Source organism: Argopecten irradians, chromosome 8 (assembly GCF_041381155.1).
Source record: "Argopecten irradians isolate NY chromosome 8, Ai_NY, whole genome shotgun sequence".
In the NCBI taxonomy this organism is placed as follows: domain Eukaryota; kingdom Metazoa; phylum Mollusca; class Bivalvia; order Pectinida; family Pectinidae; genus Argopecten; species Argopecten irradians.
In genome coordinates, this window is record NC_091141.1 from 17,192,146 (window position 1) to 17,325,483 (window position 133,338).

Here is a 133,338-nt window from a genome sequence, read left to right on the forward strand (position 1 = left end):
ATTTTACGTATAATAATGATGTACAGAATCATGAATGTAAGATCAAGTAACTGTTAAATAATTGTAACTGGTTTTCATTCGACATAATCCATACATTCTTTAAAATCAATAACTGCTTAGCGTTATTGAATTTTATTAGAATTTCTGACTAATACTAAAAAGAGGCTAATGGGCCCATAGTTGTATGTTAATCACATATACGCAATCATTGTTATTTCTTAAACATAATAATGCAATCAATAATTGATTTGGAATATGACATTTGAAGCAAAATTCTATAAAGTTTCCAAATTATATTCCATTCGACAACGGTCGAATATCATGTAATGAGATCATTTTACCCATTGACATTTAACAAGGATCTGTATAACAGGAATTCAATCGAATTCGTTTTTAAATACTTGTTATAAATGTGTAAAATTTAACGAATAGCGTTTTCATGTTGTGTGTCGTATGGTCGGATTATCTAGTGTTTCATTGTTAAATAATGTATTCAAGACATACCATCAAACCTACGTACACAATGGTGATTGTAAGTCATAATTTATGAACAGATTTAAAAACGTATTCTTTGACAATGTCGTTTAAGATTGTTAACAGATTGGAAAAATACGACAGGTAATTTACTCAAATCGTCAACTTTTACATTGTGCTATATGCAATTTAATACAAATTATAAAACGATATTCGGCCATCCATCTTTATAATGAAATGTTAATAATATTTAAAAATAATTCTATAACTCAGTACATAGATTTTATCATCTTGTTAATATTTAAATAATACTAATTACTTAAAGTTTTCGAATGACAGTTAAAGCGAAAATGGTAAGTATTTTGCATTATATTGTTTTTACGTGACACTTCATAATGTAAATATTTACTGTAGTTTGTCGACATGTTTTTATCAATAATGAGTTGTGTGAAATAAATTGCATTTTTTTATGCATATACATTCATTTTTTCAAAATGTTAACAGCAAACTTTATGGACGGCAACATACATCAATTGTGTAGATTTCATTCAATGTTGTTTTCATTACATTGATAAAATATAAATGTATTTTAAAAATAATAAAAAAAATCATCTGAATAGAAAATATATTATTTACAGTCAATTTTAAACTCGTAAAAATGTTACAAAATTAATAAGGGGCACAGATCCTGATAAACAAGGATAATGTTAATGTGTAAATGAAATATGGCAATTATTCATTTCTGAATGACCAGTTGTGATAAATGGCATGTGCATGAAGGGATCATGAGATGTTTGTGGAATTGAGAAATCCACTATAACCTAATCCTAACGCTTGTTCATGAAATATGTATTACAACGACTTATTTTATGTGTTTCCTTCGCTTATCCTTCCCTTTTACTTGTTTGATCCGGGATGATCTCTTCCTTATTCAAAATAAAGAAAATGGTTCGCATAATGGTAATTTTTAACTGGAAACTAAATACCCAAATTGCAGTGTAAATATACACATCTTTCAATATCGGTCACGTTTGCAGTACATGTATTGCAAGATAGATGTTTGATTTCCAATTATAAACAATTCATTTTCATATTTTTTGAATGTCGATGACCCATTTAACGTTACATTTGTGATAAATTGTAGCGTATGAGTGTAGTGCCATCATCCTGGGTCACATAAGATGGTGTCAATCTAGGTTACACATATCTTAGCAAGTTTATACTACTGAGTTTAAATTAATTTCTCTGTACATTTATATCTTATCGGATCAGCTATCAGAACTTTCCGACTAATGGGCCTTAGGACTAACGGTCGTTCGGACTAAACGGTCGTTCGGACTAACGGATGTTTCAGATTAAAGGGCCTTCGGACTATTAAGCCTTAAGGAAAATAAGGTGGTCACCCAGGCAGGTGACCTATCGACATCACTTTTATTTGTCTTCTATCACCATAAACATAACAATTCCATCATCTTCTCAACTGGTCCGAATTCAACTAAACCTTTTTATGAACATGTTTAGGATAAGATAGGATTTAAGTGTAAAAATCAAGCGGCTGATCTCAACAGGGTAGTAAGATCTACATTTATATGTAATTTCCTAAATATTTGAAAAATCTTATAATGTTGCCACGCCTAGGAATCAAAGTTCAATATACGCTATTCGGATAATATATACATGTACCTATATCATAGATGATGTATACGGCTGGGAACATTTTGTTTTATTAATTACCCGATTTTATTTATTGACATTGATTTAAGTTATTAATGTGCCGTAACTAGGCATGTTATTTTTTTCTTCAAGGAAACTATTGAAAACCATCAGGTTTTTTAAGGTGTGATAATCATCATTCAAATGGTCAGAAAACCATGTACGAATGCCTTGTAAACATTATTTACAAGTCAGAATTTATGTCTTATGTATGTTAAATATAAATGCATACCTGCAGTAATCATTTTTATAAGTTTCTTATTATTTTATAAAAAATTTTAAATGAAATTGTAGACCACATCTTGGCTTCATAGCCCTGACCGCATATTTAATGTCAAAATCATTTTCAAAAGTACTTTATTCATACTTGTAAATGTAATTTTTCAAAAGGTTGATGGTGAATAAAATATCAAAAAAAGCTCTTGATTCGTGAGTATGAAAAATTACGGCACATACATATATAAGCTTTAAAGACCCACTACATTACCTTTCCGAAACGAAAAATTCAATTAGCGTTTGCTTCTTAATTGTTTTCATTTTCATGATATGAATTAACAAAATAGTAGCAACATCTAAAATTAAAACAAAATCAATTTTTTTCTTATATTGGTGATCCAATGTAGACACAGGATTAATTGTCTAAATGTAGATTGGCGATCCAATAATTTGGACGTAATCAAGTGTCCATGCATAGACCATTTTGTTTTATGATATTTTTCAAATACAAAATACGGTAAAATCGTAATCTACATGGTGAATATATAGTGGTTGAGGAGGATCCTTTAGATCCCTAAGACAAACAAAACTTAGTCCACCTACATGTAGTTTTAGCGGTTAAAATCATATTCCTATTAAGTCTTCATTGTTTAAAAAAGGTTACTACCTGTGGACAAAGAGCAATAATTTTCTTTTTCAAAATCCTACACACCTATACAAAGTGCTGTCACTAAGACGAATGTCAGCCGAAAAATTATGCATAATATTATAAGAACACGGCTTTGATCTTGAATCATCTTATAAATTTTTTACACATTATATAAAGAAAGGTTGCACATCATAAAAGAAGTGTGTACAAAATTAAAGAATTTGTGTACCGAATATAAATGTTTAATTTTAGCTACATATTATAAAGGAAAAGCATCGAATATCTCGATATAACGACGGCCTCATAATGGTAAAAATCGTATCGTAAATAACACAGGAATTTCGATAAATATAAAGATAAAAAGCAATGCAGATATATCTTGATATACATGTATGTGTATAAATGTATATTGTTTATTATCCCGCCCTGGTAGAATAAATAATAACCCATATGGTACGTAGCCCGACCAATTTATAATTTTAAATTTATACCAGGGCGGTATAACACCATATGAACCGAAACTGAGTCGCTTAATTTTGTATTAGATATGTATTTTCTTTGGAGGTTAGAATTATCATGAAATCATTCTCTAATGTGCATGTTTGGTTACATGAAAAAAAACTATTGACCATAGGACACCACCCTGAAGAACGCAATGTTTGCGTAATGTAACTTGAGTTGCTGTTATTGACTTAGCATAAATTCGGACCATATTAACACAGGTCAATTACACTTATGAATGTATCATAATTAGCCAAGCCTCTCTTAACCACAAATTGATCGCTTTGAGAAAGATTATTTATATAATTATGATATTCACTTCGTAAAATGAACACATGTTTTGTGTATTAGGAATTTCTAGACCCAGAAATACTAATTGTGTACTTTTCTTTTGCATGCAGAGTTCCATTAAATTGATATCCCCTGGAAGTATCTATGCTATCTATGCTCCAGCATTGTATACTATTGTATGAATTACTGCAGTCGAGTTACACATTCAAACTTTCCAGGGTAAATCTTACTGTGATTAACAATGTACAATATATAAATTTCTATAAAAAAATATTTACATTATGTACATTTGTAATGCATGCTGATGATCAAAATACATGAACTAATTACCAGAAAGATGGGGCACAACACACCTTATCTGTTCTATAACGCTTTGGACTAAATGAAAGTTTTTATGATTTTTTTTTCTAATCGTTTTACATCAAATTCTTTATTAGATCTTATAGACAACAAGGTTTGTGTCACAACCCTTTAAATGTTTATGTTTACTGTACACACACATAACCTAGTACAGTAATTAAGAAATAATAGATTAATATATCGTCGTTATCAGCCGTTGATCTCTTCAATTCATCAAATTGAATAATAATTCTTATAACCGATTAATAACACAATATTTAAAAGGATATTTTGCACTATTAAGTTGATATACATTTGTCGTCTCTGTCACTGTTCATTATACAAACATTTTTGTTCTGTGATTTCTGGACAACATCCTTTGTTTTGTTAATATGTATTTAATTTAATATTATAATTTCCGTTAAGTATAATACTTTTCAAAAGAGTTAACAATGGGAAAATATGATTTTTAAACAATTTTTGTACATCGAATATATTACAAAAAACACACCAAATATTCACAAGTATGGTGGCATATTTCTGCCATCGAGTTGCCGACATCATATCGGAAGATAAGTCGACAAAAACAGAAGGGAATATGTCGACTTACCACATGACCCTGAGCCACATGAACAATGCCCACAAAATGATTCCAATGATAATTATGTAGAAAGTCGGTAACTCGGCGATTAATCGTTGTTTATGCTCGGGTGTGACACGACTTGTCAGTTATCGATGTCGACATCTAAACTAAAAGATGTCGACATCTGGCATGGTCTTGAAAGTGGAATTCAAAGGCACCCTTTCATAGGGCACTGTGTATATGCAGCACGGCACCATACAGCAGAGTTCGACGTTGATTTTGTTTAATTCAGAAAAAGTTTTTATTTATTTGATTTCAAAATTAAAAATTGTGATCCTGCATATCCCGGCATTGCAGCTGTAGCCTGCGTGTATGTACACTTTGTAACTGTTAGTCCGAGCAGAGGAAGTTAGAGTGCAATTTTAAGGACTCTGCTTTGTACAACGAATTTCCATCCTCTTGGCCATAATCATTTATTAATATATATAACCGTGGGTTGAAAAATCGTTTAAAAGCTGTGTGTGTGTGCTTTGTGGATTAGCATTCGTACCAAGTCCATGTGGTACATACCGTACTATACTATATTACAATGATTTTACAATGATTTTTTCAAGATTTCATTTTTTGCGATCACGAAAAATACCAGTTACGTAATTTAAAAGCCCATAAACGTCACAGTACAGATACAAAATACCCATTTGGAAACCAGCTTTACTTGTTAGTTTGCCCTGTCCATATATATACATAAATATTTACATCCTCGACACACTTAAATAAAGGCACAACGATTTTTTTGTTGACGTATCTTAATGGCCAGATTCAACCCTTGGGCTAAAAATCCTCCCGCGGGACGCGGTTTTAGCTCCAAACTCGGGATATATCTGCATCTATTTTTTGTAGTAGTAAAAACGTAGTAAAAAAAAATCACGTGCATTATACCTCATTCATGCCATTGGCCGGAATATACAATTGCATTGATGGGTAACTAGTGATCACGTGATTGTGTGTGTTTACTTCCAAATATGGTGATAGTTTGCTTGCCATTTCTTCGGAGAAATTGATTTATTTGAAAATATATTAGACTCAAACTGTTATTAATATTGCATGCATATCATTTTGACTTGCACATATGTAATATTTTACTATAAATAATGAACTGAACTGAGTTGTAAAACTGTCATTTCCACGTTTTGTAAATAAATGATATAATACGAATTGACCATTTTCAATAGGTCTAACCGTTTCTAATCTAAGATCAGCGAAGATCGGCTACTCCCGGCTAAATCCGAGAATTCGAAATTTATATTTATATATATTATTACCTGCTTTAGGGTTCAGAACATATACATATAACACAGAGAAAGTAAGATCTTCTTCAAAAGGCCTAATTTTGTATAAATACCAGGTCAGAGAAATCACTCTATTTGGAAGTAAACACACACTCATGTGATCACTAGTTACCCATAATACAATTCCATATTTATTTCGGCCAATGGCATGAATGAGGTAAAATCACGTGACTTGTTTTACTACGTTTGACTACAAAGAACGCGTGTTTTGTACCATTATTGGGAAAATCCCCCCACGGATCGTGATTTCATTTCCACCATTTGAAACAGAAGGCTTAGAGTAGACGTTGATTGTGAAACATTGATAAATTGAAGATTACATGTTGTGCCATGGCAGATGTCAAAGTTCATGTATACATACTCGACAATTACTTGAAACATCATCTAATTAATTTGTGTTGAAATTATAATTGATGTTGACCAGGAAATGCACCAGGCTAAATTTGGGTTGAATAATGCATGGGAGGTGAATTAATCTTAACTTTTCCACTTTGTGGGAAATCCTTCAAAACGGATTTTATTTCCCTGGATTATAAATGACAACCCATGTACCTTTGCTATGATATAAAAAAAAAATCCTTTTTAAATATTAATCAAATATGTGTATTAATTTAATTTGAAACAGTGTTTTTTTTGCTGGAAATTTGCAAAAAAATAATATCAATACAAAATATTCATGATCGTTATTTGATTGTTGTTGTTTTTGTACTTGCTGTAAAATGAGAAAAACCGTGTTGTGGAGAAGAAGTTGTTAAAATTTGAATTGTTTACAAATGGATGAGATTTGAGAATGAGCAGAAGGCAATAAGGATATATGCATTTATGTCTAACAGTCACCTGAATTCCGATATGCACCGTTATAAATAATGTTTTGCTTTTAAACAAACAAATAAATATGTCTCAGCCCTGTGACTTGCACATAGGTCAAGATCATTGATTTGAACAAACTCTTGTATCCCTTCATCCAGCATGCTTATGGCCAAATAACATGTCCATGTATGAGGTTCTTGTTATTAGAAGATTGTAAATTGTTTACTCTTAACCAGACACTGGATGATGCCAGCCAAAGACAATTGCCAATATGGTCACACAGGAGGAGATTAATTCAACACACAATCATATATACTTTATATACTTTTTTCTCATAAATCATTACATATAATCCTTGTTCACATTCACATCAATGGCGGGACGCTAACAGGAAAATTAATGAATATGCAAAATGGCGTGCGAGCGTTGAAGGGTCGAGATTTTGGTGTGTTTTGGGGGTCCGGGGATCTCCCGGCCCCGGAAAAATAATTTTTACGATATGATTTTGCGATGATGATGTTGCGCATGAGCGCCGAATGCGCAGAGACTAATTGGTGTTACTGGGGGTCCGGGGGTCTCCCCCCGCGAAAAATATTACGATTTGGAATGGCCAAGATGAGTTTTACGGTGTTTTTGAGGGATTTTAATGCGTTCTTAACGTGGTAAATTTTTCGATTTACATTTACCTGCATTTAGAAATTACTAAATTGTGAATGTCGTCATATCATTATGCAACCCTGCTCGATCTGAACATACGACTTCACACCATCAGCACATTGTTGTTTAACTAAAAAAATAATGGAATTGATTTAATTGTGTTGCTTAGACATATAAACAATTTAATATTTTAAGAAGCATTTTGAAATAGTAGAATCCCTTGATGGACATTTTTAGTTTAGTTCATGTGTATTGAATTTTTATTTATTAAAGGTTTTGACATTACGTGCTTGAACTTTTAGGAAATGTGCCGCAAAGCGGCAAAATTTTCTAAAATGAAAGTACGAAAAATGTGCAGGAGGACCCTTTTCTTCCTACGCCCCTGCAGTTGCACATTTAAAAAGTTTGATGAACTTGGTACCCACTACTGACTGATGTAAATCATGCCAATAAAAGATGGATCTTTTCTCTATTTCTGTATTTTTGTTTACCTTTTTCTTTCCTCTTGGAAATGTTTTATAACATGGGAAAAACTAAAAATGAAGTCTATATAGCAGGAATTACAAAACACATAGCCACCTGTCAACCATGCATGGTTTTTTCTGATTGGTCACCCGAGTTCGGATACAGAATGAAACAAATACATACACTGTATATAAGCACCATATATTGGCCTATCAGGCCCATGAATTCAGCCAGTGACGATATCCATTTAACCTTTTAATATATGAAGAGTATTTGATTCCATTACATATGATGTTTCCTTTGAAAATTGAGCAAATAATGCTCATAAATGTGTTTCCCTATTTAAACTATGGTAAAGACCCTATCCCCTGGGGAAAATTCCCGAGACCCCAGGGCCATGAAATTCACAATATTGGTAGAGGGCCTTGAGACGATACATTTTCGTACGGAACCTACCGAAGCATAATGAGTTAGGTCCTAGGTCCCAATTTACCAGGCGGGAAGGGACGCCAGCCATGTAAGCACATAAGCCGTGTTTCTTAGTATATGTGTACATACATGTACATGTATGTATTAGATTCCCAAAAAGCTAAAGTGGGCTATGCGGAGAACTTATAACTATTTGTTTGGAAATAATATGGAAAATAAACTATGATATGATAGTATTGCTAATAATTTCAAATGGTGGAAATGAAACCACGATCCGCGGAGGATTTCCCCATAATGGTACAAAGCACGCGTTCTTTGTAGTAAAACGTAGTAAAACAAGTCACGTGATTATACCTCATTCATGCCATTGGCCGAAATAAATATGGAATTGTTTTAGTGGGTAACTAGTGATCACATGAGTGTGTGTTTACTTCCAAATAGAGTGATTTCTCTGACCTGGTATGTTCTAGCCCTAATTTGGCCTTATTTTCTCTGTGTTATATGTATATGTTCTGAACCCTAAAGCAGGTAATAATATATATAAATATAAATTTAGAATTCTACGAATTTAGCCGGGAGTAGCCGATCTTCGCTGATTTTAGATTAGACGGTTAGACCTATTGAATTGGTCAATTCGTATTATATCATTTATTTACAAAACGTGAAAATGGCAGTTTTACAACTCATTTCAGTTCATTATTTATAGTAAAACAGTACATATGTGCAAGTCAAAATGATATGCATGCAATATTAATAACATTTTGGAGTCTAAATATTTTCAAATAAATCAATTTCTCCGAAGAAATGGCAAGCAAAACTATCACCATATTCGGAAGTAAACACAAAATCACGTGATCACTAGTTACCCATAAAACACAATTGTATATTCCGGCCAATGGCATGAATGAGGTATAAGCACGTGACTTTTTTTTTTACTACGTTTGACTACAAAGAACGCATGTTTTTTACTACGAAAAATAGATGCAGATGTATCGCGAGTTGGGAGTTTAAAACCGCCTTCCTGGAGGATTTTTAGCCCAAAGGTTGAATCTGACCATTAAGACCGTAACAAAAAATTCCTTTATATAAGTGTATCGAGGGATGTAATATATTTATGTATATATATATGGACAGGCCAAGCTAACAAGTAAAGCTGGTTTCCCCAATGTGTATTGTGTACCTATACTGTGACCTTTATGGCTTTTAAATTAGGTAACTGGTATTTTTCGGGATTCACAAGAAAATACAACATAAAAAAATCTTTTTATTTTTTTTTTTTTTATTTTTTTTCATTCATTCTTTTAATATAGTATAGTACGGTATGTACTACATGGACTTGGTACGAATTCCAATCAACAAAACACACACACAGCTTTGAAAACGAATTTCAACCCAAGGTTATATATATTAATAATTCGTTGTACACTTCCTTAGCTGGGCTAACAGCTACGTACACGCAGGCTACAGTTTCATGGCCGGGATGTGCAGGATCACAATTTTTTTTTTATTTTGAAATCAAATAAATAAAAACTTTTTTGAATTAACAAAATCAACGTCGATCTCTGTTGTATGGCTTTTGCTGCATATACACAGTGCTCTATGAAAGGGTGGCCTTTGATTTCCACTTTCAAGACCAGATGTCGACATCTTTTAGTTTAGATGTCGACATCAATAACTGACAAGTCGGTGTCACACCCGAGCATAAACACATTAATCGCCGAGTTACCGACTGTCTACATAAATATCTTGGAATCATTATGTGGGCATGTACATGTGGTAAGTCGACATAATTCTTTTGTTTATGTCGACATCTTCCGACATGTCGTTATGCCTTAACTTCGACATTATTAAGTCGTAAGTCGGCAATGTCGACATATGCCACCACATACACAAGCTTGACTTCAGATATTCAAAGATAGTCGACTATGAATGCCATTGTGTAACAGGAAACGACAAGATGTCGACATTACGACAAGTCGACAAACACTCGACAAACGCGACATTTTACCGCGACAACACGAGATTCTGTACGCGCTAATTAGCGTGTTTGAAATGTCGACTTGTCGTAGGTTGTGACTTGTCGTGTCTTGTGTTGTCGACTTGTCGCGGTTCAAAAACGCGACAAGTCGACATTTAAATAACTGTTAAATCTCGGGTTGTCGCAGTCTTGAAGACGCGCGACAACTCGGATCAATGGCGACAAACACGACAAGGCGCTGACAACACATCAACACGAGATTGGCCGCGTAAATCAGCCACCATTTGAACTCTATATGAATTTTTAAACGGTTGATTGAAGTATATTTGTTTGTTTCTTAATTAGAACTTCCCATAGAAACAATTCTAAAATCACTTTTTATATAAAGATACTTCGCCCCGATTATCTAAAAAGCCGGGAAAACACAGAAAGTGCAATGATGTCTGCCCCTCGGGCCTTCTATCGATGGTCACATTGAGGCACCTGTGTAGCTGGATACTTTGGCTTCCCTGTATGCTTGACCATAAGTTATAATCATTGGTACCATGACGCAATATATGGTCAAGAGAAATTGCAAGGTTGGGATCATAGAAAAATAGTGTGTGTACCGGTAATTAAGAATTCAAAACAAAGCTGAATTGGGTTACTTGTAGGTAGCATAGCCCTCCAAATTAGCGAAGGACGTACTTTTAGTTTGAGGGGGATGTAATTCTGCATTGATCTTTTAATAGACGTCGAATTATGGTAATTAAAGCTATTTTTACCGTACAAGTTCTTTTTGAACTTAAAAATAGCAGAGAAAAATATTTATAAAAGTGTATATATTTTGTTGATTAGGACGCTCTACATCGGGTATCGCTATGACAAAAATGATTGATGTGGCACAAATTCTTTAGGTTTATATTTAAAAGCTATGTATTACCCGGGTATATGATTAGTATTTCTTTTAGCTTATTTTAAAAGAAAAAAGTGTTCCTCATATAGCACCATAGGACATGTGTTTTTTGCCTACAATAATAATGCAGTCATACTCTTTATCATTAAAAGCATACCTTAGAAATTCCCTCTTTGGACCACCTAAATCTTCCCCATCCTCTCCTGCAAACATCACCTGAAATTCTTGGCAAAAATTAAATTCTGGCCTTCTCACAACTCTTGTAGTGGATTTCATAACAAAATCCCTGTAATTAAAAAAATAAGCAAACCAAAATTATCTGTGGTTCTCCTAGTGAAAGGTTTTTTTTCACCCACCAAGTGAGTATGGAATTTAAGGACAGGTCTGACCTGAAACAGTGATAAACAATGGGTTATTTATACATTTAATTACTCCAGAACAAACAATATCAAGGTGCTCATGGGCCTTGGTAATCATCTGACAATTGTTAAAATACCTACAATAACTGTAGAGGTATATATTTTTGTGAAAAAATAACATAAAATACAACGGACAAAATTGACTGAAAACATTTAAGTATCTGAGTACAACTTCTTATTAAAAGTTATAACTAGTGCAACAGAAGAGGAGAAAATGTAGCTACCAGAACGGAATTAGAACCCGGGACCTCCAAACACTATCAGATTGCTCTGCTGATTAAGCTACCTGCATGGTCACTGATAATCAACCCAGTTCAATTGGGAAAAATTGTTATGAATTCTTTTACCAGAAATTTAGTTAGTTTGTTGATGTCAAATATAACAAATTTATACATTTATGTTAATTTTGCTCAGTATAATAAAATAATTATGTCAGGATACATCTAGAATTCTCTTGAGGGCAAAAATATATTATTTAAGTAATTACATACTATCTCTTATAAGTAAAACATAAAATCATCTCATTGTCATTGATCTACAACAGCAATTTAAAGCAGACATTACTGTCATACATATTTGGTTATTTTTGTGCTATATCCTATAACCCTTACAATATGCATGTAAAAGACATATTTAATCAATCACAATATAACATAATCCTGTATAATAGTGGCATACCACTGTTCACTAGATATTAAACATACATAGGTTTGAATAAGCTCATCACTCCATTGAAGGTAATTAAAAAAACATATTTATAGAGGTTTCCAAGGACTTGAAATAAAATGATTTCTTACGGTCCATCAAAATTATCCGAAATGGTTTCTGGAGTTGTTGTTGGAAGTGATAATGATGGAGCCGCTGTTGTTTGAACAGATGATGATGGAGCCGTTGTTGTTGGAAGTGATAATGATGGAGCCGTTGTTGTTTGAACAGATGATGATGGAGCCGTTGTTGTTGGAAGTGATAATGACGGAGCCGTTGTTGTTTGAATTGATGATGATGGAGCCGTTGTTGTTGTAAGTGATAATGATGGAGCTGTTGTTGTTGGTACATCTATTGGGAATCGACGCAGTCTAAGTCTGTTTCCCTTCAAATATCAGAAACATATTAAACACTAGCACAACGAAGATATCATAATACTTTGGAATTCAAGAGCACAATGAATGCATCTGAGTGGTGGCAAGTTTAAAGGAAATACAACCAAAATATTGAAATAATGAATTCTGGAATATTCAATGTTGTTGTTATAAACATGAGTAGTACATAAGCATACACTATACATATGGTAATAAAGGCTGAATATTGTAAGCAAGAGAAGGAAACTATGCCATAAATTCTAACATTGTTAAATTTTATATTTTACATATTTTGATTTTTTTTCCAATTTTAATTTTTATTTTACACAGCCAACTGTGAATAAAGGCAGCTGCATTTTGGGACTAATATTCATGATTTTTTTTGTTGTAGACACGACTACGTTTTGCACAGTGTTCGAAAGTCAAATTACACCTTACTTAAGAGTATGTGACCATGGTATGAAAATGCCCTTGTTATTCAATGACATAATAGAATAACAAATCAATTCACAATATATCCAATGAAAAAGCTTTCTTATTAATGAACTCGCAAAGAGTGTATACTCACAGTTCTTCTGAATGATACAGTTGGTGTGCCTGTTGATGCAAAGTCCTCATCCACCTAAAAACATTCTTTATTAGTATTTATTATTATTATTATTAGACTTTATTAATGTTTTAAAATCCACTATGATTTAGTAAAAAATGTCAACCATGAGGCCAACTTTATACCCCGTTACCTCGTAGCAAACATGCCAATCATTTATTCTTTCCCATATAAATTACACAAATCTTCGCTTGATGGCAGCAATCCTTGATAAATATGTGCCTTTTTGTTTTTTGTAGAAAAGTTTTGTGTGTTTTTTTTTTTATATAAATGTATTTTCTATAGGGAACATACATAATATATATCATATTAAACCATTTCTTACCGATGTATCAGGTGCCTCTTCATTCTTCAACAAGAACAAAATCAATCTCATATTTTATCATTAAACAATAGTATAAAACATGGTACCTGGTATGTATGGCATAATTTTATGTATAGGAGAAACACTGAATCCGACTCAATTCTTGAAAAAACCAATTGATGCAGTACTTTGGCGAGGAAAATTATGTTACCTGAACTCGTTGCATATAATACTGAGTCTAGTTAATTAAGATACCGCTGAATAACCTGAAGCATTTGGTAACTCGATCTATCAGATCTCTCAGGGGATTTTGTTTCATTTCTAAGAACTACATGTTTAATGTCCTATTATCAGTAATTTATATTTGAATTATCACCTGCTCATTAACAGTCTGCCTTCGTTGCGGCCTCGACAACTCTGGCAGGTCTTCATCATCTTGAATCTGGTCACTTTTCTGCAATATGATAAATACGCATTACAAAATTATATATACCACTTACTGCCCTCTAATGATACATTACATTCTTATTTGAAAACTACCAAATGCTTGATATTACAACAATGATCGTGAACTATCAGTAGTGAGAAGTATAATCTTTCCATTATACAAACTGTGCAGTCTTTACACCTAAAAAGATGTACCGGTATCTCTATCATAATTATAGATCCTTATGTAATAAAAACAAAAACAAAAAAACAATCACATGCCAAAATGCTATTCAAATGACTCAGGAAGTGGTCATTTTATGATGTGTTATCAGACAACATTTTGATTTCCAAGTCACTGAAGTGTTTGACACAACAATATACAATACAGGTCAACACTGTAACTTAAAATGCATGTACAATGTATATGAAATGTTTAAGAAATCAGGAAAAAAAAGTATGGTTGTTATGAGACTAAATAATTATCAGAAATTGACAAAGGGAGATTTGAAAAGCCAAACAAATATGATAACCACAGACTGAAATATCTACCTTTTCAGTATGCAAATAAATTCTTATTGGGTGGGTTTTTACTCCACCAACATATTTTCCCACTGTGAAACCACCCGGCATTTGGGGCAGTGCTTCCCCGGAAAATGTAGCCAGATGGCTATGGACTTCTTCCAAGATAATATTTTGGGCTACTGATCGTCCATTGGGCAGAAAGACACCCAAAATCTGTGATAATAATTGATCCTTATTGCAGTCTTTCTCAATATCTAAAATGTGTTGGCCTCCACCTTTACTGGCCGAAATTAGTTGGTATGCGTTTCCCTTAACCATGTGTTTCCAGCCAACATATATTCTGCGAGTGCTTTTCCTTTCATCATCTTTGCGCGTTGTGTTTGTTCTTCTAACACGTTTTTTTTGCAGGTCAATGAAAGTCCTGACACACTCAGGAACCTGGACCTCTGCCTTAGCTGAAACAATCCGTTGATGACATAAACTATTAATACACTTCTCAATGATATGCATTTTTGGTAAAATACATTGTATAATCATTTTGATTACAGAGGGGAGTAAGTATTTAGGAATTATTCTAATAAAAATTTGAACATGTACATGAAAATATTAGTACAGGTGAATCTTACATGGAATCCAATTAAATTACCATTGGATTGCACTGATACAGTGATAGTATGACCTCCCAAAGTGAGTTAATGAGATGTTCCCCTAATTACATGCCAACAGCTTATTGTTGTCATATTTCATCTTTATCATAAAATTATCACTCCTGATGTCATGAACTTGAGGTGTAAGGAAAATGGTTTACATATGTTTAAGATGATCAAAATTACAGAGATAAAATATTTGTTTTGTACCGGTATTGTATCTCCAAAACATAAAAATATCAAATGTACATGTACACACCATTTACAAAATTGGTATTTATTTGACTTATATATAACAGAACACTCACCATGAATATGGGGATTTAAAGATCCCAAAATGATGTGGGTAAAGTACAATTTACCATCCAACCTTACAGTGATTATGACGTCACAAAACTTGCATCAAATGAATTAATCGTGAAGTGATTACAAAAGCAATTACATTACAAAAATTGTACATGATAATACTATTACTTATGGCAGAAAACAAGAATAAAAACATATTAAAGATATCAGTAATTTGAGAATTATCAAAGCAAAGTACTCCGTAGCTGAGTCTGTGCTAGAGGTTACATGTCGGTAGTACCTTTCATGTAGTTCCTACATGCTTGAACAATCCGTAAACGGACCCCCATGGTAGAAACACCCAACAGGTGAAAGTCCTCCACTGACAGCAATTCCACTTGCTCTATAGTAATCTGTAATGGCACACTCATTAAAAAAAAGTACTGCTAGAAGAAAACATTTTTAAATCAATGTCTAATGTACTATAATAAATTAATGCCATAATTATAATGTAATACTATTGTTAATTACATTAAACAATCTGAGTGAATTAAGACCTTGATCAGAATAATTAAAAAAAAACCATCAGATCAGCACACATCTGTTATAAAGACTTGCTCCAGCTTAAGAAAATTTTGAACTAAGAACGTTGATGAAAATTGGTCCCTCATACCTGGAATTACTATAAACTTGAGCAATAATAATCAATATTTTAGTTAAATGCACATTTTCCATTCCAGTCCATAAATGAATAAGAACCTTGCTATTAATTTAGATTACAGCTTTATAGTTTATACTGAAATTTTATTCTAACTTTCTCACCGTTGAGTTGAGATAGTCTTACCATATTATCCTTAAAGGTATTAGTTAGATGTCCACAGCCAATCCTTTCTAACACTGTCTCAATAGGATCATCTTCAACTTTCAACAAATCAACAAAGTACATTCAGACTACATATCAAGTTATAATTTCTTTTCAAATAGCATTGTTTTACTGCAAATTATAATCTGTATATAAAACTGTTAAAAGGAAGTCCTATCAAATAAATATATTATCTAGACTAAGTACTTTATCCTCTGTGATGTAATTTCCAGATACAATCAGAGATGCATATAGTAAATAAATGTACAGAAAACAATTTATAACATACACATGACATATTGGTTTGAATTTTGTCAAAAAAGTCTGTGATGCAAAATAATTAGTGTTCTTATTTTAATAAGCTTTATAATATAACAATACTCTATGAATTTATCTCTAATTTACCCCTTGTATTATGTAGTAGAAATAAATACATGTGCAAAAATTTCATAATTTACTTTGTTTACCAAACACTTTTTATGGATGGTTCCCAGGAATTGAACCTGGTAACAATCACAGAAAGTGAATCATTAGTGCCAAACAAACCATGGTATTCCAAAAGAAAAGAGAAGGAAAACAAAGTAAATAATTAAAAAAAAAAATCAAATGAAGATAATACACATGTATTCTCCAAACCAAACCAAAATTCTGCTCCATAAAATCTTCAGAACTCAACAGACCTATAATAAAACAGTAAAAAATTAAAAATAAACAAAAGGCCTTATCGGTCATCTGACTAATACAATACAACTTACATATACAACATGTATACTATATAGTAGAACTGAACTACACATTAAGTCATTACAGAGGTAATCTATTTGAATCCTGTGACCTTGAATGAAGGTCAAGGTCATTCATTTGAACAGACTTGGTAGCTCATTATTCCAACATGCTTCAGGCCCAATATTAGATCCCAAAAGCTTTTGGTAATTGACAAGAAGTTGTTTAAAGATTTAGCCTATTTAACTCCTGTGACCTTGAATGAAGCTCAAGGTCATTCATTTGAACAAACTTGGTAGCCCTTTATCTGAGCATGCTACAGGTCACATATAAGTTTCTCTGGGCCTTTTGGTTTTTTGAGAAAAAGTCTTTAAAGATTTTAGCCTTTTTTTCACCCCTATGACCTTGAATGAAAAAAAAATGCACACAGCACATGATAATGGATGAAGGGTCAGATGACATAAAAATAAGATATGTTTTGAAAAATCATAAAAATCATTTAAAATAATAAACCAAAATACAACTTATGTAAAGAACAATGGTATTAGTAATATAGTATATAAAGTAACTGATCTCATCTTCACTCATTATCATTGACATACACTGGTAACCTGACCCTATTACAACAATGTAAAAGCCTTGAGGATCTATGGTTATACTGTCAATATATGTCTGGTGTTAAGGTTATACTGTCATTATATGTCTGGTGTTAAGGTTATACTGTCATTATATGTCTGGTGTTAAGGTTATACTGTCATTATATGTCTGGTGTTAAGGTTATACTGTCATTATATGTCTGTTGTTAAGGTTATACTGTCATTATATGTCTGACGTTAAGGTTATACTGTCATTATATGTCTGACGTTAAGGTTATACTGTCATTATATGTCTGGTGTTAAGGTTATACTGTCATTATATGTCTGGTGTTAAGGTTATACTGTCATTATATGTCTGGTGTTAAGGTTATACTGTCATTATATGTCTGGTGTTAAGGTTATACTGTCATTATATGTCTGGTGTTAAGGTTATACTGTCATTATATGTCTGGTGTTAAGGTTATACTGTCATTATATGTCTGGTGTTAAGGTTATACTGTCATTATATGTCTGGTGTTAAGGTTATACTGTCATTATATGTGTTGGTGTTAAGGTTATACTGTCATTATATGTCTGGTGTTAAGGTTATACTGTCATTATATGTCTGGTGTTAAGGTTATACTGTCATTATATGTCTGGTGTTAAGGTTATACTGTCATTATATGTCTGGTGTTAAGGTTATACTGTCATTATATGTCTGGTGTTAAGGTTATACTGTCATTATATGTCTGGTGTTAAGGTTATACTGTCATTATATGTCTGGTGTTAAGGTTATACTGTCATTATATGTCTGGTGTTAAGGTTATACTGTCATTATATGTCTGGTGTTAAGGTTATACTGTCATTATATGTCTGGTGTTAAGGTTATACTGTCATTATATGTCTGGTGTTAAGGTTATACTGTCATTATATGTCTGGTGTTAAGGTTATACTGTCATTATATGTCTGGTGTTAAGGTTTATACTGTCATTATATGTCTGGTGTTAAGGTTATACTGTCATTATATGTCTGGTGTTAAGGTTATACTGTCATTATATGTCTGGTGTTAAGGTTATACTGTCATTATATGTCTGGTGTTAAGGTTATACTGTCATTATATGTCTGGTGTTAAGGTTATACTGTCATTATATGTCTGGTGTTAAGGTTATACTGTCATTATATGTCTGGTGTTAAGGTTATACTGTCATTATATGTCTGGTGTTAAGGTTATACTGTCATTATATGTCTGGTGTTAAGGTTATACTGTCATTATATGTCTGGTGTTAAGGTTATACTGTCATTATATGTCTGGTGTTAAGGTTATACTGTCATTATATGTCTGGTGTTAAGGTTATACTGTCATTATATGTCTGGTGTTAAGGTTATACTGTCATTATATGTCTGGTGTTAAGGTTATACTGTCATTATATGTCTGGTGTTAAGGTTATACTGTCATTATATGTTCGGTGTTAAGGTTATACTGTCATTATATGTCTGGTGTTAAGGTTATACTGTCATTATATGTCTGGTGTTAAGGTTATACTGTCATTATATGTCTGGTGTTAAGGTTATACTGTCATTATATGTCTGGTGTTAAGGTTATACTGTCATTATATGTCTGGTGTTAATGTTATATATACTGTCATTATATGTCTGGTGTTAAGGTTATACTGTCATTATATGTCTGGTGTTAAGGTTATACTGTCATTATATGTCTGGTGTTAAGGTTATACTGTCATTATATGTCTGGTGTTAAGGTTATACTGTCATTATATGTCTGGTGTTAAGGTTATACTGTCATTATATGTCTGGTGTTAAGGTTATACTGTCATTATATGTCTGGTGTTAAGGTTATACTGTCATTATATGTCTGGTGTTAAGGTTATACTGTCATTATATGTCTGGTGTTAAGGTTATACTGTCATTATATGTCTGGTGTTAAGGTTATACTGTCATTATATGTCTGGTGTTAAGGTTATACTGTCATTATATGTCTGGTGTTAAGGTTATACTGTCATTATATGTCTGGTGTTAAGGTTATACTGTCATTATATGTCTGGTGTTAAGGTTATACTGTCATATATGTCTGTTGTTAAGGTTATACTGTCATTATATGTCTGGTGTTAAGGTTATACTGTCATTATATGTCTGGTGTTAAGGTTATACTGTCATTATATGTCTGGTGTTAAGGTTATACTGTCATTATATGTCTGGTGTTAAGGTTATACTGTCATTATATGTCTGGTGTTAAGGTTATACTGTCATTATATGTCTGGTGTTAAGGTTATACTGTCATTATATGTCTGGTGTTAAGGTTATACTGTCATTATATGTCTGGTGTTAAGGTTATACTGTCATTATATGTCTGGTGTTAAGGTTATACTGTCATTATATGTCTGGTGTTAAGGTTATACTGTCATTATATGTCTGGTGTTAAGGTTATACTGTCATTATATGTCTGGTGTTAAGGTTATACTGTCATTATATGTCTGGTGTTAAGGTTATACTGTCATTATATGTCTGGTGTTAAGGTTATACTGTCATTATATGTCTGGTGTTAAGGTTATACTGTCATTATATGTCTGGTGTTAAGGTTATACTGTCATTATATGTCTGGTGTTAAGGTTATACTGTCATTATATGTCTGGTGTTAAGGTTATACTGTCATTATATGTCTGGTGCTATGGTTATACTGTCATTATATGTCTGGTGTTAAGGTTATACTGTCATTATATGTCTGGTGTTAAGGTTATACTGTCATTATATGTCTGGTGTTAAGGTTATACTGTCATTATATGTCTGGTGTTAAGGTTTATACTGTCATTATATGTCTGGTGTTAAGGTTATACTGTCATTATATGTCTGGTGTTAAGGTTATACTGTCATTATATGTCTGGTGTTAAGGTTATACTGTCATTATATGTCTGGTGTTAAGGTTATACTGTCATTATATGTCTGGTGTTAAGGTTATACTGTCATTATATGTCTGGTGTTAAGGTTATACTGTCATTATATGTCTGGTGTTAAGGTTATACTGTCATTATATGTCTGGTGTTAAGGTTATACTGTCATTATATGTCTGGTGTTAAGGTTATACTGTCATTATATGTCTGGTGTTAAGGTTATACTGTCATTATATGTCTGGTGTTAAGGTTATACTGTCATTATATGTCTGGTGTTAAGGTTATACTGTCATTATATGTCTGGTGTTAAGGTTATACTGTCATTATATGTCTGGTGTTAAGGTTATACTGTCATTATATGTCTGGTGTTAAGGTTATACTGTCATTATATGTCTGGTGTTAAGGTTATACTGTCATTATATGTCTGGTGTTAAGGTTATACTGTCATTATATGTCTGGTGTTAAGGTTATATGTCATTATATGTGTTAAGGTTAACTGTTATATGTCTGGTTATATACTGTCATTATATGTCTGGTGTTAAGGTTATACTGTCATTATATGTCTGGTGTTAAGGTTATACTGTCATTATATGTCTGGTGTTAAGGTTATACTGTCATTATATGTCTGGTGTTAAGGTTATACTGTCATTATATGTCTGGTGTTAAGGTTATACTGTCATTATATGTCTGGTGTTAAGGTTATACTGTCATTATATGTCTGGTGTTAAGGTTATACTGTCATTATATGTCTGGTGTTAAGGTTATACTGTCATTATATGTCTGGTGTTAAGGTTATACTGTCATTATATGTCAGGTGTTAAGGTTATACTGTCATTATATGTCTGGTGTTAAGGTTATACTGTCATTATATGTCTGGTGTTAAGGTTATACTGTCATTATATGTCTGGTGTTAAGGTTATACTGTCATTATATGTCTGGTGTTAAGGTTATACTGTCATTATATGTCTGGTGTTAAGGTTATACTGTCATTATATGTCTGGTGTTAAGGTTATACTGTCATTATATGTCTGGTGTTAAGGTTATACTGTCATTATATGTCTGGTGTTAAGGTTATACTGTCATTATATGTCTGGTGTTAAGGTTATACTGTCATTATATGTCTGGTGTTAATGTTATACTGTCATTATATGTCTGGTGTTAAGGTTATACTGTCATTATATGTCTGGTGTTAAGGTTATACTGTCATTATATGTCTGGTGTTAAGGTTATACTGTCATTATATGTCTGGTGTTAAGGTTATACTGTCATTATATGTCTGGTGTTTATGTTATATGTCATTAATTCGGTGTTAAGGTTATACTGTCATTATATGTCTGGTGTTAAGGTTATACTGTCATTATATGTCTGGTGTTAAGGTTATACTGTCATTATATGTCTGGTGTTAAGGTTATACTGTCATTATATGTCTGGTGTTAAGGTTATACTGTCATTATATGTCTGGTGTTAAGGTTATACTGTCATTATATGTCTGGTGTTAAGGTTATACTGTCATTATATGTCTGGTGTTAAGGTTATACTGTCATTATATGTCTGGTGTTAAGGTTATACTGTCATTATATGTCTGGTGTTAAGGTTATACTGTCATATATGTCTGGTGTTAAGGTTATACTGTCATTATATGTCTGGTGTTAAGGTTATACTGTCATTATATGTCTGGTGTTAAGGTTATACTGTCATTATATGTCTGGTGTTAATGTTATATTGTCATTATATGTCTGGTGTTAATGTTATACTGTCATTATATGTCTGGTGTTAAGGTTATACTGTCATTATATGTCTGGTGTTAAGGTTATACTGTCATTATATGTCTGGTGTTAAGGTTATACTGTCATTATATGTCTGGTGTTAAGGTTATATTGTCATTATATGTCTGGTGTTAAGGTTATACTGTCATTATATGTCTGGTGTTAAGGTTATACTGTCATTATATGTCTGGTGTTAAGGTTATACTGTCATTATATGTCTGGTGTTAAGGTTATACTGTCATTATATGTCTGGTGTTAAGGTTATACTGTCATTATATGTCTGGTGTTAAGGTCATACTGTCATTATATGTCTGGCATTAAGGTTATATTGTCATTATATGTCTGGTGTTAAGGTTATACTGTCATTATATGCCTGGCGTTAAGGTTATAATCTCAAATATCTCATTATATGTCCGGTGTTAACAACACTAAAATAGATATATATTGGGGCTGATTTAACCCACTAGGCCCATGCATGATAATAAATTGTAATACAATTTGGGAGAATAATCATCCTACACCACCGTAGCAGAAACATGACTCTTAGTAGGCCTAGGCCTAACTAGGGCAGGTCTAAAACACGTGGTGCTAAAACGCTAACATATTAGCTCGATTAGTATGGAACATGGACAATATATTCATGTACTGTAATAGTGTATTATTCATACTGTAGTGTTTCTTAGAGAGAAAAAAAAGTCAAAAATAAAGTAAATGACTAGCAAAACACTAAGTCTACCTTCTGTGTTGGAAGCCATTTTGACCACGCCGCCAGACAACACTCGATCAGTTGGGCGCTTAATTGTGTAATACGCATGTCCATAATTTACGCGACGCTCGACAACGCGACAACTCGACGGCGACGCTCGATAATATCGGCGATAATATCGCTCTGTCGCCGTCGGGTTGTCGAGCGTCGCCGTCGAGTTGTCGAGCGTCGCCGTCGAGTTGTCGCGTTGTCGCCGTCGAGTTGTCGCGATCTCGCGTTGTCGACCTAAGTTGAGAGGGCGATATTGCGATATTAGTAAATGGCACTAACGGGCCACCATAACATAAAAGGTCACCGGAGGACGCCGCATGCTTACAGATATACATGTGAGCCACGGAGATAATATGCTTCTGAAGACGAAATTGTTTATAGTGGATATGGATAACAATGTGTGCAAAAGAGCAAAAAAAAAAAAAATAATAATAATTAGCACAATATATCGCTTTTTAAATTCATAATTCCATGTACAATGTAACCTTGGTCAATATATTATTATACTAGCCGCAATATACCGCTCGGCTAGAGAAAACAGCTCTTATTCTATTTAATTAACTTTCAGATTAGTTCAGTACCCACAGTATGTTATTGATAACTATATCGTTTGATTTCCAGAAAGTCTTTCAAATCTGATCTTAAGCGATATTGCGCAGCAAAATATGCATGGGTTACTATCACTTACGGTATATCCACCCCTGGAAAATCCTCGATACCCCAGGGGTTTCGATCACTTACGATCCCTACACCCCTTGACTATCTCATAGTAAAACTGGCGACAAAAGAACAGGTGATTTAGTACTTTGTACATCAAAAGAGTCGTATGTTGTCTGTGTAGATTTGAAGTTGAGCGTCGCTCTCTTTAAAGTCTTCAAAGGAAATATTTTGCTGACCTGTGATTGGTTCAGATTTTTTCTTCTGAGCTGCCGTCATTTTTACTTTGAGATAGTCCCGGGGTGTAGAGATCGTATATGATTGGAACCCCTTGATTATCGGGGATGCCCTGGATTATCTCATAGTAAAACTGGGTGCACCTTCGGAGAAAAAAAAAAACAACTGATCAATGACTGGCCTTCAGAGACTTCTTTGAAAGATTTCAGAGAGAGGAGCACATCAAAGGGGCCCAAATTCAGCTGAAATAACATGATATACCTGTCTTTTGTTGCCTTCAGCTTTACAACGACATAGTCCAAGGGTGGATATAACAACTGAAGTATCGAGAATGAATAGACTGGTAAATAAGGAGGGCATATTTTAACAAAAGTTCGATTAATTAATTCATCAATATCTGCATGGGACCAGAAAACATCCATAAAGGCGTCTCCAAAAAGGTCCTATACATAACATGCTCGAATAACTTCATCTTCTCATTGACAAGTAACTTAGAATAATGGCAAAATTGCCAACTTTTTCATGAAACCAACCTTGTAAAATCTCCTTATTACATAATGTTTATTGTATTGTTTACGTTTCTGCAGTTTTAGACTATCCATGAAAAAGTTGTAGCTCTACTAATTTTCAGTAAAATGGGTTTAATTTTTGGAAACTGCCAATAAACATGGTTTTAATCTTGAAAATACACATTAAAATACATTCAGTATAGTTTGTTAACGCAGTAGACTCAATTACTTTCAAAATATTTACTAGTACATCCAATTACTGAGGAAATACCAACAAAATAAAAATACATCCCCGGTGGGATTCGAACCCACGACCTCCGGATTAGAAGTCCGGCGCGCTATCCACTGCGCTACGGGGACCAATAGGCAACATATTCAGGTCGTACAAGTTGCCAAATTTGGTATTTCGAAATCGGGCCGTAGGTTCTATTAGACAAATTTTATTCTGCATCATTTAGTATTTTGAAATCATCAAGCTAAAATACAATTAATCAAATTAAGTGGTAATACGACATTATATATGTTATATCAAGATTATATACAGTTACTTACATGTACATGTTCTAGTACAAAGTCTACTAGTGTATCTAGACTGACTGCGTTATCTAGAGTACTCAAATACATTGTGTATCAAAGATATGACAATAGGTACTAAGACCTATAAGAATATATATATTAATATATTGAGACCAAACGATAACTTATACAGTTTACTCCTAATTGGACAAATCCCTTTTCTATGGTGGCCCGTTAGTGCCATTTACTAATATCGCAATATCGCCCTGTCAATTTAAGGTCGACAACGCGAGATCGCGACAACTCGACGGCGACAACGCGACAACTCGACGGCGACGCTCGACAACTCGACGGCGACAGAGCGATATTATCGCCGATATTATCGAGTGTCGCCGTCGAGTTGTCGCGTTGTCGAGCGTCGCGTAAATTCTGGACATGCGTATTGACACACAAACGTTCAGCTGATCTAGTTCCAAACTTGTTTCTTTATAAAATACATAGTGCAGAGAAATATATTTACAACATTCAACAAATGGATGTCATTGAAATTATTGTGATGGTCGCTTTTGATGCATTTTTTGGTCATTAATGCTACTTACGTCAATGTAAGTGTGTTTTGTGGTTTTTGTGGACAATCGTTATCTTACTCCACAATACATCGACCTTTCGTACATAATTCATGCAGTTTAGTCATAATCATATTCTAATTAAACGAATTGGAATATAACGTTACATGTAACTACTTTTGACATGCATATAGAACTTTCTTTGTCTATTTTTTATTTGTGTTTCACTGTCTCTTTCTTCTGAATTGTTAAATTTCCTTGGATTCAGTATCCAATTTTATAATATGACTTTTTCAAGAAGTTAATCGAAAAGCTTAAAACCTGTACCACATTATAATTTAAGCTTTTCCAATTCATGGCCCATATGAATTCCATAGCTACGACCATTATAACCTAATGTAAATTATGAACTTTTTCAAAAGTCCTCATCTCTTCAAACATTGGATTAGAATTATAAAAATAATTTAAGTATGTTTCAATTCAGTATCCAATAATCATTTAATTTTTGTTGTTGGCATCTGTAATGTACGAAGATCTTAGAGCTTTTCACATACACAGTGTGTGTTGCCGTTGATATTAAAGGCCTACTACCTTTCCGAAACGGCTTATAATTATTAAAATGGGAATGTAAAACGAGACCGATAATTTTGAAGAGTCACAAAAATTATTAACTTTGTATTAACTTTAACTTAAATCTTAACGGGTCGTTTTATGTCTACCGCCGTCGTCCTAAATACTGCGCGGTAGTTGACTATAGCTGCGCCAGACGGCAAAACAGCGAAATGGCTCTCCTCTGTTTTCATATATATAAGGGAGAAACCATGCATATTTTTGGTGTTGTTACCTCATCTTATGCCATCGATATATATTTTCTGATGTTATAAATGTTTTAACGAAACCTTTATGTTTTACTGCGGAAAGGTAGTGGGCCTTTAACACATCATCCTTCAACTATTGGTTTAAAGATATAAAGATCAATATGTTCCAATGCGATATCCAATAATCATAAATGTACGTATACGTTCAAATAATTTTTTGGTCTCTTATATACATAAATATCTACATTGTAAGAGCCTTGTCTTCTGTGTTAATCCGGGATTAAATTAAGAACCATGGATCTAAGAACCTTGGACTCTGTATTAATATGGATCTAAGAACCTTGAACTGTGCGTTAATATGGACCTAAGAACCTTGGACTGTGTATTAATATGGACCTAAGAACCTTGGACTGTGTATTAATATGGACCTAAGAACCTTGGACTGTGTATTAATATGGACCTAAGAACCTAGGACTCTGTATTAATATGGACCTAAGAACCTTGGACTGTGTATTAATATGGACCTAAGAACCTTGGGCTCTGTATAAATAGGGATCTAAGAACCTTGGACTCTGTATAAATAGGGATCTAAGAACCTAGGACTGTGTATTAATATGGATCTAAGAACCTAGGACTCTGTATTAATATGGACCTAAGAACCTTGGACTGTGTATTACTAGTAATAGGAATCTAAGAACATAGGACTCTATAGTAATATTGATCTAAGAACCTAGGACTCTGTAGTAATATTGATCTAAGAACCTTGGACTCTGTATAAATATGGACCTAAGAACCTTGGACTCTGTATAAATAGGGATCTAAGAACCTAGGACTCTGTATTGATATTGATCTAAGAACCTTGGACTCTGTATAAGAACCTAGGACTCTGTATTGATATTGATCTAAGAACCTTGGACTCTGTATAAATAGGAATCTAAGAACCTAGGACTGTGTATTAATATTGATCTAAGAACATTGGACTATGTATAAATAGGGATCTAAGAACCTAGGACTGTGTATTAATATGGACCTAAGAACCTTGGACTGTGTATTACTAGTAATAGAGATCTAAGAACCTAGGACTCTGTATTAATATTGATCTAAGAACCTTGGACTCGGTATAAATAGGGATCTAAAAACCTAGGACTATGTATCAATGCAGAATCTAAACACCTGAACTTTGTAGTGCTTCAGGATGTAGGTACACTTTAAACTTTTGAGTGTTAAGTTACACCAAAAAAGGTGGCACCACAGCTGCCTCCTTTTTGGTGCAACGTTACACCAAACTTTTAGGTTACAACACTGGTGTTAAGTTGTGGTGCCACCTTTTTTTAGTGTGAATTTAATCCAGGATAGGTGTAATCTTCATCCCAAATCGGTGTAACCTTCATACAGGATCGGTGTAACCTTCTTCCCAAATTGGTGTAACCTTCATCCAAAATAGATGTAATTTTAACCTTCATCCAAGATCGGTGTAACCTTCTTCCCAAATTGGTGGTTCCTGTACACGTTTGTTTATAGCACCATCTACATCCTGAAAAAAAATACAAACATCTTACAAACAAACCACAAAGCATCTTGTTCTTCTGAAAATTTACCACTTAGTAATTTAATGTAACAAATGTAAGGGACTAACTTTATATAATTATATATGTTCAAATTAAAGAATCTATAAATTCCATTTCGAGGTACACTTATACTGTATATACTATCTAAGAACCACATTGCGACTGTATATAGTATCTAAGTACCACACTGATACTGTATATAGTATCTAAGAACCACACTGATACTGTATATAGTATCTAAGAACCACACTGATACTGTATATAGTATCTAAGTACCACACTGATACTGTATATAGTATCTAAGAACCACACTGATACTGTATATAGTATCTAAGTACCACACTGATACTGTATATAGTATCTAAGTACCACACTGATACTGTATATAGTATCTAAGTACCACACTGATACTGTATATAGTATCTAAGAACCACACTGATACTGTATATAGTATCTAAGAACCACACCAACACTTATACTTATACTGTATATAGTATCTAAGTACCACACTGATACTGTATATAGTATCTAAGTACCACACTGATACTGTATATAGTATCTAAGAACCACACTTATACTGTATATAGTATCTAAGTACCACACTAATACTGTATATAGTATCTAAGAACCACACTAATACTGTATATAGTATCTAAGTACCACACTTATACTGTATATAGTATCTAAGAACCACACTGATACTGTATATAGTATCTAAGTACCACACTGATACTGTATATAGTATCTAAGTACCACACTGATACTGTATATAGTATCTAAGTACCACACTAATACTGTATATAGTATCTAAGAACCAAACCAACACTGTATATAGTATCTAAGTACCACACTAATACTGTATATAGTATCTAAGAACCACACCAATACTGTATATAGTATCTAAGTACCACACTTATACTGTATATAGTATCTAAGAACCACACTTATACTGTATATAGTATCTAAGTACCACACTAATACTGTATATAGTATCTAAGTACCACACTTATACTGTATATAGTATCTAAGTACCACATTTATACTGTATGTAGTATCTAAGAACCACACTGATACTGTACATAGTATCTAAGAACCACACTATTACTGTACATAGTATCTAAGAACCAAACCAACACTGTATATAGTATCTAAGTACCACATTTATACTGTATATAGTATCTAAGAACCACACTAATACTGTATATAGTATCTAAGTACCACACTAATACTGTATATAGTATCTTAGAACCAAACCAACACTGTATATAGTATCTAAGTACCACATTAAGACTGTATATAGTATCTAAGTACCACACTAATACTGTATATAGTATCTAAGTACCACACTGATACTGTATATAGTATCTAAGTACCACACTGATACTGTATATAGTATCTAAGAACCACACTGATACTGTATATAGTATCTAAGTACCACACTGATACTGTATATAGTATCTAAGAACCACACTAATACTGTATATAGTATCTAAGAACCACATTTATACTGTATATAGTATCTAAGTACCACACTAATACTGTATATAGTATCTAAGTACCACACTAATACTGTATATAGTATCTTAGAACCAAACCAACACTGTATATAGTATCTAAGTACCACATTAAGACTGTATATAGTATCTAAGAACCACACTGATACTGTATATAGTATCTAAGTACCACACTGATACTGTATATAGTATCTAAGAACCACACTGATACTGTATATAGTATCTAAGAACCACACTGATACTGTATATAGTATCTAAGAACCACACTGATACTGTATATAGTATCTAAGTACCACACTGATACTGTATATAGTATCTAAGAACCACACTAATACTGTATATAGTATCTAAGAACCACACTAATACTGTATATAGTATCTAAGAACCACATTAATACTGTATATAGTATCTAAGTACCACACTAATACTGTATATAGTATCTTAGAACCAAACCAACACTGTATATAGTATCTAAGTACCACATTAAGACTGTATATAGTATCTAAGTACCACACTAATACTGTATATAGTATCTAAGAACCACACTAATACTGTATATAGTATCTAAGAACCACACTTATACTGTATATAGTATCTAAGTACCACACTAATACTGTATATAGTATCTAAGAACCAAACCAACACTGTATATAGTATCTAAGTACCACACTAATACTGTATATAGTATCTAAGAACCACACTGATACTGTATATAGTATCTAAGTACCACACTGATACTGTATATAGTATCTAAGAACCACACTGATACTGTATATAGTATCTAAGAACCACACTGATACTGTATATAGTATCTAAGAACCACACTGATACTGTATATAGTATCTAAGTACCACACTGATACTGTATATAGTATCTAAGTACCACACTGATACTGTATATAGTATCTAAGAACCACACTGATACTGTATATAGTATCTAAGAACCACACTGATACTGTATATAGTATCTAAGTACCACACTGATACTGTATATGGTATCTAAGAACCAAACCAACACTGTATATAGTATCTAAGTTCCACACTTATACTGTATATAGTATCTAAGTACCACATTTATACTGTATGTAGTATCTAAGAACCACACTAATACTGTATATAGTATCTAAGAACCACACTAATACTGTATATAGTATCTAAGTAACACACTAATACTGTATATAGTATCTAAGAACCAAACCAACACTGTATATAGTATCTAAGTACCACATTTATACTGTATATAGTATCTAAGAACCACACTAATACTGTATATAGTATCTAAGTAACACACTGATACTGTATATAGTATCTAAGAACCACACTGATACTGTATATAGTATCTAAGAACCAAAGCAACACTGTATATAGTATCTAAGTACCACATTAAGACTGTATATAGTATCTAAGAACCAAACCAACACTGTATATAGTATCTAAGTACCACACTGATACTGTATATAGTATCTAAGAACCACACTAATACTGTATATAGTATCTAAGTACCACACTAATACTGTATATAGTATCTAAGAACCACACTAATACTGTATATAGTATCTAAGAACCACATTTATACTGTATATAGTATCTAAGTACCACACTAATACTGTATATAGTATCTAAGAACCACACTGATACTGTATATAGTATCTAAGAACCACACTAACACTGTATATAGTATCTAAGAACCACACTGATACTGTATATAGTATCTAAGTACCACACTGATACTGTATATAGTATCTAAGAACCACACTGATACTGTATATAGTATCTAAGAACCACATTTATACTGTATATAGTATCTAAGTACCACACTAATACTGTATATAGTATCTTAGAACCAAACCAACACTGTATATAGTATCTAAGTACCACATATTAAGACTGTATATAGTATCTTTGAACCAAACCAACACTGTATATAGTATCTAAGAACCACACTAATACTGTATATAGTATCTTAGAACCAAACCAACACTGTATATAGTATCTAAGTACCACATTAAGACTGTATATAGTATCTTTGAACCAAACCAACACTGTATATAGTATCTAAGAACCACATTAATACTGTATATAGTATCTAAGAACCAAACCAACACTGTATATAGTATCTAAGTACCAAATTAAGACTGTATATAGTATCTTTGAACCAAACCAACACTGTATATAGTATCTAAGAACCACACTGATACTGTATATAGTATCTTTGAACCAAACCAACACTGTATATAGTATCTAAGTACCACACTAATACTGTATATAGTATCTTAGAACCAAACCAACACTGTATATAGTATCTAAGTACCACACTGATACTGTATGTAGTATCTAAGAACCACACTGATACTGTATATAGTATCTTAGTACCACACTGATACTGTATATATAGTATCTAAGAACCAAACCAACACTGTATATAGTATCTAAGTACCACACTGATACTGTATATAGTATCTAAGAAACCACACTGATACTGTATATAGTATCTAAGACATGTTCGCACAAGTTTTCAAAACCAAAATTCAGCATTTTCAAGCACTTTTCCACACATGGTCGCATTTTCAAACCAAAATTCCAGCACTTTTCAAGCACTTTTCCAGCACCATTTTCTAGATTTTCAAGCACTACTTTTTTCTTCTACATTGGACTTGAAATCAGAATTTTCAGAAAACATGCCTACAAATTTGCAAGCAATTTGTTAGTACAATTTTGTAAGAGTAATTAGATTCAATTACACATTCTTATCAAACAACAAAGTCATCCCAAGTAATGTCTGATTACTGAAATTATGATAAATTGATTGACAACAGAGCTTTTGCCAGTGTTCTGGGAGCATGAAGTTTCAATTCCAGCACTTTTCAAGGATTTAAAGAAAAATTCCAGCACTTTTCAGCACTGACCCAAAAATTCAAGCACTTTTCCAGCACTGACCCCAAATTCCAGCACTTTTCATCTTCTGTACGAACCATGTAAGAACCACACTAATACTTTATATAGCATCTAAGAACCACACTGATACTGTATATAGTATCTAAGAACCACACTAATACTGTATATAGTATCTAAGTACCACACTAATACTGTATATAGTATCTAAGAACCAAACCAACACTGTATATAGTATCTAAGTACCACACTAATACTGTATATAGTATCTAAGAACCACACTAATACTGTATATAGTATCTAAGTACCACACTGATACTGTATATAGTATCTAAGAACCACACTAATACTGTATATAGTATCTAAGAACCACACCAATACTGTATATAGTATCTAAGTACCACACTGATACTGTATATAGTATCTAAGAACCACACCAATACTGTATATAGTATCTAAGTACCACACTTATACTGTATATAGTATCTAAGAACCACACTGATACTGTATATAGTATCTAAGAACCACACCAATACTGTATATAGTATCTAAGTACCACATTAAGACTGTATATAGTATCTAAGAACCAAACCAACACTGTATATAGTATCTAAGTACCACACTAATACTGTATATAGTATCTAAGAACCAAACCAACACTGTATATATTTATCTAAGTACCCACATTTATACTGTATATAGTATCTAAGTACCACACTTATACTGTATATAGTATCTAAGTACCACATTTATACTGTATATAGTATCTAAGAACCAAACCAACACTGTATATAGTATCTAAGTACCACACTGATACTGTATGTAGTTTCTAAGAACCACACTTATACTGTATATAGTATCTAAGAACCAAACCAACACTGTATATAGTATCTAAGTACTACACTAATACTGTATATAGTATCTAAGAACCAAACCAACACTGTATATAGTATCTAAGTACCACATTTATACTGTATGTAGTAACTAAGAACCACACTAATACTGTATATAGTATCTAAGTAACACACTAATACTGTATATAGTATCTAAGAACCAAACCAACACTGTATATAGTATCTAAGTACCACACTGATACTGTATGTAGTTTGTAAGAACCACACTTATACTGTATATAGTATCTAAGAACCAAACCAACACTGTATATAGTATCTAAGTACCACACTAATACTGTATATAGTATCTAAGAACCAAACCAAACACTGTATATAGTATCTAAGTACCACATTTATACTGTATGTAGTAACTAAGAACCACACTAATACTGTATATAGTATCTAAGTAACACACTGATACTGTATATAGTATCTAAGAACCAAACTATGCAAACACTGTATATAGTATCTAAGTACCACATTAAGACTGTATATAGTATCTAAGAACCAAAGCAACACTGTATATAGTATAGATAAGTACCACACTGATACTGTATGTAGTATCTAAGAACCACACTAATACTGTATATAGTATCTAGGAACCACATTTATACTGTATATAGTATCTAAGAACCAAACCAACACTGTATATAGTATCTAAGAACCACACTGATACTGTATATAGTATCTAAGTACCACACTGATACTGTATATAGTATCTAAGAGCCACACTAATACTGTATATAGTATCTAAGAACCACATTTATACTGTATATAGTATCTAAGTACCACACTAATACTGTATATAGTATCTTAGAACCAAACCAACACTGTATATAGTATCTAAGTACCCACATTAAGACTGTATATAGTATCTTTGAACCAACCAACACTGTATATAGTATCTAAGTACCACACTAATACTGTATATAGTATCTTTGAACCAAACCAACACTGTATATAGTATCTAAGTACCACATTAAGACTGTATATAGTATCTTTGAACCAAACCAACACTGTATATAGTATCTAAGTACCACACTAATAATGTATATAGTATCTAAGAACCACACTGATACTGTATATAGTATCTAAGTACCACACTGATACTGTATATAGTATCTAAGAACCACACTGATACTGTATATAGTATCTAAGAACCACACTGATACTGTATATAGTATCTAAGAACCACACTGATACTGTATATAGTATCTAAGTACCACACTGATACTGTATATAGTATCTAAGAACCAAACCAACACTGTATAAAGTATCTAAGAACCACACTGATACTGTATATAGTATCTAAGAACCACACTAATACTTTATATAGTATATAAGAACCACACTAATACTTTATATAGCATCTAAGAACCACACTGATACTGTATATAGTATCTAAGTACCACACTGATACTGTATGTAGTATTTATGAACCACATTGACACTGTTTATAGTATCTGAGAACCACACTGATACTGTATGTAAGTATTTATTAACCACATTGACACTGTTTTAATAGTATCTGAGAACCACACTAATACTTGTACATGTATATAGTATGTAAGAACCACACTAACACTGTATATTTTATCTTAAAACCACACTGACACTTTATAGTATCTAAGAATCTCACTGCTTCTGTACCACCATGAATCTAAGAACCTTACTTACACGATGTACACTCTAATCATGGATAGAACGGAATATAAGATGTTGTTGGTGTCAGTAAGAATCTTTGATGGTGTGTATAAAGTGTCAGTAAGAATCTTAGATGGTGTGTATACAGTGTCAGTAAGAATCTTAGATGGTGTGTATACAATGTCAGTTAGAATCTTAGATGGTGTGTATACAATGTCAGTAAGAATCTTAGATGGTGTGTATAAAGTGTCAGTAAGAATCTTAGATGGTGTGTATACAGTGTCAGTAAGAATCTTAGATGGTGTGTATACATTGTCTTTCAGTGTTCATAGATGTGCAGACGTTTCAATGGTGTACATACCAATGGATCCATGTTGAAAGTTAGCGAAACCGAGTTTAACCTCCCATCACCCACCGAGCTTCACCGGAGCTCTTCATTCTTTTTTTCTCACATCCTCGATTCTATATGGGGTTACGATAGTGATAGTAACCCCTGGAGTATCGAGGATGTTTCTCTCCGAACTGCTCTATATGTAAAGCTCATTACATTTTCAAGACTACATTAAACAAGAGTAGATATATATATATACATTAAAATTTGCACATAGATTCTATATTGGAAACAAACCAGTTGTAATGAAAGTGAGATTAGTTGGTTTTACAGTGATATGCCAGAAAAGCTCACTGTGTTGAAATGTTTGTGAAGTGTTCAAACTTGCTCAATTTCCCCTATGCCGAACTCAGACTTTTGCTAGTGGAATAATAAAGCAATTTTTGCCTATAACTACTAAAATTGCTTTTACAGTAGTCTGTTTACGGTATGATTTGCATGCTCCTGTCTACAAAATAATTTCATCAACTCCTCAATGGTTATGTATTGCATTTGTTTAACTTACGTGACATTGGCTCGGGACTGGGTACAGCGTACATATTGTACCTGCTGGTTCAACGGTTTCAATTAAAATACTTCACAATGTCGTGGATTTATTTCAATATTTTATGTTTCATAAGAAATGTAGAACAATGCATTTATGCCATATTTTGCTTCATGGTTATGTAACAGAATAAACCTCGCTTAATTGTCCCGTTAATAAAGCAAATACTATCGGGCTGTTCGATGCTGCATCAGCAACCATTTCATTTTCTTGTCTCAATATAATGTGCATAAATCCACAAAGACATGCAAGTTTGCCGAGTTCTGCTCTCCCTTCTGACTTCGTGTTTAGTGTTTTCTGTGTTAAGAGCATCCTCGATATTCCAGGGGCTCACCGATCACTTACGATATCTAACACCCCCTGGACTATATCATAGTAAAACTGGAGGCAACAGAACAGAACAGGTAATTTAGCCATTTGATGTACATCAAAAGAGCCGTATAACGGTACACTGTGGTTGACTGTGTTGCTTTGATGTTAGGCGTCGCTCTCTCTGTAGTCTTCAAAGGGAATCTTTGCTGCCCTGTGATTGGTCAAATGTTTTCCGCTGAGCTGCCTTCAATTTCACTATGAGATAGTCCAGGGGTGTAGATATCGTAAGTGATCGGAACCCCTGGAGTATCGAGGATGTGTTAAGAGCTGTCGTACTCTTTCCACCATGTCTAAAAAAGCAAACCATCAAGCGTGTGGTCAACGTTATCTTCCCTATTGGACTTACTCTACCTGTCCACAGTGAACAGGATATGCGGAATCTGATCGATCGACGGTATTTGGTTGGGATGACAACTTAAACACAGGAATTTTAAAAGAGGAGATTCTTATGACTGCCATCCTGCTTGGGCCAATCTTGCTATGCCTACTCTAGTTTGTGCCGTTTTGTTCCTGCTCTGATCGAACAACTGTTGCAACAGACTCCTCTTATCCTGTTCTCTGGTGAGATCCATTGTTAAAAAAATGGTTGCCTTCAAATTCACGTCTATTTTACAGCTATTCCGCTTCTCCAATGTGTTTTCTGGTTTTGCTAACTACAACACTAGGTGAGTTACCACTCCATCTCTTGTCATCGAAATACCCGTGGTCCTTTTGAACCCCCCTCTAGATTTTTATGAGAAAAAAAATGGTGAGAAAACAAATGAATCGTCCTCTTCATTCATTCTCAAATGTACTCAATAAACAAAACCCCTCCATAGCTATCGTTGTATTACTTAATCAGGATTAATTTTAAAGCCATAGTTTTGTAATGATTTTTTTTTTCTTTGATTCGCCAAGTTATTCAGTGGTGTAGTGGTAAAGACGATAGACTTCAGAGTCATGATAAGTGTCAAGTATGGGGGTTCAATTCTCGTCGAGAGTAAAGAAACAAACAAAAAAGTATTTATAAGTAAGCAAAATCGTGAATTTATAAGTAAGCAAAATCGTGAATGTTGTATGAATGCGACAAAGGAAAGTAGGTATATACATTTTATATGATCATCGACTGAGTACAATTTCAACAGGAAATTCAAATGAAACATTTGGATCAACAACACATAGTGCATAGGATACATTGTGTTTAGAAATTACGACATATCAAAGAAACTCAATTTAAGAAAGGATGACAATAATCCATTGATAAATTGCGTTTCTTTTATATATAAGTTATATAATATTTTCTGGATTTAATATTTTTCATTTTTAACCCTTATTTAGTACAATCAGTATATATTTTGAGATAACTTAGTGTTCATAGGTACATTTAACGGCCAGTTTAGACAAAAGGTTTCAATTTTATCCACTTGGAGTCTAGAAGCTTCAAACGTCTGAAAATACTAATGTAAAATCAATGTACAATAGGATACCAATTATGTATAACTATATCTAAACTAAGTCTCAAGTGTCTGAAATAAAGAGGATATTTAAGGAAACATTTTGAACTTATGATGAATCGTTTTGGTCGATCCGTTATAAAATTGATTTTAATATGCATGCATAATTAAATAGAATATAAGGAAATGCATGTAAGTTATCGTTACACATTTTAATGTGTTTGTCGTACTTGTCAAGAAGACGATTTCTACAGCATTGTCCTTCTTTACCAGTGCCACAAATCACCATAGTTCGATTGGTCTACATTCCTGGTTTTGTTTATTCGAAGCTTTGTTTTAAAGGCCCAATATACGCATCTTTTCAGTTTTTGTTGGTAATCACAAACATATACAATGATCAAACATTGCACCAATGACTTAGAATTAAAGGGACAATTCAGTCTAGTACATTAAAAATTTGTACATATATCGGAAAAAATCCAGTTCCAATGGAAATTAGATCAGTCGGTTCTACTGTGATATGCCAGAACAGCCCATGGTGGTGAAATGCGTGTGAAATGTTCTTACTCGCTCGCTGTCCGCCATTACACATTGTGGTCGAACATCTTGTATGCCGAACCCTGTCCCTTGCTCGTAGAGTAATGCAACTTTCGTCTAGAACTGCTCAAATCGCTCTGACAGTAGTGTGTTTACCTTATTAGACGAATTATCTTGCCTCAAAATCATTTTTATCGCCTCCTCAGTGGTTATGTAGTTCATTTGTTTAACGTGCGTGACTTTGGCTCGGGTATTAGTACATCGTACATTTGTACCTGCTAAATCGTATTGATCAATGATTTTGTATTTACGACGGTATCAATTAAAATACTAAACTTTGTCAATATTTTATGTTATACGTTTCATAAGAAATGTAGAACAATACATTTATGCCATAGTTTGCTTCTTGATTATGTAAAAATTATTTATTTATTTGTGTTGCTACATTTATTGTGTTTACTTTTTTTTTCCCGAAACTTCACAGTTGGTCTCATTAACAACTTACTCGGCTTTTGTCAACATTTAAGGCAGAGAGAATGTGGTAATTTTCTGGTAAATGTTTGTGATTAAGTTACGTATATTAATTGGGCCTTAATTAATGCATTTTTATGATTTTGATAGTTATACTATATGTACCGTATCATATAATGAAATACGGCCAATCAACGGCCTTGATTTCAGACAACAACACTAGTAATAGTTTGATACCAAAAGACCTTGTTTAACTGACCCTATGGAGAAAATAAATTAAAATAATTCGGACATCGATCTTTTTGGCAGATCTATAATAACTGAGGTGTGGGAATTAGTCACAGATTCGACGATGACAATCGTTATGTTTGAGTTATTCTTTGCTGACTCAGTAAAATCGTTTTTGAATACTGGTTTCGCCTTAAGAAACCCAATGTAGGCTATGACTTCATACCTAACATTTCATCACTCCCTATTTTGTATGTAACTCTTGATAAACATACGTGATCTAGGTCATCCAGCCGATTGCATCAGCCTGTCCACAAGACTAGAGAGGTCATACAGGCTCGCAATATGGTACGACAACGTTATCATATTAAAGAAATAAATGATTCATTTTCAGAACTTTCGCAACAAACAGCAAATTGAATAATAAAATTAAAAATAGTCTCGAAAAATACAACTTATTAAAATTTAATTGCTTTGTTTTCGTTTCTGCTAAACGGCGTTTCCCATTTAATGACGTCATATTAAAGAGGCGGAGCTAGAGAAAGTTTACTTGACGGTATTTAAAAGATTTGTTAGCTTGAATATATAAATATTCACCGTGCGTGAAGATTTTCAAATATTTCGAATGGAAACATAGATGATATCATATATACGCATGAAACATTGTTCTTACATTATTGTTATTGTATTGTTATCTGTGAATTACAACTAACATCATGTCAAGTCCGAGTTTGAAATTGTTGTGAAGTTTGGTTTTGAAGGAAAGCTGACAAGGTGACGTGCCACATGTTCGTTACCACGCTAGCGTGGCGATCTATTTTTAGAGTTTACATCACCAGACTACTGTTTACAAATATATCGTGGCAGGTCACATGATTCACCGGAGAGTTACAGCTCTATATAAACAGGGGATCGTAGAATCAGTATTACACCCAGGTAACGCATTGGGACGACACAACTCATTCCACGTTGCCATTTTTTCCGAAAAGCTAATTCATAAACATCGAGATGTCCGACTTTTTCATCGCTAATTATATGGACGATATTGACATGTACAGTGTTGAACAACACAAGCACATCCACAATGGGCATAGTGGAAAGGGTCGGAGTAAACGAGAGGCCAGTCTCCACACCAACATGCACGACCCTACTGGACATACCAGAAAAGCGATACAGAAACTGGTCAACAACAAGCAGAAACAGAGGTCACAGACATGATTCGCTCTAGTCCAACCGTGAGTATTGTGATTTTGTAAAAGATTCACTGATTCCTTCAAATTTATCTTCATGATATGAAAATAACATTTTTAACAATGTTTTTGTAACATTTTTAACAATGTTTTTGTATACACTGTATACAGCTAATCTTGCTGTAAAGGATACCTCTATATAAAGAACACGTGTATATAAAGGGCGGACGTATCAACCTCATTTGGTACAATTGTCTATACATGTATTTTTACTTCTTTACATGGCACTTGTGTTCTGTCTTTTTAGTTCATTTAATGTATCATTAAAGAAATATTGTCTTGAAACAATACACAATTATAAGTACGGCATTTGCAAACCGAGTCATATTTAATATTCTGATCTACAAGAAGATGCCAAATCGCCATTTAATGCAATCTCAATTAGTTCAAACAAATCGAATGTAACAACTCTAGTTGCAATTAGTTTTCAATCTTGTTTATTTGTTTCAATCTTGTATGGAACCTGATTTGTTTTTCAAATTTGTTTCCATGGTACCGCGACTGATTTTATATATCTGTCCATTATGTACCCATGTTTCATAAATGTCAAGACCTAAAGAACATTTCACAGTTATCTGTTTAACACGATAATGCTAAATTAAGCCTATTGTCCTTCCAAAACACTTCAAAAAAGAAAAATGTCAGATTGGTACTTATATTGTTATAAGTCGTGATAAACAGTCCTCACAAGTTCGTGTGTTCTGGTACCATGACCTTTTTGACCTTGAGCATGTCACGTGGTTGAGTTTAACTCCAAACACCAGAGCAATGAACTGTAGTTGTAATCAACCGAAAAGAAAAACATGCGAGTACTTCCTGTGACCTTGGGAGAACAGCCGCTCCATTATCTATTGGCATACTTACATATCTAGTAAACAACATACCTATATAGATATTAAAATCAAGTAAACAACATATAGCGATTACAGTATTCATTGTCATTGTTTCTTAACAATTAACTAAAACACAAAGAAACTTATTCAGGTATCCCCTCATTAAATCTACCCATCAATCATTTCAGAACTTTGTGAACTGCTAACTTCACTTTCAAACACAGAACGTGACTGAACTGATAAAGATGCCCAGCTGCCGGCTTCTAATGAATTAATATAATCAGTACATGGTGATTAATGCTTTGATATGCGCATATCATTTCTTATTTTATATATATATTATAATTTTGATAGACCGTATCATTTCGAAGCAAGCAAACTGCACTCTTAATTTAATTCCCAGTTTTTATTCCGATCGATATTTAATCACCCGCGAATGTTGATATAGATACCATATATAAATGCTAATTTTAAACGATTATCTTAATACTATCATTTACATTTACAGACGGATTTCCTCATGGCACACTGACCGACGAATGCTGAAGGATCTGAGATTCCTGACCAATGGCGAAATGATAACGGATGAAATGACCAATCACTGACGGCGAAAGAATAGCCAATCGACGGTAGAGTCATTTGTGTGTGCATATATACAGTATATGAAACCATTTGATGCAGGAGAGTGAAAAATTGAATGAGATGAACTGTAAGTTAGGCAGTCGGAGAAAGCTACTGGTTGAGCGTGATTGGTCCGAATGGCCAATAGACCATGTAAATATCAAAGGTGTTTGTATTTTGTACTTTTTACAAAAGAGTTGATAATAAAACGACTGTCTGCAGTAGAACCATGTCTTGGTTTGTAATTTGCCATAGAGAACGAGTCTGTAAGCCACTTTATTTTCCAGGAATAATCATACATTATCCTACACATACATCTATACTATATATATACACATTGTTTCACGTCTTCTTTATGTAAAAGGAGCAGATCTCTGTTACTCGGCTGACGGAGCATGCTTCTTTGACTCAGTCGGCAGAGTCGTAGTTTTTCACACCGGAGACCCGGGTTCGAGGCACTCGACAGGAATCCTGTGTTTTCCCCTGATCTTTTACAGTTAAATAGATTGTCGATTAATAAAGGTCCTTACCGAAAGTGGTTAAGAGATACAGAATTCTAACTTTTATGAGAGGAAATACTGGTGTCGCGTCTTTTAGATGCTTCTAGTTTTGGAAAAAAAAAACCATAATAGCCTACCCCTAATATATAGAAGCAGACACATGTGGTTGATGTTAGACATGTTATTCCGGATGCATGTACAGGGATCTGAGAATCAGTTTGCTTTTATAATTATGGACCCACCAGAGTGCCATAAGACAATTTTAGACGTTTTAGGGGTCTACATAAAAAAAGATCATCACATATACGTAGTACCAAGGATTTATAAGCATATACGTCCTTGGTAGTACTATATAAAGTATGATATTTACCGATCCATAATTCAAACTGTAACTAATTCTCAGATGCCTGTGGTATAACCTTGTGTACATTAAGGGTAATATAAACCCTTAAGGTCGTATGTGCTGTGTAACAATGTAGAACTGACAAGAGGAATCGTGGTGTCTTTCCACTGGACCTGTGTAGATCATTGTATGGTAGAAAGATCTTCCTTTGGAATAAGTCACACTGGGTTTTGGGGGAGTACAAGGCAGGAGCTTTTGTGTTTGTGCACTGACCGTGACGTTGGGCGACGACTGATTTTCCTTTGATATCCGCCGGCGCAGCCTTTGATGTAGCTTGCGTTTGCGAGGGTTACCGTCTTACTTTCTGAAACTGGCCGTCATTTCATGAGCTGTCGTATTTTTTTAACGAAAATTTTAGATATATCCTCTAAATATTTCGTCCTTAAAGCAAGTAATAAACGTTGTGAAATTTAATAAACTTTACATTGGTGTTTCGTTTGACTCGATAAGACAAGTATTTGTTGAGAAAAATGGTTTTTATTCCCGGTTCATAGGCGTCTCGCGTGGTGTTTAGTAATGTAAAGAGACAGTCACGAATATGTCTCACTTATAAATCCTTGGAATATGTAATGCACACAAGGAAACCTATCAAAAAGTTGTTTGATTTTGCTCAATATCTGCAGGAGATACGGGACTTTTAAAATCGTCAAAAAAAAACAGATAAATCCATGATTTCCGCTCGATGACTTTGGTGTTTATTGTCCAATTTCAACCAAACAACATGGCTGATACAAAGGTATCTTGAATATGTAGGAGAGCCTAGCATATCCGAGAAATAGCGGTAACATAATTCGGTTATCAAAATCCCATCCTCGATATTCCTGGGGTTCCGATCACTTACGATCTCTACACCCCTGGACTGTCTCATAGTAAAACTGGAGGCAACAGAATAGAACAGGTAATTTAGTCATTTGATGTACATCAAAAGAGCCGTATAACGGTACACTGTGGTTGACTGCATGGCTTTGATGTTAGGCGTCGCTCTCTCTGTAGTCATCAAAGGAAATCTTTGCTAGCCTGTGATTGGTCAAATGTTTTCCGCTGAGCTGCCTTCAATTCACTATGATATAGTCCAGGGGTGTACAACTTCGCAAGCCAAGGGTATTAGTTAATCGGACTAATACCCTTAGCTAGCGAAGTTGAGGGGTGTAGAGATCGTGAGCAATCGGAACTCCTGGAGTATCGAAGATGTCAAAATCCAAGATCACTGCCTATCGTCCATCTTGCAATCTGATTGCATGGCTTCAAAAATGAAAAAGAAATTACTAATGTAAATTTGATCATGCTACCTTAGTAATGACTAATGTATATCTGATTTTACTACCTTAGAAATGACTAATGTATATCTGATTTTACTACCTTAGTAATGACTAATGTATATCTGATTTTACTACCTTAGTAATGACTAATGTATATCTGATTTTACTACCTTAGAAATGACTAATGTATATCTGATTTTACTACCTTAGAAATGACTAATGTATATCTGATTTTACTACCTTAGAAATGACTAATGTATATCTGATCTTACTACCTTAGAAATGACTAATGTATATCTGATTTTACTACCTTAGACAGTGAATGACTAATGTATATCTGATTTTACTACCTTAGAAATGACTAATGTATATCTGATTTTACTACCTTAGGAATGACTAATGTATATCTGATTTTACTACCTTAGAAATGACTAATGTATATCTGATTTTACTACCTTAGTAATGACTAATGTATATCTGATTTTACTACCTTAGAAATGACTAATGTATATCTGATCTTACTACCTTAGTAATGACTAATGTATATCTGATTTTACTACCTTAGAAATGACTAATGTATATCTGATTTTACTACCTTAGAAATGACTAATGTATATCTGATCTTACTACCTTAGAAATGGACTAATGTATATCTGATTTACTACCTTAGGAAATGACTAATGTATCTCTGATTTTACTACCTTAGAAATGACTAATGTATATCTGATTTTACTACCTTAGTAATGACTAATGTATATCTGATACTACCTTAGAATACCTTAAGTAATGACTTAGGAATGACTAATGTATATCTGATTTTACTACCTTAGTAATGACTAATGTATATCTGATTTTACTACCTTAGGAATGACTATTGTATATCTGATTTTACTACCTTAGAAATGACTAATGTATATCTGATTTTACTACCTTAGGAATGACTAATGTATATCTGATTTTACTACCTTAGGAAGACTAATGTAATGACTTACCTTGAATGACTAATGTATATCTGATTTTACTACCTTAGAATGACTAATGTATATCTGATTTTACTACCTTAGAAATGACTATCTGATTTATGTATATCTGATTTTACTACCTTATAAATGACTAATGTATATATGAATGACTACCTTAGAAATGTATATCTACTTAATTGCATCAATGATATTTTATGATTTATACTTAGAATGACTAATGTACTCTGATATTTACTTACCCTTAGTAATGACTAATGTATATCTGATTTTACTACCTTAGAAATGATTAATTTATATTCTGATTTTATACTACTTAAGTAATGACTAATGTGTATCTGATCTTACTACCTTAGAAATGAACTAATTGTTATAGTAATGATTCTGTATCTCTGATTACTATACTACCTATAGTAATGACTAATATTTGTATCTTCTGATTTATGTACGGTGAGAATTTGGTTTGATACAAAACAAGAGTCACATGTGCACTCATTACTATAGAAGAAGTCAATACATAATCCAAAATAGATTTATTACGGAGTAAACATGCACCATATGGACGTCCTACATACATATACATACACACATAGCACCAAAACAAAAATCAATTTACAACAATGCTGTACTGGTGAACAAAATATGCTGCAGTGACAAAAAACATAACATAATGCCTGGTCCCAATCAAATTATAACAAAAGTTTACAATTTTTTTTACATTGCTGAATTAAATTATGAAATTGTCATACTTAAGTTGCCATAGTAACACTGACATAACAACATATAAACCGCTAGACTACATTTGTAAAATATTGTTTTATGTGATCAGATTTTACCAGGATGACATACAAGTTACCTATCACAATGTCATAACTAAACTTACTTTCAATTCCTAACATATCCAGAAATACAATGAGCCATGCATTTGTTTTCAACGGATAGAAACTTGCAGTTATTCCTCAATTTCTCTCTCTCTCTCCCTCTACCCCTCTCTCTTTCACTTTACTACACTTCAATAAATATGGTGATTTAAAATTCACTACTTGTTAACTTTCACTTTACCTTTGTTTTATACTATTGATCATGCGCCAGAATACAGGATTCAGTTTATTCCAATCGTTGCAATGATTGAACATTTTCTTGCTTTATGATATAAACACAGCAGTAAAAGATACGATAGAACAATTCTGTTAAATTGTCAATCCAAATCAATGACATTACCATAACCAACCTACTAACATCACTGTTTGTGACGGGTTAATACTAATCTCAAAACGAGACCGTAATTCAACGGAAATCATTGTCGACAATTCGTTTATAACTGCAAAAGATATAAAGAGCACTTGATGTACACAGTTATACTGTTTGAAAATGAGTCTGAACCATTGATAACAATTTAATGCCACACTCAGCACAAAGTAAACATATTCATAAAGTACTACACTATAAAGCAAATATAGTTTTCACGATTTTGTGTGACATTTTTATGGTCAAGAATTTAATCCGCAAAATATTGAGAAATTTATGAATACCGGGTATATGTTTCCCCATAGCCAAACCACATAATTTTGAAATAGGCTGAAATTTGTTTGATTTCCACATTTTTAGACAGTCACAGAAATGTTCACCTACAAAAATAACCGGCTACATGGCATCTTCAGTATTTTGATTGATATGACACGACTGTTTAGAACAAATCCTATGGCAACGTGAACACATTCATAGAAAATGACTACGGGTAATACTGTACAAGGGACAAAATGGTTTTTTGTTTAACGTTATCAACAGGGTGATTTAAGACTGACCAGGTGGTGTAATATACATTTGACCTTTCACCTATAGCTTATAGGCAACTAGGGTTTGATCCTCCTCCATATGGATCTGAAAAGATCAGGGTTCATTTAATCACAATATTTTATTTAATTGTTTAATAACTTTGCGAATACGAACTTTACAAAAGTCTATAAATATCGAAAGTTTAAAACTTAAAGAAGGCGGATAAAATATGTAGAACACTCTAAATACTTTTTCTATGCCAAAAATACAATAAGTCACAGACCATACAACTTTAATGATTTTAAATAGGTAAATTATTTTTATCAAAACAATGTTCTGATGATGCCGACTTTGCATATTACAGAGTTACCTACCTTGAGGGTAGGTATCCAGTGTTAATTTGTGAGCGAAACTTGCATCATTTTCTCAGAAAAGCGTGACAAATATGACGCTATGCTCGCAAACACATGACATCACAACCAATACCAAACCACAAGAGCAGATAACTATGTAATATACAAATACAAAATAGGAGAACACATACCACATGGCCACCAGTGATCATGTTTATCCTGAGTAAATCAATCAGGTGGGAAACAGGGAGATAAATTCAATACAAAATTATAACGACAATATATTCACAATTATAAGCAGGCACTGCACCTCAAACAGAATGTAAGCTACACCCAAAGTCATACAATCTGTTACTCAATCTGTTACTAATGACCCAACAAAAAGATATCAAAAACATGAACAAGAAATCTCAGCATTCAGTGTTTCCTAGCACTTCCACGCTACATCATACAAAATTACAATGCTTAACAAGGAGAAAGACAAAACCTCTACCAAAATAAATATTATTGACAAATAAAAAATACATGTTGATAAGAGACTGACATGATCAGCTTCTCCAAACCATTACATATTTAAGGATAAACAGAAACTTTTGTATTTTCTATTCCCAAAATCATTCACAATTTGAACTACACATAGTATAAAATTTTCCTTTAAGTATGATGAGACCTTTATGTCCATCCAAGCATATTTCAGAGAAAATGAAGTCCTTCTTTAAAGTGAATAGTCGGGCAAAGAAAACCAGTCTAAATGCTTTCATTGGCCTTCCAAAAGTTCTCACATATTAATATGCGACGGTCAAGTTCTACATAGTTTCCCAGTTCTGACCATTAAAGTAAAGAAAAGTTGAAAGCATTGAAAGCGAGGCTGCGTGGAAATGTAACCACGGACATAGTGAGCCGGGAGGACGTTTTAGAATTCCCATACTTTAAATCAATTTCTTCGTACGCAGACAGATTTTGACTAGAGATTTTATTTTTCCATTTCATAAGAAATTATACTGGATACATTCACACCATTTTTTACCGACTTTAGCCATCCTTGCCCGACTGTTCTTCTTTATTCTCAGACAGGCTATTTCATTTTATGTAGCCACGAGTGTAAGATTATATTTATCACATAACTAGATTTTGTGGAAATATAGACAAAACTTTGAGTTTCGTTTTTATATAAGGGTGTCGGAATAAGACTCAGATTTAATGTTTCCGTCAATTAAGACAATCATGTGATGTCATATTATGATTATAACCTCATTATTTCCAATGATGTCATAAAAGTGTTATTGCACAAGTGTCTTATGACATTAATGACATGGTTGTATGCATGACTGAACAGACAAGTTATGTGAAAAAACATGTTTAATAGCCTTTTTGCATTTAAGCCAGTTTATTCGACAGATAGGAGTACTAGATCAACTTTACCTAAATACCTGTCCAATTCACAGGCCAATACAGTAGGAAAATCTGACTGCATTTTTCACGTTCATATTGAAACAAAGGTATGTTGATAGATTATTTTGTATTTGAAGTTGTGTTTTCCATGTAGAAAATTTATTTAAAAATATACATGTATTGTTATTAGATATGTGCATATTTATCCATGTTTGACAGAATATGGGCGACTTTAGTAGAGGCAGGTGTACCTCTTCCCCGTGATCCAATTCATGATTATACAGCTATACTTCGAATATAGAACTAATTTGATTTCATCAAACCAATTCCCATTCATCTTAGTTTTCATACAAACTTAATTTTAAAATCATTTATAACTGAATTGTCTCATTTGATAATTAGTTATGATAATTCCCTGATATCTTTATAGATCTCCAGTCTCTGAACTGGACATCTGACTTGGATCCATATACTTCTCATCTATTTTATCCAACTTGTCATACCAGTGGTTATAAGCTAGCAGGGCAATATTTCTTCCAGCTATAGCCTCCATTTCCATGGCGGACGCGGCTAACTCTATAGCATTAACGTAATACAATCTCTCATTTAATAGGAACGGCGGTAAATCGTCAGTTTTCTTAAAATTATATTCAGGATAGGCCATCCATGAGACTGTTTGAATCTCTTCTATGGATTTGAAGTAAAGTTTTACTTCCTCCTGAGTGAGTTCTCTGTTGGAGAAAATCTTTCCCACAATGTTACCATCAATAGGTGGAACTTTATCTGAGGTACTACTATAGTCCACAGGCAAGTGTTGTCCAAACGAATTCATCAGCAAGTTCATATTACATGTAAATACCTCATTCGTCATATCGATGGGATTATCCACTCCAAAATATGTACTATTTAATGTTCCGTGCACAAATGTCGCAACAGTTTTGTGATATTGCTGTGGAAAGTTGTGAATATCCTGTTGAAATCCCTCGAATTTAATGTCTGATATTCCGTCATGAAGAGGCGTTGCTATGACAACCATATCATATCGCTTGGTCTTGGCCTCACCATTTTTTTCTTTATAATAAACTTCATATAGGAATGGTTCATCTTCCAGAAATTCTACCATTTTTACCTCAGCGGGAATGACATTAACTTTTGAATGTTTGACAATGTTTTGTGGGACCTTTTTATTACCTCCCTTTACAGACCATAGTCCTGGTTCCACTCCCGCCATCGATATCGCTCCTGTCAAACACAAGTAGAACATGTATAAACAACAGGTAAAAATGCCATTGGCTTAACATTGTCTCAATGAAAAATAACAGAAAACTCATACAAACATAATAAATTTAGGGTTCAATTTTTTTATCATAATTAAAATTATTTTGTTAAAACAATGAAAAATTACAAACTTTAATTTCTGGTTCAATATCATTATCATTATTTTGATCAAACAATGAAAAATTACAAACTTAAATTTCTCGTTTTAAGTCTTTATCATAATTTTGGTCAAATAATGACAAAATTACATACTTTAATTTCTTGTTTAAAATCTCTATCATTGTTTTAAATCAAACAATAAAAAAAAAAAAAACACAAACTTTACTATGAAATAATTTATCAAAACAAATATTTGCCCCCCCCACTTGTATCTGTAAAACATCAAATGCTCTGCCTTAACATGAAATTGAAATGGTTGCAACAAGATGGGTCTGAGTATCTGCACAATCTCTTTATGTAAAGATCATAATCAAATATCTAAAAAAAGATGTTCCTCATTTAATATTCATGTCTGACAACCATTACATGACATAAATATTTCTTTGGAAATGTCACTGGTCCACAAAATACCACAAAATAATAAAATGGATTTTTACCAACAAAACCTGGAATCTCTAGACCCTGCCCGTAATTGGTCCTCATGGCGCCCAACACAAGTTCATGAATCATGGCTTCATGAAACCCTTCCTCTCGCATCACCATTAGTATAGACTTTTTAAGGTAATTAGCGAAGGATGGGTCCATAGCCGCTAACAATTCTGGAATGTTGGTGTATGCGAAGCCAGCATCCTGGGTCTTGTAAATCCTGGAATTAAAGGGGAGGTAACTGATTCAGATATCTGATCACATTACAATGTGTCTGAAGTAAGAGGATCACTTGTAAATTAATTTGTAGGGCACTGTATTGGTAACTGTATTAGCCTTGTGTTATGATGTGAAGCATGGAAGCAAAATTGAATTTGACAGATTCTGTGAATTTTTCTGATAATTATATTTACTTAAAAGCATTATATCAGATTTCAATATTTTATCCCAAATGAAACATTTTCAACTTATATAATTATCACAATACACTCTTAAAAACATTTGATAACAGTGATTATTTGAACTTTATATTTCTTCTATTTTTGTTTTTTTAATTGCTTAAACAAACCTTTTAAACTTGACCAGGAGGTCACTACTGACCCACTTTTGAAGATTGTAGATATCCATACCATACCGCCAGAACATTTTGGCCAAAGTGACCACAGTATAAGGACTAGTGGTCAGTACCATTTCCTCCCCATCAAATATTCCCATGGTTTGTCCAGACGATCGCTCTCTTTTCTCTAAGCCTGTAACCAAACATATATTTCTTTCCATCCATTGTTGTGTGATGCCAGATTACATTACATATAAACATTGTAACATATATTCTCTGAACATCTGGTACATGCTTAAGAATGAAGGTATAACTGAAGTATTCTGCTATATTTAAATACAGTGGATATCTCTTGTGACTTAACATACCTTCATGACAATGGAAACTATAGAATTTACTGAAGGCTTTGTACTTTATTCTTGTCCTCTGTTATTCCATGAATGTGTACATTATATGACTCTGTTGTATGCTACACCACCTATCAACTCTTTAAACATGTCTTATATATATAATACTGTATGGAGGTTTACTCCTTTCCACACACAAAAAATATGTAAAAAGATACTTCTAACCCACAGTCTTAGAACGGCTGACAAGTAAATATTCTATAAGATCTATAAGAGTTACTGCCCTTTTATTCACTTTATCCATTTTATTCTGTATTCTGGTCATATGTAAACAGGGAAACTCATATACATGTAATTATTTTTGACTGTTTTCAAGAGTGGCAAAGGCAATTACCCCTATGTGGATATACATTTGACATATATATTGTTTATACAGGCTCATAAAATTTTCAAATTTTCCACAAAGAGCAAATGGTGCAAAAAAACTTTCTCTCTATTAGACTTATGTTTACCAATCCCTGAAAAATATCAAAAGATTTGATGATCCTACAACTATTAAACCTCATCAATCTGAAAGGTTGTGTTACCTAGGATATTTGTAAAATTGACCATATAGAGATTGTCTGGGTGAATGATGGAGCCCCCAGACTCGTAGTCCCTGCTGTTGATGTTGATGGTTGCTAAGCGACCACCAATGGCGTTTTTTTCGTATAGATCTATAACAGCCTCACTGCCGAACTGTTCTCTCATGAAGTAGGCTGTAGAAGTTCCTCCAATACCACCTCCAACAATGGCTGCAAGTGGAAAGAGCAAACAATAACTTATTATATTATACATCGACAAGAAAAAATAGTCCAGTAGGCTATATAGCTAGTGTAATGGATAGCATAGCTTTTGGTCAGTAAATAAGTAAATTGTTTGAATTTGTTTTATTCTTTACCAAAGTAAAAAGAAGTGAGCATCCCTCTAACTACACTGCCTACTTCCTCCTTGTCTAGTCCGACAAAACCTGCCTGGGTATATTATGAAGCTTTTTTAAATTCTTTAGATCAAAAAAATGTCTGATTATATAGGCAGGTTTAGCAGACTAATCCTGGTGCTGCAGTTTACTCCCAAATAAAGCCCTTGGACACAGTTCAGTGGTTATTAACTTACATAAACGGTATAAAGCCAAAGGATATAAAATATGTATTAAGGAAATTTTACAACTAGTTAGAAGCTGTGACTGTGGCCTTCAGCAAAACAAGCATTGATACACAAACTTATTCAAGATATATATTCTTTCCAGAGATACCACAATACCAGTGTCCATATATACACTTTATATATATCCTGTTATCCTACAGATCATGCTATAATGTATTACCAAATTGGAGTCGGTCCACTTCCTTATTTGAATATTAAGTGTATATTTTAAAGAAACACTGTAAGGTGTAATTATTAGCATAGTTATGTTTTGTAATGGTGGTACATTTATATCAGAATACTAGCATTCTCAAATATCATTTTCAAGTTCGGGTCCAGACTTGTATTTTATATCTATTTTAAACTGAAGAGTATTTGGGTGTTAACATACCATCAAGCTTTGACCTCATCACTACCTGCAGTTGATAACATACAGTAACAGTATACTGGCCTGGGGCTGAGATCATATGCCTATCACTCATAGAAATTGACACAGGAAGTTTATGGATCTTAATGTAAACAGATATCCTAAGGCTAGTGCTACAGACGTATACAAGCGTTTTTAATTTCAGTTTTATGACTCTGTCTTTATTAGTGAAAGTAGAGATTGCTAAGCTGCTGGCAGGAATATAATATTTGCCAGGTGCAATAAAGTATATGAGCTGCAGATCACTTGGAAATGAGTTTATATATAGGTCCAGCTCAGAGCATTTTCTGTTAAATCTTTTGTCTCCAGAAGACCAAAACACTCTAACGTAATATTTAGTGGGTCAGTTATATGATTAGTTATAGTATATACGTAGAGGAGCTGGATTGATGAAAGGCAAAATTGTGCGTTTTTTTTCTTACAATCTATAAATGTTTTAAATGTGCCAAATGATCATTCATGCTGTCACACATTATCATGTGAATCTTATGATTCCAATGACGAAAAGTCACTGTCAGGGGGAAAAATCTCTTTTCCAGTTGACCATGCATTCTCAGTCTGCAGCATAGTCTGTTCCATCATTTGAATGTTCTGGTGGTTTTTTTAACCAGAATCACATCATCATTTAAATGAATAATACTGTTTGAGTTTGTCTTGCCATTGACGTTCTGTTGGCAAAGTATATGATTATTTATATAAGATAATAGGTATGACTAGGGCTTGATTATATTTTTTTTATTTTAAAATATTTATCTTCAGGATCAAAAAGTTTAGGCATCTACCATTGCAGCTAAAATAAAGAGTTAATAACTTAATTTGTATGTATGGATTTGGTAATTTTATGGTCAGAACTTGTATGTCAATATGCCAATTATTTCCCAAATTTTCTGTGTTTAATACCTAGAAAAGCCTTATTATTAGGCTTTTCATAATCATTTTCACAATTACTTGAGTACTGGGAACCAACCAGTAGTCGACTTGTAGCAGAACAGTAGTCGTAATTGTGTGCATATATATATAGTCTGAGATACTCTGGCTCGATATCAAACAGTGTCGACAAGTTTCGCCTTTTCATGTAGTAGTGCGCTCTTGGTCCGCGACTTTAAGCACTAGTCTGATGCCCACAACTAGTTATTTTACAGCCTGACTAGTGCCATTTGTAATGAACTAGTCCAATCTGACAAGTGGCTTCCCACCCGTTTAATATCAGTAAATACTATATTTAAGAGTGCTTGTTGAGTGCATTCTGTATGCGATTATTCAGTCTGGATGCATCACTTTGTGAGAATTTGCATTCACAAACACATCCAGACTGTAATTTGGGTAAAAAATTGAAAACTGATCATGACTAAAGTGCTGAAGCAAAACTCCTAATCGGCTGTACAGTTGGACTAACAAAATTTTAAGGTTTACTAGTCCAAATCACTAGCAGCAAAAAAAAATAAAAAATAACATCACAGACTGCGCTCTGGCCAGGTCCTACACCAGACATCTATTTGTCATAATGTCCAAGTCTGCATGGTGTCAGGGCCCCGAGTATCTCCGGCTAGTGCATATTTAACTACTGTTGTAGCGGAAAAAATATTACCTTCTGACTAACTTTCAGAAATTGATATATTTTCCACTACAACAGTAGCTAGTGCATATTCTATTATGCGTCCAGATTTCCGAATGTCTGGAGCTATTGTCGAATACTTAATGATGGTGTTATTTTGTTTATATGGAAATAATGTGTTTCATGAGATGCAAACAATTATTTTTTTTCCAAAATCACAACTACCGGTATGGTCCCAGTACAGTCTGGAGCTATCAACCATATGTTGGAATTTAGACTTCTAGAATTACTATTGCAAAACTAATTTTGGGATAATATTCAAAACTATATACAAACATGAAAACGTTAATATATTAATGATAATTTCAATACCTATATGTGGAGGTCTTGATTCTTCTTCCGCTTCAACATTAACGCCAATAATCAAACATATCAAACAGACCGTCGTGAATGCTGTGGGGGCCGCCATTTTCATTATTTTTCTTATTGCGTTAGTTTCGTATTTCAGTTTATTTCTGGTAATTTTCCAATAAAAGATAATCATTGAACAAATCAGAATAATGGTTTTGATATTTAAATATATTTTGATATCATGCTGTAGTATTTTGATCTAAGAAATAATCAAACAACAAAATATCATATCCGAAAATATTCTGCTATCTTTACTTGTTCCCGGTGTAAACAAAAAATATGGCGTCCACGTGCTTCCGTTTTACATGCAATCGAGTCAGAAATTTGCTTCAGAGGAAAGCTATTTTCCCATATGGAAACTACAGAAGACCAACACCGAAAATATTCTTCTTAGCGTCATTCGTCGCACTTTGCAGTGACAATGAACAGAGGAAATCGTCACTTACAGTGGAAAAACTGAAGGTGTGTCATGGTGTTAATGGAGCATTCTAATCTACCAGAGTTACTCCCCTTCCTTCATACTGTCAGATCAAGGGAAGTAACTCTGGTAGATTAGATGGTACTGGCGAATACTACTATATCAAATTTGAGATTATAAAGTTTTACCTTCGATTAGTTCAACCCACCGGAAATTAAACTCACGATATCTTGTAGCTGGATTGGACTGGGTCGATCATCGGTGACCAGGTAGCTCAGTCGGTAGAGCACTCGGCTAGTGTTCTGAGGGTCCCGGGTTCGAATCCCGGTCTGGCCACTACATTTTCTCCTCTCCTGTTACAGAATTGGTGTCCCACTAAATAACCCACGGTGGTGGTGTTTGGAAGGGTCCCGTATGTCTTCGGGGGCGAAGACTTCGAGAAAGGAGGGAGGAGTGTAGCGGGATTAGACTGGGTCCATCATCGGTGTCCTGAGGTAGCTCAGTCGGTAGAGCACTCGGCTAGTGTTCTGAGGGTACCGGGTTCGAATCCCGGTCTGGCCGCTACATTTTCTCCTCTTGTTACAATCTTATAATATAGCGTAAATAGCAGCAAAAAAGTCAAGTTACATTCAATCAACCCAGATATTGTTAGTATTTATACATGTAGTTAAAATTAAGCTATATATCAAAGAATATATGTATTGATAATGATTTCTCATTAACTTTGCCTTTATTACAGCATTTGTTGAAAGTTCATGCTAGTAAACATGCCATCATTTTAAACTGATCGCCATATGATCGTTTCTAAACGGAAATAGAAAAGTTCATGACCCGTTCTCAAAAGAGTTCGGAAAGACATTATGTAGTTAACTTAGGTAGTATAATGGTGTTCTTGGCAATGACTTTACAATGTCGCCTAATTTCCAATTGTTTGAAAAATGGGTTCCACTTAGCCATGTTCAATATTTATTTTGATTTTCATCAACATTGTCCGAATTGTTTCTCTCCATTTTGACTTTGATTATTAAAGTTTTATCTCTGCATGATTTACAACAGGAATTTATTTTCAAAATACTTCTAAATCAATAGAAAAAATCAGACAGATACACATATTGGGACTTTAAAACATGATTTTTGTGATGACACAAACACAAAATGATGGGAATTACAAAATCACAGGAAAATCTCCTACTATTACAAGGAGGCGCACAATTAAGATGTTTGGATTTCATCAAACAAAAACATGTTTTATCCATATGGTGAATAATGAACTGATGATCTAAACTGTTAAAGTGTTTGAATGATGAATGGTGACCTAATGGTCTAAACTGTTTAAATGATGAATAGTGACCTGATGGTCTAAACTGTTGGAGTGGTGAATGGTGACCTGATGGTATAAACTGTTGGAGTGGTGAATGGTGACCTGATGGTCTAAACTGTTGGAGTGGTGAATGGTGACCTAATGGTCTAAACTGTTGGAGTGGTGAATGGTGACCTGATGGTCTAAACTGTTGGAGTGGTGAATGGTGACCTGATGGTATAAACTGTTGGAGTGGTGAATGGTGACCTGATGGTCTAAACTGTTGGAGTGATGAATGGTGACCAAATGGTCTAAAGTGTTGGAGTGGTGAATGGTGACCTAATGGTCTAAACTGTTGAAGTTGTGAATGGTGACCTGATGGTATAAACTGTTGGAGTGGTGAATGGTAACCTGATGAACTAAACTGTTGGAATGGTGAATGGTGACCTGATGGTCTAAACTGTGGGAGTGGTGAATGGTAACCTGATGAACTAAACTGTTGGAGTGGTGAATGGTGACCTGATGGTCTAAACTGTTGGAGTGGTGAATGGTGACCAAATGGTCTAAATTGTTGAAGTTGTGAATGGTGACCTAATTGTCTTAACTGTGTGAGTGGTGAATGGTGACCTAATGGTCTAAACTGTGGGAGTGGTGAATGGTGACCTAATGGTATAAATTGTTGGAGTGGTGAATGGTGATCTAATGGTATAAACTGTTGGAGTGGTGAATGGTGACCTGATGGTCTAAACTGTTGGAGTGGTCTTAACTGTGGGAGTGGTGAATGGTGACCTAATGGTCTAAACTGTTGGAGTGGTGAATGGTGACCTAATGGTATAAACTGTTGGAGTGGTGAATGGTGACCTGATGGTCTAAACTGTTGGAGTGGTGAATGGTGACCTAATGGTCTAAACTGTTGGAGTGGTGAATGGTGACCTAATGGTCTAAACTGTTGAAGTTGTGAATGGTGACCTGATGGTCGAAACTGTGGGAGTGGTGAATGGTAACCTGATGAACTAAACTGTTGGAGTGGTGAATGGTGACCTGATGGTCTAAACTGTTGGAGTGGTGAATGGTGACCTAATGGTCTAAACTGTTGGAGTGGTGAATGGTGACCTGATGGTCTAAACTATTGGAGTGGTGAATGGTGACCTAATGGTATAAACTGTTAGAGTGGTGAATGGTGACCTGATGGTCTAAACTGTTGAAGTGGTGAATGGTGACCCAATGGTATAAACTGGTGGAGTGGTGAATGGTGACCCAATGGTATAAACTGGTGGAGTGGTGAATGGTGACCTGATGGTCTTAACTGTGGGAGTGGTGAATGGTGACCTAATGGTCTAAACTGTTGAAGTTGTGAATGGTGACCTGATGGTCTAAACTGTTGGAGTGGTGAATGGTGACCTAATGGTCTAAACTGTTGAAGTTGTGAATGGTGACCTGATGGTCTAAACTGTTGGAGTGGTGAATGGTGACCTTATGGTCTAAACTGTTGGAGTGGTGAATGGTGACCTGATGGTCTAAACTGTTGGAGTGGTGAATGGTGACCTAATGGTATAAACTGTTGGAGTGGTGAATGGTGACCTAATGGTCTAAACTGTTGGAGTGGTGAATGGTGACCTAATTGTATAAACTGTTGGAGTGATGAATGGTGACCTAATGGTCTAAACTGTTGAAGTAGTGAATGGTGACCCAATGGTATAAACTGTTGGAGTGGTGAATGGTGACCTGATGGTCTAAACTGTTGAAGTGGTGAATGGTGACCCAATGGTATAAACTGGTGGAGTGGTGAATGGTGACCTGATGGTCTAAACTGTGGGAGTGGTGAATGGTGACCTAATGGTCTAAACTGTTGGAGTGGTGAATGGTGACCTGATGGTCTAAACTGTTGGAGTGGTGAATGGTGACCTGATGGTCTAAACTGTTGGAGTGGTGAATGGTGACCTGATGGTCTAAGTTGTTGGAATGGTGACATAGTAGACTTGATGTCTGATTGTTTGAAATATGGCATCTGTTGGAAAGGTGAAATACAAACATAATTCAGTTAAAAAAAATTGCAGAATCCTAGCTGATAGTTGATTTATTATATATTTATCTAGTTGGAATATTCACAATGCAATATTGGCCTGTATGTGATAATATTTCTTATTATTTAGGAGTAAAACTTTTGAGTTGTATTTTCTAGAGTCCTGATCCTAGTACTCTTACTACAGAGTATCTTCTGAGGAATGCCAGTCTGACCTCACTGGACTCAACACTCAGACTTCTATCTGTCACAACAGTGGCTTTGTCAGACATAGAGAAGGAATATGCAAGGGTAAGTTATGTCTGAAGGACTGTTAGAACTGGTTGTATATGGTATAACAGAGGTTACACAACAAGAATTCCATACAATGATATTCCATATCCAACAACCACGAGTTGTGTAAGCTGTTTATTCCACAATTATTAGTATATCGCTTTAAGCTGATAGAAATACGAAGAGGATAAAGTAATTTGTTTGCCGTTTACTTCCCGCCAAGGATTCATCAAACCATTTTAATCAAGTTCAAGTCCATTTCAGACTTGTTTACTTTACCAAACTCACCAGTAAGATCCTTTTCTGTCTAAACGAGTAACACATATTATTATGTACCACGTTTTTGACACAACAACCACATCACATACTGTACGTTTTCCAACATCAGTTTTGACGTCAAGAAGCGATCACAACATAGAATGACATCACTCGATTATTGATGACGTTGACAAATGATGACATGGCACAGAAAATAAATAGTTCGGTCAGAGTTCATCGTGTCAGCCAATCAGAATGCGTACAAGTTTATACCATGTGTGGTATAAACAAATTGTTAAAAATCAGCTGCATTGTTTATTTGATACCCTGAGAGTTGAATAACACCGCTTATTGTGGTAGAATAATTTGTTCCTCTACATGTTTAGGAAAATTCTTTTAAGAGAGAAAAATCCAGTAAGAGTTGTGCTACCTGGTTGAAATTCCATTGTCTTTCTATCCATTTGTTTTTCGCCTTTGATGATAGTTTCGCCTTATCTTAATGAAAACAAGACTACGGTTTTACTTTTCTGGCTGTCGTGACATCAACAATTGCTTTAAAACCCAATTCTGACAAAGTCAGTCCTATCTGTTTAAACACACGTTTGTGCTAAAATTTGACAACATTAAAATAATTATATTAACAGTAATATTGTACTAGGTTCTGGTTCTTTGGGGCTGGTCCTGGTACTTTGGGGCTGGCCCTTGTACTTTGGGGCTGGTCCTGGTACTTTGGGGCTGGTCCTTGTACTTTGGGGCTGGTCCTGGTTTTGGGGCTGGTCCTTGTACTTTGGGGCTGGTCCTGGTACTTTGGGACTGGTCCTGGTACTTTGGGGGTAAAACTTTCTTGGTGTATTTTAATAATTTTTGTTCATGATGACTTTTTGACAATGTTGGTCTGAATTTGATCTTACTGAGACTTGATCAAGTTCTTATTAACATTAGATACTTTATCCATGGTATGTACAGGTGAGACAAGTTAATATATTTTATAATACTTGTTTTCTCTTTCAGTGGACATTTGTTCTGATAAAGTTTATGAAGTTCCGATTAACTGTCCTTGATAAGCCTAAAGAAGAGGAACATGTGTGGGATATGATATTACAGACTAGACATAAACTCAGCGAACTCAAGGAAAGACGACGAGTAAGTTATTACAGATTTGTTGAACTTTAGTAGAATTGCAGTTTGTTTACTCACACTTTCCTCCATATAATGATTAACTTTTTCGCCTAACAAACCTGTGTCATAGCGTGCAGAAATCTTTTTTGAAATGTTTTACCCATTTCTCTTAATTTTGGTTTACAGGATCTATTTAAGTTATATATAAAATACTTGATTATATTTGTATTAGTTATCACCCTTTGCATATTCCAGAATTTCTTTGAAACTTTGAAGATTTGATAGGATCCAGGTCCCAGCTCCATCAACATTCTCTAACTTTAAGGAACCTTAAATTCTCTATCGAAATGCATTACAAAATTTAAGGAAATTTCGTTAAATGAAAACATTTTCCTTAACTTCTATAATGCATTTTTCAGAATTTTAAGTTGAGTAATTCCTTAAAGTTATGAAACATTGATGACAACTAGGGCCATATATAGTTGTGTTTCCCTTAGTAGCATTTGTTCAAGCATTGAACTATCATTATATGGCTTATCAATAGTCTACAGAGTTGTCAGAATTTGGCAGACAATATTTGTAATGTACAAGCTAGGACAATTCTGCATTTGCATATTACAGAGTTATCTGCCCTTGCAGGTAGGTATTAATTGTGACATCATGTGTTTGTGAGTGTAACATCATACTTTTCAGAGAAAATGACGTGAATTGTGCTCACAAAATAATAACGAAACAATTGATACCTACCCACAAGGGAGCTAACTCTGTAATATGCAAAGACAGAATATGTACTGGTAATAGGAAGTTTTTGTCTTTTAATAAAATTTTGATGTTCATCATAGTTGCTCTATCAGGATAGTTTGAGGCTTATATTAACATCTATACCGTCAAACCTGTCTATAAAGACCACCCAAAGGACAGAGGTTTTTATAGCCAGGTGTTTTTATATAGAGGTAGTGCTAATTATAGGCAGGGTTCACTGTATAAGGTAGCCACCCATATATATCCTGAGAGCCTTTGCTGATCAGTTGCTCTGGTAAACTGGCCTCCATGGCAATATTATGGCCTTTATTTTTATTTCTTTTATTCTTATTATGTTAGTTTATATGGTGATGGAAATAGATCAAATCTGGATATTATCTGATAACGTTTTATGTGAAGTCATGGTCATGATATAGGACATAAAACTAACTAGATTGCTGATTATACATTTTTTTTACCTTTGAAATCTGAAAAAGTAGTCTTTGAAATTGGGTGATAAAATTTATCAAGATTTATGCTGATTTTTTAATGTAATTTGTATGCGGAAGTTTTTTTTAAAGCTTTCACATTTGCACACTATGATCCGCAAAAAAACAACAAAACAAAGGCCACTTGTTTCATGAACTCACATGAAATCAACTGTCCTTAAAAACCAAAATGAAGTTAAACCTAAAAGTAAACAAAACGGTTAAAACCGCTGTCAGTCCACTGCAAAACTTAAAATAAACTGAGTACTTTTGTACTTTAATATATAGTGAAAAAATGTTTTTCAGATTTTATAAGGACATTGTCCAATTTACACAAGTTCTAGTTAAGGATTTCTGAGTGTATATTAGTAACTGTCTTAAAATTGACATTTGACTGTGGTGCAAAGATAGACATAAAATAAAACTGCAGTAATCAAACAATGGTTCATTTATTTCAGTTGAATGATGGTCCTTTTAATGATTTTGATTGTAGGACTTGACCCTCCTGTACCAGACCGTAGTCACCATGGTTTCTTCAGCAGCTGAAGCAGCACTTATATCAGGTAAGTAGTGATGTACTTACCAGGTATTATCCTATTGTTTATTGATGTTAATCCTTTAATCTAAGTAAGTAGTGATGTACCTACCAGGTATTATCCTATTGTTTATTGATGTTAATCCTTTAATCTTAGTAAGTAGTGATGTACCTACCTCCTATGTATTATCCTAAATATTGTAGTAGTTATTACCCAGGTATTTCCTATTGATTATGTTAATCCTTTAATCTAAGTTAATAGTGATGTACCTACCAGGTATTATCCTATTGTTTATTGATGTTAATCCTTTAATCTTAGTAAGTAGTGATGTACCTACCAGGTATTATCCTATTGTTTATTGATGTTAATCCTTTAATCTTAGTAAGTAGTGATGTACCTACCAGGTATTATCCTATTGTTTCTTTATGTTAATCCTTTAATCTAAGTAAGTAGTGATGTACCTACCAGGTATTATCCTATTGTTTTATTGATGTTAATCCTTTAATCTTAGTAAGTAGTGATGTACCTACCAGGTATTATCCTATTGTTTATTGATGTTAATCCTTTAATCTTAGTAAGTAGTGATGTACCTACCAGGTATTATCCTATTGTTTATTGATGTTAATCCTTTAATCTTAGTAAGTAGTGATGTACCTACCAGGTATTATCCTATTGTTTATTGATGTTAATCCTTTAATCTTAGTAAGTAGTGATGTACCTACCAGGTATTATCCTATTGTTTATTGATGTTAATCCTTTAATCTAAGTAAGTAGTGATGTACCTACCAGGTATTATCCTATTGTTTATTGATGTTAATCCTTTAATCTAAGTAAGTAGTGATGTACCTACCTGGTATTATCCTATTGTTTATTGATGTTAATCCTTTAATCTAAGTAAGTAGTGATGTACCTACCAGGTATTATCCTATTGTTTATTGATGTTAATCCTTTAATCTATAGTAAGTAGTGATGTACCTACCAGGTATTATCCTATTGTTTATTGATGTTAATCCTTTAATCTAAGTAAGTAGTGATGTACCTACCAGGTATTTTTCCTATTGTTTATTTATGTTAATCCTTTAATCTAAGTAAGTAGTGATGTACCTACCAGGTATTATCCTATTGTTTATTGATGTTAATCCTTTAATCTAAGTAAGTAGTGATGTACCTACCAGGTATTATCCTATTGTTTATTGATGTTAATCCTTTAATCTAAGTAAGTAGTGATGTACCTACCAGGTATTATCCTATTGTTTCTTTATGTTAATCCTTTAATCTTAGTAAGTAGTGATGTACCTACCAGGTATGTATATCCTATTGTTTATTGATGTTAATCCTTTAATCTAAGTAATTAGTGATGTACCTACCAGGTATTATCCTATTGTTTCTTTATGTTAATCCTTTAATCTAAGTAAGTAGTGATGTACCTACCAGGTATTATCCTATTGTTTATTGATGTTAATCCTTTAATCTTAGTAAGTAGTGATGTACCTACCAGGTATTATCCTATTGTTTCTTTATGTTAATCCTTTAACCTTAGTAAGTAGTGATGTACCTACCAGGTATTATCCTATTGTTTATTGATGTTAATCCTTTAATCTAAGTAAGTAGTGATGTACCTACCAGGTATTATCCTATTGTTTCTTTATGTTAATCCTTTAACCTTAGTAAGTAGTGATGTACCTACCAGGTATTATCCTATTGTTTATTGATGTTAATCCTTTAATCTTAGTAAGTAGTGATGTACCTACCTGGTATTATCCTATTGTTTATTGATGTTAATCCTTTAATCCTAAGTAAGTAGTGATGTACCTACCAGGTATTATCCTATTGTTTCTTTATGTTAATCCTTTAATCTAAGTAAGTAGTGATGTACCTACCTGGTATTATCCTATTGTTTATTGATGTTAATCCTTTAATCTAAGTAAGTAGTGATGTACCTACCAGGTATTATCCTATTGTTTTCTTTATGTTAATCCTTTAATCTAAGTAAGTAGTGATGTACCTACCAGGTATTATCCTATTGTTTATTGATGTTAATCCTTTAATCTAAGTAAGTAGTGATGTACCTACCAGGTATTATCCTATTGTTTATTGATGTAATATCCTTTAATCTAAGTAAGTAGTGATGTACCTACCAGGTATTTTCCTATTGTTTTTTTATGTTAATCCTTTAATCTAAGTAATAGTGATGTACCTACCAGGTATTTTCCTATTGTTTATTTATGTTAATCCTTTAATCTAAGTAAGTAGTGATGTACCTACCAGGTATTATCCTATTGTTTATTGATGTTAATCCTTTAATCTTAGTAAGTAGTGATGTACCTACCAGGTATTATCCTATTGTTTATTGATGTTAATCCTTTAATCTTAGTAAGTAGTGATGTACCTACCAGGTATTATCCTATTGTTTATTGATGTTAATCCTTTAATCTTAGTAAGTAGTGATGTACCTACCAGGTATTATCCTATTGTTTATTGATGTTAATCCTTTAATCTTAGTAAGTAGTGATGTACCTACCTGGTATTATCCTATTGTTTTTTTATGTTAATCCTTTAATCTTAGTATGTGATTGTACCTTACCAGGTATTATCCTATTGTTTATTGATGTTAATCCTTTAATTTAGTAAGTAGTGATGTACCTACCAGGTATTATCCTATTGTTTCTTTGATGTTAATCCTTTAATCTAAGTAAGTAGTGATGTACCTACCAGGTATTATCCTATTGTTTATTGATGTTAATCCTTTAATCTTAGTAAGTAGTGATGTACCTACCAGGTATTATCCTATTGTTTATTGATGTTAATCCTTTAATCTTAGTAAGTAGTGATGTACCTACCAGGTATTATCCTATTGTTTATTGATGTTAATCCTTTAATCTTAGTAAGTAGTGATGTACCTACCTGGTATTATCCTATTGTTTATTGATGTTAATCCTTTAATCTTAGTAAGTAGTGATGTACCTACCAGGTATTATCCTATTGTTTATTGATGTTAATCCTTTAATCTAAGTAAGTAGTGATGTACCTACCAGGTATTATCCTATTGTTTATGATGTTAATCCTTTAATCTTAGTAAGTAGTGATGTACCTACCAGGTATTATTCCTATTGTTTATTGATGTTAATCCTTTAAATCTTAGTAAGTAGTGATGTCTACCAGGTATTATCCTAGTGATGTTATCCCCTTAGTAAGTAGTGATGTACCTACAGGTATTATCCTACTGTCCCACATACTTTAACTACTGCCGGATAAATGTTAATCCGTTTAATGCTTTATCCGTCAATACGATTCACGTGAATTTGTTCCATATCTGACGGCACTTTTTCTAACTTGACCCAGAACCTTACCTTGTATTGAATCCATTCAGTCCCGCTTGACGTCACATTCATCGAAATGACGTCATTTTTTACGCTATCGAAAATCTCAGTATGGGCGGTTGCCGTCTTTTTTCCTTGGCTCATGACAAAGGTATGTATTGTTAAGTAATTTCTTTAATGGGTATTTTATTGTTATTTTGAGTATTTCATTTCCTTTACAGTGATTTATCACACTGAATAGAATTACGGTGACTGTTGTGAATGCGCTTATTTATTTCCCACGGCAGTAAAAAGGTGTTGCACTACTCATTCGGTTAAGTGAATGAATCTTTTACCTCCGCATCAAAGAATCGTCTCGCTTCGAGCGAAACAAAGTAAGGAACTGTCAATTTGCTTTCGTTTTGAATGCCATAATGGTTGCAGGATAAACAGAATACACGGTTAGTATCTTACAATACAAGGTTTATTTTGGTGCTCGAACACGGAAAGCCGAGATGACTACGGCAAAGCCTCGTCATACTCGGCTTTCCTAAGTCTCGCACCAAAATAAACCTTGTATTGTAAGATACTAACCGTGTATCCTATTGTTTATTGATGTTAATCCTTTAATCTTAGTAAGTAGTGATGTACCTACCAGGTATTATCCTATTGTTTATTGATGTTAATCCTTTAATCTTAGTAAGTAGTGATGTACCTACCTGGTATTATCCTATTGTTTATTGATGTTAATCCTTTAATCTTAGTAAGTAGTGATGTACCTACCAGGTATTATCCTATTGTTTATTGATGTTAATCCTTTAATCTTAGTAAGTAGTGATGTACCTACCTGGTATTATCCTATTGTTTATTGATGTTAATCCTTTAATCTAAGTAAGTAGTGATGTACCTACCAGGTATTGTCCTATTGTTTCTTTATGTTGATCCTTTAACCTTAGTAAGTATTACAATGTACAATATTTATGTTATCCAATCTTTTAAAATTTAATTGGTACATTTTCAAGACTTTTTCCATGAAGAAGAAATGTAAAGCTAGCTTTAGAATCCTACACTATATACCGGTACATGTGTTCTGGAGACAGGTACATATTTCTCACATAATTTGCTGAATTATCATACAAAGGTCTTTGGAACTAGATAATTGTGACATGCTTTTACAGCATACTTTATTTTTCAATGTATTGTTACTTTATTATCAGGTGTAGAATATCAGGTATCCTCCGCTAACGAGGCTATGCAAAGCTCACAGATGTACTTGAGGGGAGTGCAGGAAGCAAGTCTGGAGGCAGAAAAGGAAATGACAGATATCCAGGTAGAAACCATCGCCAAAGAAAGCAAACATGCCGAGGAAGAGGAAAAGAAAAGTCAAGGAACGGAAAAAGAGGATCTGATCCAGAAGGAAGGAACGGAGGAGAGAAAGGGGAAGGAAAAACTCCAGGAGACTGATGCAATGGAAAGTTCAGTAGTATCAGAGGACATTTTAAAGGAGATAAAGATGCATGACCTTGACAGACTGACAAAGAACAATTACGCCACCTTTGTAGATGATGAAGGAGAGAACTGCACAGACAGCAGTGAGAGTGATGTTATATTTAACGAGAACATAGAGGTGGACGCAGATGACAATGCGACAGAAAAAGAAATATTTCAAGAGGAAATCAAAAAAGATAAATTTGATCCAGATCAGTGGAAAGAAAGTTGAAAAAAAATATTCCAGAATTTATGATACAGATAATATTTAATAATTATTCCAGAATTTAAAATCCAGTTAAATGACAAGTATTGGCCTTGCATCATACTGTATTTTGTGTAATTTTTTACCTTGCCATGAGGAGGATTCTGGCAAAATCTTTTTAAATCTTTAAATTCAGTACTTCTATGACTAAATATGTATTAGCAATGTAAATGTCATGCATCAAAAGAATGGAGTTGTTATATTTTTGGGTCCTGATCCTCGACCCCAGATAAAAGACAAAATTTATGTAAAACAGTCCCCTTTCCTAAAAAGATGTTGGAGATCAACTGTGAATAAAGATCAATTCATCACTTTATGAATATCAAAATGCTTCATGTTTACCCTCCTACTAGTCGTAGTCCCTTAGTTCTGCTCAAATTCAAATTCTTTTTTTAACTTTTGGCTTTCCAGCCAATTAGTTTTGTACAGAAGTATATATTATAGAAATGAATTACAGATGTACAGAAGTATATATTATAGAAATGAATTACAGATGTACAGAAGTATATATTATAGAAATGAATTACAGATGTACAGAAGTATATATTATAGAAATGAATTACAGATGTACATTAATTCTGAGTAAAACCATCTAGACTTAAATACTTAATATATAACTAACCTATTACAATATCAAAATTATTTGTAATAATTATAAGATAGTATCTTAATTAACCCTGTTGCTGCCACAGCATAAGTTCGAAGGTGCCAACACTGTGGCGAGTATAATAATAACACACAGGGAATAACGACGATATAAAGATTATCATTGGGTAGTCCTGATTCACATGGTTTAACCATACACTGTGTATCTATTTGTTATTCATATGAACATAAAGTTTTAGGCCTAAAGGACAAATCAAATGTCTGGTACAAGTATTGCAATAAAGTTAAACAAAACTAAAGCTAACTTTTATTTTTGTAATGTCACATTTCTAAAGCTAACATAAATTTTGTAAAACATGTAGATGTATTAGGATTCAGGTCTTGGGTCACTTGAATAGAATCACCATGGTGACTTGCATATAAATTGAATCGATTTGAGAACACTTGGTGTACTGCTCCTATAGCTCTCCAATGAGTCTGAAAACTGAGTCAATTTGGCTTTTATATATATAGAGAGAGAGAGGATGGTGGTCCAGGCGTTTCGTCATTCTACCAATAACTCTCTATATCTGTACTACAAGTTCAAATCTCATTTATAAGACAATTTCCAGATACTGACAATCTGTCAGTTATGTTTCTCTGTGTGCTAATAGCCTAATAATTAATTTATAAAGTCGGCATACATATTAGCTCATTATCATTCATTCATCTTAAGTCGACCGTGCACTATTTACTCATGTATGCAAAATGCATGATGAACACAAATCTTGGTTCCGAGTTGTACAAGAACTAGGTCGACAGGCGGCCATCTTGAATTTTGATAATTAAAGTTTGTTAGTTCTGATTCACAGAGAGTACTGAGGGACCTTTTATCATACCTAGTACGTATACAAGTTGTTCTTGATCTCTAGTTCTGCATTTGCTTTTGGAAGGCATAACACATAACTGATTAAGACAGACATTTTGGATTTTGAGGATGGACGTTTCTTACTGCTATTCTATGAATGTACAGAAGGGATTTCTCAAACTTCATTTGTAGGTTCCCCATGGTCACCAGTTTTGCATTTTGTGAGTAAGCTAGGAAAATGACCATCAGATGCCATCATCGATTCTGACAACTGTTATTTGTTATATCTCTTGTTCAAATTGAACGTTCAGAAACAATACAGTCAATCAAGCATCACCTTAAATACTGACAATTGAAGTTTTTACTGTAGGAATTTATTATACTGTAAGGGATCTCTGTAAGACTATAAATTTGACATTTATACTTCATTATTTTGTGATAGAAATGCAGAATTCAAATAAAGATTCATCTTCATTTTAAAAAAATTGAATCGTAATAATGTGTAGAGTTAGGAAATGTTTTAATGGAAAAGGAATAAAGAAGAGACAATCAGTGAAAAAAAAATCTTTATTTCATTTGACCGATAAAAGCCTGTCAATGATGGACGTCGAGATAGGATGTTTTATTTTGGTTTTGGATTTTCCAGTAGTGCATAATGATGTCATGTGACCGTTACACGTCACAAAATTACAGGATTTGTGCACCAAAAATTATCATTTTTGACTGCACAAATTCTTTAAAACGGTTAGTTCACTAGATCAACAGAACGGCGAGGTTGCTATGATACCGTAACTCTACAGTGATGACTACATCAATAGGGTTCTGACTATCGATCTAATCCGCGCCATAACAGTACGCAGAATCTCCAGAAACAATGCTTTGTCCCAACGCATTTAATATATAGTACATGTAGCTGTATTGAAACGTGTTTATGGAAGCTTATGAATTGTGTCTTCCATTACTGACAAATCATTAAAATATATAAGACCATGTACCATGACAGGGGTCCCGGAGTTACGGGTGTCGCACCGTTAAACAGCCCCATAGAACTTATTGGTCTTTGTTCAACTGAAACGTATATTGTCGTTAGAGTTATAAATAATTATGATGTTTTTATCATGTAAATTCCCGGGTATGTATGATAACGGTTACCAAATATACATAGAAATCTTCTGAAAAAAGTATATTTTATATAGGCGTTGTTGAGTCGGGAACATATACCAAATATTCTCAAGACATGATAAACTTCTATCACAGTGGTCGAACTATACTATTTGATTAATGTACCCTCTCCGGACTTCTATTTTTCCTTTCTTATAAAAACACTTGAAATGTCTTCTTGTATATATACAGGTACATGTGGAAAAACTTTATATATGTTTTGAATTGTGTGCCCAATCGCATTCTAAAATATTAATTAGGTACAATAAACCCTAGTCCGCTAAACCTGCCTATATTATTAGGCTTTTTTAAAAAAAAATTTGCCTAATATATATAAGGCAAAAAATAAAAAAAAAAAAGCCTAATAATACAGGCAGGTTTAGCGGACTAAATAAACCCATGTTAGGCCGTCTACTCTGTAACAAAACGATTTGAGAATTGGGGAAATTATAGTGATACATTCAGGTAAAGTAAGTTCTACATTTACTCAGTACATACTGAAGTCATTCCTTAGTACAGATGTAAATTCTCGTTATCCTATATTGTGCATGGACGATATTTTTAACCTTTTAGAATAAAAAATAAATAAATTAAAAAACATGGTCTGTATGCAGCCATTTTGAATTTCGACAATTGAGTTTATTGTCGCCTGTCTCATACAACGCACGTCATAGAAGTCCAAAAGATAACCAATGTTTTAAATTAAATATATCATAGTCCAAATGTTTAAAGGAGATTAGCCTAACCACTTGATTAACGAAATTTTCACTTCTCATTTGCCTAGTATGATGTCTTCTCTAAAATGGTAAAGTATTGAATACTAAGAATTCTATATATTTATGGCTAGTTTGTTATACGAGGAAGTACTTTATCCTGATTTGAAAATGGTCGTTAAACTGCTCCTTGTTTTCCAATGGTTTTCAAACGTTCAAGAAAATCGAAAGGGAAAAAGAAAAACACATGTAGTAAACAGATATATCTATCAATTCACTGAACATAGATCGTTTATTAATTAAGATGCAAACTTGTTTCATACCTTGACATCCTCAACTTTAAAAATACCTTTACATATCTTCAATGAAGTAAAAGGTTAATGCTTAAAACGATATAAGATTAGACTCACTGAATTTTAACGTTAACAAGAAGATTGTATGGTTTAGGGATAGAAGTATGTATCTGTATATTTTTGCCACACACGAACTCGTGCTTTGAAAATTATATTTTTACGAATTAATTCTCTTTAAAGTTGCAAAACATGTTTGCTTATGTGTGGAAGATTTTGTTTGAAACCGTTTATTAAAATCGCCAGACACTCAAAGTGATAATAACGTATCAGTGCTTTTTTGCGTTGGTTGTGCATGCGCATCCTCGATACTCCAGGGGTTCCAATCACTTACTATCTCTACACTCCTTGACTATCTCATAGTAAAACTGGAGGCAACAGTATAGAACAGATAATTTAGTCATTTGATGTAAATCAAAAGAGGCGTACAACGGTACTCTGTGGTTTTGATGTAAGGCGTCGCTCTCTCTGTAGTCTTCAAAGGAAATCTTTGCTAGCCTGTGTTTGGTCAATTGTTTTCCGGTGAGCTGCCTTCAATTTCACAATGAGATAGTCCAAGGGTGTAGAGATCGTAAGTGATCTGGAGTATCGAAGATGGTACACGCGATACCTGTTTTCTACAACCGCATGCCTACGTATACTAACCAGATCGATGTGACCAGTATTGACTCTACTGAGACTTAACCACATGCTAACTACTACTACTTCCACCACCAGGATAATCAGGATAGGTGTGGTAACATAGCCATGAATTCCCTTCCTTTGACACATTTGCTTCGTAAGTATTGCTTTATTGCGCGATCACCCCTCTTTAGTACGTATCAGACAAAGCTTCCGGTTGTGTTCGGATCCATAGAGCACGTCTCATTCGTCCTTTTGATGTATAAATAAGCTAGGAGTCGGTTTACAATGAGTGATTTTCGATCATTTGGCGTCCTCGATATAAAATTATGTTATATATGAGTGGTTTATGAATATAAACACATGCACGCGAACTAGCTGGCGTTTGCTATAAATAGTAGTCCTATGTAAATGATTCCCATGGTGTGATGAGTCATCCTGTGATACTTGTTTGAGAGATGTCGGAGTGTTTTAACTTTCTAGGCTGACGATTTCTTTTATCGCGTTTGTTTATTAATAATAAGTATATGAATATAAATGTCATAATGTATAAATATCGTTACTTTTGTAATATGTTACAATGAATGTATAACAATCGTTACTGTTGTATGAATAGTACAATATATAAACATAGTTACTGTAGTGTAAATGTTACAATGTACAAACACGTGACTGCTGTATGAATGTTACTATGTATAAACATCGTTACTATTGTGTAAATGTTACAATGTATAAACATCGTTACTGTAATGTATAAACATCGTTACTGCTGTATGAATGTTACTATGTATAAACATCGTTACTATTGTGTAAATGTTACAATGTATAAACATCGTTACTGTAATGTATAAACATCGTTACTGCTGTATGAATGTTACTATGTGTAAACATCGTTACTGTTGTGTAACTGTTAAAATGTATAAATATCGTAACTGTGTTGTAAGTGTTACATTGTATTAATATCGTTACTGTGTAACTCTTAAGTTATATGTGCCGTATTTTTCATACTCACGAATCAAGATGAGCTTTTAATATGTTATTCACCACCAAAACTTACCAACTTTTTGAAAATTACAGTGCTTTCAATGCATAGGTTTTAATTTTACATGTACAAATAAGAGCTGAAAATGATTTTTGGCAGTACTGCCAAAAATCATTTATTTACATCAATAGTGAAGTGAAATGAGTACATGCGGTGAGACCATGAAGCCAAATTGTGGTCTACAATTTCATTACACACTTTTACAATGTTTTTAGTAATTGTAAATTGACTTCTGCAGGTATGTTTTCATTTAAACATATTTAAGGCATAAAAACCAACAGTTTTACAGTACAGAATTTCTGTGTTATAACTAACGTTTATAAGTCATCTGAAGCCATTTGAATGATTTTTACAGCTTTATTCATCAAACCTTATGGTTTTTAATAAATTAATGAAGAAAAAATAGCATGTCAAAATTATCGCCCAGTTACGGCACATATAACTTTAAAATTTGTAAATATCGGATGTTATACATGTATACTATCTTTAGTTGCCGTTGTTGTGTTGTTGTTGTCATAAAAAAACTAATGTAGTTGCCAGATGCTTTGATGTCATTGCTTGTGATGTTGGCGTAGTCATTTTCTTTGTATTACTGCTGCTAATCTGGTGTTGTTTCGTTGTGCTATTATTATTTAGTCTTACCGATATAAAGTTGTTGTTGTTGCTATTCCCCACTGCTGATATCCGCAGTTATCGAATTTCAAAATAAGTAAAAACAAACAAAAAATCAAAACATTCACTTTTTATTCAAAACATAGCAATTATTCAATGTCGCGAAGGTATCAATCGTTTTGTACACATTTTTTACTCTTTCATATTTGCAATGTAATTTAAATGATATCCGACTGCCTTAGTCAAATTGTTGAAAAGTCAATTACTCACTATAGATAAATTACAGCACGAAATTTCATTTCCCATTGGCTACGAAACCCTCAATATATTTTTGTAATGGACAAATAAGTAAGGAATACAGGAATACTTTATAATTAAAAAAAAACTAATTTCATGAACGACAAGAAAGAAAGTGATAAGACCATTGTGATTAGCTGTGATAAACTGTATTATTATCTTTTAACATTAATTGGACCATAGTCAGTGAATCAAAACAAAACTGATAATGGACATAATTCAATATTGATCTTTAAATTGTCTGACAAGTTTTCTTTACTGCTCATTGTAACAAGCAAAACGTGATCCTTGTCAAGACCCCAATGCAGACGACAGTATAATCCTTAGTAAACCCTCTCCACAAGGAGTCATATTAAGTATGGTATGATACCTTGGTATATGAAGGACATTGTTTGACTTAATGGATACCAGACATACATATCTACAAATTCGATAATATTGAATATTTAGTGTTTTACATTGGTATACAGTACATGTGATCGGATCGCCATCAGAAAAGCTTAACGATTCAAGTAGTAAGTGCGATTATTTTCAGACTGACAAAAGGAGAAGACATTTTCATTTATTGCTCGCCAACCTTGTGAAAACTACAATGTTTACAATGCATTGGTTTTCATTTTAAACAAATAAGAATTCAAAATAATTTTGGCGGTGATGACAAATACTATGATGTTGAGATCTATTGTGCAGTAAAAAGACGCGATCCGACAAAAAAAAAAAAAAAAAAAACCCAGCAGCGATCCACATTCGCAATTCACAAATTTACAGTGCAATATGTAATAATTAAGTATCTCCTTAAATATCTTATGTAATGATATTGAAACATAACCGGTGAATATTTTGTGTGTGACAATGTACACATGTATCGTACACGTCATCGGAACTTCACATACCGCTGTGTTACAATATCCTTACATAAACCATACCTTCCAACCCGAAGAAACTGTTTCGGTATGACTACACGGATCATAAACACAAAAACAATGATGACATAGGATGTATTGTTACTAATGTTTCTTTATCATCATATCCTGAATTTACATATTCCGTATTTGCATATTACAGAGTTATCTGCCCTTACGAGTGGGTAGTGATTGTGACGTCATGTGTTTGCGATCTAACGTCATATTTTTCGGAAAAGGGACTTTAATTGCGTTCAAAAAATAATGACGTAACAATCGATACCTATCCGCAAGGGAGCTAACTCTGTAATATGCAAAGACGGAATAGCGTCAATGTGTTTCTTTAGATAAAAAAACATTATACATACTAAAATTTTCTCCTTTTAATGACACGTACACAAATGTAAAACTTATGAATTAATATTATCGTTAAAAGTATAGCAATGGTATACTATAAATAAATTAATTAAATTTATTTTTCAAGCGAACTTGGATCATTTGAGAATGCCATTACCCTCATAGAAACCGATATTACCACTACAATGCAAACTTCAGATATATAAATATATACTTTCAGCTAATCCAGTTGACGATGATGGAAAAGCTATATTCTTAATACTTCCAGGCGTTAATTTAAGAAAGTGCAGTGTGGCTGCAATATTAGAAGACAGGTATGTTTACGTTATAAAATTACATAAGCTTTTAGCTAGTTGCCAAATCCATTTTCATGCGCTGGAGTATTGTATTATCATTGTACTTTCTATGAATGAATATTGTATACACTAACGTTTTGAACATTTAGATATATAATGTTATCATCTGGGCGCATTTCTACAGAACATGAAGATGCGTGCCAAATATTGAGGGTTCTTTCTATGGAAGATCATTACTCTATGCATAATTCTATCAATACTCTTCAGTGAAAGATAATATTATTATTCCTTTTTTTCTACAAACCTACTTTACGGACATTGGCTTGTGGTGATTGGTTACTTCAGATATATTGAAGTCCTCATTTTTGAAAACGACGACAACGGAAAAGCTATCCGACTTTTCAAGTATGCCGAAAGTACGCCTTCATACCATACCCAGAACGACTACAGAGTAGAGACGCGGGTAGGTGTGCTACAAATACCTCAACTACACAATACCAGTATCTAATTTGATGAATAAAACAACACATTTAAGGTGCCATTCATTCATGAAGACCATACTTAACCATATATTATATTTTTACAAGGAGACGTTTAGCTTACCTTATATGGATGATACTTAATTAAAGAAACCAAGGAAATACTGAAACTCGTGGTAATGATATTGTGTGTATACACATGTAGTCCTGTTTATTTTCGTTATTTGAAAGACGTTGCGAAATCCACAAGGATAAGAGGAAGCAAAACTTCAAAGTAGCTTTTAGTATTTTATTTATTTATTTATTTATCTATTTATTTATCTATTTTTATTCGTATTTTGTTCATTACACAGAAGATGCAATGGGTCCAGGGGTTTGAGACTCCATAAAGATATATTTATTTATTTATTTATTTATTTTTCTTTACAGCCTTCTGATGGTCATGTGAGACTCACTGTAAAGAAGAAAAATCCAAATGAGAATTGGAGGGAATTGATACAATCTGCAAGACAGCGACAGGCCTAGCGATTAAGTACAACGCAATCTGCTTTTACTTATGGAAGTTTGAGAACACAAAGGATTCGCTGATAATTCTTTTATAACGTATGCAAATGTACCCCGCATGGAACCCTATTGACAATTCCAGCCTGATGCCTGATTTATTTCAATACTGATATTTGATATCAGGTTTTGTTCGTAATTCATAGTTTATCGAAAAATATAGGAACCAAAGATGAAGAATGGCTTATGAGCTGGGGAAGTTTCATAAAAACACTAAAAGAACATTCTTACCAGGAAATACATAGAGCTTTGATCAGAACTACACATAATCAATCTTAAAGCACTCTAATCTGGAAGGAAATATGCATGAAATGGGATTTTATTAAACAATATGATAATGCGGTGAATTGAATACGTTTAATTTTAATGAATTAAAGATGTTTCTATTTTAAAATATTCATGAAAGGAAAAATATTATTTGATATTATTTACACAAAATTTACGTTGGCAGAAATTTCTTAGATAAATATAGATATCGAAAAAAGATCCAAAGATTGAAGACTGTGTTAGAAATTTGCTGTTTTAGATGCCGAAGATTAGTTTTGTTTTTGTATACCTCACACTGACCGAAGTAATCACCACAAAGAACACTACTGAAATATGAAATAACATCTTTAAGGAGTCTAGTCATTGTGTAGACCGGACACGGATGATAATTTTTCATTTAAGTGACCTGGACACGATTACTCCGCCGCTCCATAGGCCTTGAAGACGATAAATCGTACTAGGACCTATGGACATTTTGTGCTTTCTTATCAATACAATTTGTATTATCATCATTATTCATTCGTTCACTGACTTCCTTGCTTATTTAACTATTGAAGATGCTCCACCGCTGGCAAATGGGTTTTTTTCTCTATCAAAAACAGGAGCAGACGATTTAGTTTTTTTAGCTCACCTGGCCCGAAGGGCCGGTGAGCTTATGCCATGGCGCGGCGTCCGTCGTCCCGTCCGTCCGTCCGTCTGTCTGTCCGTCAACATTTCCTTTAAATCGCTACTAGTCATAGAGTTCTGCATGGATTGTGACCAAATTTGGCCACAAACATCCTTGGGGGAAGGGGAACAGAACTTGTATAAATTTTGGCTCTGAGCCCCTGGGGGCAGGAGGGGCGGGGCCCAATAGGGGAAATAAAGGTAAATCCTATAAATCGCTACTAGTCATAGAGTTCTGCATGGATTGTAACCAAATTTGGCCACAAACATCCTTAGGAGAAGGGGAACAGAACTTGTATAAATTTTGGCTCTGACCCCCTGGGGCAGGAGGGGCGGGGCCCAATATAGGAAATAAAGGTAAATCCTATAAATCGCTACTAGTCATAGAGTTCTTCATGGATTGTAACCAAATTTGGCCACAAACATTCTTTGGGGAAGGGGAACAGAAGTTGTATAAAATTTGGCTCTGACCCCCCGGGGGCAGGAGGGGCGGGGCCCAATAGGGGAAATAAAGGTAAATCCTATAAATCGCTACTAGTCATAGAGTTCTGCATGGATTGTAACCAAATTTGGTCACAAGCATCCTTGGGGAAGGGAAACAGAACTTGTATTAATTTTGGCTCTGAGCCCCCGGGGGCAGGAGGGGCGGGGCCCAATAGGGGAAATAAAGGTAAATCCTATAAATCACTACTTGTCCTAGAGTTCTGCATGGATTGTGACCAAATTTGGCCACAAACATCCTTAGGAGAAGGTGAACAGAACTTGTATAAATTTTGGCTCTGAGCCCCTGGGGGCAGGAGGGGCGGAGCCCAATAGGGGAAATAAAGGTAAATCCTATAAATCACTACTAGTCATAGAGTTATGCATGGATTGTGACCAAATTTGACCACAAACATTCTTTGGGGAAGGGGAACAGAGCTTGTATAAATTTTGGCTCTGACCCCCAGAGGGCAGGAATGGTGGGGCCCAATAGGGGATTTAGAGGTAAATATTCAAATTTCTTCAGAAAATAAACAATGAACCTGTATCCAGAATATTACTTGGCATTACAAATCAGGTGAGCGATACAGGCCCTCTGGGCCTCTTGTCTTCAGTTGCAAAAGTTACTAACTTTACACCATTACCACCATTGAAATGTTTGAGCTTCTAATTTTATTTTAAGTTAAAAATATAAAAAACAATTAATTGCATTCCGAATATTTTCCGTGGCACTATACCCTATATGGAATTAAGTACTGATTGCCCATGCATCAAAGGCAAAATAAATTATTTTATATTATTTTTTGTGTTAATTAGACATATATATATACATGATTAAACACCAATTATTGTTCAAATGATGAATATCGTTTATGGTCTGTCTGCAGTGGAGCATCTTTAAAGCTGACAATGCAAGTTAAAAAGTATACATTTGAGATAAAAAAAAATTTTTTTTTTTAATTCAGTTTTTTTTTTCAAAATTCGTTTCTGAGACAACCCCTTGCGTTTCTAAGGACGGGCAGTCGCCATTTTGTTTTAACTTTGCTTGGATACATCACCGGGTACCGACCCCTATATAAAGCGCGTGAACCACAAACGTGCGGACTCGTGCCCCGAAACGTTATATTTAGCGTCACGGTACGTAAAACTCTTCATTCATTCAAACGTGCGATCAGTCGAACGCTCGCCGTTCAAGGTGTAATAATACTGTACTATATATATACCCAAAATACGTATTTACGTGTAACCTGAGGTCATGCCATAATAATAAAAAATGGTTAGTACTTTCAATGTTTTCTCAAATAAATTTTCTAAGAACCATATATAGATTTATACAGTTAAATTAAAAGTAATGAATGAATTTATACCTTCTTTCCACGTGCGAGATCCATTTTGATTATAACGTAAACAAACTCGGAAATTCTAAATAGCAGATAACATTTGCAAACTAAAACTAAAAAAAACACTGCACTCACCTGACAAGTGTTCATTGAAGTAATATTATCTCAACTAGATCCCCAAAATATGTCAAAAACGAGCTAATAAAACACTTCAATATACATTAGATATTACACGCACATGTACACGTGTGTGCCTTCGGTAGTTTCATATGGAAGCGTCACTTGTTCGGGACAGGTGGTCACGTGCACGTGGCCAGTCGAGTACATCGGGTACGATAGTATACGTGGAGATATGTGGACGGATTATTATTAGGATTTCTATTCATTTGTGTGGAAAGTTAAATTTGTGAAACATCTAAATGACAGCTTAGAAGAGTTGACGTTTGCTTGCTAAAGCAAGCCCTACACATATTTACAGGTAAGGGGTTTTGTTTATGTATTAGTAGGTGATACACGGTAGACAACTTCTAGGTGTTTATGTACATGACTGAACGCACGTGTGTCGATTCACGCGCTTTATATAGGGGTCGGTAGGCGTCACGTATCCAAGCAGATTTCAAACAAAAATGGCGTCCGTCCGTCCATAGAAACGCAAGGGGCTGTCTCAGAAACAAAATTGGAAAAAAAAACTTCATTTTTTTTTTTATAATCTCAAATGTACATTTTTAGCTCACCTGGCCCGAAGGGCCGGTGAGCTTATGTCATGGCGCGTCGTCCGTCGTCCGTCGTCCGTCGTCCGTCCGTCCGTCGTCGTCCGTCCGTCCGTCCGTCAACATTTCCTATAAATCGCTACTTGTCCTAGAGTTCTGCATGGATTGTAACCAAATTTGGCCACAAACATCCTTGGGGGAAGGGGAACAGAACTTGTATAAATTTTGGCTCTGACCCCCCGGGGGCAGGAGGGGCGGGGCCCAATAGGGGAAATAGAGGTAAATCCTTTAAATCGCTACTTGTCATAGAGTTCTGAATGAAATGTAACCAAATTTGGCCACAAACATCCTTGGGGGAAGGGGAACAGAACTTGTATAAATTTTGGCTCTGATCCCCGGGGGCAGGAGGGGCGGGGCCCAATAGGGGAAATAGAGGTAAATCCTTTAAATCGCTACTTGTCCTAGAGTTTGGCATGGAATGTAACCAAAATCAGCCACAAACATCCTTGGGGGAAGGGGAACAGTACTTGTATAAATTTTGGCTCTGATCACCCAGGGGCAGAAGGGGCGGGGCCCAATAGGGGAAATAGAGGTAAATCCTTTAAATCGCTACTAGTCATAGAGTTGTGAATGGAATGTACCCAAATTTGGCCACAAACATCCTTGGGGGAAGGGGAACAGAACTTGTATAAATTTTGGCTCTGGCCCCCCCGGGGGCAGGAGGGGCAGGGCCCAATAGGGGAAATAGAGGTAATCCTTTAAATCGCTACTAGTCACAGAGTTCCGCATGGAATGTAACCAAATATGGCCAGAAATATCCTTGGGAGAATAAGAACTGAGTTTGTATAAATTTTGGCTCTGGTCCCGGGGGGCAGGAGGGGTGGGGCCCAATAGGGGAAATAGAGGTAAATTCTTTAAATCGCTACTAGTCATAGAGTTCTGTATGGATTGTAACCAAATTTGGCCACAAACATCCTTGGGGGAAGGGGAACAGAACTTGTATAAGTTTTGGCTCTGGCTCCCCAGGGGCAGGACGGGTGGGGCCCAATAGGGGAAATAGAGGTAAATCCTATAAATTGCTACTTGTCCTAGAGTTTTGCTTGGATTTGACCAAATTTGGCCACAAACATCCTTGGGGGAAGGGGAACAGAACTTGTATAAATTTTGGCTCTGACCCCCTGGGGGCAGGAGGGGTGGGGCCTAATAGGGGATTTAGAGGTTAATATTAAAATTCCTTCAGAAAAGAAACAATGAACCTGTATTCAGAACATTACTTGGCATTACAAACCAGGTGAGCGATACAGGCCCTCTGGGCCTCTTGTTTAACTTGCATTGTCAGCTTTAAGTAACCATCTCACGTGGATATGTGCAAATAACGATTGAAAGTGAAATTATACTTGACGATTATTTGGTATGACAAAACCACAGCTGGTGAACAGTTCAAATCGTCTTTCGTCTCGTCGGTATATAGATATTTGCCTCTGTCCGAAAATACTGACGGTGTCGCGAAACTTCAGATGTTTGTTTATCATGTTTGTGTGTTGCATTTGAGACCGATCGGGGAACATCATGCCGGAATTTACATTAGTAATATTGTACTGAAATATCTTTTACATTGACAGATGTTTTATTGATATTATATTATGCTAAATAGATTGTCAAATGCTATCTAATGTTCGAAAGAAAAGAAAGGAGAGATAGTCAGATGTTGGTCACTAAATGTACTAAAGGTAAAAAAGTTATTTCTTATCTGAATATCCAAAATTGTTTTCTACAAAATCATAGTTTGCGTTATTTTATGGTTCACTAAATATGGCAGTCAACTCAGACTCTTCATTAAAATTAACTTAGAGATAAAAAAAAGGGTTTCCTAGCATCACAGTGTAGAACGATCATAACCAGTCTCTACTTCTTGGTGACAACCATCTGTCAGAAATTGTTCGTCCGTAGTTCAGACCTACACAAACTTTTCACAAGATTTTTTCAAGAAACTGCGAATGAGAGAGAGGCGCATTAATTACAACGAAATAAGTCGGTGTGCTTCATCAATTATTCAATTCCAAAAATAATCAAAACGGAAATAACAATTATGATAAAAAATATTACGTAGAATTACTCAAATATGTGTGTGTGTCAAATAATTATGATAGAAAAGGAGTATTTCCACAAAACGACAGAGTCTAGGCTAGTGTTGTACAGACACAGCACTATTGGGAAATTTTGTAGTTAAGTTATCAAAGAAACATCTGTTTACGAAATCAAGGGTCGAACTGGATTTCTACAGCAAAAGAAAAAGGACTCGCTCTGCAGTCGTGAATGACAGCACTCAGATAGTCATAGCTAGTCATATAATGAAAAGTCTGAGAAAATATGATATTACGTAAGCAATACATGTTGTGTTGTTTAGGTTATAGAGGGTATACGATATATGATACGGTTAGATCAGATATATAACAGCATTTATTGCTTCGTATATATACATGACAACATGCCTTGACCTATCAAAACGCTATCTAAGCGTTAGTTAGCCGGACGGACGTCTGTGCCGAGATGCACCTGTTTGACGGACATAGCATCTGTCTGAGATTTCATGGGGTTAATCTAGCAAGTCATTTTTTATGAAAATTGGTTGCGAACATTTAACGGTTTGAAACCTACGGGTGTAATACTGGTGTATCTCGTTTAATAAGCTCATGTCGGCAGTTGCTGGCTAACTATGCTATATTATCTCATGACGTCACTGCGGAAACAAAATAACTTTTTTGGTGTAAAAAATAACGTTATTTGAACAATAGGTGGTTTTATTATAAAGGACATAACAACATTTTTTTGCTTAAAACATAACGCAGTTTTCATTTATAAAGAATTGACCTGCAGTCGCGGTTTTCTTCGAACTCTTTGTAAAATTGTATTATAACCAAAATGCATGAATGTAAAAAACTCTTTTATGTGTATATGAAGGATATGGATATTTTTACTTCGGGATCACAAAATGTTTTTACACCCTCGGCAAGCCTCGGTTTTTGTACCATTTTTTAAAACTCAAGTAGAATATCCCCATCCTGCATATCCGCATATGAATTATAATACGAAACTCAATTGGGCATAGTCCGGACCATGTGATCAGTTCGAAGAGTATAGGGTATTGGAGGAATGCGAATTCGAGAAAAAGGAGTTATACTGTATCACAAGACATTAAACTCAAGACTTCTTACATGTAAAAGTTGACTCCGGATAGTTGGTCATCACTAAAATGTGTTGTTGATTGGCGAAGACACAATACATTTAACATGATTGTAAACCTTATCCTTTGTTTGAAGCTTTCTCACCATCCACACGTCATTGTTTAAACACAAATTTTCGCATATTCCATACAATCCCCAATCAGCGGTTCACTTCTGGTTTCGATTGTTTGTTCTACGCCATACCGGAAGTAACAAGTGCCCCGTACGGTCCATACCGCAGTTGTCTCCCCATCTAAGAGATGAAAATCTTTTATCATTCGTCCGTCTTCGGACGATGACCACTTGTCAACTATCTGAGCGATATATCCACTCACAGTATGAATAGTTTCTTTTCTTTTTTGGTCTTTGATGTCAACCACCATGATACCATTCAGAACAATTTTGGACTCAAATGTTCCGATAAACTCTCTTTCTTCCACTTTCATTTCTGCAATGACTTTTGTGTGTTTGGGAACAAGTACACTGCTATCAGAGTTCCATGTCAGTGTGTGGGTTTTATTAGTTTCAGTATTGCGGCCGAGAGATAGCTCAGAATGAATGCCCAGTGTTGTATTTGCCACTCGGGGAACTCCTAGCTGAACTCCCAAATTAGTCCCTAATTTGAATCCATTTGTCATGATGATCTTCTCGATAACCTGAGTTGATCTCTCACATTTGAAAGCGTGTTTCTGCTCCCAATCTGTATAGTTATTAAATGTTGTTTTGAGCACTGTTTGACTCAATGTTTTAGGCACCTCCGTATTTGTATCATTTGAGGATGGCCTGAATTCAGTTTCCCCTTGTGTGTTGAAAGAAAGCTTACCCCTACGTGGCACGCAAGTCAATAGACCTGCGGTTTTCACCCTTTTCGCCAGTACCCCTATTCCTTTCGCGTCTAATTTAAGCTCTTTCCTGGCCCAGCTTTCTACGATTTCATCCAAATGTGTAATGCATTCAGCATCCATGAGGAATTCATGTGTACCTGTAAAAAGGGAAACCCAACATGATAACGCAACAGCAAGAACAACAACACCAGATGGTTTTGCTACACGGCATTACATATTGTATAAAGAATAATTTATTTAGAACTGGCAAATTAATTCTTTGTAGTGACAAACCACACATGTCGATTGCTACAAAACTAACTTTCTGCTCAAGAGGTTATTGTACGAAAGAGGATTAGGACTATATGTATAAAAATTAGTTCGTTTTTTTTCTCGTGTGATTAATTAGAAATTTCGAGATAATAATAATATGAAAAAAAACCGAATTATTATTATACACATGACCTTAATCCTCTTACGTGTAGTTTTCTACTGATCATGATCCAATTAATCAAAATGACAATTAGACTAATCAAAGTTTAATGACAATTTTCAAATAAAGATAAAATCATCTACTAAGAGTTTTCATTTTTTTTCCTAATTAATATTTTCAGTGAAGACATGATCAGGTTTCTAGCAAATAAGAAAAGTCAATAATCAAGTGATTAAGGGTATCACCCTTTTATGTGTATCCGATGCGTTGCGAGTACTATTGTAAGTATAGTGTATAGTCCTATATGAAAATAGGTCCTGATGTCCTATATACCACACAAGATGCACACTAGAAGTGAAAATAGGTCCTGATGTCCTATATACCACACTACATACTAGAAGTGAAAATAGGTCCTGATGTCCTATATCATACTAGAAGTTAAATAGGTCCTGATGTCCTATATACCACACTACATACTAGAAGTTAAATAGGTCCTGATGTCCTATATACCACACTGCACACTAGAAGTGAAAATAGGTCCTGATGTCCTTTATACCACACTACATACTAGAAGTTAAATAGGTCCTGATGTCCTATATACCACACTGCACACTAGAAGTGAAAATAGGTCCTGATGTCCTATATACAACACTACATACTAGAAGTGAAAATAGGTCCTGATGTCCTATATACCACACTGCATACTAGAAGTTAAAATGGGTCCTGATGTCCTATATACAACACTACATACTAGAAGTTAAAATGTGTCCTGATGTCCTATATACAACACTACATACTAGAAGTTAAAATGGGTCCTGATGTCCTATATACCACACTACATACTAGAAGTTAAAATGGGTCCTGATGTCCTATATACCACACTGCATACTAGAAGTTAAAATGTGTCCTGATGTCCTATATACCACACTGCATACTAAAAGTTAAAATTGGCCATGACGTCCTTTATACCACACTGCATACTAGAAGTTAAATAGGTCCTGATGTCCTATATACCACACTGCATACTAGAAGTGAAAATAGGTCCTGATGTCCTATATACCACACTACATACTAGAAGTGAAAATAGGTCCTGATGTCCTATATACCACACTACATACTAGAAGTGAAAATAGGTCCTGATGTCCTATATACCACACTACATACTAGAAGTTAAAATGTGTCCTGATGTCCTATATACCACACTACATACTAGAAATTAAAATGTGTCCTGATGTCCTATATACCACACTGCATACTAGAAGTTAAAATAGGTCCTGATGTCCTATATACCACACTACATACTAGAAGTGAAAATAGGTCCTGATGTCCTATATACCACACTACATACTAGAAGTTAAATAGGTCCTGATGTCCTATATACCACACTGCATACTAGAAGTGAAAATAGGTCCTGATGTCCTATATACCACACTACATACTAGAAGTGAAAATAGGTCCTGATGTCCTATATACCACACTATATACTAGAAGTTAAAATGGGTCCTGATGTCCTTTATACCACACTGCATACTAGAAGTGAAAATAGGTCCTGATGTCCTATATACCACACCACATATTAAAAGTTAAAATGGGTCCTGATGTCCTATATACAACACCACATATAAAGTTAAAATTGTCCATGATGTCCTTTATACCACACTACATACTAGAAGTGAAAATAGGTCCTGATGTCCTATATACCACACCATACTAGAAGTTAAAATGGGCCTGATGTCCTATATACAACACTACATACTAGAAGTTAAAATGTGTCCTGTCCTACATGTCCTATATAAAACACTACATACTAGAAGTTAAAATGTGTCCTGATGTCCTATATACCACACTACATACTAGAAGTTGAAATGGGTCCTGATGTCCTATATACAACAATACATACTAGAAGTTAAAATGTGTCCTGATGTCCTATATACAACAGTACATACTAGAAGTTAAAATGGGTCCTAATGTCCTATATACAACACTACATACTAGAAGTTAAAATGGGTCCTGATGTCCTATATACCACACTACATACTAGAAGTTGAAAAATGATGTCCTGATGTACCCAATACATATACTAGAAATAAAATGTCCTATGTCTATAAACACTACATACTAGAAGTTGAAATGGGTCCTGATGTCCTATATACCACACTATATACTAGAAGTTAAAATGGGTCCTGATGTCCTTTATACCACACTGCATACTAGAAGTGAAAATAGGTCCTGATGTCCTATATACCACACCACATACTAGAAATTAAAATGTGTCCTGATGTCCTATATACCACACTGCATACTAAAAGTTAAAATGGGTCCTGATGTCCTATATACCACACTACATACTAGAAGTTAAAATGGGTCCTGATGTCCTATATACAACACTACATACTAGAAGTTAAAATGTGTCCTGATGTCCTATATACCACACTGCATACTAGAAGTTAAAATGGGTCCTGATGTCCTATATACAACACCACATACTAGAAGTTGAAATGTGTCCTAATGTCCTCTTTACAACACTACATACTAGAAGTTAAAATGGTCCTGATGTCCTATATATACCACACTACATACTAGAAGTTAAAATGTGTCCTGATGTCCTATATACCACACTACATACTAAAAGTTAAAATGGGTCCTGATGTCCTATATACAACACCACATACTAGAAGTTGAAATGTGTCCTGATGTCCTCTATACAACACACTACATACTAGAAGTTAAAATGTGTCCTGATGTCCTATATACAACACTACATACTAGAAGTTAAAATGGGTCCTGATGTCCTATATACAACACTACATACTAGAAGTTAAAATGGGTCCTGATGTCCTATATACCACACTACATACTAGAAGTTAAAATGGGTCCTGATGTCCTATATACAACACTACATACTAGAAGTTAAAATGGTCCTGATGTCCTTATATACCACACTACATACTAGAAGTAAAATAGGTCCTGATGTCCTATATACCACACTACATACTAGAAGTTAAAATGGGTCCTGATGTCCTATATACACACCTACATACTAAAGTTAAAATGTGTCCTGATGTCCTATATACAACACTACATACTAGAAGTTAAAATGTGTCCTGATGTCCTATATACACACACATACTAGAAGTTAAAATGTGTCCTGATGTCCTATATACAACACCTACATACTAGAAAGTTAAAATGTGTCCTGATGTCCTATATACCACACTACATACTAGAAGTTAAAATTGGCCATGATGTCCTTTATACCACACTACATACTAGAAGTTAAAATGGGTCCTGATGTCCTATATACAACACTACATACTAGAAGTTAAAATGTGTCCTGATGTCCTATATACAACACTACATACTAGAAGTTAAAATGTGTCCTGATGTCCTATATACAACACTACATACTAGAAGTTAAAATGGGTCATGATGTCCTATATACAACAATACATACTAGAAGTTAAAATGGGTCCTGATGTCCTATATACAACAGTACATACTAGAAGTTAAAATGTGTCCTGATGTCCTATATACAACACTACATACTAGAAGTTAAAATGTGTCCTGATGTCCTATATACACACACTTCATACTAAAGTTAAAATGTGTCATGATGTCCTATATACAACACTTCATACTAGAAGTTAAAATGTGTCCTAATGTCCTATATACAACACTACATACTAGAAGTTAAAATGTGTCATGATGTCCTATATACAACAATACATACTAAAAGTTAAAATGGGTCATGATGTCCTATATACAACAATACATACTAAAAGTTAAAATGGGTCATGATGTCCTATATACAACATACATACTAAAGTTAAAATGGGTCATGATGTCCTATATACAACACTACATACTAAGAAGTTAAAATGGTCATGATGTCCTATATACAACACTACATACTAAAAGTTAAAATGTGTCCTGATGTCCTATATACAACACTACATACTAAAAGTTAAAATGTGTCATGATGTCCTATATACAACACTTACATACTAAAAGTTAAAATGTGTCATGATGTCCTATATACAACACTACATACTAAAAGTTAAAATGTGTCCATGATGTCCTATATACAACACTTCATACTAAAAGTTAAAATGTGTGTCATGATGTCCTATATACCACACTTCATACTAGAAGTTTAAAATGTGTCCATGATGTCCTATATACCACACTTCATACTAGAAGTTAAAATGTGTCATGATGTCCTATATACAACACTACATACTAGAAGTTAAAATGTGTCATGATGTCCTATATACAACACTTCATACTAGAAGTTAAAATGTGTCCTGATGTCCTATATACAACACTACATACTAGAAGTTAAAATGTGTCATAATGTCCTATATACAACACTTCATACTAGAAGTTAAAATGTGTCCTGATGTCCTATATACACACTTACATACTAGAAGTTAAAATGTGTCATAATGTCCTATATACAACACTACATACTAGAAGTTAAAATGTGTCCTGATGTCCTTATATACCACACTTCATACTAGAAGTTAAAATGTGTCCTGATGTCCTATATACAACACTACATACTAGAAGTTAAAATGTGTCCTGATGTCCTATATACAACACTACATACTAGAAGTTAAAATGAGTACTGATGTCCTTTATACCACACTTCATACCATACTAGAAGTTAAAATGTGTCATGATGTCCTATATACCACACTACATACTAGAAGTTAAAATGTGTCCTGATGTCCTATATACAACACTACATACTAGAAGTTAAAATGTGTCCTGATGTCCTATATACAACACTACATACTAGAAGTTAAAATGTGTCCTGATGTCCTATATACAACACTACATACTAGAAGTTAAAATGTGTCCTGATGTCCTATATACAACACTACATACTAGAAGTTAAAATGTGTCATAATGTCCTATATACCACACTTCATACTAGAAGTTAAAATGTGTCCTGATGTCCTATATACAACACTACATACTAGAAGTTAAAATGTGTCCTGATGTCCTATATACAACACTTCATACTAGAAGTTAAAATGTGTCCTGATGTCCTATATACAACACTACATACTAAAAGTTAAAATGTGTGTCCATAATGTCCTATATATACAACACACTACATACTAGAAGTTAAAATGTGTCATGATGTCCTACTATACACCAAACTTCATACTAGAAGTTAAAATGTGTGTCTGATGTCCTATATACCACACTTCATACTAGAAGTTAAAATGTGTCATGATGTCCTATATACCACACTTCATACTAGAAGTTAAAATGTGTCATGATGTCCTATATACAACACTTCATACTAGAAGTTAAAATGTGTCCTGATGTCCTATATACAACAGTACATACTAGAAGTTAAAGTGTGTCCTGATGTCCTATATACAACAATACATACTAGAAGTTAAAATGTGTCCTGATGTCCTATATACAACAGTACATACTAGAAGTTAAAATGGGTCCTGATGTCCTATATACAACACTACATACTAGAAGTTAAAATGGGTCATGATGTCCTATATACAACACTACATACTAGAAGTTAAAATGGGTCCTGATGTCCTATATACAACACTACATACTAGAAGTTAAAATGTGTCCTGATGTCCTATATACAACACTACATACTAGAAGTTAAAATGACGTCCTGATGTCCCTATATACAACATACATAGAAGTTAAAATGTTGTCTGATGTCCTATATACAACACTACATACTAGAAGTTAAAATGAGTCCTGATGTCCTATATACAACACTACATACTAGAAGTTAAAATGAGTTCTGATGTCCTTTATACCACACTACATACTAGAAGTTAAAATGTGTCATAATGTCCTTTATACCACACTACATACTAGAAGTTAAAATGAGTACTGATGTCATATAAACAACACTACATACTAGAAGTTGAAATGGGTCATGATGTCCTATATACCACACTACATACTAGAAGTTAAAATGTGTCCTGATGTCCTATATACACACACTACATACTAGAAGTTAAAATGGGTCCTGATGTCCTATATACAACACACATACTAGAAAGAAAATGATGTGTCCTGATGTCCTATATACAACACACTACATACTAGAAGTTAAAATGTGTCCTGATGTCCTATATACAACACTACATACTAGAAGTTAAAATGTGTCCTGATGTCCTCTATATACAACACTACATACTAGAAGTTTAAAATGGGTCCTGATGTCCTATATACAACACTACATACTAGAAGTTAAAATGTGTCCTGATGTCCTATATACAACAGTACATACTAGAAGTTAAAATGGGTCCTGATGTCCTATATACAACACTACATACTAGAAGTTAAAATGTGTCCTGATGTCCTATATACAACACTACATACTAGAAGTTAAAATGTGTCCTGATGTCCTATATACACACACTGTACATACCTGAAAAGTTAAAAATGCATACTAGAAGTATGATGTCCTATATACCACACACTGGCATACTAGAAGTTTAAAATGGGTCCTGATGTCCTATATACAACACTACATACTTTAGAAGTATAAAATGGGTCTGATGTCCTATATACAACACTACATACTAGAAGTTAAAATGTGTCCTGATGTCCTATATACAACACTACATACTAGAAGTTAAAATGTGTCCTGATGTCCTATATACCACAACACTACATACTAGAAGTTAAAATGGGTCCTGATGTCCTATATACAACACTACATACTATTAAAAGTTAAAATGTGTCCTGATGTCCTCTTATACAACACTACATATTAGAAGTTAAAATGTGTCCTGATGTCCTATATACAACACTACATACTAGAAGTTAAAATGTGTCCTGATGTCCTATATACAACACTACATACTAGAAGTTAAAATGTGTCCTGATGTCCTATATACAACACTACATACTAGAAGTTAAAATGTGTCCTGATGTCCTATATACAATCACTATCATACTAGAAAGTTAAAATGTGTCCTGATGTCCTATATACCACACACTACATACTAAAAGTTAAAAATGTGTCCTGATGTCCTATATACATAACACTACATACTAGAAGTTAAAATGTGTCATGATGTCCTATATACAACACATACATACTAGAAGTTAAAATGTGTCCTGAATGTCCTATATACAACACTACATACTAGAAGTTAAAATGTGTCCTGATGTCCTATATATACAACACTACATACTAGAAGTTAAAATGTGTCCTGATGTCCTATATACAACACTACATACTAGAAGTTAAAATGTGTCCTGATGTCCTATATTACAACACTATATACAGTTAACACTCCTGATGTCCATACCACTAAGAAGTTAAAATGGTGTCCTGATGTCCTCTATACAACACCAGATACTAGAAGTTGAAATGAGTTATGTTGTCCTATATACCACACTACATACTAGAAGTTGAAATGGGTAATGATGTCCTATATACAACACTACATACTAGAAGTTGAAATGGGTCATGATGTCCTATATACAACACTACATACTAGAAGTTAAAATGTGTCATGATGTCCTATATATACCAACACTTACATACTACGAAGTTAAATGTGTCCATGATGTCCTATATACAACACTACATACTAGAAGTTAAATGTGTCCTGATGTCCTATATATACAACACTACATACTAGAAGTTTAAAATGTGTCCTGATGTCCTATATAATATACAACACTACATACTAGAAGTTAAAATGTGTCCTGATGTCCTATATACAACACTACATACTAGAAGTTAAAATGTGTCCTGATGTCCTATATACAACACTACATACTAGAAGTTAAAATGTGTCCTGATGTCCTATATACAACACTACATACTAGAAGTTAAAATGTGTCCTAATGTCCTATATACAACACTACATACTAGAAGTTAAAATGTGTCCTGATGTCCTATATACAACACTACATACTAGAAGTTAAAATGGGTCATGATGTCCTATATACAACACTACATACTAGAAGTTAAAATGAGTCATGATGTCCTATATACAACACTACATACTAGAAGTTAAAATGTGTCCTGATGTCCTATATACAACACTACATACTAGAAGTTAAAATGTGTCCTGATGTCCTATATACAACACTACATACTAGAAGTTAAAATGAGTCCTGATGTCCTATATACAACACTACATACTAGAAGTTAAAATGAGTTCTGATGTCCTATATACAACACTACATACTAGAAGTTAAAATGTGTCCTGATGTCCTATATACCACACTACATACTAGAAGTTAAAATGTGTCCTGATGTCCTATATATACACACACTACATACTAAAGTTGAAAAATGTGTCCATGATGTCCGAAATATATATACAACACTACATACTAGAAGTTAAAATGTTGTCCTGATGTCCCTATATACAACACTACATACTAGAACAGTTAAAATGTGTGTCCTGATGTCCAATATACAACACACTACATACTAGAAGTTAAAATGTGTCCTGATGTCCTCTATATACAACACTACATACTAGAAGTTAAAATGTGTCCTGATGTCCTATATACAACACTACATACTAGAAATTAAAATGTGTCCTGGGGTTCTCTATACAACACTAACATACTAGAAGTAAAATGAGTTCCTGATGTCCTATATACCACACTACATACTAGAAAGTTAAAATGGTTATGATGATCCTATATACCAACACTACACACTAGAAGATTAAAATGGGTATCCTGATGTCCTATATACCACACTACCAACACTAGAAGTTGAAAATGGGTCATGATGTCCTATATACCACACTACCATACTAGAAGTTAAAATGAGTTCCTGATGTCCCTATATACAACACTACATACTAGAAGTTAAAATGATTCCTGATGTCCTATATACCACACTACATACTAAAAGTTTAAAATGTGTCCCCTGATGTCCTATATACAACCACTACATACTAGAAGTTAAAATGTGTCCTGATGTCCTATATACACACTACATACTAGAAGTTTAAAATGTGTCCTGATGTCCTATATACCACACTACATACTAGAAGTTAAAATGGGTCCTGATGTCCTATATACAACACTACATACTAGAAGTTAAAATGTGTCCTGATGTCCTATATTACAACACTACATACTAGAAGTTAAAATGAGTGTCCTGATGTCCTATATACAACACTACACATACTAGAAGTTAAAATGTGTCCTGATGTCCTATATACAACAGTTACTTCATACTAGAAGTTAAAATGAAGTGTCATGATGTCCTATATACAACACTTACATACTAGAAGTTAAAATGTGTCCTGATGTCCTATATACCACACTACATACTAGAAGTTAAAATGTGTCCTGATGTCCTATATACCACACTACATACTAGAAGTTAAAATGGGTCATGATGTCCTATATACAACACTACATACTAGAAGTTAAAATGGGTCCTAATGTCCTATATACAACACTACATACTAGAAGTTGAAATGGGTCATGATGTCCTATATACAACACTACATACTAGAAGTTAAAATGAGTTCTGATGTCCTATATACAACACTACATACTAGAAGTTAAAATGAGTTCTGATGTCCTATATACAACACTACATACTAGAAGTTAAAATGAGTTCTGATGTCCTATATACAACACTACATACTAGAAGTTAAAATGTGTTCTGATGTCCTATATACAACACTACATACTAGAAGTTAAAATGTGTGCTGATGTCCTATATACCACACTACATACTAGAAGTTAAAATGTGTCCTAATGTCCTATATACAACACTACATACTAGAAGTTAAAATGGGTCCTGATGTCCTATATACAACACTACATACTAAAAGTTAAAATGTGTCCTAATGTCCTATATACCACACTTCATACTAGAAGTTAAAATGTGTCCTAATGTCCTATTATACACACTTCATACTAGAAGTTAAATGGGTCCTAATGTCCTATATACAACACTAATACTAAAAGTTAAAATGTTTCCTAATGTCCTATATACAACACACAACATACTAGAAGTTAAAATGTGTCCTGATGTCCTATATACAACAGTACATACTAGAAGTTAAAATGTGTCCTAATGTCCTATATACAACAGTACATACTAGAAGTTAAAATGGGTCCTGATGTCCTATATACAACACTACATACTAGAAGTTAAAATGGGTCCTGATGTCCTATATACAACAGTACATACTAGAAGTTAAAATGGGTCCTGATGTCCTATATACAACAGTACATACTAGAAGTTAAAATGGGTCCTAATGTCCTATATACAACACTACATACTAGAAGTTAAAATGGGTCCTGATGTCCTATATACCACACTACATACTAGAATCAAGACGTTGTGTCGTCTCTCTTCTTTGGCACAGTTTAACGGTACCAAATTGTACAAAGATATGTATGCAATATGGAAAACCAGAGATATTTCTGTTTACTCGAACTTAGTTCATTTTTTCGCATAGTTTGTCAAAACTTATATGCTATAGATACAGCTACTAGTTATACCTCAGGTTAACCTTACACACTTTTGATCGGCTTACTTATTTTCACGTTTAAGTAGAAAATGTTTTATGTATGCATTATAAAATTAAGTATAAACGGGGATAATATGTGAATGAGTCATACCACCCAGAGTCCTCCCCGTCTCATCGGTTGAAATTTGACTGATATAATTAAATGTGTCCAGTGACTAAGGATACAACGGGGGGATTGATTACAATTGCCGATGGCCAGCCCCTTTTTAGCCACGCTTCTGTACTGAATGTAGCCATTGATGTCCATGAGAATGTAAAATCTCAAACAATGCAAATTATAAAGTAACGGACGGAACTATTGTGGTTGGACAGATGACGAGTCGCCGAATTCTTTGGTTCAAGTGTTTGTTATTTTTTATTGTTTAGCTCTTTGTGGGCAATCCGGTCAATTTGAATTTATTGTTCCCAACAAAAATGCAAAACTCCATTTAAGATTAAGATAAAGTTGAGTTTTTTTCAAGAAAATATCCTTAAAACATTAATTAAAACATTAATGTTTTAAGTTCGTGTACGAGCTGCAGTTTTAGACATAGATGGTGAAATTACGATATCCAAGATGGCGAGTCAGACCGCGCCCATCTGCTAAAGAGCATTGCAAGTTTTAACGATATATTATACATATAATATTCTGACGATTATTTAGTATATTTGGTAACATGGTTCTGAAAATGCCTTGTTTTGGTCTCAGATATTATCATAGTTGTTATTTGTGTCATAAATTAAATTTATCTGATATATAAAGTATTAACACTGGAATCCCCGTCATGTTCATGTTACTATATTGTGAAAAAGGCTTTTGTTATTGGTGCCTTCGGCCATTTTGTAGGGGGATATTATCTTTGCACCAGAGAATGTAGGCATGATATACATGATTTATTATATGAAGCAATATTTTATCAGTACTAGCAGTCAAACATGCCGAATTTAGAGTACAAACTGAAAAACGAATATTTTAAATATCTGAGATAGACAAAATGCAACATTACCTTATCAGGCCGTCATTATATCCATTTTAGAGATAACAAAAAACGTGACAATTTGTTATTTCCATGCAACCAACAGAATCCTCATTGTTGTGATGAACTTAAAATATTTCATTTTAGAAGGGAAGAGATCTGTACCTCCTGTGTTTTATTGGTCAAGAAAGACACGTGACCCGCCAGCAATAATTATGATAATTACCCTACTTCAGTTACTGCATCAGAAGAACAAAGACTAAAGTTTGTCGCCATGGGATCTGATAACAAATTACTACCCGACTAGGGAGGGGACATATTTGTGTATCCTGATCTGATTAAAATCGACATGTGCATCTCTGTTAGTCGGACATGTGCATCTCTGTTTGTGAGAATGCAATCTAAAATTAGTACGATGACTCTCAATATGAAGAAATTAATGATGGGTAAGGATGTTCTAGACAAATTAATGATCAATTTTCAAAACCTATAATATAAACGGTTGTATCTCCATTTGCCCACTTTTTATATTAATCTGATAATCAGCAGATTATTGGGACAATGATTATAGTCTATTTCACAGAAGTTAACCTGGTTTTACCTGTGAATTTCACCAGTGCTACTGTACTTATTTATGTACATGTATATCATGCACTTGTATGAAAATTATATTACAATGTTAATGAAAAAAATCTTTTACTTTGTTACTTTTTTGTGACCTCTGTTAGGTTCTTGATTTTTTTTATATTAATTGAACACATCAAACGTACAATCAATAGTTGGCCCTGTCTTCAAAAGTCCTTTCTATCTCTTGACAAACATGCATATAACTACATTAAAATACATTTATAATAAAATCCACATTTAATATTTTTTATAAAAATAGTTTATGGTAACATGTAAACACACAGTTTATATGTATGCCGCTTTTCACCAGTATTCGCCTTTTGATAATTCTTCATATCAGTAGATCAAAACGCTGAACGATTTCCCACAATGATAAAAATCTTATAGTATCGAGTTATAGTGTAATGTTCAATAACATTCGCATTCTCTCAAGCAATTTATAATCAGCTTTGGTTTTAAAAAAGTGTGATAAAAGTGAGTGATGCGCATTGATATGAATATATGACAAAAGTAAATATTTAATTCACTAAGGTTACAGTTTTCGCTATTACAGTGTAAAAATTAAAACAATGAATCCAAATATTTACATGCTAACTAAAAAGTGTATTTTATCTATTATTATCTCATACTTAATTATCTTATTCCAACAAATTGCGAAAAATATCATTCTCAATGAAAAAAGCTGTATTACATACAAATAGATATGTTTGACTTTCTTGTCACTGTAGAACTGAAATTTCGGGACATCAGTTTGTAAAAAACAACTTCCTCTGTTTTGACACTTCTCCTAAAACTTTGATGCAATTTTGTCCTTCATTCTTATTCTAATGGAGAAAGTTATAAATATGTAACATAAAATATCTCTTGAAAAATTATGCATATTCGTCTGTCAAAATGCATGGTATATGTATACATGTAGTATTGTTCTCTATTTCCCCACTAGTGACAAACTATAGGTAGCTTAGGTAAATGAACCCATGTAAGCACAGGTAAAAATTAATATGGAACTGACTATAAGTTTTTCCCATTGTTCTCCTATATCACACTTCTTTGTTCTTTAAAAGTGGGCAACATATAAACACACATTCAAGCCAACGAAATAGTTTCAATTCAATTCTTTTATTTTCTTAAGTTTACATCGTATTTGAATTGTAAGACATAACAAAACACACACACACACACACACACACACACACACACTCATGTATATATATATACACACACACACACACACACACACACACACACACACACACACACACACACACACACACACACACACACACACACACATACACACACACACACACACACACACACATTATATATATATATATATATATATATATATATATAGAATCACATGTAAGGACATCTTCCTTACATGTACCATGGCTGTTAATAGGACGTTAAACTAATCAAACAAACAAACACATATCATATAGTTTAAAATGCTTGCTTTGCTTTATTGACAAAGTGTAATAAAAAGGAAAGGATGGAGGGATCAAGTAAAGGAAAATGGTGTTTATTTTTAACGTCCGTTTTCTCGCCATTCTCAGATTTTTTCTTCATAGTAGTATGACGAAAAAGTATCTGCCAATCAGAGATTTGGATTTAGTATGAAAGCAAATAAAAATTAATTATTATAAATTATCTGTGTTAAGGTACTGGGGTAAGAAAAAGGACAGGATTGAGGGATCAAGTAAAGGAAAATGGCGTTTATTCTTAACATACAAAACTAGAGATTTGTTGATAAGACGAACTCGGTTATAGTTTGATTATTAATGTAACACTAAAACGGGTCTGAACTATTACAAACCTAATACACGAATAGAGATTTAAATTAAATTTGTCCGTAATAATACAATAGTTCCGATGAATTAATGTGACCGTATCAAAATGTTTAAATTGTAGGTTATTGTACTGATCGGACATATTAGGGTTACTATAGAGTAAAATGTTAACATAATAGTCAGGGGCAGGTTTCTAAAACATACCATATTTATTTGTTGGTAATTTGGACAATGAAGAAAAAAGTTTCTTTACGTTGGTGAGGACATACTACAAGATTGAGATTAATAGAATCTTACATGGGTCTGTCAAGTGGACAGGGGTATCGAAAGATTTTGGCTGCCAACCTGAGGCTTGCCGAGGGTTGATGGTCAAAATCTTTCACGAGGGTTGATATATCTCTGTCCACCTGACTGGCCAATATGTAAAATTCTCTTTCTCCCATACTTTAACGAGAAATGACGGAAATTTAATCGATATGAACGTCGCTGTGCGTAAAAAAATATTGATGACGTCACTGTCTAGCTTGTGTGAGCTGTCTTTTCCCTTACAACCGCGGGATAACCCTGTCAAGAGAGTATGGGAGACTATATGGATGAGATTTTTGGGACCTTTAATTCATTCTAAAACGGGAGTGGTAAATCTGGTCTGGTTTTACAATGATAATAGTAGAGGGGGGCAATTGGGATATCAGTATTTAGGAATTGTTTGGGACTGGTAGACGGATTAAATGATAGAGTGTCATGATTTACTTTGAATAAGGTAGATTTCCTCTTGCGTATACCAAGCATGGTAACGCGATTAAGTACTGGTTCAAGTTATTGAAATCAAAAATGCTTAAATCAGCATACCGAGAAAAGTACATTTCATGAGGTAACATATATAATTTAACATTTACTTTTAAAATCAAAACATTTATGATTTTTTTCTTTTTTAGGTGAAATAAAAAACATTCTATTGTCCCGACTATTCTATGATTTAAACTATGATTTTTTCTGTAGACTTTCACTAAATTAATCAAAGCAGTTTTGGCAATATTCTTCCAAATGATTGCATTAGAGGATGACTCCCTTAAATATCGTTTACATAGACATTTGGTTGATGGTTTGCCATTGCAATATTATATGATTGTTTAGTGAAACCTGTCTAATCCGACACCTGACCTTTCCGATATCCTGTCAAACCCGACACTTATAGTGTATTACCCTGTAATACTTGTAGGCTCCGTCAATACCTGACTTTTCCGACAACCTATCCTTTTCTACCAAAATTGGAACTCTCCCACGGTGTCGTATTAAAAAGGTTTCACTATATAATTCCACGCGTATAAACACTTAAACTGTGCATTGAAACAGGATGATAAGAGCCGGTCGTTTCGTAGAGTTTGCAATTCGGGTGATGTGGAAGGTGATTATCAGATAGGCGATCATAACCCATTAAACCATTTTACTGGAAGTCAGCTGTCTTACCATATATCTACTTATTAAGCTCAAACAATTTTAAAGATTTTACGATGTTAAAATAAATACGATTTATACATACGAATAAACAGGATTTAAAATAACTATTAAAGCTATTGGGGTTTTTCCTCTCTGTTCTTTCTGTATATATTTTTTATCATGTCTATTTTTTCTCAGTTTTCGTGTAGTAACCTGTGACCTATTGTCGAGGTGTTTGTTCTCGGCTTAAACAGCTTGGGCCCATCACATTAATGACTGCCTTTGTATCACTGCTTCCACTGTCTGCACTGGTGACCTGTAAAGTTTAAAGTCAATAAAAAAATGAATATGGTCCTAATTAATATTACATTTTCAAAAATGTTCAACCCTTGTTTGATTTTTATGACAAATAAAAAGACTCGAAAGACTATATTATCTAAATTGACTTAAGCTTTTCTTTATACTATTCCCTGGTCTGGTATTCTATCCATCATGACATCGAATATCTCTTTTATTCGCTAAAATTACTGTGAGTTCTGGCTGTCAGTAGGAAGCAGGTCCTTACAGTTGAAGGGAATAATGGCCTATAAAGTTAAAAAGTCTATTTTGCTTATATATTTATTGCTCTATTATCAAGTTTGACGTATAACAAGAATATAAACTTAATATACGTCGATATGATTTAAAACTCTGTTTGCGAGTTAATAATAACTCAAGACCTATATTCAAAATATTTTTTGTGATTTATTTTGCACAAGTGAATAGATTTCGAAATTATTGATTTATTACAGAATGCTACCTATGGTGTGAACCGCAAAAATGGGCGTTACAAATTCAACCCATGATATAGAAAAATATCAGGTAAATGAAACGTCCTGTTCAAAGGAATAAGTTGTCACAGATGATGTCAAAAATGAGGTATTTTTACAGTTAAGTTTCTTTCACATACTGATGTTCTCCAATCCAAGCCTTCGGCTTCAACAGAACATGGTGGATATGCTTTCCCAGAATTGAATATGATGTAGGGCCCACGTGCACCCAAACACATCTTGAGGAACCAATGTCTGAACACATTTGACACACTGATTATGGCATCAACATGTCACATTTCCACAAGTGAGATTAATTTCCGGTTATTACGTCATCAACATAGCAGCATTGGAAACTGTTGATGGAAATACGTAAAATTTACATAACTTATTTATTTGTGGATCAAATGAAGGTACCGAATTGAGAAAAAAATTATCTATGTCATTTTTAATGCTTTTGAAAGGAAAATGGGATATTTCAAAGATTTAAGCCAATGAAAGTTCTCGTTACAATCAATATTGAATTATAAAGACATTTGTCGCTGATTTGTGCCATTTCATCTTTTCGTCTTTTCGCCCCGAAAAGAGAAAAATTAGGCGAAAACACGAAAATTAAATGTCTTAATTCACGTCTTCAATCAGTATCTCATCAGTACAACATCATTGGAAAGCCTTATTTGGCCTATATGGATATATGGTAATATTTACATAAATGGTTAAAAGTTATACGTGTGATTGCGTTAGCATATGTATATAAAAGAGTATTCCTAGTTTCTTCCTAGTTTCTGGTAAGATATATATATATATCAATAGTTGCACTAGGTTGATGGTTGAAATTCCATGACGTGGTTTTTCCAGCGATTGTTCAGTCTGTGTTTAATGATGTTAATGTTTTCTGCGTTGACCACCTAGCTGGGAAGGGAATTCCAGGACTCATTGATTTTGTTAGTAAAAACCTACTTTGATGAGTTAAGACGTTTAAGGGTTTCATGAACAGCTTTTTGTCATGTTCCCTTGTTCTAGCGTGTCTCGTTGGGGTGAACATATTTTCACTGTTGACAATGTTATTTTATTGAATACTTTATAGGTCTCCACCATATCTGCCCTTAATCGTCTGTATTCCAGTGTATTCCAAGGCTCTGGTCCTGTCAGGATATGAAAGGTTTTTTGAGGTTAGTTAGTCTTTTGGTTCCTCTTCTCTGGACATTTTCTATTGCTTTGATGTTTTCTTTCTTTAAACCTGGAGACTATATCACAGAATTATATTCTAAACGAGGTCTGACAAGAGTTTTGTAGAGTGTGGTAAAAGTTTGGTTATCAAGATATATAAAAGTTCTGAAAATAGTTCCCAATATGCTGGTAGCCTTTGCAACAGATTTGTTGACGTGGCTGGTGAACTTCAGTTTGTTGTCAACTAATACTCCAAGATCCTTTTCCATATTCGTTTTCTCCAATGGTATCCTTATACTACCATCTTTTAAACAGTATTGGTTGATTATGGGAAGGTTACCTATTTCCATGTTTTTGCATTTCTATTTATTTAATTTCATGAGCCATTTGTCTGTCCAATATGTGATCTTGTCAATGTTAAGTTGGAGTTCTTGACAATCTTGTGCGTTGTTTATTTTGGAATACAGTTTGGTGTCGTCAGCAAAGAGTTTAAGCACACAGTTTACAATTTCAGGGATATCGTTGACGTAAATCATGAAAAGAATAGGTCCGAGGACACTCCCTTGTGGTACTCCGCTCTTGAATTTTCTGCTTGTAGAACTTTCCCCATTAACGATTAGATTGGATAAGAATCTGCGTATTCATATGAGGAATTTTTATTTGATCTCATATGCCTTTTAGTTTGTGCAGGAGTAGCCTATGTGACACTTTATCGAAGGCTTTGCTGAAATCTAAATATATTACATCCACATTACTACCATTATCCAATGATTGTGTCCAATTTTCCATAACCTCCAGGAATTGTGTTGTGCATGATTTACCAGACATAAATCGGTGTTGATCAGGTGAAAAAAGTTGACTGGCGGTCATATATTTTACTATTTTGTCACGGATGATTCTGCAGGATTTTACCTGGAACTGGTGATAGGCTAATTGGTCGATAGTTGTTAGGGAGTTCGGTTGATCCAGTTCCGGATGGATTCCGTCTGGTCCTGGTGATTTGTTTGATTTCTGATAAACTGCCTTTAACACCAACTCTTCTGAAATTTCGATGTTTTCTAATGGGAGTGTAAAATTTCGGCTTGGAAATGGAGGTAGATCTATGACTTCATCTTCTACAAAAACACTCACAAAAAATCCATTCATTACTTCTGCTTTTTCTGCATCAGACTGTTGATTCACCATTGGGCTTCAAAACTTTTGCAATTTGTTTTCGATCTTACATAGTTCCAAAAGCGTTTGGAATTTTTCTTTATGTTATCTGCAATTCAACATTCATATCCCATTTGTGATCTTCGTATCTTAAGCATGTATGTTGTAGCATTATTTCTGGCAATCTTGTAAAGTTGGTACTTATTATAAGTTTTGCAATGAAGGTAAATGTTATATTTCTAGTATACTGGTCTGCGTTTCTTTATACTGGTAGCTAGAAGATCTACAAAATTATTCCAATGTTCATCTGCATTCATACTTGCATTTACATTGATGACATGTTTAATCAGCTCATAATTGATTGCTTCATAGTCGCCTTTGTGGAAGCTACGTTTTTCGGTATCAGATTTCAAATTTTCTGTTAGCATTCCTTCTTCGTTGGTTAAAATGAGATCCAGCAGTGACGGTGTTTGGTTTCTCTTATTCTGGTAGGTTTCTTGACATGTGTGAGGAAACAGTCTTGACTAGCTTCTAACAACCTTGTGGCGATATGAAGCTCACCTACGAAGGATATACACGTATTAACATCCCAATCAATGTCTTTTCAGTTAAAATCTCCAACCAAAAGTATACGCGAGAAGTGACTGTACTACATTCATAACAAATTCCTCAACTTTTACTGGATTTGTTGCAGAATTTGTCGTTTTTCAAACATTCATGAAAAAATATCGCACACTTGAAGATCTAACGTTGTTTTCGCTTGGACTTTTACGCGTAGTTACAGCAAATTGCCTCTAAAGCCCCTTTTCCAGCATAGGCCTATTTCAATATTCTAAAATTATAAGCCACGATAAATTTCGACCTAGAACAGTTGGTATGGAAGGGGAGGTTATGTAATGGATAATTTCCGAAAACCTGTCCATTATTAGAGAGAATGGATAGTACCGAGCCCGCAGGGCGAGGTACAATCCATTCTCTCTAATAATGGACAGTTTGAGGAATTTATCCTACTTAAAACCCATCATACCACTACTCACTACCTTGCGTACCCTGTTTGAGAAATGGGACATCCCATTTCAGAAATTGCACAGGTGTTCACTCACCTGTGACAAATAATGGACTAATAGTGTTGAAATGCATGCACAATCATTTAGTTTTACACCTTTGGAGGTACAACAGTGTTTTTGAACATGTCGGATAGTGATATTACCTTACCCGGTCATCATTTAGGGATGTACGCAGCTGTGATTCAGATGATATAACGTTCTAACTGGAGTAATTGTTTGCCTGTTTGATGTGACCTATTTATTCGCATAAGGACAGGTGCATTGTCTAACTTTACATCAAATACATACAAGCAAGGTGAGTTTTTCCTACAATTTAAACATAACTGTTTTTCCCCAAAAAATCGACCATACGCATGTTATAGATATGATAAAACAAATCCATATCTGATTGCTATGATAGCATTGCACTGGTATACTGTGAAACCTGTCTAATCCGACACCGCGTGGGAGCAACTTGTTTGGTCAGATTATTCAGGGTGTAGGAAAGTCAGATATTGTTGTATACTATTGTTGAATACTATTGTTGAATACGGAACAGTTACAAATAGGATGTAGGGAAAGCAGGTGTCAAATAAGACAGGTTTCGCTCTTAAGTATATTATGTTTAACCATAATCATCAGATTACATGTTATAAGGATTGTGAGATATCTGAGCTAAAAGACTGCATATTATCCCAAACTCAGTCAAGAATCTAGAATTCCTATTCCTCGTCAATTACAAGTTTTAAAAATATGTAACAAATAATAATGCAAGACTCTAATTATGTTTTTTTTTTTTTTTTTATTTTCAGAACAGTAACAGCTAGGAAGGGGAAGTAATAATTTCAATGGAGGAGTGAACATAAATGTAAAATTTTGGATAGTCAAATAAACATGTTTGGTTTTCCTTACAGCAGCGTTTTTTTCCTTTGTTCAAAATAGACTGTCCATTATTTTGGGGAATAATGGACAGTGGCCCTATAATAATGGACAGTGAGTTACATAATGGACTCTGATGTGTCCATTATGTAATATAATGGTCATATACAACAAAGGAAACTTTACTATCTGGGTTTAGAATAATAGAATCTTCATTGGTCTGACAAGTGGACAGGAATATATCAACCGAAGTGAAATGCTTTGATCAACCCGAGGCTTGCCGGGGGTTTCTGGTTAAAATCTACCACGAAGGTTGAGATATCCCTGTCCACTTAACCAATGTTTGATATACCTTTTCCATATTCGTTTTCTTCAAGGGTATTATACTACCATTTTTTAAACAGTATTGGTTTTTTCTCTCTCATATCATATCAGTTATTAAGAGACCTCGCAAAGCGTTAAACTTAATGGCGTCATCGACAATAGTCTCTACGTACATGTATGTAATGGATAATTTCCGAAAACCTGTCCATTATTAGAGAGAATGGATAGTACCGAGCCCGCAGGGCGAGGTACAATCCATTCTCTCTAATAATGGACAGTTTGAGGAATTTATCCTACTTAAAACCCATCATACCACTACTCACTACCTTGCGTACCCTGTTTGAGAAATGGGACATCCCATTTCAGGAATTGCACAGGTGTTCACTCACCTGTGACAAATAATGGACTAACAATGTTGAGATGCATGCACAGTCATTTAGTTTTACACCTTTGGAGGTACAACAGTGTTTTTGAACATGTCGGATAGTGATATTTTCCTTACTCGGCCATCATTTACATGTAGGGATGTACGCAGCTGTGATTCAGATTGTTTGCCTGTTTGAAGTGACCTATTTATTCGCACAAGGACAGGTGCATTGTCTAACTTTACATCAAATACATACAAGCAAGGTGAGTTTTCGCTACAATTTAAACATAACTGTTTTTCCTAAAAAAATCTACCATACGCATGTTATAGATATGATAAAAAAACCCATATCTGATTGCTATGATAGCATTGCACTGGAATACAATGAAACCTGTCTAATCCGACACCACGTGGGTGTTTGGTCAGATTATTCAGGGTGTAGGAAAGTCAGATACTGTTGTATACTATTGTTGCTATTGTTGAATACGGAACAGTTACAGATAGGATAGGGAAAGCAGGTGTCAGATTAGACAGGTTTCGCTCTTAAGTATATTATGTTTAACCATAATCATCAGATTATATGTTATAAGGGTTGTGAGATATCTGATCTAAAAGACTGCATATTATCCCACCTCAGTCAAGAATCTAGAGTTTCTATTCCTCGTCAATTACAAGTTTTAAAAAGATATAACAAATAATAATGCAAGAATCTAATTATGTTTTTTTTTTTTTTTTCAGAACAGTAACAGCTAGGAAGGGGAAGTAATAATTTCGATGAAGGAGTGAACTTAAATGTAAAATTTTGGATAGTCAAATAAACATGTTTAGTTTTCCATACAGCAGTGTTTTTTTTCCTTTGTTCAAAATAGACTGTCCATTATTTTGGGGAATAATGGACAGGGGCCCTATAATAATGGACAGTGAGTTACATAATGGACTCCTAGGTGTCCATTATGTAATATAATGGTCATATACAACAAAGGAAACTTTACTAGCTGGGTTTTAAGCCTGACATCATTGTCAAGAGCGTGTGAGCTCTCTTTTCCCTACCCCAGTAAAAGACCGAGTTATCTTTCCCCTTGCAACCGCGGGTTATACATGTCAAGTATGGGAGAATCCATGTCTGTGACGTGTTTCCCACCGTGTCATTGGGAACTGAGTCTTACACCACAATTGCTGTATAAAAGTTGCACGGACTGTGATCTCACTAGGCTACCATGGTTACACAATGCATTTATGATCACTGAGTTATTGACAACGGAAGGGAGATTACTCGAAGTAATTAAGGCCATACTACCGACGCTGATGGGCAGATGAAATACTTTTTTGTATAATCACATAATTTGCAAATTACATGCGATTTTTCTCCCAAAGCTACAATGTTAAAGATATATGTTGCATATCTTTCATACTCGTGAATACAGAAGAGCTTTTAATATGTTATTCACCAACATTTTGAGAATTACAATACTTACCATACATAGGTTTAATTTTTATACAAATAAGAGCTGAAAATGAATTTTGGCAGTACTGCCACAAATCATTATAATTATATCTATAGTGCAGTGAAATGAGTACAAACAGTCAGACCACAAGCCAAGTTGTTGTATATGATTTCATTTAACATTTTTATTGTGTTATTATTAATTGCAAAATGATTTCTGCACCTAAACATGCATAAAAAGCATCTAAAAATGTATAAGGCATAAAAACGAAAATTTTACAGGGCATCAATTCTGCGTTGAGATATTAATGTTTATAGGGCATCATATATGTTTTCTGTCCGTTTGAACGATTTTCTCAGCTTAATTCATCAAATCTTGTTTTCAATACATAACTGAAGGAAAATAGCATAATTTTCGCCCGGTTACAGGGCAAAATTGTTCAAAAGGTGATTATCTTAATTATATGATTAGTGAAATTTTCATTTCTTATTTACTGCAAACCTATGATTAAATTCTACTAACTACGTAGTAACTAAATGGGATTCTTTAAAATATCAAACATCAATGATGAAGTCTGTTTATAAAGCCTGACATTTCCCTATGATACCGACAAAGTGTGAAGCGGGCACTTCCTTCGTAGTCATGAATGATGATGTCATTTTACAAGATCGATAATACAAGGTTGTTCTGCTGGAGCATCACAGTACCATAACTACACATCGGATGGCAAACAAGGGGAGCGCTAGTAAACGTAGAAATGGCGAATACTTTGCAGTATGAGAGAAGGACTGGTAAGTCGTCTGTTCCGAGTACACTTAAATCATCGAATGTAATGGCCATTGACTTGGGAACCAGCTACTTGTAGTTTTCTGATCAACATAATGCAAGGGTTATAGCTCCAGGATATACATAATGTCTGTCTACTAGCGGACTATAATCAATATTACAATGCTGGTATGGGCCCGTAGCAATATTACAATGCTGGTATGGGCCCGTAGCACTAAGCAGCAGTGAGGAAAATGTTGATCTTTGAAAACGAATACACGAGGAAACATAAATCCGCGGACAAACATTATTAAATGTAAAGTTATCTCTCACAATTTGAAAGTGAAGGGAAAGGGGGTAAACTTATATAACCTTTCACACCCTTGAGACCAGAAAATCGCAACACTCGGGATAAAATTCCTAAGTTGTCAAACACGAGGCTTGCCGATTGTTTCACTGACTACTTATAAATCTTACCCGAAGGTTAAGATTCCTCTTGTCGTATTCTCAAAGGATGAAGGATAATTTTCGTTGAACCTGTTCGACGAGAACTTTACGTGATGCATTAGAGAGCTTTTGACATGATGTCAACACAGTATCGCCATGAGGTCATGGTATTCGTTTCTTGACGTTATACAATTGCTCTGCACGTGCATGTTGTCTTACCCTAGGTAAGATTAATATAATATGTCATCCCCTTTGGGTTGAGACATGAGAATCCTTGTTGTGGATATCACTTCATCCCATACTTGACAGAGTTATCCCGCGGTTGCTAGGTAAACGATATTTCACACGCGCTAGACAGTGACGCCATCAATACATGCGGCGACCATTTTACGCACAACGACGTTCATGTCGACTGAATTTTCACCATTTCTCGTTCAAGTTTGAGAGAAAATCGTTCAAGTATGAGAGAAAAAAGAATCTTACATGGGTCAGTCAGGTGTACAGGGATATCTCATCCCTCCTGAAAGATTTTGACCCTCGACCCTCGACAAGCCTCGGGTTGACAAGCCAAAATCTTTCACACGGGTTGAGATATCCCTGTCCACTTGACAGACCCATGTAAGATTCTATTAGTCCAGGGTAAGAGAAAGATATACCGGTATCTTACCCTCACCGGAAGAACGGATATCTCTGTCGAAGATAATGTCGCACTAAGCCGTATTTACTCCCTCTCAATATCAAATCACATGCATATAATTTATTTAATTTTTTTTTTAAACTTTTACTTCAATAACCGTAAGCCCCATATATTTAATATATTGGTCATGTGAGGATGCGGAAAGGTTACAAAGGTCGTTCAAATGATTGATTAGTATGTAGTTTTGTCCGAAATAATTTTTGTAAAAATCTTAAGTTACGCGCTACCAAACTGGTATATGACGATACACCTTTACTTTTTTTCTATCTGTAAATAGCGTAAATTAATTCATATACAGAATCAGAGGAATGGACAGATAAAGTTGTACAATTGTTTGTTCTGGGCGAGTAAAAAATTATCGATATTTTATCTCTGTACTTATTAATGTTTGAGGGGTACTCACCGAGGCGAAACTATATTAGAATTACTTTTTTGCATTTAGGATATTACTTTTTGACATCATGTCTGATTGAATATCTCTTATCATAACGTGTTTTTTGCCTTCTTTCATTATCTTCAGGACTCTTTTCCATACTATGTAGGGAACACTTGAGTTACTGCTAACGTGGAAATTTTCGCGAGGGGTAAATTTACACTAATTACTCGAAGGTGGCGTAATATTTTGCACATGTATGAATTTTGTTGTTAGATGTCTACAAGTGTATCTATCGCGAAAATAAAACAGTGCAAAAGTTTTATGCATGTAAATCGGAATTTTTCCCCCTCGCAAAAATATTCACGCTTACAGTATGTAATTCGTGTGTGTATATCGCTTGGATATCAATATAAAAATAACAATAACACTAATACTGATTCTGAATAATTTATTAATGTGTCACGAGGCGCAAACTACACATACAACTTGGCAATCATGGCTTAAAAGATAAAAATGTAGTTCTTGCTAAATATATTGCAAAGATAAATAATTCATTAAAGATAGGTTCATGCATATTTGTGCGCCATTTTCATTCAGAATTACACGATTTTCCTGTGTATAATCTTCCTTACGTTTTCCCAACGTTTTCTATTTTTCCAAAGACATTAATGCACAGCTATTATAAAATATAGGTATATCATATATAGAACAAAGAAGTAATAGTAACTGTGTGGACAAAACATTGTCGAATAATCGAGGCGATCCTACAGACATATGTCTATAATGGTCCTGTTTAATATGGAAAACAATCGATGATATTACTTCCTTGACCCATATACAATGTATATTATAAAGATATATCCTTTAGCTCGTAACTGCTTCAAATCCATAGCCAAGTGACTTTCCAGTATGAGAATTAATCTTTTTTATTTTATTTTACATGTATAATGGTTTTGAAAAAAAATATATATATATCTTTGGATGACTCATACTTCGAGTTATTAATACATTTCATTTGGTATTAGCGCAATGCTCAAAGATAGTTCGCAAATACTTAGGTATCCATCTTTAATTAAAAAAAGCTTATCATTCAAACAAATCTTTTACAAACTACAACGAAATGTCATTCAGCTTTATACAAAGAGGAAACCAGAAGACCATTTGATTATCATCACGATGACATTAAAGATGATGATTTACTCAATCAGTTCTCAGAAATACCATGGAAAGCTATTGGCTTGACATGTACATCGTATGTAGGCCCAATCAAGACTACATCCAAGAATAGGATAATAATTAAATGAAATATTGGACTTAGAAAACAGTCGACACTTACTTACACAAATTGTCGACGATTCCCGTTGCGTTTCTTGATTATGAATGCTTAATAATGAATAATAACATTCATCGCAGATTTAAAGATAAACAAAAGATAAAAAGACAAAATGCTATAATTTATATCTATACATTTATATTATAATTGTGTTTCTAGATTGAAATGTCATGTGATTAAACTGAAATTCAATAAAATGTAAATGATAAAAAAGGTGACAGGAAATAGACAGAGTGTGTATGATACAAACACACATTAAACTGCAGATAGACTTCGGCAGCAAATATGAAATATTTGAACAAGATACTGGACTGCAATTTCAATCGGTTGCAATTTCAAAGGACTATCATATTTATTTATTTATTATATATATATATATTTTTTTTTTACATTTTTTTTTTTAATTTGATGAAAGATTTTTCAAATGTAAAGCATAGCCTGCTAATTGTAGCTGATAGTTGCTACCTTATCCGCAATGATAAAGATATCTACATAGTCGGTGACAATGGGTCGGTTAGTTGATTAAGCTTAATTTCCCGTGAACAACAAAGGCCTCCATAGTGTGATGCTTGTGTGAATGTCATTATGTTTTCTTTGTTTTATAGTCGAAACTGAAGAATATTAGTGTTTTGTTGTTTACTTGTATATAGCCTTCCTCACAGGAATGAGCGCCCCAATCTAAACCAACAGTCAGGTACACTGAGGTTGTGAGAAGAGAAAAGATCAGTTTCTAAACTTAGTCGTAATTTACAATATTGTAATTGGGACTGCAAGAAGAAATTCTAAATCTACTCGTATATAAGGTGTAAAATACATGCATACATTAATATTGAATGAATAATGTTCTTACATTTAAATAGCTTATGGTTGAAGCTTCATACTTAAGCGGACACAACATTCACGCATTCTTATCAGCGTCATCTTTAAGTTGGAAAGTATGGTCATGGAATGCTACATTTCGACTAGTTCGGTGTGCAATCGTCGGATAAGGAGGACAGTGACACATCGTACTAGTCATAGAATCTTCTTTTTTATCTCTTGATTTACGAAAATAACTTCGTTGTTAGACGTTTTTATAGAGATTTATTATGTAACTTATAATATAACTTATGATATTACTTATGACTATTTTTCTTTTATAGCGAGTTTGAATCAACTGAGACGAGGAAAGGCAATACTCATTATAACCGTGAATGGAGATTTCGCAGTAAATGATGATCGACATATTAAGGTCGTCACGCTGAGAGAAAGGTAAATCTGCAAATATATCTCGAGTTCTCTCTATCTGGAACACATCATTTATATATATATATAAACGTACATTATTTTCATATCTAGAAATGATTATAAATATCTTACTTTTTGTAAACTGTTGTAAAACTACGTTTGTTTTGAGCGCTCTCAATAGAAGACATATATAAGAATAAAAGACCGCAATTGTTATCACATCATGAAATGATTAATACACTCATAGTTTTTTAAATCAAATACTGTACTAAAACGGTTGTCATATAATAAACCATGCTGAATAAATTTCCAACCGTTCTGTCACCGGTTTTAGACATTACTCTTTCATATCCTTATAGTATGAGATTGCGCGCGCCAAACCTTTAAACTGGAAGTGCGTGCAAAGCAATTACGTGACGACATTGATTCATGTGACGTAATCATGACGAATATTTCTATAACGTCATCAGTTTTTAACGGACCCTGATTAATTTGGCCTGTTTCTTTGGGACTGATCATATCCGTTTTTATTCGGGAAAAGTAATCGGCAAACATCTGGATGGACGTCCAACTCCTTGTGTTGTGATCAACACGGTAGGATAATATTGTATTAATCTGTCTAGTTGTTGTTTTTATCATTTCAGATTGGTTGAACTTCTCATTTTCCAAATGAATGACAATCAGCCACCAACATGTAACAGACGGTTCAGATGTGCCGAAGCCACGTCACACACTTTTGATGTTGAAAATTATGAAATAGAAGTAAGCATTCAATGTCAGAAAACAATGATAGCAAAGAGATGGATTTTGGTGGTAGTTAGTCTCCTGTCAGTGACAATAGTGTTTATCACCGTCTGTCTGTCTGGAATAAAATTTTGAAAACTGCAAAAGTTATTGATACTGAAGATATATTATTTTGGCAAAGTTTAGTTTCCAGACGAAAACTTGAGACCGAATTGATAGATTTTGTTGAAACCTCATACAACGGTAGCATAGGAAGTAACACAGCTGGGGATTGAATATCGGGCCAAAATGTGAACTACAAAAGTCCTTGTCATTAAACCAAAGTTTAGGTCACTGAAATAGCTTGCACGTATCGGCAGGGGTAATATATTGTTCATAAATTGTAAAGGTATATGATCGACCCCCATCCTCTACGGACCCCCATCCTCTACTAAACTATCACTATTCTACATATAATATATATATATATAATACGTTTTAGAATCCCTTTCCGGTTTTAACATAACGGTATTCATTTGACTAACTTATCGGAATAGAGAGGTCAAATGAATAAATAGTACATATAACATTATTGGTTGACGGTTAATCAAAACTTCAGCGCACATTAGTCCGGATAATTACTTTTTCATTATCGGTTAGCGTGGCCTTTCTGGATCTATTTATATATAGTTTGACAATGAAGCAGTTTCACCGTCTCGAGCTCTCTATACAATAACTACAGTTAACAAAGCAGCAAACTTCACCCTTAGCACAAAACATAGATATCTATTCATTTAATTATTTGTATATATCTATTTATTTAAAAAATGATATATATTTTTTTTATTCATTTATTCATCTTTCGAATTACGGTACATATATAGTACACCAATCGCGGGACACAGACAGATGTTGATACAGCTTAATAAGACTGTGTTAGGACTATTATTTAAGTGAGGATCATCATGTCAAACTTCACTATTTATTTATTTTTTTATACAGAAGATGCACGGTAAAAATGTTATTGTTTGAGGAAATAGAACGGGTTTTATTACTTGTTTACTAAAACATGCAGTGGTTTACGAACTTACTTGTTTGCTTACTATTGGTGTTAGTAACTACAGTTTACAGACGATGAAGTCACTTTGGAGAACTATCGATATTATGTTATTTATTTGTGATATATATTCATATTTATTTATAATTTGTTTATTTATTTTGCAGTGTACGGAAAATGCAATTAAACTCACTTTAACCAAGGAGAACGCAGATGACAACTAGTATTTGACTCAAAGTCCTTGAGAGACTTCAAGAGTTTTGATGCACAAGATGAAAGATCACTCATTGTTTTACAAAAAAGTTTTTGAATCACTAAATATATTAACCCTCAAAACCCTTCCATCCCCGTCATGATGGTACATCCCGCCCCTTCCCAACCCACTAATCACTTGATAACCAGCTAACCTCCTCCCCCCATAATGGCACATCCCGCCCCTTCCCCACGCACTAATCACTGAATAACCAGCAATCCTCCATCCCCCACCATGATTGTACATCCCGCCCAATCCCAACCCACTAATCACTTGATAACCTGCTATCCTCCATCCCCCGCCATGATGGTACATCCCTCCCCTTCACCACCCACTAAATACTTGATAACCTGCTACTAATCACTTGATAACCTGCTATCCTCCATCCCCCGCCATGATGGTACATCCCTCCCCTTCACCACCCACTAATCACTTGATAACCAGCTATCCTCCATCCCCCACCATGATGGTACATCCCGCCCCTTCACCACCCACTAATCACTTGATAACCAGCTATCCTCCATCCCCCGCCATGATGGACATCCCTCCCCTTTACCACCCACTAATCACTTGATAACCAGCTATCCTCCATCCCACACCATGATGGTACATCCCGCCCCTTCACCACCCACTAATCACTTGATAACCAGCTATCCTCCATTCCCCGCCATGATGGTACATCCCTCCCCTTCACCACCCACTAATCACTTGATAACCAGCTATCCATCCATCCCCCACCATGATGGTACATGTACATCCGCCCCTTCCCACCCCTAATCACTTGATAACCAGCTATCTTCCTCCCTGCCATGATGGTACATCCCTCCCCTTCACCACCCACTAATCACTTGATAACCAGCTATCCTCCACCATCCCTGCCATGATGTTACACATTGATATGCACTCGGAGCGATTTACATTATTAATTGTGAATATTTATCAAAAAAAAATAAAGAAAAAGGCGAATAAGTTCCAGAGCGACTACAATACTTACATGTACATGTGAATGTTGCAAGATAATGTGACGCTGTTGCTAGTCTACCAACATTGTGATATTATTTGTTTAAGCAGAAAATAATTGTTCTTTTCGGATAAACATTGTGTGTTGCTTTTTAGAATAAAAGTTACTGTTGATAAAATAAGAAGAGACTAAGCCTTTACCTTGCTGGGATATATAAATAAAGAAGAGAAACTGAAGGACAAAGCTATGTTTCATTATTAAAACTCACAGTTATCACAGTCACATCAGTCGGGATCACGTCTAAGTGAGCATTTATTCAAAGTACAGAATAAAAACTTAAGACAATTATTAAAGTGGACCTGTCATTAATCATAGTAAAAAGTACTTTAATAGCTAAAGGATTTAAAAATGATTTTGGGTTAAAATGAATAAAATATTCCTCGGTAATATATAGACAACATATTCTTCAGGAAGCTTGTTTGGTAGAACATTCACACACAGAATGAAATTCATATTTAAGTTTTCGCAAATGAAGATGAATCGAGGGACCTCTTAGAACAACTCGTTTTTGACGTCTTATAGTCTTATATTTAGTCATTTGTGCATTCGCATTTATTTACAATGAATATATTTTTAAATGTATTATGTGTTTTGGAAATAGTCAGTATACATCTATGATTTAATTAAAATAGTATTCTATTCATATACTCTATTGTCATAGCATCCTTTAAAAATATGCATAAATTAAGTCAATTTGTGATCATTTGTTTTGCAATTTTGATTTACTGAGGCAGAGAAGATACACTTTTAGATTAAACATATCATTTTCAAGGATGCGCTCTGTGACTTCTAAAACGGCCGATATAAAATATCAAAGGTTAGTGGCAATTTCCATAGGTAAAATAATTCCTTGTTACAGTTTTTAAAAACCTTTACCGGGGATTCTGTGGACAAACAAACTTGGACTCGGGTACTAGGAGTACAGGTGAGTCGCAGTTAGGTTGTTGGTGAATTTTAACCCTGATCCTAATATTTTTTAACGTTATCATAACAACGTTCCATTAATTTAGATTTTCTACATTCGATTACAACCCTGGCTGTATAAAGGAGGAGAATTGTGTTGGTTTCCAACTCCAGCACACAGTACTAAGGCTGGAGATAGACGTTTTTCGTTCCAATACCATTACATCACATCACTATCACAATGTCATCGTTTAGTCACAAATTTTTGCATACTCCGTATGTCCCGTAGTCAACGGTTCAGTCCTAGTTTCGATGGTAAGCTCCACACCACACCGATAATAATAACTACCAGTGACAGGCCAGATCGCGATAGCCCCATTGTCGATGAGCTTTACATTTTCCAATTTCCCTCCTGAGGGAGACTTCGTCCACGTATTAATTATCTCGCCGATAGTTCCCCTTGCACAATGAATAGTATCTATGTTTTTACGATCTTTGATTTCCACTTCAAACACGCCACTGACGGCAACGTTTGAATGGAACGTGCCAGTAAACTCTCTATCCTCCACTTTCATCTCTGCAGTTAACTCGGTGTGTGGCTGAACAACCACACTATTTTCAGTATTCCATGTTAATGTGTGTGTTTTACACGTGTCAGTATCGTTACCAATGGATAACTCGGAGTTAATGCCTAGTGATATATTTGCAATTTTGGGATAGCCTAACTTAACTCCTGCTTTCCCACCTACTTTAAATCCAGTTTTCATGTTGACCTTTTCCAAGACCTGAGTGGACCTCTCACACTTAAACACATGGGTCTGCTTCGTATCCGTATGGTTCTTGAAAGTAGTTTTGAGCACTCTCTGAATCAAACTTTCGGGCGTTTCGACTGTTTCATTTTGAGATGATACAAATTTAGTTAACCCTTTCGCGTCAAAGCCAACATGGTCCTTGTGTAGTACATAATGAAACTTTTTATCTTTTTCTTTATATTTCTCGACTTTTACATTTAGTTCATCAACTAGCTTCGCGTCATCTTCAAGCTTCTTTTCAGCCCAATTTACCACGATGTCGTCCAGATTCAAAATTGAAATATCTTTGGCTTCCATGATGGCTCTGTTTATACCTGCAAAGAGAGAACAAATGTAGACAAAACAAAAAAGCTTATTAAAATAACTTAAATCCATATTCATTTAATGTAAAAAACAGCTTACATAATGTATTTCTTTTTGTTTACTCAACAATTGTTGTTTTTAATATGGCGAATCAACAAGAAACTTTATCTGTATTCCTTTTGGAATAAATGTTGAAACACGAACCAGATTATTGAATAAAATCAGATATAATAACACATAGTGTATTAAGAATGTCCAGAAATGCATAATTAGCAATACATCGATTTCGATATACCCCAACGTTACATGAGTAAAGTACAATTTACCCGTCGATAAGTCCAATTTTCCGGTCATTGTGACGTCATATTTAGACTTGATTTTTGTTACTTCACAGTCACTGGGTAGTGGGAGTAAATCGTATATTACCGACGACGTTTTGGTGTCTCGATTGTGTGTGTGAGGGTGGGTGGGTGTGTATGCGTTTCCAGTTAAAGTAAAGATGGAGGGGAGAGGCTGACACTGAAGATTACGATGTGTCTGTACAATCAAAATTTATCGAGAAATATCCAATCGACATATGGACGACATTTTGTTATCAAACACATTGTATTTCCAAAATGTGGGTAAAATTATATCTTTGATAAAGCTGATGATGGAAGATTCGAGTGCCGCCAATACTTGGTAGCGGAGGAATTATTAGTTTAAATAGCGGTATTTTTTATCTTGACGAATTAATAAGATCTTTTGATACGTTATTCACCACCAAGAGTTACCATTATTTTGAGAATTACAATACTGACAATGCATGGGTTTTAATGAATATCGGCAATACTGTTAAAAATAAATGAACATTGCTATTATTACTTTCAATTTCATCGGAATATGAACAGTTTCTATCAGTTCTCACAAAATATTTTGAGCATAGTTGTTCATCATCCCATTTATAAGTTTGAAAAAGGCTTTGTTGGCATCAATGCTTATAAAAACTTTTTCATCCAAATTATCTACTAATACTACCGCATTATACATGATAAATGAGATACAAACAACGAAAATTTAAATTTTTTGACCAAAGCCAACCTTGAGTTCTTATCACATATTTTTCGAAAAAAAAAGAAATAAAGAAATAAGATGAATTACAAAAAAATGTCGGAGGTTTAATTGTTATACAGTTTTTAATATTTCTGTGATTTATCTTTACATCCAATGGGTTAAAGCCATAACATGTACCAGATCATTGTGTGTTATAGCAGCGTTTCTTCTGGGTTAACCATACTAGTATGTCCACAGCACACATCTCCTGTCTTAACTGAAGTTACTATGGTTGATAAAATCCAACGAAATTCAAACCAGAACAAAATTACAACCAACATAATGGTTCCATTGTATGCTTTGTAACTATTCTTTAACACACACAAAAAGGCGAAAAACAAAACAAAGCATTATTGTGTAATTACATCACTTTAAAATAAGATATTGTGTATCATATTTAACGGGAAGTAATTTGATACATTGGACAGTGTGTTTGTAGATAATTTAATCCACTGATAATAAATTTAAATTAAATCTCATCTAGAAAACATGAAAAGATTGAATAGATCAGGTGGTTAGTGTATTTAAACATGTCAAATGTCAAAACTTTTTAACCAATATTGCAAATGGCCGATTTTAAGATTGCCACCATCCATACAATGTTATTTCTGTTATTGTATAATTTTGAAATAAGCGATTGTGTATCATTTTTAATGGGAAGTAATTTCATATATTGAACAGTCAGTTTGTAGATAGTTTAATAAATTTAAAAAATTTAAATAAATTTAAATCAAATGTTAACTAAAAAGCATTAAAGATTGAATAGATCAGATAGTTAGTGTATTTAAACATATTAACTGTGTTCTACCTTTTTTACCAATTTTTCTGCCGATTTTGAAATTGTCACCGTCCATACATAATTATTTCTCTGTTAGTTGATACAGTTGCAATTTTTAACAAGAATATACGATTTAAACAGTAAGCCCGTATGTTTTGAAAACACAAGTTTGGTAACACACCATAATATCGCAAGTTTACGGAAAACACAAAATACCTATATTAGGGTGTATCTGATCGTAACTGAGAACTTATATGACACGGCAGGATAGTATTTTATTGTATCAATGTGATGTACGGTTGACACATGTACATTATTAATTTTGTGACGTAACATGTAATAATGACGTCACAAACACTTTATGATATCAGACAAAGGTCTCTGTAGACGGAACCGTCATTTCTTTGGTTGCTAGGGGAACACAACTCTGTCTGACAAAGAGGGATGTATGACAGCTCACATGCGTTAGACAATTACCTGACGTCATAATTATATATGCAAAGTGACCGCGGCTGACGTCAACATTTTTGACGCACAGCGACGTCCTTGTGAAGGTAGAGATAGAGTGATGAAAATCTTTTAATGGTTGAACGTAATTGCAATTTCATCATTTTGGTTCTCAGAGAAAAATCATTAAACATGGATCTGTGAAGTGGTCAGGTATGTTTATCTATTATGGCCTGGTTGAGAGGGCACTATTGCCTCATAGTATTGTTTAGGGATGGAATAGTGCCCGAGCCGCACGAAGTTAATCATATCCCATCACGAGACAATACTATGAGGCAATAGTGCCCTCTCAAACAGGTCATAATGGGTTTAGTACATCACCCCTACATGAGACCCGTTTTCATGTCATCGTAACAGAATCACGTCAAGCCAGACATGAAGCGACACCTTGCAACGCTATCTTCATTTCCACACCACGTTGTTACATTAAAAGTGCAAGATATGAATTGTCGTAGAAATCTGTATTTCTTTAAAACGGGATTCAGCTTCATGAAGATTAAAAGTAGATCAGTAGAACATGAGTGCTCTGTAGAAATCAAAGCAACATTTGCTTCCATCCCCGCACACAACAGCCTGTCCGCCATCTTGACGTCTTTGTCGAAGCGCAACGTTATAATGACGTCAATTAATGATGACGTCACAATACATTTACGTTCAATATCGCGCCACTTCAATAGTGCCCGCCTGCCCGGGCACTATTGCAAATAGTACTCATGTGTGTAGCCAATCAGAATCCTGTATTCTGTCAGGTGATGTACTAACTTATATTAATTTGAATTCATTCATATTAAAGATGCTCCGCCGCCTACAGAGCATAAATGATACCCACCATTTGAACAATAATTGGTGTTTAATCGTGTATATATATGCCTGATTAACACAAATATAATTCAAAATAATTTATTTTGCTTTCGTTGCATGCGCAATCAGTACTGAATTCCATATAGGACATAGTGCCACGGAATTTTTTCGGGATGCAATTAATTATTTTTAATATTTTTGTTTTGAAGTAAATTAGAAGCTCAAACTTTTTCAGTGGTGGTAATGGTGTAAAGTAGGTAACTAAAGAAAAATACTGAATCGTCTGCTCTTGTTTTTGATAGAGAAAAATTACATCTGCCAGCGGTGGAGCATCTTTAAGACATGGTATATAATATATTGTTTATAGTTTGTCATCTGTGGTCCATGGGTCGTCTGTCCGTAAACAATTCTTGTAACCATTAGTCTACGTTTTCATTTTACATTTTTGGGGAGTGATCAATCTAGATATGGCCGACAGGCAGCTATCTTTGATTTGGATATTTAAAGCTTATTACCAATATTAAGTACTGAAGGGATCTGTCTTACAAATAAATAGTCTCCTCTTTGGCTCTAGTATACAGTTGTTGACTGGGGTTGAGGGCAACAGATGATTTGTTGGACCCGAAGACAAACTGTTGCCCGAAGCCGCAGGCTGTTGCCCGAAAATCCATGGCCAGTCGATAACTGTTATGTTATACCCATTGACTCAAAACAATGCATTGACGTCACGAATTGTATGTGTGACGTCACTCCGGTCCAAAAGCACATTTTAACCGTCGATTTTAACAGGTTTTTTTACCTCTCGACGGAACAGTTCATTTATTGGCATTTTTGTCAATAGATTTTATATCGAACTAATTTATAGGGGTATATTTATTGGGAACGATCGGTCAACATGATTGCTATATTGGATAGCTTAACGTTGCAACAACAGTTTCTCAGAAAATACTGCATTGATCAGACTCCTAAGGACACAACTCACCGAGCTCGAAGTGCGATGTGTGAACATATATACTATATTCAGTATTCCGACCTGCACACTTAAATTTCAGTTTTCGGAACCAATGGAGGATTATGGGTACATTGATCAAGTTTATCGTTAAGACGGAGAAATATCCGAGAAATCCCTAGGTACTGTGACACTTTCCGTATATATGATAAGTAATCTTAATGTTACATAGATTTTCAAGACTGGCGATATAAAACAGAGTTTTTAAATCCTTTAAAAGTAGTCTTAAATTCGTCAAGTAAAAAATGGAACACGTAAAAAATAATCACTGTATTGAGTATTAAAAAGTAAACAAACATTTTTTTCATGTGACCTACAATGCGCACAGCACAGGTGTACTGTACAGTCAGTTAATGGAGGAGAACATCTAGTGGCCCCTGGAGTGTTTGCAATCCAAATAAAGAATTAGATCAGTTAGTAGGCGCGCTGAGTTCATATCAAGGGATATTCTTAACTTATTAGTACTTCGTGTCTTTTGTATTTTAGGCGTACAAATGACTGTACGAAGTTGTCATACTGATGTACATAGTTCTGTTTAAGTAGTATATTTGTAAAGTAGAACTGCGTCACGAGGACGAATATTGTAAAACACCGAATATCTTAATAATACATGTTTTGAAGTCTCCTGGCTCCAGGATCATAAAACGGTCTTAGACTTAATAATTGCTTTGTCAATCAAAAATGAAACTTTTGAAAACTTTTTATTACACCATCTGTGATTGGCTAAGTCTAATCTTTTTTGACTAAGATTGTTTCATGCTACTGAGGCAACACATCTAAGTCCAAAACAGTCTTTGGAAAGTTAGAGCATATTTGATGGGGCTAAGTCTACATTTAAGTCTAAGATCTGTTCATGATCCTGGAGCCAGGTGTCTGTCACATTCACCTGGTGATCAGGGGGCGTACAGTTACTTATGCTGATTCAGACATGCACATAAATGCATTTTTCTGGAAACTATGAATATCTGAACCAAAATAAGTTAAGATATTTTCAATACGGACCGAATATGTTGACAAAAACATAATGTTACTTAGATGAATAATGTGATAACAGATAAATTCATTCAAATAATTCTTACCACCAAATTCTTGCTGGTTTCTGTGACAGGGCTGACGATACATTACATATCGGTCTCAGTTTTCAATTTATCATAGTCGTGGTGAGTATTTACATGTCCCCGGTGATCTAGAGTTGGCAAAAAATAAAATGCATCGATCTATCATGAAGAATTTTATGATATAAGTGCTACATTATGTATTTTTTGAACATTGGTTAAAATTTTAATTCAGTATTATTTAATTTGATTTCCACAAACTTTCGTAACTTTATTTTCTTCTTGTGACATGATATTTTAAAGCTACATTTTGTACATGTATCTATTCACGTCTGTTTCAGTTAATTACTCTATATATAACATATGGTTAATTGTAATTTATTCATTGTGTTTTTATAGCTCATCTACCCTTTGAAGTTAATTATTCTAACTGGTCTTACTAGTACTATGACACTTACGACTCAGACAGTAGATAAGCTAATTATCTCAACTGTCCGAGTACCGACCAGCCATAATAGAGTCATATACATACCAGGTGTCACCCATTGTATCAATTGTACATTTAATTCCATATCTCATATTTTGTCATCAGTTAGGATCTAGAGCTCGGTCTCTACGGGTCGATTTTCGGACACTCCGGAAATCGCCTTCCGACTCATAGAAAAGTGATTTAATAAATTCGTATTTGAACAACTAATCAACGTCTTTGGATTTTATACCGCGACAAGGAAAATATTACAACTACCGGAAATTCCGTTGTGATAGATCTGTCATAATGGTTACTACATTAGAGTATATAATACAATTTATCTCATACCTATACGAGTAATTTTTGCTAGTTAAGGGCAATATATTTATATGTACTTATGTCACCTCTGGCTGTACCCATACAATAAAGCCCCGTGTCGTTACAATTTTACCATTTTGTTCAGAAACTAGACTGAGTTTACTTTATAAGATACAAACAACAGGATTTACGTTGAAAATATCACGCAATTTTCATGTATGCAGAATTGACTTACTGTCGAATTAATTTCAAAATGGCGGAAAATCATAGTACTTGAATTGCAATAAAACGTCGAAATGTGAGAGAAAAAATACTCTTTCATATGTTGATTATCCACACTGAAGTACGAGATATTACGACATCTATGATGAGCCTGTAACACAGTGCTAGGTTAATGCGTATTAACACTATGACCACGTTTCAGTTATACAAATGTACCCAGGTCGATATCTTTATCTTTATCCTTTATACGCTTATCTTCTTAAAACATATCGACCTTTTAAGTTGGCCTTTAGGAAGGGGTTCTATATCGACATTACACAACATGTATACTTCTATAGCAAATATTTTGCAAAAATTTAAAGGCATATTAATTCATAGCCTTTGAATATTATTTAGTACTAATCAAATATATCAATGTTGGTGAAAAATGTTTAAAGATATTTTTGATTTTTAAAATTTTGTATCACGAAAATTGGCCTGACCATCGAAAAAAATGGCATTAGACCATAAACAATAATAACGAAAATCATAGGTTTCCTCAACAAAACTCTCTAATAACTTCCCACGACGAAAGCAATATCATCCGGACGGGCTTAGCCGTTGGAGTATGAGTATTCTTATAGGAAAACATTACACAAATTAAGGAAAATCATAGGTTAAGGAACCTTCATTAAAATCTGTAATGCTTTCCTATGGAGAATTTTAAGTTAAAAGATTCCTTAGATTTAAGGAATATTCGTGAAACTGGGCACTGGAGGTAAGGAAGTGGTTTGAAAACATCTTTTCTCAACTTGTAATTTACTGATTTTTTTTTAATAAAATACAGACTAAAATCTGCATGTACAAATAAGAAAACAATGTCGACTGATATTACAATGCAACGGTGGTTGAATTATGCCATTTCGTCTTTTCGCCCCGAAAAAACAAAAATTAAATATCTTAATTATCTTCTTTTCGTCCTTTCACCCCGAAAAGACGAAAATTAACAAATTTAAAGTTCGTCTTTTCGCTGCGAAAAGACGAAAAGTCAAACACGAAAAGGCGAATGTGATGCACGCTAATTAGCGTCATTAATTTCCGTCTTTTTGCCCCGAAAAGACGAAAATTAACAAACCTATTAATCGCCCCGAAAAGACGAAATTGCACAAATCAGCCACCGTACAATGCATAAAAAACATATAATCATGAGATGAAACCGATGTAGATTCCATAAATTCCTGTAGCACACCTTTACACCGACCACACGTTCCATTTATCGATTGTATTTTTTTTCTTTCCAATCAATTTTATGAACACAAGTGTGATACATATATATCTGTTTGCAACGTCAAACTCTTTAATTTACCGTAATGTTTTATAATATATGCATATTAAATTAAATTATCTGAGATACAAAACAAAATTTAAAGCAGACATATATAATATCAAAAATAGTTTCTAATCGCTTAGTCAGTTGTGTTGGTGGACAAATCACTTCCGTAATTGAAATATTCCTTATTTAAGCATGTTCCAATGTTAAGTTGCATTAGATCAGGTTAATATAGCCATAAGATAATATATGTGGAAATGAATGATAGGGATATTCTATCCGAGGGTTGTAAAACCCGAGGCTTGTGACATCCATATCCAATTGCAATTTTACTTGTAAAATTACCTAACTTATTGGAATAAATTCGAAAAAAATCGCGACAGCAATTCAATTCTTCATACATGAAATTGCGAGATATTTTCAACGCAAATCCCATTATTGCAACTTTTAAAGTAAACTCAGCTTAGTTTCTGTAAACAATGTTTAAATTTGTATGTTGACGCTGTGACGTCACGAGGTTGGAGTTTCTTTGCGGATAAATAAAACTTGTGATCTCCATTAATGTTGTACTTCGCGGCTCATGAATTTGACACTTGTCTCTATAGTTGACTTTTATCATTGAAATTTGTGACTCCACTTAGCAGTTGTTTACGATGATTGCAAGCAACATGGGCAAGTTTGATTTTTAAAATAAACATACCACATATCGATATCACGACCTGTCTGAAATATCTGAGTACCTATGTACCATGAAATACATTTTAATTCAAAATCCATACTAGCGTAAACAAGCATTCAGAAAAGTAAACTTCGGGGTGTTAAAGTCTCATATCATACAGTTGCATGAAAGAATTAAAACAAGTCCATTTTGGGTTTAGTCTGATCGAACCACGTATGATTGCTAATTGGATTTGTCGTGTTACTAAAAACGATCGATAGCAGGTGCTTGCAATTACAGATCGGCAGTTACTGTTGAGCCACGCCTTTGTCCAGACATACACGGGTACCCATTAAATGGCGGAGCAAATGTAAAATCTCAAACAATGCACAAACATAAAATCGCTTGCAGTACTAGGGTGGTTTGAAAGATGACGAATGCTTGTGATATTTGAATTATTCGGTCAGTTTCTAGATAATGTTAATATAACAATTTTTTTTCTTTGACCAAATAACCACTTCAGAAGCTCTATGCAAGAAAAATATTTGTTTTCATCTTGAATCTGATATTTGATATGTTACATATATCTACAAGCTATGTTTTGCATGAGGCGAAAATGTTGAAATTACGAAAATCAAGATGGCGCGACCTCGCCCATCTGCCAAAGGCCATCGCGGTGTTTACCATATTGCCAATAACCCTGTATATGCACAATTCAAACCATGTTGATAAAAATGTTTTGCATTGATGTCAAATATAATTCCTTTGTTTTCTGCTTTTCCGCTGATTTTGAGAATTAGCAATGATAATGTCATAAGTTAATAATTCTTTAAATTTTGATGAAGGGTTTCGTTTTCAATTTGAAATGACTTCCCAAAAATGTTTTAAATGTCCTAATCATTTTCTGTTTAGTGAATGGTGATTGTACACAAATGTGTCGTATTTGTGTTTGAGGCACAATACATTATAAAATTTCATATGAGCAATAACGCTACGATGATACTATAACTCAAAAAAAAAACCAGAAATTTAAAAATTATTTTCACAAATATAAATGCAACGTTACCTTTTTAGGTATCCTTTAATCCATTTTATCATTAAAAGACGTGACACTTTGATCTTTCAATCTGTCTGATTTCCACCACTGTTTTGATGCACTTGGGATATTTCCTCTCAAAAAAGGAAGAAAACTGCACCTTCCTGTGTTTTAATTGGACGAAAAGACACGTGACCAGCCTGCAATAATTATGATAATAAACCGGCTGCTCCAGACAGTGCAACAGAACAAAGACAAAGTGCGCTGTGTTGGCACCTGGCAACAAAATACTACAAGCTAGGGGGTGGAAATTTTTATCGGGATCAGATTAAAAGTAACGTGTGCATTTGCTTGTGAAGATTGCGATTTAAAATCAATACGACTCTCAATATGAAGAATGGAATTAATTATTTAGTTTCCATATCTCTGTTAATCCACATTTCATATAGGCAGGTAAATCTGACAAAAAAATGTAATTTTTTTAATAAACATTAGACCTTGCCCGTGACAGAATAATTGATTTCTAAATTTTACAATCTCATTTTATATTTTATTGAGTAAAAGAGAGAAAGTTTTTCATACGTGTTATCTGCTGTGTTTGACATCAGTAATATTTAGTAGGGTATCCATTATTGGTAAGTACTGTAAGGTCGTTTACGTATCTAGTTTAAAACATTACAATGTATCTTGTTTTTCTTTTTAAGCAATTGTTCGTATATGGCTGCTAGAAAAACGTTTTAACACTAATTCAATAGATTATGATGAATCACTTTGTTCTTATTTAAGAACCTACAGTTACCTAACATGTAATAGTTTAAAGATGCTCCACCGCTGACAAATGGTATTTTTCACTATCAGAAACAGGAGCAGACGATTTTGTATTTTTCTTCAGTTACAAAAGTTACTTATTTTACACCATTACCACCATTGAAAAGTTTGAGCTTCTAATTTTACTTCAAGTTAAAAATATGAAAAACAATTAATTGCATCCCGAAAAAATTCCGTGGCACTATATCTTATATAGAACGAAGTAATGATTGTGCATGCACCAAAGGCGAAATAAATTATTTTATGTTATTTTTCATGTTAATTAGGCATATATATACACGATTAAACACCAATTATTGTTCAAATGATGGATATCATTTATGCTCTGTCGGCGGTGGAGCATCTTTAAATTATCTATTTTCAATACGCTATTACACATTTTACAAATCGATTTAATCTGAAGAATCGATCAAAAGAGGTAAATGGAGATCTGAAATAATTGTGTGTAAACTGAGACATGTATTTAAGTTTTTTAACAAACGAAAATGAAACAGTTTACTCCAGAATTTTAACATAAATAAATTACTGGGTTGTACTATTCAGTATCTTTGACGGCATGCTTCCGAGAGATAACACTATAAAATGAACAATAGATCCACTGGAGATAGAACACATTCCGCAGCCTCCCAAAACACACTTGTGCTGATTGAACATGTCGCATACATGGTTATGGTAGATAGATAGATATTCTTTATAGATATTGTTCATTTCCCCATATACGTTAGATAACAACGGGAAAAAAAGGAGAAAGGAACGGAACGGTACGCAGTGCAGAAAATTACATAAACTAAACTATTTCATATTTTGATATTTACAGTTAAGAGATGTTCATTTTATAGAAAGTTCAGATTACGCAGTGTTCATAATATTGTTGTAGATAATTTCTTGTTTTGCCGCTTATAATATTTGACGAATTTTCAAGTACCTTTTTGGCATCAATTTTGCAATAAGTTTTACCATTTCTTGCCAGCTTTTGTTCGTTAAAGAAATAACCTCTAATTGTCCTCCAAGGATAAATTTTGTCTGTTCGACATAGTCAGCAACCTCTAGAAAATTCACAACTGTTTCTAATATAAGATCTCTTTCCTCGCTCAGAATGTGGCATTCTTTTATAAAGTGTATAGTTATGTTATCAACGGCTTTGCCACAAAGTTTACAAATGACGACATCCCTTTCATATAAAAACGATAAATTGATAAGTTCAGCGACTTCCAATGTGTTTTTCACTTTTTTGGACGTGAACTTCCATAACGGATGTAACTGAATTTTTTCGTGGATACCAGATAAAAATTGAAGACCGGTCTTTTTTTCAGCGTTTCTCTCCATACTTGTTCTTCTCGTGAATGAATTACGTTCTTAATAAAATGTTTCCATGCTGTTTTATAGGAATCTTGTGTTGTTCCATTCGAAAGAATTAAAATAAATTATGATTGCCGGGTTGTACTATTCAGTATCTTTGACGGAATACTTCCGGAAGATAACACTATAAAATGTACAATAGATCCAATTGAGATGTATTTGGTTTTATTAGTTTAACGTCCTATTTACCCCGTCCCGGTACCTGGCAACTGCACCATATGGGATTCGAACCCGCATCCCAGAGGTGGAGGGCTTGTGGTTATATGTCGAGCCATCTTAACCACTCGGCCACCGCGGCCACTACTAGAGATATAACATATTCCGCAGCCTCCCAAAACACACTTGTGCTGATTGAATTTTCGAATATATGAACAGGGTAGAGAAACTCTGCGTCATATCAGTTGTTAACAGGACTTTAAGCTCATCAATCAACTAACTGAACAACTAAGGAAATTGATCAATCTTTTTTTTTCGAAAAAGTATGTTCCCTGGTCGCTAATACTATGATAAACGTAGCATTCTTCATTGATTTAGCACTTTAAATCTACATTATATTCAATTAATCACACACTGATACATTGGGAACCATCGCAAGAAAAACATAAAACACACGCAGTTTGTAATGACAGATCAGCTACGGTATTAATGACAAGCTGTAGAGTTAAAGGTGACAGGGTAGTAGTTACAAGCCTGTTGTTGTTTTGTGCTTGTAGTAAGACAAGCTGTTGGCTTGTTTTGTGGCCTTGTCTAGTTAAAGGTGACAAGCCTGTTGGCTTGTTTTGTGGCCTTGTCTAGTTAAAGGTGACAAGCCTGTTGGCTTGTTTTGTGGCCTTGTCTAGTTAAAGGTGACACGCCTGTTGGCTTGTTTTGTGGCCTTGTCTACAGCCTCCTTACACTTACACTTACCGTGTGTTCGTATCGGTAGTAATGAAATGATTCGGTATCGCCTAAAGGAACGCGTTTGGATTTTTCCTCGATGGCGACCCCCATATGAAAGATACGCTTCGAATGTAAAAGCTAAGTATTTTCTGTGTTAACAATAAAAGTGATACATGTATAAACATAATACCTAAATAGTTTTGACATACATTTCATAGGACAAATTATTCTCAGTACCGTCTTTGTATATCAGAATAACGCTGGATCCAATTGCGCCCAGAAACAAACCACTTATACCGAATTGGTTCGGCAAATCGATACAACTCACTGGTAAGAATCTGTACAAAGAACGCAAGAATAGACACCGCATTAATCATGCTGAACTTTGAATGGATCTTAACATTAATATTCACTCGCACCATTTCAATCTAAATATCTCCAAATTGTTTCTTCTTTAACCTATCTAAATATACAACATCGTGAATAAAAAGCTTTTTACAATCTGCACTAGTAATAACGAACGGTTTGTTCCACGCACTTCCTTCAAAGGTTATTGTTGTGTCTCTATCTTCATGTGATATTGAATCTAAACAGAAGTTTTCATATCTAATTCTTGTTTTCCTGAAGTAGGCTACTTCTTCGTGATAATCAGCCGACTGCTTTCTAATCTTCTCTTTCAATCTTTCAGCAAAAAAGTTATACAGTTGATAATCTATTTGTGCACAATCTTTATGAAGTTCTGCTTCCTCTGTCCGAAATTTCAAACGGGGGTCTTTTACTTTATTTACACGAAGTTTGCCGTATAAGACATGTCTGAGATCCCAGTTTAGGATTCGTCGCATTAACACAATGGATTCATCTAGATGTTCGAACACTAATATTATATCCATTTCTTTTTCTAGTTTGAGCAAATAATGTTCTATCTGTATGTACGTTGTATTCCAAAATAGTTTGTCAGGAAAGCCTAGGTACCATGAAATCAAATTGCAAATATTACTATCGAATCTACCTGTGTCTGTTCTATTTTGTCTTTCTTGGCGCAAATATTCCAAAACAGGATTTTCTCCTGGAATATCTAACACCTGTTTAAACCGAGCAAATCTCACAGCAGTTTGAAAATGGCTGAATGGTTCCCTCACTATAGCTATATATCGAGTATCGTCCGGTAAAACTTGACTGAATTGTTGCCTATTGTAGGGCACATGCGCACAAGATATGTCGTAACTTCCGTTTTCTGGTGGCGGGTAAAAGTAATCACTTGTTAACGCGTACCCACCCCAGGATAGGTTGGACGGCAGAGCGAACGTGAGATTATTTTCATCCCCATATCGAAGAAAAATGTTCTGCACTGTAGTACTGGCAGCTTTGGGAACTTTAACAAATAGGATGTGGTTGACGGGATTCCTTATGGTCTCCATTGAGAAGATTCTTATCCCAAAGGTCGCTCTGTCCCAGATTTCCTTTCTCTCATCCTCTGTAGAGATAATGTAATGTCCTATGGTAAGGGCGGTCATCGCCAGACAACATCCCAACAGGAATCTGTAACTTACAGAGAGTAGTAAACATCAATATACGTACAGAGAAAAGTAAACATCAAAATGTTACGTACAGAGAAAAGTAAACATCAAAATGTAACGTACAGAGAAAAGTAAACATCAAAATGTAACGTACAGAGAAAAGTAGACGTCAATATGTAACGTACAGAGAAAAGTAAACATCAAAATGTAACGTACAGAGAAAAGTAAACATCAAAATGTAACGTACAGAGAAAAGTAAACATCAAAATGTAACGTACAGAGAAAAGTAAACATCAAAATGTAACGTACAGAGAAAAGTAAACATCAAAATGTAACGTACAGAGAAAAGTAAACATCAAAATGTAACGTACAGAGAAAAGTAAACATCAAAATGTAACGTACAGAGAAAAGTAAACATCAAAATGTAACGTACAGAGAAAAGTAACATCATAAAGAAAAGTAAACATCAAAATGTAACGTACAGAGAAAAGTAAACATCAAAATGTAACGTACAGAAAAAAGTAAACATCAAAATGTAACGTACAGAGAAAAGTAGACGTCAATATGTAACGTACAGAGAAAAGTAAACATCGAAATGTAACGTACAGAGAAAAGTAAACATCAACATTGTAACGTACAGAGAAAAGTAAACATCAAAATGTAACGTACAGAGAAAAGTAAACATCAAAATGTAACGTACAGAGAAAAGTAAACATCAAAATGTTACGTACAGAGAAAAGTAAACATCAAAATGTAACGTACAGAAAAAAGTAAACATCAAAATGTAACGAACAGAGAAAAGTAAACATCAAAATGTAACGTACAGAGAAAAGTAAACATCAAAATGTAACGTACAGAGAAAAGTAAACATCAAAATGTAACGTACAGAGAAAAGTAAACATCAAAATGTAACGTACAGAGGATAGTAGACATCAAAATGTAACGTACAGAGAAAAGTAGACATCAAAATGTTACGTACAGAGGATAGTAAGCATCAAAATGTAACATACAGAGACAAGTAAACATCAAAATGTAACGTACAGAGGATAGTAGACATCAAAATGTAACGTACAGAGGATAGTAGACATCAAAATGTAACGTAGAGAAAAGAAGACATCCATCTGTAACATACAGAGAAAAGTAGACGTCAATATGTAACGTACAGAGAAAACTAAACATCAAAATGTAACGTACAGAGAAAAGTAAACATCAAAGTGTAACGTACAGAGAAAAGTAAACATCAAAATGTTATGTACAGAGAAAAGTAAACATCAAAATGTTACGTACAGAGAAAAGTAAACATCAAAATGTAACGTACAGAGAAAAGTAAACATCAAAATGTAACGTACAGAGAAAAGTAAACATCAAAATGTAACGTACAGAGAAAAGTAAACATCAAAATGTAACGTACAGAGAAAAGTAAACATCAAAATGTTACGTACAGAGAAAAGTAGACGTCAATATGTAACGTACAGAAAAAAGTAAACATCGAAATGTAACGTACAGAGAAAAGTAGACATCAAAATGTTACGTACAGAGGATAGTAAGCATCAAAATGTAACAAACAGAGACAAGTAAACATCAAAATGTAACGTACAGAGGATAGTAGACATCAAAATGTAACGTACAGAGGATAGTAGACATCAAAATGTAACGTAAGAGAAAAGAAGACATCCATCTGTAACATACAGAGAAAAGTAGACATCAAAATGTAACGTACAGAGAAAAGTAAACATCAATATGTAACGTACAGAGAAAAGTAAACATCAAAATGTAACGTACAGAAAAAGTAAACATCAAAATGTAACGTACAGAGAGAAAAGTAGACATCAAAATGTTACGTACAGAGGATAGTAAACATCAAAATGTAACATACAGAGAAAAGTAAACATCAAAATGTAACGTACAGAGGATAGTAAACATCAAAATGTAACGTACAGAGAAAAGTAAACATCAAAATGTAACGTACAGAGAAAAGTAAGACATCCATCTGTAACGTACAGAGAAAAGTAAACATCAAAATGTAACGTACAGAGAAAAGTAAACATCAAAATGTAACGTACAGAGAAAAGTAAACATCAAAATGTAACGTACAGAGAAAAGTAAACATCAAAATGTTACGTACAGAGAAAAGTAAACATCAATCTGTAACGTACAGAGAAAAGTAAACATCAAAATGTAACGTACAGACAAAAAGTAAACATCAAAATGTAACGTACAGAGAAAAGTAAACATCAAAATGTAACGTACAGAGAAAAGTAAACATCAAAATGTAACGTACAGAGAAAAGTAAACATCAAAATGTAACGTACAGAGAAAAGTAAACATCAAAATGTAACGTACAGAGAAAAGTAAACATCAAAATGTAACGTACAGAGAAAAGTAGACATCAAAATGTAACGTACAGAGGATAGTAGACATCAAAATGTAACGTAGAGAAAAGAAGACATCCATCTGTAACATACAGAGAAAAGTAGACGTCAATATGTAACGTACAGAGAAAACTAAACATCAAAATGTAACGTACAGAGAAAAGTAAACATCAAAGTGTAACGTACAGAGAAAAGTAAACATCAAAATGTTATGTACAGAGAAAAGTAAACATCAAAATGTTATGTACAGAGAAAAGTAAACATCAAAATGTTACATACAGAGAAAAGTAAACATCAAAATGTAACGTACAGAAAAAAGTAAACATCAAAATGTAACGAACAGAGAAAAGTAAACATCAAAATGTAACGTACAGAGAAAAGTAAACATCAAAATGTTACGTACAGAGAAAAGTAAACATCAAAATGTTACGTACAGAGAAAAGTAAAAATTCATCTGTAACGTAATGGGAGTGGTAAACATCAAAATGTAACGTACAGACAAAAAGTTAAGATCAAAATGTAACTACAGAGAATAGTAAACATCAAAATGTAACGTACAGAGAGTAGTAAACATCAATATATATAGAGAATTGTAACCGTAATATAAATGCAGATAATAGTTACATCAGCCTTCAATATACAAAGAATAGTTTATATCCACCTGCAATGCACAGACAGTGGCGTAGGAAGATGAAACGTAATGGGGGAGGGGGGGGGGGGGCAAAGGTCCTCAATATTTTGTAAACCCCCCCCCCCCCCCCCCCGCCGCACCATCAGGAGGAGATTAGGAGATTAATTTAACTCCCAACCATATATGCTGTATGTACATTTTTCATATATCATTAGATTTAATCCTTGTGCACATTTATAGTCAGTGGGGTTGCTAAAAGGAAATTAACGAATACGCAAATTGGCCAAATTGTGTGTGAGCGTTGAAGACGCGAGATTTTGG

General features: G+C 34.1%; 8 protein-coding genes, 1 long non-coding RNA gene and 1 other non-coding gene across 13 annotated transcripts in view; 4 read left to right on the top strand and 6 right to left on the bottom strand.

Annotated features, from left to right (window-relative positions):
• Positions 1-11,097: 11,097 nt before the first annotated feature.
• Positions 11,098-15,243, bottom strand: LOC138329754 (uncharacterized). The gene is made up of 7 exons (XM_069277043.1): positions 14,737-15,243; positions 14,135-14,212; positions 13,780-13,803; positions 13,416-13,469; positions 12,566-12,858; positions 11,660-11,738; positions 11,098-11,175 (listed from the first exon to the last, which is right to left on the bottom strand). The coding sequence occupies exons 1-7, from the start codon at positions 15,217-15,219 to the stop codon at positions 11,098-11,100; spliced, it is 1,089 nt and encodes a 362-aa protein (XP_069133144.1). The 5' UTR covers positions 15,220-15,243.
• A 9,674-nt stretch (positions 15,244-24,917) lies between these two features.
• On the bottom strand, positions 24,918-24,990 carry Trnar-ucu (transfer RNA arginine (anticodon UCU)). Its single transcript has one exon. It is a non-coding gene; the product is annotated as a tRNA-Arg (tRNA).
• A 15,119-nt stretch (positions 24,991-40,109) lies between these two features.
• Positions 40,110-41,947, top strand: LOC138329528 (uncharacterized). Its single transcript, XR_011209463.1, has 2 exons — positions 40,110-40,251; positions 41,608-41,947. It is a non-coding gene; the product is annotated as an uncharacterized lncRNA (long non-coding RNA).
• A 3,431-nt stretch (positions 41,948-45,378) lies between these two features.
• Positions 45,379-59,114, bottom strand: LOC138329529 (prenylcysteine oxidase 1-like). Of its 2 annotated transcripts, none has more exons than XM_069276591.1 (5): positions 59,030-59,114; positions 51,737-51,943; positions 50,815-50,995; positions 50,258-50,466; positions 45,379-49,625 (listed from the first exon to the last, which is right to left on the bottom strand). In XM_069276591.1, exons 2-5 carry the CDS (start codon positions 51,897-51,899, stop codon positions 48,808-48,810), a joined length of 1,371 nt encoding a protein of 456 aa, XP_069132692.1. In that variant the 5' UTR covers positions 51,900-51,943; positions 59,030-59,114; the 3' UTR covers positions 45,379-48,807. The 2 variants fall into 2 exon arrangements, with proteins under 2 accessions (XP_069132692.1, XP_069132691.1); XM_069276590.1 differs by lacking the exon at positions 59,030-59,114 and adding an exon at positions 54,689-54,879.
• On the top strand, positions 54,995-67,251 carry LOC138329530 (diablo IAP-binding mitochondrial protein-like). Its single transcript, XM_069276592.1, has 5 exons — positions 54,995-55,189; positions 58,628-58,759; positions 60,011-60,142; positions 61,841-61,910; positions 66,400-67,251. The coding sequence occupies exons 1-5, from the start codon at positions 55,007-55,009 to the stop codon at positions 66,900-66,902; spliced, it is 1,020 nt and encodes a 339-aa protein (XP_069132693.1). The 5' UTR covers positions 54,995-55,006; the 3' UTR covers positions 66,903-67,251.
• Positions 67,252-70,876: 3,625 nt separating this feature from the next.
• Positions 70,877-76,561, top strand: LOC138329531 (uncharacterized). Its single transcript, XM_069276593.1, has 4 exons — positions 70,877-71,390; positions 74,664-74,757; positions 75,085-75,202; positions 75,648-76,561. The coding sequence occupies exons 1-4, from the start codon at positions 71,360-71,362 to the stop codon at positions 75,741-75,743; spliced, it is 339 nt and encodes a 112-aa protein (XP_069132694.1). The 5' UTR covers positions 70,877-71,359; the 3' UTR covers positions 75,744-76,561.
• A 5,620-nt stretch (positions 76,562-82,181) lies between these two features.
• On the bottom strand, positions 82,182-83,789 carry LOC138328804 (uncharacterized). The gene has a single exon (XM_069275541.1). It carries the CDS (start codon positions 83,429-83,431, stop codon positions 82,589-82,591), a length of 843 nt encoding a protein of 280 aa, XP_069131642.1. The 5' UTR covers positions 83,432-83,789; the 3' UTR covers positions 82,182-82,588.
• Positions 83,790-106,954: 23,165 nt separating this feature from the next.
• On the top strand, positions 106,955-113,488 carry LOC138329532 (uncharacterized). Its single transcript, XM_069276594.1, has 4 exons — positions 106,955-107,051; positions 111,021-111,129; positions 111,750-111,867; positions 113,053-113,488. Exons 1-4 carry the CDS (start codon positions 107,018-107,020, stop codon positions 113,107-113,109), a joined length of 318 nt encoding a protein of 105 aa, XP_069132695.1. The 5' UTR covers positions 106,955-107,017; the 3' UTR covers positions 113,110-113,488.
• Positions 113,489-115,313: 1,825 nt separating this feature from the next.
• LOC138329755 (uncharacterized) lies at positions 115,314-115,829 on the bottom strand. The gene has a single exon (XM_069277044.1). The coding sequence runs from the start codon at positions 115,827-115,829 to the stop codon at positions 115,314-115,316; it is 516 nt and encodes a 171-aa protein (XP_069133145.1).
• A 12,522-nt stretch (positions 115,830-128,351) lies between these two features.
• Positions 128,352-133,338, bottom strand: part of LOC138328806 (galactose-3-O-sulfotransferase 2-like) — a 7,317-nt gene continuing 2,330 nt past the window's right edge. For 2 of the 3 annotated variants that reach the window (XM_069275544.1, XM_069275543.1), the window contains exon 2: positions 128,352-130,036. In XM_069275544.1, the coding sequence (XP_069131645.1) occupies positions 128,926-130,011 (1,086 nt within the window). In that variant the 5' untranslated portion in view covers positions 130,012-130,036 and the 3' untranslated portion in view covers positions 128,352-128,925. Of the gene's footprint in view, positions 130,043-133,338 lie in introns of all 3 variants that reach the window. The other variant, XM_069275542.1, reaches the window with a different exon arrangement.

What these genes read in the sequence shown, in the direction of transcription:
- LOC138329531 (XM_069276593.1), top strand. Translation starts at nt 71,360, where the DNA reads ATGAATTCCCTTCCTTTGACACATTTGCTTC. An exon ending in GCTGCAATATTAGAAGACAG is followed by an intron (nt 74,758 to 75,084) that starts GTATGTTTACGT and finishes TGGTTACTTCAG; the next exon opens with ATATATTGAAGTCCTCATTT. An exon ending in ACTACAGAGTAGAGACGCGG is followed by an intron (nt 75,203 to 75,647) that starts GTAGGTGTGCTA and finishes TTTTCTTTACAG; the next exon opens with CCTTCTGATGGTCATGTGAG.
- LOC138328804 (XM_069275541.1), bottom strand. Translation starts at nt 83,431, where the DNA reads ATGGATGCTGAATGCATTACACATTTGGATGAAATCGTAGAAAGCTGG.
- LOC138329755 (XM_069277044.1), bottom strand. Translation starts at nt 115,829, where the DNA reads ATGAAAACTGGATTTAAAGTAGGTGGGAAAGCAGGAGTTAAGTTAGGC.
- LOC138329529 (XM_069276590.1), bottom strand. Translation starts at nt 54,860, where the DNA reads ATGATTATCTTTTATTGGAAAATTACCAGAAATAAACTGAAATACGAA. An exon ending in CAATTTTACAAATATCCTAG is followed by an intron (nt 50,996 to 51,736) that starts GTAACACAACCT and finishes GTTTGGTTACAG; the next exon opens with GCTTAGAGAAAAGAGAGCGA. An exon ending in AGAGATTCCAGGTTTTGTTG is followed by an intron (nt 49,626 to 50,257) that starts GTAAAAATCCAT and finishes TGTGTTTGACAG; the next exon opens with GAGCGATATCGATGGCGGGA.
- LOC138329530 (XM_069276592.1), top strand. Translation starts at nt 55,007, where the DNA reads ATGGCGTCCACGTGCTTCCGTTTTACATGCAATCGAGTCAGAAATTTG. An exon ending in TTACAGTGGAAAAACTGAAG is followed by an intron (nt 55,190 to 58,627) that starts GTGTGTCATGGT and finishes TGTATTTTCTAG; the next exon opens with AGTCCTGATCCTAGTACTCT. An exon ending in TAGAGAAGGAATATGCAAGG is followed by an intron (nt 58,760 to 60,010) that starts GTAAGTTATGTC and finishes TTTCTCTTTCAG; the next exon opens with TGGACATTTGTTCTGATAAA.
- LOC138329532 (XM_069276594.1), top strand. Translation starts at nt 107,018, where the DNA reads ATGGCGAATACTTTGCAGTATGAGAGAAGGACTG. An exon ending in GCAGTATGAGAGAAGGACTG is followed by an intron (nt 107,052 to 111,020) that starts GTAAGTCGTCTG and finishes TTTCTTTTATAG; the next exon opens with CGAGTTTGAATCAACTGAGA. An exon ending in GTCGTCACGCTGAGAGAAAG is followed by an intron (nt 111,130 to 111,749) that starts GTAAATCTGCAA and finishes TTATCATTTCAG; the next exon opens with ATTGGTTGAACTTCTCATTT.
- LOC138329754 (XM_069277043.1), bottom strand. Translation starts at nt 15,219, where the DNA reads ATGCATATCATTGAGAAGTGTATTAATAGTTTATGTCATCAACGGATT. An exon ending in TTTATTTGCATACTGAAAAG is followed by an intron (nt 14,213 to 14,736) that starts GTAGATATTTCA and finishes ATCATATTGCAG; the next exon opens with AAAAGTGACCAGATTCAAGA. An exon ending in GAGAACCACAGATAATTTTG is followed by an intron (nt 11,176 to 11,659) that starts GTTTGCTTATTT and finishes GTCTATTAAAAG; the next exon opens with ATCAATGCAGAATTACATCC.